This window comes from Pseudochaenichthys georgianus, chromosome 2 (assembly GCF_902827115.2).
Source record: "Pseudochaenichthys georgianus chromosome 2, fPseGeo1.2, whole genome shotgun sequence".
Lineage (NCBI taxonomy): Eukaryota > Metazoa > Chordata > Actinopteri > Perciformes > Channichthyidae > Pseudochaenichthys > Pseudochaenichthys georgianus.
The window spans coordinates 7,741,249-7,863,144 of NC_047504.1; the positions used below are offsets into that span (position 1 = coordinate 7,741,249).

At 44.3% G+C, this 121,896-nt stretch overlaps 7 protein-coding genes and 2 long non-coding RNA genes across 19 annotated transcripts; 6 read left to right on the forward strand and 3 right to left on the reverse strand.

Annotated features, from left to right (window-relative positions):
- The first annotated feature begins 1,362 nt into the window (after positions 1-1,362).
- LOC117459585 (A disintegrin and metalloproteinase with thrombospondin motifs 5) lies at positions 1,363-17,389 on the forward strand. The gene is made up of 8 exons (XM_034100491.2): positions 1,363-2,650; positions 10,421-10,553; positions 10,740-10,907; positions 12,082-12,365; positions 13,405-13,588; positions 13,670-13,845; positions 13,922-14,097; positions 14,293-17,389. The coding sequence occupies exons 1-8, from the start codon at positions 1,619-1,621 to the stop codon at positions 14,966-14,968; spliced, it is 2,829 nt and encodes a 942-aa protein (XP_033956382.1). The 5' UTR covers positions 1,363-1,618; the 3' UTR covers positions 14,969-17,389.
- A 1,968-nt stretch (positions 17,390-19,357) lies between these two features.
- Positions 19,358-26,122, forward strand: adamts1 (ADAM metallopeptidase with thrombospondin type 1 motif, 1). The gene is made up of 8 exons (XM_034100479.2): positions 19,358-20,575; positions 21,278-21,618; positions 21,709-21,841; positions 21,962-22,419; positions 22,554-22,740; positions 22,892-23,070; positions 23,530-23,705; positions 23,820-26,122. The coding sequence occupies exons 1-8, from the start codon at positions 19,951-19,953 to the stop codon at positions 24,559-24,561; spliced, it is 2,841 nt and encodes a 946-aa protein (XP_033956370.1). The 5' UTR covers positions 19,358-19,950; the 3' UTR covers positions 24,562-26,122.
- A 2,043-nt stretch (positions 26,123-28,165) lies between these two features.
- On the forward strand, positions 28,166-33,317 carry cyyr1 (cysteine/tyrosine-rich 1). The gene is made up of 4 exons (XM_034100981.1): positions 28,166-28,520; positions 30,004-30,103; positions 30,757-30,917; positions 32,314-33,317. The coding sequence occupies exons 1-4, from the start codon at positions 28,442-28,444 to the stop codon at positions 32,445-32,447; spliced, it is 474 nt and encodes a 157-aa protein (XP_033956872.1). The 5' UTR covers positions 28,166-28,441; the 3' UTR covers positions 32,448-33,317.
- A 169-nt stretch (positions 33,318-33,486) lies between these two features.
- Positions 33,487-62,787, forward strand: appa (amyloid beta (A4) precursor protein a). 3 transcript variants are annotated; one of them, XM_034100644.1, is made up of 17 exons: positions 33,487-33,677; positions 47,321-47,488; positions 48,671-48,800; positions 48,945-49,057; positions 49,151-49,341; positions 49,691-50,049; positions 50,636-50,803; positions 53,079-53,212; positions 54,970-55,044; positions 55,137-55,286; positions 55,919-56,047; positions 56,128-56,227; positions 57,142-57,354; positions 57,475-57,528; positions 57,884-57,975; positions 60,004-60,150; positions 60,745-62,787. In XM_034100644.1, exons 1-17 carry the CDS (start codon positions 33,618-33,620, stop codon positions 60,844-60,846), a joined length of 2,385 nt encoding a protein of 794 aa, XP_033956535.1. In that variant the 5' UTR covers positions 33,487-33,617; the 3' UTR covers positions 60,847-62,787. The 3 variants fall into 3 exon arrangements, with proteins under 3 accessions (XP_033956535.1, XP_033956544.1, XP_033956526.1); XM_034100635.2 differs by having other exon boundaries at positions 33,491-33,677; positions 55,128-55,286; XM_034100653.1 differs by lacking the exon at positions 50,636-50,803 and having other exon boundaries at positions 55,128-55,286.
- A 778-nt stretch (positions 62,788-63,565) lies between these two features.
- atp5pf (ATP synthase peripheral stalk subunit F6) lies at positions 63,566-65,162 on the forward strand. Its single transcript, XM_034101004.2, has 4 exons — positions 63,566-63,674; positions 64,424-64,593; positions 64,803-64,927; positions 65,063-65,162. Exons 2-4 carry the CDS (start codon positions 64,424-64,426, stop codon positions 65,089-65,091), a joined length of 324 nt encoding a protein of 107 aa, XP_033956895.1. The 5' UTR covers positions 63,566-63,674; the 3' UTR covers positions 65,092-65,162.
- A 989-nt stretch (positions 65,163-66,151) lies between these two features.
- LOC117459903 (uncharacterized) lies at positions 66,152-77,219 on the reverse strand. 2 transcript variants are annotated; one of them, XR_011644585.1, is made up of 7 exons: positions 77,128-77,219; positions 74,692-74,728; positions 74,214-74,289; positions 70,730-70,795; positions 67,993-68,288; positions 67,772-67,840; positions 66,152-66,225 (listed from the first exon to the last, which is right to left on the reverse strand). It is a non-coding gene; the product is annotated as an uncharacterized lncRNA (long non-coding RNA). The 2 variants fall into 2 exon arrangements; XR_004553572.2 differs by lacking the exons at positions 74,214-74,289; positions 74,692-74,728; positions 77,128-77,219 and adding an exon at positions 71,503-71,982.
- A 4,367-nt stretch (positions 77,220-81,586) lies between these two features.
- On the forward strand, positions 81,587-117,083 carry LOC117459552 (peripheral plasma membrane protein CASK). 7 transcript variants are annotated; one of them, XM_071205437.1, is made up of 29 exons: positions 81,587-82,150; positions 82,260-82,418; positions 92,702-92,814; positions 96,148-96,253; positions 97,388-97,465; positions 97,563-97,635; positions 101,536-101,638; positions 102,054-102,228; positions 102,398-102,539; positions 103,696-103,779; positions 103,949-104,048; positions 105,371-105,388; positions 106,525-106,646; positions 106,783-106,860; positions 107,030-107,110; positions 108,252-108,440; positions 108,672-108,750; positions 108,926-109,011; positions 109,215-109,283; positions 109,369-109,437; positions 109,683-109,718; positions 110,179-110,217; positions 110,616-110,812; positions 111,503-111,618; positions 112,651-112,731; positions 113,157-113,237; positions 113,477-113,679; positions 113,873-113,956; positions 115,262-117,083. In XM_071205437.1, the coding sequence occupies exons 2-29, from the start codon at positions 82,354-82,356 to the stop codon at positions 115,436-115,438; spliced, it is 2,844 nt and encodes a 947-aa protein (XP_071061538.1). In that variant the 5' UTR covers positions 81,587-82,150; positions 82,260-82,353; the 3' UTR covers positions 115,439-117,083. The 7 variants fall into 7 exon arrangements, with proteins under 7 accessions (XP_071061538.1, XP_071061539.1, XP_071061541.1 ...); XM_071205438.1 differs by having other exon boundaries at positions 81,587-82,026; XM_071205440.1 differs by having other exon boundaries at positions 81,587-82,418; positions 112,666-112,731.
- LOC117459753 (probable G-protein coupled receptor 34) lies at positions 97,948-100,551 on the reverse strand. The gene is made up of 2 exons (XM_034100855.2): positions 100,240-100,551; positions 97,948-99,808 (listed from the first exon to the last, which is right to left on the reverse strand). The coding sequence occupies exon 2, from the start codon at positions 99,762-99,764 to the stop codon at positions 98,538-98,540; it is 1,227 nt and encodes a 408-aa protein (XP_033956746.1). The 5' UTR covers positions 99,765-99,808; positions 100,240-100,551; the 3' UTR covers positions 97,948-98,537.
- Positions 113,660-120,319, reverse strand: LOC117459889 (uncharacterized). Of its 2 annotated transcripts, none has more exons than XR_004553569.1 (4): positions 120,246-120,319; positions 118,776-118,845; positions 117,825-117,857; positions 113,660-113,748 (listed from the first exon to the last, which is right to left on the reverse strand). It is a non-coding gene; the product is annotated as an uncharacterized lncRNA (long non-coding RNA). The 2 variants fall into 2 exon arrangements; XR_004553570.2 differs by lacking the exon at positions 120,246-120,319 and adding an exon at positions 118,916-119,123.
- Positions 120,320-121,896: the final 1,577 nt, after the last annotated feature.

Here is a 121,896-nt window from a genome sequence, read left to right on the forward strand (position 1 = left end):
GCTGCCGTGTGTTTTATGTGTACATTTCTTCGGGATGAACTACCCGTCCTCACATCCCTCTGTCCTGATCAAACATCCTCTCTCACACACTGCTCCGTATTTATAGGCGTCTTTTTACTGCAGGTAATACACTTGACAGTTTGGTGTAAAGGAGAAGCAGCAGGGGGGAAGAGAAGGGGAGGCGAGATGTGAGGACAGAGAGAAGCAGAGACGGGTTGTGGTGGGTGGGAAGTGCGTTGCATAACAGTCAATTTGGACGCTCGATACTGCATCAGGGTGTTCAATATGAGCTGCAGGGCCGTAGCATAGATTTTCATCTCCCCCTAACATCCAATCGCACCCCCACTGTCACCTTCCTCCTCCTTGTTTTTGTTTTGATTCGGTCGGATGCACCACGTTGTGATGTCAGAGGGACTTACCATGGCAGCACAACATGTCCCGCTTGTCCTGAAGCTTGTGCCGCTTGCCCACGCGTCATTTTCCCACCCACTCCCCTGGCTGCATCCACCGAGCCTTTGCTACCCACAATGCTTTGGGAGATCCGACATGGGCTCGTGTTATGTGTATCAACAACCAGAGGCCTCCCTGGGCTCTCCTGGCATGCACACACACTGAACCCCCCCCCCCCTTCCTCTGTGGCGTGCGGAGGTAATAGCTGTTGGGTGACTCAGCAAATGAGCAGTGTCTTGGAGCTTTGAAGGCGTTTAAGAAAAGCTCTGTCGTTGGCGGAGAGTGTGTTTGTTTTTGAGCATGACATCCCATTGGCACCTATTACCTAAACACAACAACAAATCAACACCTACAAGCACAAACACACTTGTCTCCTCTAACTGTGTTATACCTAAGTGCAGCATGCCGTTAAATGTCCTATAGAGGGACGCTGAACTCCCAGTACTCTTATTCGGGAACAACCATGAATTATTACGCCTTGGAAACCACCCAACTCTCCTTGGACTTCAATTATTAAAGAAGTCAAAGTGGTAAAAGTGTAAAAATAACAGACTGGTGTTTAATGGTTGGGATAAATGGTTCTGTACCATCGTGGGGCTATTTAGGAATGTTGCATTCTTTTGTTGTTGTTGTTGCTGGATACAATCTGTTTCACCGCCTCTTGGGATGATTCATGAGGATTATGATGGACATGCCGAGTCTTAATAGTCTCCCTGTTTCCTGTGCTAAGGCAATGGGAAACACTCCAGTGACAGCATTGTTCACGTCTCTCTCCTCCAGCACTTGACTTGATTTGAGGAAGAGAGGGAGCGAGGGAGGGAGAGAGAAGAGGGGGGTGGAGGAGGGGTGATTGAGCGCAAAGGGGGCAGGACTTTTCTCTCCGGGTCCTATTAAGAGCAAACTTTGTGTTTTTGTTCTCCAAGTTCAGCTCAGTGCTCTGCAGCCTGCATACAGTTCCTCTCTGCTGCTCTCTTTCGTTGTTTGTTTTTTTGTTCCTCAATGCTTTTGTTTGCTCGCCTCGGTTACTACTGTGAGTGTTTTCACTTGGGGATTTGGACACCGTGAGGATGCGTTTTTTTGTGGAGGAACAAACACTCAAAGTTGTCTCTTCGGACGGTCCGGGCTCTTGTTAGTGGATACATAGATGTGTTTCGGGTTGGAATGAACAATGGTGCGGATCCTTGGTGCTCTGGCCGAGGGCATGCTCTGCTTTCGGCTACTGTTGCTGTGCGTCGTGGAGTTGGAGCTAGGAGCGGGTCTCCCTACTTTCCAGGGTTTCTATCTTCCACCTGCGAACGGGTCTCTCCTCACACCTGCCCGGAGGACCGACGGGGTGGTGCGGACCATTGACCGGATTTACCACGGGGGTGGGAAGGTGGGCTACCTACTGTACCTGGACGGGAGCCGCTTCCAGCTGGACATGGAGCGGGACGAGTCGGTGCTCTCGCATCACTTCGGCACTCAGTCTGTGCTTTCTCTGATGGGGGACGCTCCTCTGCAACGGGAGTGCGCGTACCGTGGGACGGTGGACTCCAACGCGGAGTCCCTGGCCGTCTTCAACCTCTGCGGCGGGGGGCTCGAGGGCTTCTTCGCTGTGGACCACGCGCGCTACACCATCACGCCAATCGTCAGGGCTCGAGGACACGAGCACGACGCACGCGCGCTACAGGACAAGGACGCGGAGAGCGCACTCCACGTTTTCACGCGCGAGAGTTTCAGCTTCGAGGCCATGCGTGAGGGGCGCGAGAGCTGCGGGACACGCGACAGGGGGAGAGGACGCCGGGATGCGACGAAGAGACGCCGGGACAGAGGGGTGAAGAAGGGGAGAGAGAGGCGCGCGCAGGAAAGCGCAGATGACCATGGCGCGCGGAGCAAGAGGTCGGTGTCTCGCGCCAGGCACGTGGAGCTGCTGCTGGTGGCCGACGACACCATGACCCGAAAATACGGGACGGACCTGAACCACTACCTGCTCACTCTGGCCTCCATCGCATCCAAGCTGTACGGGCACGCGAGCATCGAGAACCCCATCCGGCTGTCCGTGGTGAAGGTGCGCGTGCTCAGCGACAAGGACAAGGGGCTCGAGGTGACCAAGAACGCTGCAGCGACCCTGAAGAGTTTCTGCAGGTGGCAGAACCAGCAGAACCCGCGAGACGACGACCACAAGGACCACTACGACGCCGCCATCCTCTTCACCAGGCAGGTAAAACAAACGTCCCTTTCCTCACCCACACCTGTGCGAATGTCTCCAGAGGTGGGAGAAGTAGGCTACTCAAATATTTGAATAGTGTAGAAATACTCCGTTACAAGTAAAAGTCCTGCAATAAAAAATGTTACTCAACTAAAAGTACAAAAGTATTAGCATCAACATAATATGTTTAATCTGATTTAAGTGTTGTCACATCATTACTCCAAATCTGAAATCTAAATAAAGGTATGCAATAAATGTAGTGGAGGTACAAAACGTAACTCTGAATTGTATTGGAGTGGAAGTACAAAGTACTTAAGTACAGTATAGTAAATCTACTCGGTTACTTGACCCCACTGCCTGTCTCCCAACTCACTCAGCGGCGGAGAGGCGGCTAGCACCCCGGTGTGATGCCAAGGCTGCGGAGGGGGTGACGCGGCCACTTTGTTTTTATTTTGATGGTGCACATGCTGGCTGCTGAAGCTAAGCTGGGGCTTATTGCACACAGCTTATAGTAAGGAAAACAACTGACACACGTCACCTTTTTTATGTTTATAGCAGCAATGACACAGTATTTCCCACTTGAGCCTCTATGTCTCATTTAGTGGTTATTGTAGCCAACTGTGAATCATTTACCAATTTGCATCCAAGTCAATCAGAAGTGAGGAACCTGCTCCCCACATGTCTCTGCTTTGTATGTTTTCTTAGTCCTTCCGTTTCCCCCCTCCTTCTTTTCTTTTTTGCTGAATCTCTTGTGCGTAATGCAGCGCAGCGTCTGTAAAAAGTCCATAAAAACTGTATTTCCTGCGACTGGTGTTTTTCTAGGCAGGCTCTTCATACCTCCAGGCTCCCCCTCCCAGTCCCCTGACGGTCTAAAAGTCTGTGTGATCTGAGGCGCGCTCCCGTAAAGCCGTGCACGTAAATTCTTCTAGGAGGTTGGAAATCAGCTGCTGGATGTATTGCAGAAATATCCCTCAAACTCCCCTTGAAACCGCTGCACTTAGTCTTCCCTCCCTCTACTCCTCTCTCTGTCTCTCATCACTCCAGTCTGCACATTGTTCCCCTGTTACTTTTCCAGCGTGTGTCAGCTGGGGCTGGGAGCTGTCCGGAAAACAAACACATCCACCCTGTGAGACGCTCTGCGTTTACCGAGACCACACTCATTTATCCCGTCTTTCACCGTCCCTTTCTCCTCCTCTTTTCCCTGCCTGGTGGAAAGCCGCAGACCTACATGCATTTTTCACCTCTCCTCTCCGGGTGTGGCTTCACGGCGGTTAGCTGCAGTTCCAGATAGCTCTCCTTGAGATGCGGTGTGTTGGGCTCATGCAGCGTCTTGTTGTGGTGTAACCTCGGATCTCCTGGCGTAGACTCCATGTTGGCTCCACCATGCATTGGCTAGGCGGCTGCATGCCTGTGGTTTGCTGGCAAAGTGGCACTTCCTGCGTGCCAACCAGCGTGGTGGCTCCTCACTCACCCTGCTGCCGCTCCACCTGCACAGGCACGATCCAGGCAAAAGATGGAAAGATCCTCCGGTGGTTGGGTTTGGCAGTGTGGACAGGGTCAGACGGGCATGGAAACAGAACATCCAGATACTCCTGAGGCAGCCTCTGAACAGGAAGTCAAACTGGCCAGGAAACTAATGAAACATGACAGGCTGGATTATGCTTTTAATTTACGAGGGCTTTAATACTGTTAAAATACTCATGCTTACCCTGAAAACCTCCACTCTCCATTGCATATTTCCAATGATTTCCAATGCCGTTTCATATCCAAGCAGTCCATGCGGGAAAGGTATATTACCACAGCTGACAACCAGTTCGGTTTTAAAAGAAAACACGGCACAGATATGTGTATTTTTGCTTTAAAAGACATTATAGCAAAATATAGAAGCCATAATTCCACCATGTTTTATTGATGCTTCCAAGGCATTTGATCGACTGAATCATTACAAATTATTTGACAAAATGTGCCAGAGAGGGAGACCCAAGTACATAATAAGGATCTTAGCCTTTTGGTATGCACATCAGACTATGCAGGTGAAGTGGGGCCATACTGTGTCTGTAATGTAATGGGGTCAAGCAAGGTGGGATTTGATCTCCTGTGTTGTTTAATCTGTACCTGGATGATCTGTGGAGGAAAGTGAACGTGTGTAAAACTGGCTGTGTCATCGGAGCTACTGTTGTCAACCACCTTATGTACGCAGATGATGTAATCATCTTCTCCCCGTGCAGTGCTGGCTTACACCAGCTTCTGAGGACTTGTTCCCAGTATGCCATTGATTTTAATATTAAGTATAACGCCAAGAAGAGTAGCATCATGATTGTGAGAAGTAAAGAGGATAAAAAGGCTGTATTTCCTAAGACAACGCTGTAAACTGTAAGCCCAGGCAAACATATTAATGCGGAAATTTCACAAGTGCTCTGTAGATGTCAAGGTATCACTTTTTAAAGCTTTCTGTACACCATGGTACAAGGCTCACCTGTGGAGTAACTACACGGCTCACCTGTGGAGTAACTACACGGCTCACCTGTGGAGTAACTACACGGCTCACCTGTGGAGTAACTACACGGCTCACCTGTGGAGTAACTACACGGCTCACCTGTGGAGTAACTACACGGCTCACCTGTGGAGTAACTACACGGCTCACCTGTGGAGTAACTACACGGCTAGAAGCATACACAAACTAAAAGTTGCATCCAACGATGCTTTACGGTTGCTGCTGAGGGTACCGAGATGGCACAGTGCCAGCCAGCTGTTTGTTAACTTGGGGGTACCTACTTGTCACGCCCTTTTAAGAAAGTTAATGTACAGATTCATGTGTCGCCTGGAAGACTCGGACAATCATGTTATCTCGATTTTAATGAACCCTGTGAAGAGTTCTACTCGGTTCTCTATTTGGAGACATTGGCGCAACAGCCTCTACAGACGGTGAGCATGTGTGGCTCGCTGTGATTGGACTGATTTTATGTTTTTATCTGTTTTGTGTTTAGCTTTTTATCTTATTTATTGATGTGTGTTTTGTCTTTTTGTGATATGGACCTTGAGTCTGGAATAAAGATTGGATAATAACAGTCATGCACAGTTACAAAAAGAATCAGCAAGCACACATTTTTCATGCCTCAGATATGGAGATGTCTTCCTCTTTTAAAGTGTTATGTCTTATTCAACAGAAAGAGTTTCCAGTGCTTTCTCTCTCACCTGTCGCAGCCCTTACATTGTTTATAAACCTGTCTACCACATCTCACCTTCACTGGTGAGCGGGGGGGGGTTGTGCTGCAGATGTTAACTGTCAGCACGAGGAGCAGGTGATCCCCACTCTGTCGCGTATAATCCTCTATTGGCCCCTGTGGCGCGGCGCAGATCTCTTGAGGAACATTTCCAGGCATGTTCCCGATCCCTATCTGTTGCACCGCTGCAGGACAAACAAGCCTCTCTGCGGCCAAACGAGCAGTGAGGCTCATGCATGACTTGACTTTAGGGTCGTGACCTTTTAATAAGGCTAAGAAAGCAGCCAACGCCTCGCTTTGACTTTTAAAGGAGTCGGCTTCAATTGCTCGATCGTTAGGACGGACGAAAAAGCAGTTTGTTTACAGCTGCAGGAAAATGACTTATAGGAATCCACTGTTGTTTCAGCTCAGGTGGAAAAAGGTGGAGTGTGAAGATGCTGACATCTTGAAAACCACACTAATCATTTTAGCAGGAGTCGCCCCCGATACGTCAAGATCTGCGCTCAATCCGTGGATATACAAACATATTAGAGCCCTTAGTGTTTCCGTTGACAGTCAGGAAATACGTTTTGTGTTACAGTAAATGGATTAATATTCTATTGTACTGAAGGACATAAGGATGCAGCGTTTGAGGCAGGGCTCCGTTCCAAATGTATCGATGGCTTTCATAGGAATTTACTGAATGGATTTACTGTTAAACAATCACCCGCTGATTTAAAGACGTCTCTTTCCCTATCTCAGTCAATGGAAACCGTATTTTTGGGGCCAAATTAGGTCTTGGACTGACCATATGTTTCAGTACCACTGTTTGGCCATGACAAAAATATAATATTCCATTGTATTGACTAACACAGGTGCTAAATAGTAGCTTATATGCGAAAACAAATTATTCCGCGGTGTATTTGTGTGAAGCAGATTATTGTCGTCCGTTGGGCTGGAACTGGAGCTCATTGAAGACTTTGTGACTGTGAAGTGAGACCGGTCCATTGTTCCCAGATAAGAGGGGGAGGCTTGGAGGGAACTTGTCTCTTTGTGGTCAGGTCCAATTACCCCAACACCCCATACCCTCCGTGAGTTGACCGTGTGGCGGTGTCACTCTGTCCCGCACATACCAGCACCGCCACGAAACAACGGGTACATTGAGGGGGAACCGAGTGTGTGTCTGTGTGCACGAGAACATTAAACGTTATGCATGGCTGTGTTCGCTGGGCCGTGCACAAAGCCCCACTGTCAGAGGGCCGCCGAGAGAGACTGACATACAAACTGTATGGTGGACGAAGTACGATGAAAATACTCATGTCAAGTTCCTCAAAACTCTGCTAAGTAATAAAGTACTTCAGTCAAAGTACTTTATTACATTCCAGCCCTGCACATGTGTTCATTCATGCTGCTTTTTTATACGCTTCTTGCAGCAATAGCTCAAATATTTGGACAGACATTGCTTGCAGGTACTTGTGATGCCCGTGTTATTGAAGTGCTCACCTTTTTTTAACCCGGGTTAAGTTAGGGCCACATTAAAGCCGCCATCCACGTACAAACTACCCGGAGTGTCCACATTTACGTATTAATAATGTCAACAATGATAAAAGCCTTAATTGTACACCTGTTTATGCAACATATGAACACTTTTTAAAATATCATTCCTTCAGAAGGTGCTAACAGTCTGCAGAAGAGGGCCGTTAATGACGATTGATGTAAAGTACACAGTATGTACATATATACACACTCCATTTCCCACACATGTGTTGAACACTTGTCATTTAGCCTCTTACAGTGAACGTGGAAATGTCTATCATTTGGGACTCCTCCCTTTCTTGTGTGTGTGTGTCCCCCCCCCCTCCTTTTCCTCCTCCTTCATGTGTTTGTGTGCGTCTGTACATTAACGTGTACATTTCCCAGCGCTCGCCCCCGTCCCTCTGTTTGTTTGAACTGTTCCTGATATTTCACACGTGCTAAACTTCGTCTGGGAGATGTTGACAACCCGCAGACAGCGCTCGGATCCCAAACCCTCGACACACTCCGCCGGAGAGTTCAGATATAAAACACACTCTCTTCACACTGACATGCATCACTGACTTCTTATTTGTTTTGGCTTTTTCATCTTTCCAGCAGAAGACATTACACAAATGTATAACCCCATCCCAGAATACAAAAAAAGGTAAAATAATAAGAAAAACATAATAAAAATATTCAAATAAAAATGGTACATAATAATAAAAAAAAGGCAACAACATAATTGATCATCTCTTGTTATGCGCGGTATGAAAGCCAAATATGTTGACAACGTATGGACCTGATTATCAGGAGTAAGTAAGGAGTAAAGAACTGCTTTGTTTAGCCATATCTTTTCATTTCACAACAAGACGCATGTGACATCAGGCCAACACAAGGCTGATGTATGAAGCAGCCTTGGGTCAGTCCTCAAAGGAAGCTTAAGACCATGATGGCCTTCAGAGCCACTGATGATCAGGGAACACTGCGCCACTGTTGCACAATTATGAAATACATTAAGAAAGATATTCTGGGCATTTTCAGGTTCAGATGTGTATGATGTGGCTCGAGCTCTGCTGGGTCTTTTTTCATACTGCCAGCACCTCTTTTGAAACGGAGCCCAGTTTCAGACAAACAATGTCAACAACTGTTGACCAGTCTTTTGTTTTTGATTAGCAGGTTTGTTGAAATCAGCCTGCAGGGAGTTTTTGATCACAGTGTGAGCCACACTCACTCTGAGGGACTGCAGTGTGTGTGTGGGTCTGGTGGGCTGTTTGTTTAACACAAGCCTTGGCTTAGATTTTAAGTGGTCTCGTTACACACACACACACACACACACACACACACACACACACACACACACACACAGCTCTGATCACCTCTTGACCTTCACAACCAGCATGCCACCTGTTCTCCTGTTATTTCAGCCAATATTTCTCTAACTCCTTGTTCTCCGAGTTATTTTCTGTAATATCCGGCATCCCTCCATCCTCCCAGCTTATTTCCCTTTGCATTCCCCCAGATGCTTGCAAGCTTTTCCTAGATAGAGATGTGAGTTTCAGGGTCATGTCAGGTCTTTTTCTCCTTTTAATTTCTAATCAAACAGTCCTGTTTGTCTTTCCTTGTTTACACTAAAAGCCCTGTGTTCAAGAGGAGAAACAGAAACAGCTGCTGTACTTCGGGGAGAGACGGGGAGAGGGTGGGAATGAAAAATAAATGCAAGAGAGGGAGGTGAAAAGCACGTCGGGGTGAAAGAGTGTGGGAAACAGGGAGAGAGAAACCGAATATATAGCTGATTCAAATCAAACTTCCCTTAAAACTAATTCTGCACACGGGACAGAAAAGCGTCCATGCATGCAACAAACTGGACTCCCCCTCCTCTCTTCCTTTATGAGTTTACAGTTTTGTGTTCTATATGTTCAAGTTTATACCCTTTATTTACTATATTTGTGTGCATGCGTGTGTAAGGCGTTCCCACCCAGTCAGCCATGTGTGTGTGAGCGCAGAACACAAGGCAGTTTGTTCCAAAGCAACCCGCGGGCAACGAGTACACACCCTCCCCAGAGAGACTCTCACACACGACCGAGTAGGCCTGTCAGCACCACTTAACGTGACGATTCATCCTCCCCATGGGACGTGTGTGTGTGTGTGTGTGTGTGTGTGTGTGTGTGTGTGTGTGTGTGTGTGTGTGTGTGTGTGTGTGTGTGTGTGTGTGTGTGTGTGTGTGTGTGTGTGTGTGTGTGTGTGTGTGTGTGTGTGTGTGTGTGTGTGTGTGTGTGTGTGTGTGTGTGTGTGTGTGTGTGTGTGTGTGTGTGTGTGTGTGTCTTCTGTACACACGGACATATATGTTTGTGTCTGCACCCTAAATGCATGTTCCGCTGCTTTGTTTGTTGCACAGATTCAAAGGCTTTATTGTCCTTTTTTTACACGGCTTAGTTGAATACTCGATTCTGATTGGTCAATTTGGACATTCCAGAGGTTGTTAATTCTCGTTAACAGACCGTTGCTAAGGTCATATCAATCCACAGAAAGTCACTTTAACGTCAGCTGTGGACAAACCCGTGGTGTTTCTCCATCAGAAAACACCACGGGTCAACGGATTGATCTGTGCACTCGACCGGGACAAGCCGAGCACCCCAGGGTGTCATCTGCATGGACATGTGTGGGAAGGAAACAAAGATCAATAGTGTGTCAGCCATGTGAACCATGGGAGGCAGACAGGGAGATGTGGGAGGAAGAGAGGGAGGAAGGCAGGCAGGCAGGAAGGAAGAGAAATTATACTCGGGCTGTAAAAACAAATGTATCAACTGACACCTCAGCTTGGATTTATTTCATGCTTTACAAAGTGTAGTTATGGAGATCGCATTGCATTATGGGAGTTGTAGTATCCAGTGTTTCTTTTCGGATAGCCAGATGTCCATGTATTTGAAAGACAAGAATAGACACTGCCTTTTGCTGCTTTTGTTAGAATGACATTCGGTAAACTATAATGTTCTTTATTAAGTGAAATCGTAGTTATTCAATAAATCAAAGAAGGATGTATACTGACGGTATTTCCTCTGTCCAGGACCTCTGTGGCCACCACTCCTGCGACACGCTGGGCATGGCGGACGTCGGCACCATCTGCTCCCCGGAGAGGAGCTGCGCCGTCATCGAGGACGACGGGCTGCACGCTGCGTTCACTGTCGCGCATGAGATAGGTAGGCATGGATACCAGCACACAAACAGAGGTGTGAACACGCCAGCGCCCGCACATCTGTCAGCATCTCTCTGCAGCTGATTAATAACCCTGGGAGGATTGTCTTATCTCAGACACCTGATCCCCGAGTGTGTTCTCTTTTCTCATGTGCAAACTCGTTTCCATCAACTCGTCCGTTTCTCCCCAGGTCACCTGCTCGGTTTGTCCCACGATGACTCCAAGTTCTGCGAGGAGAAGTTCGGGGTGAACAGCGACAAGCGGCTCATGTCCTCCATCCTCACCTCCATCGACGCCTCCAAGCCCTGGAGCCGCTGCACCTCGGCCACCATCACAGACTTCTTTGACGATGGCAACGGTAAGTGTGGGAGAAAATGCAGAATAATAAAAACAGAGCGAAACCGTGAGATCTGTCCTCACTTTCCCACGCTCCGTTTACAAATTGCAGCCATGTGGATTTGACGTGTGATAGCTTTTCTCACACATGACCTATCAGGGAGAGCTATTTACGACCAAACCGAGCTGTAATCATGCTAATAGAGCTTATTTACAATCCTGTTAACTTCTTAAAGAGTGTAGCTGCAGTGCAATGACAGATCTTTGGCAAAGATTCCAGAAGCGTCATTCATTACTGCCATAAAGCATCGAAAGCTGACATAACGTTCAAAAAAAGTCCATCGCTTCGGGCGTTATTCATGTGCAACTGACGTATGCTGCTCCAGCATTTCTATTGAGAGATATGACATTCAGTTCTCAAAAAGACTTCCATACGCCAGTTGGCAGTTAGTGTGCATTTTGCAGATGTTGCACACTTGGACACAATAGGGACTTCCAGGCATGCATTAGTTTTTTTGTTTTTTTTTGTGACCAACTTTTTATTGTTGTTTTTTTTTTTTGCCCTCACAAAAGGGACTTATACAGATACAAATGATATAGACAATACAAAAAGAAAAGAAAAAAATATATATATATATAGGAATCCCTTTCCCATGCCACCCCGTCCCCCCCTCTTCCCACCCATCTTGCCATTTCACAGAAAATCCTACCTGATGTTTTTTAGCAATCGTCTGAGTTCATCTATATATTATATATATATTATAGCATAACAATTTATAGCATAACAATTTATAGCATAACAATGTATCCACATAAAATACATTAATTCCTTCCTTCTTCTTTTTTTTTTTTTTTTTTTTTCACATTAGTTTATAATACATTTATTTTGCTTAGTTTTTTCAGAATCAAACTGCATACTCTCAGCTCGGTCTAATAAGTTATGAAACCTTCCTAAACGTACATTAAACATAATATATCAAAAGGTCCACAGTCCACTGACCGATGATATTCAGCACACATACACAACTTATTATTCAGCTACAGGTGATTAGTCCATGTTAGCTAACTAGCTTGCTAACTAATATTTCACACGACACACTCTTCATTAAACTACGATACAAATGCGTTACTGATTGTTTTGTTACACTTCTGTGTCACTAGTTTTATGTATGCTCTCCCTCTTCTTCCTGCTACAGCCGAGTGTCTCCTGGACTCCCCCCGCTCCCCCCTCCTGGGCCCCGAGGAGCTCCCGGGCCAGAGCTACGACGCCGTCCGCCAGTGCCGCCTGGCCTTCGGGCCGGAGTACACGGTGTGCCCGGGGATGGACGTGTGCTCCCGCCTGTGGTGCGCCGTGATCCGCCACGGACAGATGGTGTGTCTGACCAAGAAGCTGCCGGCTGTGGAGGGGACGCCCTGCGGGAAGGGGCGCATCTGCCTGCAGGGGAAGTGTGTGGACAAGACCCGCAAGAGACACTACTCGGTAAGGACAGAAATATTACTTTTTACAGTTCAAAAACGTATATCTGAGACACTCAACAACACACTGTAAAGGAGAAAGAAGGACACTCGAGGAGAAACATGTTGTGTGGTTCAGTGTGTGGTCTGCTGCTTTATGTATGCCGCTGCTGATCCGTGCTACTTGTTTTCTTGGCCTTGCTTTAACCAAATTCAATTGAATTTAATAAGTTAGGGGTGTGTGTGTGTGTGTGTGTGTGTGTGTGTGTGTGTGTGTGTGTGTGTGTGTGTGTGTGTGTGTGTGTGTGTGTGTGTGTGTGTGTGTGTGTGTGTGTGTGTGTGTGTGTGTGTGTGTGTGAGAAGAATATTTTCTTTGTGTTTATTTGTCACATGACATTTGGCGGGTTTCACTTGATTCTTGGCAGTCGTGTGTGTGTGTGTGTGTGTGTGTGTGTGTGTGTGTGTGTGTGTGTGTGTGTGTGTGTGTGTGTGTGTGTGTGTGTGTGTGTGTGTGTGTGTGTGTGTGTGTGTGTGTGTGTGTGTGTGTGTGTGTGGATGCGACCCAAGTCTTGACTCGCTTCATTCTCACTGCCATGTATGACGACCACTGTGCCCCTGCATATGAGACTCCTTTTAACCTCTATAAACAGAATATTTCTTTGCGGATGAAGTGGCTTTCACTGTGGAAAGAAGTGCTGTACACTGAACACACTAAATGGAAAAGCTCTGCAGAACTACAGGATTATAAAATCAGCTTTGTCTCGTAAAATGTTTAAGGCTACTACTTACTTATCCATGATCATGACTCATGCAGCGCTGGCTGGAAAAACATAAAAAGAAGTACATTTCATTCAGGATGTTCCTCGAGGGGAAGCATGTGAGCTTTCATGCTAGTTTCCTTCATCGCACGGGGGTTCGCCCGCTTCTTCTTTCCACACAATGCTTGCCACATTTCCTACTTTCTCTGCGACACGTGGCTAATCGTCCTCTCTCATCCCCCCTTCCTCTCTCGTGTGATCTCTCCTCCGCCCACTTCCTCATATATCTTCCCGCTTCTTTCCAAGGCGTCCAACCACGGCAGCTGGAGCTCCTGGGGTCCTTGGGGTGGGTGCACCAGGACGTGCGGAGGCGGGGTGAAGTTCGCCCAGCGCCTGTGCAACAACCCGCCGCCGCGCAACAACGGGCGCTACTGCACGGGGAAGAGAGCCATCTACCGGTCCTGCAACGTCACGCCATGTCCGCCAGCCAGTGAGTGTCGCAGCCTGGGAATGCATGCGTGATTATTACAGCGTATTGGTCGTACTCACAGTCCTCTTTTCATTTCTCCAGATAAGAACTTCCGGCAGGAGCAATGTGAGGTGCGCAACGGTCCCCAGACGGATCCTAAGGGGGTGAAGACGTTTGTTGAGTGGGTGCCGAAGTACGCCGGAGTCCTGCCCAAAGACGTGTGTAAGCTGACCTGCAGGGCCAAAGGAACAGGATACTACGTGGTGTTCTCTCACAGGGTGAGCTGAAGCAAAGAAGTAAGAGGCGCAGTGTATTTAAGGGGAAATGGGAAATAATCTTCCTGTTTGTCTCCAGGTGGTAGACGGGACCGAGTGTCGTCCCTACAGCAGCTCGGTGTGTGTGAAAGGGAAGTGTGTGCGGACGGGCTGCGACGGCATCATCGGCTCCAAGCTGCAGTTCGATAAGTGTGGGATATGTGGGGGCGACAGCACGGGATGTATACGTGTGGTGGGCAACTTCACCAAGAAAAGGTGAGACAAAGAGACCGATAACTTTAACTGTGCATTACATTTATCAGAATTACACACAATTGCTAAGGGCAGTTTTGCTTTGATGTGTTGCTAGCAGAGTGCTAACTAGATTTGCTAACAAGAGATGCTATGTTCTCAGTGGAAAATGTTTGCTTTTATGCTGATCTTCTTTACTCTCTCTCTCTTGCCAATCAGTAAGGGCTACACGGACGTGGTGAAGATCCCGGCAGGCTGCACCCACATTAAGGTCCGTCAGCACAAGGTGAAGGACCAGACGCGCTACACCGCCTACCTGGCCCTGCGCCGGCCCAGCACCGAGTACCTCCTCAACGGCAAGTTCATGATCTCCACCTCCGAGACCATCATCCCCCTCAACGGTTCTGTGCTCAACTACAGTGGCTGGAGCCAGAGGGACGAGTGGCTCCACAGCATGGGGCCCGGGGCCCTTCAGGAATCTCTAGTGGTGCAGATCCTAGCGACGGACGCTAAGAAGCCGCTGGATGTTCGCTACAGCTTCTTCATGCCACGGAGGAATGCTCCACAGCAACTCAGCCCCAAGTCCACCCCTACGCAGAGCACCACCACCACCACCAGAAGCACCACTACCACCAGAAGCACCACTACCACCAGAAGCACCACTACGTCTTCCTCCACTCCCAAAATCCTGGTCCCGACGGCTCCAGGCCCCTCTACCCCCCTCCCAGGGCCCCACTGGGTGACGGGGTCCTGGATGAGCTGCACTAGGACTTGTGACACTGGCTGGCAGAGCCGGACTGTGCAGTGTAAGAGCCAGGAGGGGAAGCTCTCCAAGGGCTGCACGTTGGGGGTCCGACCCTCCGCCTTCAAACACTGTCTGGTGAAGAAATGCTGAGGCGGCAGGAGAGGGGGAACAATTGGTAGGACGTTTAAAGGTCTGGAGTTCTTGGTGTCGGACTCCTTAAACAGGACTGTGAGTGTTGAGCGGCTCCACAGAGACTCTGGATGTACCTGACTAAACGCCGGAGGAGTGTCCTGGAATCGCAGTAGCTATGCAGTAGAGACCGCCCGGTGGACAGACTCAAATTGCATGTCGTTTCCACATGGACAGAAACGGATTGTCTTTACCCCGGCCTCCAGACCCTGGAGGCTCAGTGTGTGTTGCCCTGTAATGGCATGTCGTGTTTTTGTATGGTATTCCATGTGTTCTGATCACTGTGGGGGATTCGGAAGTCGCTTCCATTTGTCCGTGAGAACGATGGGGATTGGATTGAAAGATATCGTTATTAGCTTGCCGTCATTTCTGCCGAATGTCCCGCGGTGGGTGTACTGCATCGCAAATTGCTCTAGTAACTGAAACACTTGTCAAATGTCTTACAGGTTGAATGTTGAAAAGGTTCACTCCCCATCTTCTGATCGACTACCAATATTCTTCCCGTCAAAGATTATTTATGAGCCACTCAGTGACAGAAATGTCCCAGTAACAGGAGTTATACAAATGATGGTCCTGGATAAGGGCTACCCGATGCCCCGACTATAAGCGCTCTGCGGCTTTATTTGAACGATCTGTCCAGCTGAAAAACGACATGAAGGGAACACTGGTTTCTCGTGTCCACGAATGAATGGTGAATTACGTCCTATCCCAAAATATTTTTCTCATCTCAAGTTCTTGCAGCGTCTAAAAGAAAACTCTGTAAGAAAGCTTTTCCTAAAGACACGAGTCACCTGTGCAGCGTATGGTGGCCTTCAGAGGACACACTTTACAACAGTTAGGTTGACAAAGGGGCAAAGTAACCATGACACTCCTTAACATTTATGGAGGTTTAAAATGACTCACAGGCTTAGGGTAATTATTGATGTGTGTGTGTAGTGGAGCTTCAACAAACAATTGTTTTCATTATCAATTAATCTGCCAATTATTTGAGAGGTTGAAATGCCATGGTTTGCGTCATCCTTATCAAAATAGTTGGCGATTATGTTTCTGTCGACTGTTGCAGCTCTAGTGTGTGTGTGTGTGTGTGTGTGTGTGTGTGTGTGTGTGTGTGTGTGTGTGTGTGTGTGTGTGTGTGTGTGTGTGTGTGTGTGTGTGTGTGTGTGTGTGTGTGTGTGTGTGTGTGTGTGTGTGTGTGTGTGTGTGTGTGTGTGTCTCATGTACCCAGGCCTGTGTATGCACATGTAGTATGTACCGACAACATGTGCGCTTTGAAGCGTCTTCACTCTCGGTTCTGTCGGCATCACTCATTATGCCGGTGCTGGGAGCTTAACAACCCTCAGGTTTTATTTTGGAGGTCAATATCTGTTTGTTTGTCTGTTTATCTGTTTAGGAAGCAATGCTTATATGACAATGTGTGCCCTGGATACTCGCAACGACAGCAAGGGAGATGCTAACGCAGTGTCCTTTTTTGCAATTCTACACTCATTCTCTGTTTTACATCATGTTTTTGAAAATGTTTTAAACTGTGTCCTGATGGGTGGTGTTCGCCATGTTACAACAATTCAGATCGTGCCACTGCTTTTGAAGATACAATTCTTCAAATACTTCAGACAATCCACAGAGCTCACTGTCAAAAATGCTACAGAAATAGTCCCAGTGCCGACAAGGGGACACTGATTTGGGATAGTCATGTTGCTGTTGATTATAAGAAATAGTTTGGCATATCTGGAAATACGCCTATTCATTTTCTTGCCAAGAAATAGACAAGAATATTGATACTACACTCTGAATATTAAGCTACAACAAGGAAACTGTTAGCATAGCTTAGCCGACAGACGTGAAGCTAGGGAGACGACGAGCCTTGATCTGTCCAAATAAAACAAATATGGCTACAAACATATTTTAATTAACACATGTGTTTTTTGAACAGTACATATAGTGTAATAACCTCCCCCATCTGGCACCTGTTCAGGAGAAAACCCAAATTCAGATTTATTTACACAATATAGACATTTTATACAATGAGTAGATCTTTCATATATCTCTAAGTATTCAACCATATATACACAGAAATGTATACATACAAACACTTTGGAACAATCCATCAGATCAATTGATCTACTCTGACCCTTGCAGCGGGGAAACCCCTCTCGCTGAACGACAGAAACACAGCACTGAACTTGTAATTTATTGTTTGTACAACTGCTACGTGTGAATAAAAGAAAACAACGAGATGAGTTTTATTTATTATAGTAATTTTGTATCAAATGACTATTTAACTTAGGCATATGACTGTGCAGAATCATTCCTTTGTGAGAATATAGTGTTTCTTTTCTAGTCATCCACATGAATATATGTATATAAAATCTATATATTTAAATACCTTTGTGTCTGTGTTGTTCATTTGGTCACATATTTGTACTTTATTTTCCTTGCATGTGTCGCAAAATCAGTCGCTATCTCAACACACATGATGAAAGAGGAGTAACATCCATATAACAGCCTTATTATATGGATGGGGAAAAGCCAGACCATTGACATGCACAAAAGCCTATAGAACACAATACAATGACAAATCAAGGAACCTTTATAGTGGCTTGGCCAAACCAAGTTGAAACCAAGGGGCAATTAAGATTAACAGAATACAAAAAGTTTATTTGATTTGTATGTTTATGAATGCACCTCAACACATAGTCAAATTCCTCGTATGTGTTACCTACCTGGTAATGAACCTGGTTCTGGTTAAACCCAAATCCCCCCTTTGACATGGAAGCAGGTGGATTTAACTTAAAGACAAATAAAGACATTAATACAAACAAATACTTGTGTTAGCTGTGCTACAATTTTCAAGTCATGTCAGATTAGAAGCAAATATAGAGTTGACCATCGAAATGAAATGTGTGGTGTTAATAATTTGCCCATTTGACTGCAGCCGAACTGAAAGTGAACTACTGCAGGTGAGGTGCAGTGTACTTGTTTGACCCTGTGTGGCTGTGGCCATCACTCTGTACATAATAACAATAGCTGTCAGTTATGTACGGTGACTGAGAGGTACAATTGCAAAGTGTGAAACACTTTTAAAAAGCTTGAGACAAATTTACATTTTCTAAAACAAAATTACATTAGCAAAACGCATTCGGACCCTGGTTCAGAATCCTCCAGCAGAGGCACCACTCTGTGCACCTTTACAAACGAAATAAAACGTGATTAAACATGTAAATGCTCGACTTCTGCACAACGTTAAACATGGCCGTACCTCACCTGCACTCAGGTATTCTATAGGTAAAATGCACATGAGGTACCGCTAGAGGAGATTATATTACCCTGCACAGGAAAAGTTATACAAGTCAATAATATCTTTATGTTAAAGCAGCACAACAATATAAATCCATCCCAGCAAGAACAAAACACATGTAGTCTTTTGAAAACTCATTAAAAAGCAACAAGCTCATACATGTGATGCAACGGCGCCACCTTGTGGTGAAATGTGATACAGCCCCATCCAGTGATGGAAAATACCTGCAGCTGTGTTGGGAATTTCCACAGGGCATGCCTACCATCTTCTGGGGAATTGCGGAATTACAATGAGTCACTTGTTGCTCTTAAGGTGGACTTCCATAATGTGTCCCCACAGAGTGATAAAGTGACGTCAAAAAGTTACGCACTGACCCTCAAATGGTGCCAAAAAGCTGTCATGGACTGTTTAAAAATTACACAACACTGAAGTGACCTTATTTGGATATTTTCACGTGATTTTGTTATAGATTTTACTTTATTTAATCAGAATGTTGTAGAGATGTCTATATGATTCTTTAAAAATGACTTTCCCTTAATGTTTTATCTGCTGTGAATCACTTCTTTGGGGTGTCTTTAATACGGTTTTCTGCTTTGCCAGGTATTATTTATGATACTCCTGCAAACTCGTCCTCTCTGTTGGAGAGAAGCAGCAGTCCTGACGGGTGGGGGGAGAAGCCGGAGGACAGGGGCTCCTCTCCCCTTGGTTTGAGTAGAGAAGCAGCCTGAATGGAGAGCCGCTCCACCTTAAGACCTCAGCGGCCCCTCTCTGCTCCCTCTCCCCGGGCAGCAGAGCCTCGCAGCCCGGCCACGGAGCACCACAGCCGGCTTGGCATGAAGGAAGGTGAGTACGACTCCTGGAGACTTGGTTACCTCTGGATCTGCTGCCCTCTCCCTCTCCTGTTGCACTACAACACATCCTCCACTGCTGCCTGTCGACCTGAGTTATGTTTACTCAGTTTAGAAAGCAGTGGCACACTTTGAGGTTTTCATATCATAAATGAATAATCAGTTAACATACGATTCATATGTTTAAGTCATATTATGACTGACGGTGATGACTGTACATGTACATCTTGTGACAGTCAGAAGGAGAAAACATGGCTCTGTCCAAAGCTCTCTGTCCTCCACAATGATTGATTATATGGCAACGCGCCAGGTCGCTGGTGCGCACGGGATTTGGCCAGTCTTAGATCAAAGAGCCCTTAAGAAAGGGGTGGTCCTGAGGCAGGGGGATATAAGGAGGGACCTGCTCTGATCTGACTGAAAGGCAACAGCAGAGAACAGAGTAAACGGGCCAGCAGAGGAAGAACCTGCCCTGAACTCACACACAGAGCTGGAAACTGAAACATCTGCTGAGAGAAACAGACCTGTTGGATTTACTGCCGACATCCAGCTTGTATTTGTACTTAATAAAAGGACTTTTTTCTGCAACAAGTCCGCCTTGCACATACATTTGAATGAGTTTTTCACTGGATTTGATCCCTTTTTAGTCTATACGAGTGTGCGTAATTTTGGAGACAGTTTTGTGGAAGTTCAAAGACTTTGCTTTTGTAGCTGATAGTGGAAAACCTTTTAAAGGATTTATTTGCTTCCTCGTAGAGACTTTACTCTCAACTTGTTTTACACTTGTTGGATTTCACAGCTTTATGATGAGTTTTTTACACGTTTCCATTGGTTTATTCGTCGCTCTGTGCGTCAGCGGGGTGCCTAGCGCCTGGGAGGAGAGCACCGTGGTCCCGGTCCGGCTAGACCCAACGGCCCGGTCGGAGAGCGAAACCGAGTCGTGGCGGACTCTTTCCGCGGAGGAGCAGGAGAAGGAGGCGGAGATGAGGGTGTACAGGTTGGATGTATTTGGCAAAGAGCTGGTGTTGCAGCTAGAGCCTGACCAGACCTTCTTGGCGCCGGGGTTTGTCTTCCATATTGTGGGGACTCCTGAGTCCGAACCCACACAGGAACCAAAGAGCGGAGCCGAGCCGGGCTGCTTCTTCTCCGGCACGGTGAACGGAGAGGATCACTCCGCCGCGGCGCTCAACCTGTGCCACGGGCTCAGGGGCGGATTCTACTTTCAGGGGGAAGAGTATTTCATCCAGCCCCAAAACTCTAATGACTTCACGGGCACCGAGGAGGATGTCCACACGATCCGCCGCAGAGGTCGGGCAGCTCTGGCTGAGGAGGGGAGCTCAAAGTGCGGAGTCAACGAGGACGAGGCGAGGGTGCCAACAAATCTGGAGGAAGAAGCCAAGCACGGAGCAGCTAACGCAGAGCAGACAGGTGAGCTGCAGGAACACTTTACGTGCTTTTACGCATTTCAGAAAGCTCACATTATCCAAGCAACAACCTTATAAAAGTGGCCAAAAAAACAGAAAGCGAGTTTTATTTGTATTATATTTATTTATTTATGTCGAAATGTCAACTTATCTAAAGCTTTACACAAAAAATAATCCTCACTTTTATGAGTACTCAAACTGCTGTCAGCTGGAGTTGAGCCAGGCTGCACAGCATGCCCAATGGACCCAGCTACCTTTTTTGACAGCGCCGTCTACGCACTACCAGAAATGAGGAAGGGAGGGGAGGGAAGAGAGGGGGGGGGGGTCGAGCCTCTCCAAGGGGAAAGAGGAGGAGGCGTGACGGAGGAAGGGGAGGGGGGCAGCGGGGTTGGAGCCAGCCAGAGCCCGGCGGTGCTGAGACGTGTAAACTCGCCTCCTGGTACAACTCGCACCGGCAGACATTTCACCCCCCTCCAGAAAGGATTTTCCTCCCCTTCGATTAGTTTTCCACCAGAGAAGGTCATTTTAGGAATGTGAACCCTGCGGAGGAGGAGCCTCCGGTGGTAGTGTGACGCTGAGTCATCCCTCTGAATAAAAGCCTTTGTAGAGCTGAAACATAAAAAGTGCAGTCAAATCAGGAGTGTAATATGATAGCTGCTCACATGACCTTTGCACCCGGTTTGACCTCTTTCTCTCCTCCCCTCAGCTCACCACAGGAGCAGGCGCTTTGTCTCCACACCTCGCTACCTGGAGATCATGCTGGTGGCTGACCAGTCCATGGCTGAGTTCCACGGCGCCGGCCTGAAGCCCTACCTGCTGACCATCATGGCCGTGGCCTCCCGCCTCTACCGCCACCCCAGCATCCACAACTCCATCAGCCTGGCGGTGGTGAAGCTGCTGGTGGTGTACGAGGAGGAGCGAGGCCCCCAGGTGTCCTCCAACGCCGCCATGACCCTCCGCAACTTCTGCCAGTGGCAGCGGCAGCACAATCCGCCCAGTGACCGCCACCCCGAGCACTACGACACCGCCGTGCTCTTCACCAGGACGGTGAGTCAGAGGAGGAGTGGAGCAGAGACAGAAACAGAGGAGATAAAGGAGGAGTCAGACATTAACTTTGCTCTCTGTTTGCATGTTTAGGATCTGTGTGGCGCCCACTCCTGTGACACTCTGGGCATGGCAGATGTCGGCACAGTGTGTGACCCTGACAGAAGCTGCTCTATTGTGGAGGATGATGGCCTTCAAGCTGCATTTACTGTAGCGCATGAACTTGGTAAGTAGAAGTACAGTTAGAAATGCTTCTTTATGCACACAAACCTATATACTACAGGAAAGGGGAAACCCCAAAAAGCATAATAGGCTGTCTTTAAATAATGTCCTCTCTGTCCTGCAGGCCACGTCTTCAACATGCCTCATGATGACGCCCAGATGTGCTCCGGGGTCAACGGTGCCCACTGGGGCTCCCACATGATGGCCTCCACCCTGTCCAACCTGGACCAGCAGCAGCCGTGGTCCCCCTGCTCCGCCCTCATGGTCACCACCTTCCTGGACAACGGCCACGGTCAGTGTCTGCTGGACAAGCCGGTCAAACCGCAGCCCCTCCCCCAGCCTCTGCCGGGGACCGTGTACGACGCGGACCACCAGTGCCGGCTGACCTTTGGGGACGACTCCCAGCACTGCCCCGACCTGAGCACCACCTGTGCGGCCCTGTGGTGCACCGTCACCACGTCCAACGGTCTGCTGGTGTGCCAGACCAAGAACTTCCCCTGGGCTGATGGGACTTCCTGCGGCCATGACAGCTACTGCCTGGCCGGGCAGTGTCTCACCAAGAGCCAAGCTGCCAAACACCAGGTAGGAACTGGCCTCCAGAAGTGTTAGCCTTTAGAAGTGTTAGCCTCATAATTATTAGCCACCATAATTCATAAGTATTAGCGTCCGGAAGTACTGAATCAGATGTGTAATGCTCATGTCTCTGGTGCTTTCAGACTCCTGTCAATGGTGGATGGGGGCTGTGGGGTCCGTGGGGTGACTGCTCTCGAACCTGCGGCGGGGGGGTGCAGTATTCCTTCCGCTCCTGTGACAACCCTTTGCCCAAAAACGGGGGCAAGTACTGCGAGGGGAAGAGGATCCAGTACCGCTCCTGCAACACAGAAACCTGCCCCGATAGCAACGGTGAGACATACTTTCTATCAGGAATAAGATTTAAGAGATTGAACCAAACTGCCGAGTGTTTCTCAGGAAGAAGGGATGTTTTGATGTTTCTTGCACGTTGGTGTGAAAGTTAGCATGCTCAACCTGACCCCCGCTCTGTTTTCTTTCTCAGGCCTGTCTTTCCGTGAGGAGCAGTGCTTGGCGCACAACGACATGTCGGCCCAGGTGTCGCTGGGTTCAGGCGAGGGAGTCGAGTGGGTGCCCAAATATGCCGGAGTCTCACCCAAAGACCGCTGCAAGCTGGTGTGCAGAGCCAAGGGCACCGGATACTTCTTTGTCCTCAAATCTAAGGTGAGGGGCTGGATTACACTGATAAACTGAGCTGGAAGAAGCACTCAATGTTTCCTATAATAATTATGTTCCTCTACTTAAATCATATTTTGTAGGACTTTTACTTGCAATGTAGTATTTCAAGATCATAGTTTTTGTACCTTTACTTAAGAAAAGGATCTGAGTACTTGATCTCATAACTCTTATGTGCAGACCTGCAATCTGAAGAATCAGCTGTTTTCAGACTTTTACTTGTGTATGACTCATGTGTAGCTCCACGCAGAGTTGGCAGGGTTAAAAAATAAATAAAAATAATAATAATCTGATCCCTTTACAACAAACACAAGACAATTTTTTAGTTTTTTGGTTAGTAATCATGCTAGTAATCCCCAAATATATTGTATTACTAGTGATCTGATAGAGTAATCCATTACTCCCATTACTACCTGACTCCAACCGCTGTCTCTCTGCTGCCCCCAGGTGGCTGACGGGACCCCCTGCAGCCCAGACTCCACCTCTGTGTGTGTCCAAGGCCAGTGTGTGAAGGCCGGGTGTGATCGTGTCATCGGCTCCAACCGGCGCTTCGATAAGTGTGGAGTGTGTGGAGGAGACGGATCGACCTGCAAGAAGGTGTCCGGCTCTCTGGAGCGTGCCAGGTAAATATATCTCACGCACAAATGTCTATATAAAGTATAAATATTGGATACTTCCATCTCTGTAAACATCAATTTGTTGTGCCTCAGTCTGACCTCTGCCGCTCTCTGTTTCAGGCCTGGGTACCAGGATGTTGTCACCATTCCTGCCGGCGCCACCCACCTGGACGTGAAGCAGCGCGCCCCCGGCAACGGTCGTAACGACAACAGCTACCTGGCGGTGCGCCGGCAGGACGGCACCTACCTGCTGAATGGAGACTACAAGCTGATGACCATGGAGACGGACATCGCCCTGCAGGGGGCGCTGCTGCGCTACAGCGGCTCTTCCGCCTCGCTGGAGCGCCTTCGGAGCTTCTCCCCGCTCCCAGAGCCCCTCACCATCCAGGTGCTGTCTGTCGGGGAGGCCCCCAGGCCCCGGGTCAAATACAGCTACTTTGCACCAAGACCCAACAACGCTGCTTCCATCTCCAACGGCAACGGAGGCCGCCGGCACTCCATCAACGCCATCAGGGAGGTGGGTGGAGCCGAGTGGACCCTCAGGGAGTGGGGTCCCTGCTCCCAGACGTGTGGCGGAGGCGTGCAGCAGAGGGAGGTGGTGTGTGCGGACCCTCAGGGCCGGCCCTCCAGAGACTGCCCCGAGGAGCTGCGCCCCCTGGCCTCGCGCTCCTGCTCTGCCCAGCCCTGCCCCTCCTGGCTCCTCGGGGAGTGGTCGGTGTGTTCAAAGACCTGCGGGCGGGGTTTCCGCAAACGGCAACTGCGCTGCATCGGCCCCGAGGGGCGCACACTGACACACGACAGCTGTGACCCCAAAGAGCGGCCGAGACCCCTGCTGGAACTGTGCAATCAGAGCGCCTGCTGAAGACTGCTGCAGAAAAACACTCTGCCTGCTCTTCTTCCCACGGACAAGCTAAAGAGGCTAATGAATGTTAGCATCCAGAGTCCCACGATGGGTCCTCAATGACTGCAACCTATTTCCCCCTGAACCCATGTTGGGGCCACAGTGGCTCTGCAGCATCACTGGCTCAGTGCAGCACTCAGTGCCGCCTCCCTCAGGAGGAAGAGACTTCCTTGCTGCTTACCGTGCCAATGTCATGCTTGTGTGTGAGCGAGTGGGAGAAAGTGTCTTTTATGTTTTTTTATGCATGTGTATATATATGATGTTTGTCCAAGCTGGGCTGGACTGACACATAAGGGGTTTGGGGGTGGGGGAGGTAAATGCAGAGTATATAAAGATACAATGAAAGAGAAATAGCTCATATTCTACTATACATCCCATCCGGTATGGAAAAAAATAGTCAGTGTTTAGTTTATTTATCACAAACCTGTAGCACTTCATCTTTGTTTTGCCAGCGGCACATTGTAACACCCCGTCGTCTCTAAAGGCCTCAGTACTCTGTACTCTGTGCTTTAGCCATATCTAACCCTTCAATGAGGGAACTCTTCAAAGACCAAAGAGGAGTGTGAGTGTGTGTGTGTGTGTGTGTGTGTGTGTGTGTGTGTGTGTGTGTGTGTGTGTGTGTGTGTGTGTGTGTGTGTGTGTGTGTGTGTCTGTGTGTGTGTGTGTGTGTGTATGGTCTACCATTACTATACTTGTGGGGACCTAAATCTGTTTACATAGTCACGAGTGGGGACTGGCTTCCCTTATGGGGACACATTGGAGGTCCCCATGAGGGGGATCATTAATTTTAGGGTGAAGACTTGGTTAGGGTTAGGGTAAGGGTTAGGCATGTGTTGGTTATGGTTAAGGTTAGGATAAGTCTCCAGGAAATGCATGTAAGTCAATGTAATGTCCCCTGAAGTGGTGTATACATGGTATATGTGAGTGTGTGTGTGTGTGTGTGTGTGTGTGTGTGTGTGTGTGTGTGTGTGTGTGTGTGTGTGTGTGTGCGCGCGCGTGTGTGTGTGTGTGTGTGTGTGTGTGTGTGTGCGGTGTGTGTGTGTGTGTGTGTGTGTGTGTGTGTGTGTGTGTGTGTGTGTGTGTGTGTGTGTGTGTGTGTGTGTGTGTGTGTGTGTGGAGACCTAAAGAGGGACTTGTCTCCTGCTACTACTTCATAAGTAAGTCTCTCCTGCCTTCTGCGAAGGCACCCGGTTTCTTTTTTCTACCGAGTCTTTTCCTTTTGTACAGAATATCCAAACATTATTTATTTTTGTACAGCCTGTTAAATATAATCATGTGGCTTTTTTAATATTATTTTGTATTTGTTATTGAGATCACAGAAGGGAGTAGAATATATAGAGTATTTATACAGTGTTATATAAATATATATATATATATATGGTCCAAGGTTCATGAATAAAAGTATCACATTGACTTGTGAAGCACATGTCTTGTGTCTGTTTGTTGTTGCAAGGTGAACTGATTTGCACTCAGTTATTTTATTTTAACAGTGGAGCTGTTTTAATGGGAACTCTGCCAATTCTTCTTCTTTAAGAGTTTAAAAACGTAAATGTGTTCCCTCAAATTAAAGTAGTGTGAATAGCTTTTAAATGATAATTATGTACTTTCATTAAATGAGGATGCATTTTGTAATTCAGGTTTCGTCCACTAGATGGCCCTATGTCATCGACTATGTTTTAGTTTTGCGCAATTAAAAGATACACTAACATAAAAGATAAACAAATGATAAACATTGCAGGAAAAATTATTGGATGGCTAATTTGGAACTTCTGCCATTTAAAAAAAATAAATAAATCAAAGATCAATATACAAGCAATACGTTGAATACAATAATGATGGCAAACTTTGAGAACAACATATAAAAACAAATCAAGAAAAAGAAAATGTGAATAGGAAAAGATTAAGATTTTGATACTCAATTTCTTTAAAAAACTATTATATTCACACAATAAGTGTTGCATTTTCCACTGCTGTGTCCTCTCCTCTGGGTTGAATTTCCTGCCCCCTAACTTTCTGATCCAAACCTCAACCCCATCACTTAAAATCTGAAGCCTGCATGTGTGGCACTTCCTGTTTGGCCCCAAGGAAGACGCTCCCCGCCTCCTCGGCTCCCACTGCAGCACAAAGGAAATCATTATCCTGCAATTATGGATGGTTAAGAAGAAGATTGGCCATGTCTGTAATCAGCATAATGGCATAATGTGTCTGTAAACAAGTCGTGTAGGGCAACATGTATACTGCACGCTCTTTTTCACATTGACAAAGAAAAATCGGCATTAATATGTATGCAGGTAATGAAACCTTTTTTTTATACCTACTGATTTTTAAGTCTGAGAGTCCCAGAAACATGTGGAAAGCGTTATGAATCACCGCTGCTCCATGTGGGTGGCATCTCCCAAATGATCTGCATCCCTTTGCCACCCATAGCTGCCAATTAAAGTGTAAATCATGGGAAATTGATTAAACCGGGATTCAGATTAAATCATTTTAATGGCCAAACGTGTAATGTACAAAGCATCCCTTTAAGTAACTCTTTAATGCACACCTTTTTGGATGGTGTACTTTTACATACATGTTTTTGTACACTCATTTCAAAAGCTACAAAGTTGACTTGTTATTTAACATGGGAGTGTGTTTGAAATGTCACCAGTGTGTAGCAGAAGGGGGAATTGGATCAAGTGGCCCCATCCCTGACACAATAGATGTGACCTAACAACAGAAAGTAGTGCGTCTGGCGTTATTTTCTCCAGGTGTGAAGCGGCCTGCTGTGAATCATTGTGCCGATTTTGATTTTATCTTTAAAAGAAGGGCGTGATGTGACTTTAATACTACGTGAAGCATGTGACACGCCACGCGCACATAAATACATAGAACCCATGGATAACGTTTTCCCTCCTGCTGCGTAAAGCGTGACAGACATAACCAGGCTAAGGCCTTCAAAATAAAAGCTCAAGCTAATGTCACATTTATTTAAAAAATGCTATTACTAGACTTAATTGAATAACTTGACTTGTTAACATTAAGATTTCGATTAAAAAACTACTATTTATAAACATTTATTTTACGTCTGCAATGACTTTTATTTTTTATAATCGATTATTTGACTGTAGCTATGGCCCATACAATAGTGAAAACGTCCATGATCCTGCTATTGTTTAATCTCTAAGTAATTACATTCAATATATTTTAGAATTGACAGGAATTATACAGATTATAATTAATTTCAATACATACATTTAAAAAATATGAGTATTTAAATAAAATCAAATAGATTTAAATGCTTAAAAATAAACTCTACCATGATTCATTTCTGTGAGTAGCTTGTCAAAGTTCAATTGAATGTATTTGAATTTCTTGTTTTGTCAGAGCAGATTAAGTTTAATATGATATTTACTAGAAAAGGCATTATATCTCCTTACTTATGGGCCAGTTGTGCACAAACAATGCCATTTGAATGATTTGTAACGTAGTGATTGCAGTGTTAATTAGACTCTTATTTTGAAAACGTTTTTGTGTCAGATCGTGGCTGCCTTCCTCGTCAGTGTAAACTCAACATGGTAATGTGAGCAAACCGGGGGAGGGGATCGGAATAAAACGCCCGTAGGTGTGGGAGCAGGACGGGGCAGAAACACTGCACACACGTGGAGGAACAAACGGAACTGCACTTTTTTTTTTCCTAAGGAGACATGTTTCCCGAAGTCTGCTGCTGGGTTCAAAGCGGTAGGCTCCAACAATGATCCTGGAGGAGCCCACAAGGTGACTGGGAAGAAGCGACTTTTCTGAGTTAGTGTGATCCACTGCAGATTGATTGAGAATAAAAGCGCACAGGAGAGCCGGGGTCATGGAGAGCCCCTGGAGGAGGACGCAGACTGAGAGCTGGGGGGTGTTGAGGAGCTCGCTGATACTTTGTTTATTCTCCGGTGAGTTTAATCAATACATTTACAAAGAGCTACATGTCTTTTCTTTATGTTTTTGATAATGGTAATACTTCCAGATGTGTGCAGCTTTGGGGAAGCGGAAGTTCCACCGATCACATTTTGGGAACTCCTACACACTAGCTTGAAAACAGCTGGAAACTTTGATCTGGATGGGGGGGGCAGGGGAGAGGTGTGTGTGTGTGTGTGTGTGTGTGTGTGTGTGTGTGTGTGTGTGTGTGTGTGTGTGTGTGTGTGTGTGTGTGGTGTGTGTGTGTGTGTGTGTGTGTGTGTGTGTGTGTGTGTGTGTGTGTGTGTGTGTGTGTGTGTGTGTGTGTGTGTGTGTGTGGTGAAGGACATGGTGCCATCGTCCCCCAGCGTGTGGAGAGACAGGACCTCCGAGGACCACCCACACGGAGAGAGTCAGAAGTCTGCTTTTGAAACCGCATGCAGGCATTGACATGGAAAGATTAGCTGCAGGGAGGGAGAGTAACATTCAAAAGTTGGATGAAGGATCAGTTAAGACTGCAGAAAAACCTTTATTGTGAACATAGATTGATTTCTACATCATAAGGTGTGCACACTTCACACTTGTTGGGTGTATACAGACCCTGCTTATATCAGTTAAAAGGTGCACAAACCCCTGTTCTTGTGCACTTTCATTTACGATTTCTGCATCATAACCATCGAACCTGCTTATATCAGAAAAATCACGACTTAAAAGTGCAATAAACACTTCACCTTGTTGTGCAAACTGCATCCCAGCTTTATTTCACATCATGCATGTTTTCTTTTTTCTTTTTAAAAGCATCCTCCTGTGGTAATTACAAGGCAGGGCTCCCAAGCCTGCAGGCACACATCCCATGTGTGTGAGTGATTGCTGAGAGTAAGCAGATCTCCAGCATTGATACACACACACACACACACACACACACACACACACACACACACACACACACACACACACACACACACACACACACACACACACACACACACACACACACACACACACACACACACATAATTACTGAACCACTGCTAGTTGCCATATTATCATTACTGTTATTATCATATTCAAGAACATTGAAAGTATTTGATATTTAAAAATGTGGATGCATTAGTGCAGCTAGCCCAGTATGAGTTCATTACAGAGACCTTCTTTTATTCTCATTTCCCCCGGTGCTCCGCAGGTATTAATTGCTTCTTTCTAAATCTGTGCTACTCCACTTCTCGGCACAATTAGTGGCCTGTGTCCACACTTTTAAGCCTGTCTTAGATTGAGGTGTGTATGCTTTTGAATTTCGTTCCTAAAAGCTTTTTCTCATCGTTTCCTCCAGGGAACAGATTTTTAAAACATCCGGACCTGGCCTAATCTCTTATTTTAAGGGCTTCTTTCATTTTAATGAACACTTGAGACGGGTCCCAAAGTTATTTTTATCACCACCTTTTCATCTTTGCAATCGACTTACCTCTTTGTGTGTTGCAGGCAGCAGTAAAGCCCAGTGTGAAGACTGCATAGAGTACTGCTGCGATGGGTCTCCACCTTTCTGCTGCTCCTACTACGCCTACGTGGGCGACGTCCTCTCGTAAGTAATCACAGGGACACAGCAAACAAATGAAATGCACGGCTGAAGGGGCCCATTATGTTCATATTTGTGTTTTTTGCCACGATTTCTCTCCTTTTGATCCACTGGTCGACTCGCTGCTCGGTTTCTAAATGAGAGGTCACACACCAGCTGTCTTTTAACCTGACCCTTCAGAGGTCTCGCCTTTTGACCCCTGCCTGTTAGCCTTGATTCAGCCCAGCTGCTCAAATGCTTTCACCTCACGCTGCTTCCCTTCACCATGAAGCTGTGTTCCGTTTCCATCATCAGTGCATCTGTGAAAATAGTTTATTTGTGCAAAACCTTAAATGACCCGCAGGAAAGTCTTGTAAACACGGCTGATTCTGACTAACGCTGAATATAATAAAATGTTAATAAAGCTTTATTTTGTAGTGTCAATTCAAAGACTCTCCTTCTGTGAACACACACACACACACACACACACACACACACACACACACACACACACACACACACCAGTCCGTCTCCATGGCAGCTGCCTCCTCACTTTTATTTTTTACAGTTTTATGTCTTATATATATTTATGTTAGCTCGAGCATTGTAGGAGGAGCCTGCATATGACCACAAAGCCTTGAATCTGTGTGTGTGTGTGTGTGTGTGTGGGTGTGTTACAGGGGCACTGCCATCTCTGGGATCGTGTTCGGGGTGGTGTTCCTGATGGGGGCGGTGGCGGCCCTGTTCCTGTGTGTGTGTATGTGCATGAAGAACGGGCGGGGGGCGCGGGTCGGCGTGTTCAGCACCTCCTACATCAACACTGTGACTCAGGGGTACCCAGGTGGGTCTCGCACAAACACAAAAAACACACTTTTTAATAACATAAACAAGGCAAATATATGTTTTTATTTATAATGAATAGCTCTGGCACTACTAAATAATGGGGTAGATGTATAGTATTACAGCTTCATATAGTGTGATTAAACACTTATTTGTAGGTGTCCATTTCAGTCCCACCTCCTCAGGTGTCCTCCGGCGCCCTCATTTGAACAGAAAACAGCAGAATGTGTTTTATGTTACAAGATCCACCTTGGCCTTGAGCATAATCCCTGACAAGTAACACAAAGAGAGAGTGGGTTCCTTTCAAAATAAAAGCCATTAGACTTGACAATGACCTCTGTTCGAGCACTTGAGACATAGATATTCCCAGAAGCATGAACTTCTTCCCCCTCCGCTCCCACCGTTTCACATCTGATACTCCCTGTTCCCGCTGGAAAGGAGCAAAGCGGCGACAATGTTCCCACACTGTCCTCGCAGGTACATCGGAGTCTGTGCTCTGAATACGCTGCTTTTATTTCTGGGGCTCATCATTTATTCATCACGCTTTATTCTCCCCTGTGTATCGCCTTCATGCAACACTGGACTGCACCGGCCCTGCAGCTCTGATCGTGTTCCATCCACAAAGTGCCAACAACATGTCATATGAATGCATGTAGCTACAGTGATATTAATAACCTTATGTCCCAATAAAGGATGTTAATCAATATTTAAATATGATTTTAATTGATTTAGTTAGTGCTGCTTTTATTATCTACGTACACCTTTCTTCCTTTATGTAATGGTGCTTTAAATTGATCAAATATTAATTCTCACGTTGCAAGGTCTCATTCTGGGTTACACAACGGTTTTATAGACCTTTTTTAAATAAAGGTAATTCTTGCAGTACATTAGATTGTGAGTTATTCATAATCATGGCGTCATAAATGTAAGGTTTTGCTCATGTCACGCTTTCATCTTTTCTTTTATCTCGGCTGCTGTGATGTTTCAGTGAATAATGCATGTTCCCCTGGTGAGACTGATGCATCATGGTCAACCAAGGGATTTCTTTAGGGGCCATATTTTTACACCTATTGAAGTCCCTTTTTTTACAGAGTGCAGTTTCTCTGTTTTACCACTAGAGGGTGGCACTTTCCCATCGTACACCTTGTTAAATGAGTGCAGGTTTCCCCACATTATAATAGAGGACACATTCTGCTCATTTTCAGGTTCATATCAGTATGTAGTGTCTCTACTGTGACATGTTTCCATGCTTTAATGTTCAAAAATCTCTTTATTTCCCTCATACTGCCTGTGCTGCAGCACCTCTCTTCACCCTGTAGAACGCACTACAGGAAAAGGGAAACATCCAAAAAGCATGACAGACTATTTATTTTCTTTATTTCTCTTCCCAAACTCAGGTCCTCCACCTCCATACACCTACGACTACGAGATGTACCCTCCCTCTCTGCACCTACCACCTTACACCCCGTCTCAGCCGAACTCTGCCAACTACTCCCCTCCTCCTCCGTACCCGGGATGTACCCGCAAGTGAATCCCTGCACAGACCCTCTAGCAGTCATCCAAAAGGAACTGATCGATGTCTCCACACCTGGATCTCTGGCCTCCAAAGACAATTAAAGAGGCTGAATGTATTCCACATTTAAAAAGAAAAAGGGGGGGGGGGGGGGGCAGTGCAATATTGTTCAGCAGGCCAGGCCAGGTGTGAATGTCCCTGCCTTTCTGCAGGAGTCTAGACCAAATGTTGGGGAAATTAATAATAATTGAACATTCTCATAGAGTTAGCAGCCGTGCTAGCCTGCAGCTGACACTTCCTAATAACCAATACTCTCATTCGTCCCCGACTGAGCACATCAAAGGCTCCGCGCTGCTTTGATGCAGATGAAGACCACTTTTGTCAGCATGGAGCGGTACCTTACATCACTGGAGGAACATCGGTTTTTTAAGGGCGATGCAAATGAAGCTTTATTATATTTTAAGAAAAGTCTTTCCAGGACACAGTGCAGACATGAAAAGTGACCTATTTTTAATAAAACTTGATTTATATTGTGACTTAAGAGGAAATATATGATCACTATTATGTGTAGACTTGAACATATGGCATTATACTGACTTTAATGACAACTTGTTGGCAATGAACTGGTTTTTACTGCCTTACTTGAATCAATGTGATGGTGGAAACTAAACTGGGGGTCCCACTATGTTCAGTTTGGTCAAGTAATTAAATACAATTGTGTTTTATTTTAAATGCATTTTGTAGGCTGATTTAAGGTTTGAAAGAGGACCCCACTGTGTAATGGCTGATACATGTGATGGACGACTGAAAAATGGAAGGGATTTAGGTTTGATACTAATAATGTATCAGGTAGATGATTTTGTGTTTACTGTCTGCTTGTAAATTAAAGCGTTTTTAAAGTATAAAACAATGAGATGGTATTTATATGAATGTGAATTCATGTGCGTTGGCTGGGACAATAGATGTTGAAGTGAAAATGTGTGGGCATGTGCGTCAGAGATAACGTGTGTGTGTGTGTGTTAATCCCACTCCGCTGGTCAGGTGACTCGTTGCTGAGCAGCTGTGCAGCCTCGGTATCACCATCAGACAACGGGAGTCACCGGCGCTGCACACACTCTGCTTCTCACGTTAAACGTAAAACCGCTCGGTGAAACGCCGCCTTTAGGAGGTTCGTGTCCGCGAAACGACATGGGGGACCGAGTAGCTTTACTGCTGCTGGCTGTAGCGGCTTCGGCTCTGGCTGCCGAGGTAAGAAAAATATGTTTTTGTGAGGTATTTCCACCATATTGTTGCTGCATCAAGCTAGCTGGAGTTGGCTTCAATTCAACCGGAAGTTAGTTGACTGTGCCTTCAAAGTAAAAGCTCTGATTGTTTAAGGCGAAATCGATGGGAGGTATTTTACCAGGATACTTGAATTTGATCAAATTATGTAACTAAAAGTTTAAGTAGGAGTAGTGGAGACATATTTTTTCTCAGATTACACAACATGACTTTCGTCGTACCACCAAACATTAACTTTGTAGCCCATTAAAAAAGGCAGGTCCTTTGTATTGAAGGTTTTAACCGGAAGTCTTGTGGTAACGTCTATCTAGCTTGTCACTGTGACTGAATGCTTGGCTATTTCTAAATAAAGACCACACGTTGTTTCGTTAAACCACCTAAATATTTAGATATTTGTTAGTAATTGTCGTTGTATTATTTGTAATTAACTTCCCCATGCACCCACCACATAACACATAACTTGTATTCTTTTTGCACGGATGCTTTTTCTCAGGCAAAGTCTCCTTTTAAGCCAGTCGATACTGATTTATTGAGGATTTGCAACAATGGAGAATATGTCCGTCTCTTCTTCATTTAAACCTGCACCCTTTAAATGTTGATTTCATTTGTGTGAAAACGGGACGCAAGTTGCTTTTCCCAAATTAAAAATGTTACAAACAAGTTGTCAACAAATTGCATACCTTCATTAATCTGTGCAAATGGCTCCTAACGCTGCTATTGATTGTTATTCGGGCTCTTTTAATGTTATTTAAAGTCATTATTAGGAATAAATGAAACGCTTATTGTCTCATTTTCCATATCCCGAGGGCTATTTTTTAAGGGAGTGGGCGTGTTTTAGCGATGGGAATAAGTAAATGAGACGTCTTGTTGCCTCGTAATGAATACTTAATGCCAGATGTTGACTGAAACTAAGCAAATAAACCCGTGAATATGACATGATCCTCGGAAAACAATCTTTAGAATGGCTCTCCCTCATATTTCAGTCAGATGATAGAGAATAGAGAAATAAGATGGCGGCGGTGCACTGCAGCATTTATCGAGGGGTCGGGAAACTGGGAAGCCAACAGCAGCTTTCACTATCATTGTTTCCTTTAATGCCATGTTCTCACCCACCGTGCCGTGTGTGGTGATAATAGACGCAAAGGATTTCTCTAATAATGTATTTATAGCTGACATAGTGAGACAAAATCACTGCTCTGCCATTTTTCAAGCGTCTTTGCCAAGAATATAAATTTGTGAATACACCTACCCTGCAAAGAAATAAGTTACAATGTCACTGAAATGTAAAAAAATGGCAGCTTTTTTAATCAAATCTAGCCCTTTCAGCGCACATGCATTTTTAAAACGTTATGTCATCATTGTCAGTTGTGTAATCTTCTTAATCTTGTGATGCATAAATGCTTAGTTCCCCATTTCAAGATGCATTTGGTTTTTGGAAAATACCCAACGCATTTAAAGCATTGGGTTTTCCCCAACTGAGATTTATTTAACGAGGGGTTTTAACACTTAGGTGAATAGCCTGAATGCACCGTGGCTTTGTTGTGAGAGAAATGACACATTGCTTTAACCACCTGCAGCCACATTGTTACAGATGGGAGCTGCAATTGTGGCAGAGGAGCAGCTGCTGCCTGTGGGATTTCTGGTTGTTACAATTATAGCTTGTATACATGATAAATGAGTTACTTGTAATAGATCAATAGTGCCAAACAATGGCTATTACACTCCATTTAGGCCCCTCGGTTTTGCTGTCTTGGCCATTTCTGCTGAGCTTTTTCTTCTTGGGATGAGTCAGGTGAAATGTGGCAGGCGACCCTTCAGTGTCTCCCGCAAGTAGGCTGTAATCAGTGGATATGAAATAGTTTAGGCTGCTCATCAAGCAAAGGGGCGGCTTTGTTCCTAATCCATTGTTTAGCTTACCAGGACCCCGACATTAAAAAAAATCAAAGCTACGACAAAGTTGTTAAAAAATTAAGCAACCAAGATGAAATCGGGCTTGAAAATGAGATGTTGCAAGTGTTTGATGTTGTTGGGGTTTGTTTAGAGCCCCATTCACACACAGATCAAGGAAGCTGCTTCTTCCTGGCGGGGCTCGCGGTCTGGAGCGTGGGAGTTGGATGCCAGCCTTTGTGTATTTGGGAATCCTTGGGAAATGGCTCTTGGATGGATGCAGGCGGGCAGTGTGTTTGTGTGCATACTGCAGTCTTTAAGCCCGGGGCGGACCAGCCCTCTCCCCTTATTAGAGCGTTTAATGCCATTATGCCTGTTGGCGCTGCCAGTGTTTGTCTCTGGCACCTTCTCTGCTGCTCACACTGCAGCTTTGACTCTTAAAGGGGCCCTTTAATGCTCATTTCCAGGTTTATATTAGTATTGTGTTCCTTTACTGTGACATGCTAAGGAGAAAATCCACCTTGAGCTACATTATCTTCAGTTCTAAATGCACATTCTGCAGAGAAACACCTTGTGCACGGCTTCCAGTTGACTTGCTCATAGTGTTCACACGTCAGACACAGCTGCTGGGGTCAGGTCAACTGAGGGAATAATGTGAATAATTGAGCCCCTCAATGTCTGCGTTTCTGATTATTGATTGACCTGTTAACGAAGAAGCTCTGATTCTAACAGACTGATGGCGAAACCCGATCTATGGAAGTGTGTGTGTACATATAGAAGAGACGTTTAGCCAATTCATTGATTAGTGTATTGACAGAAAATAAACTGCCCTATTAGGATAATTGATCAATGGCTGGTTTTGTCAGACTTCTATGAAAGTAAAATGAAACCTTTAGATTTGTACGTTGTTTTTGGGACATTTTAAGTGCACATACTGCAAGTTAAATGATTATGTTTGTACATTTAAATCATGAAAAACGGCTGGTTTGAGAAACTAAAATGTGATCATTTGCAAAGAGGCACCAGTCCAACCAGCCGGTGGTCATTATCACATGTGCCTGCCTTTCCTCAGTAAACAGTGCATGTTGTCATTGGGCAGGACTGGATGTCCTCTTCATAATGAGACATGAATGGGGTCTATCTCCAGTGCTCACTATCTTATTTTATCTTTTTTTTTAAAGTCCTCCATTAGCTGTTTAAAGTATTTGTCCAAACAGCTCGCATTGTCCATGTTGTCAACAACAGCAATGACACAGCAGCAGCGTTCCCAATTAATGTTCCTCTGCTCTCCCCCTCTGCTGTCTGTTCCCGGAGAAAAGCATTCCTGACCTTTTGATAGCGTTGTTTCTGTTGTCACGGCCCTGGAAACGGGGATGTGCTTGTTGTCTTTTGGGGGCTGCTTGCGACTGATAAATCAGCTGTTTGGGAACATTGAAGATGCTTTACCTGTTCACCTTTGCTCCCTACTTGTACTGTTTTGTCATCCTCACAATCTCTGAGTCTTCTCTGTGTGTTCACAGTGCGTCTTCCTACTGGAAGGTAGCATCGCCCCTTTTTCAAAGCGTGGTAGGAATCTGGTCGTGCAGATTTCAGTGGCGCAGCTGAAAGGCCGGCTTTGTTTTGTCCAATGAATGAGAGACTATAATGAAAAAGATTGATAAGATCCAACAAGTGTCTGATGGCATAAGAAGCTGGCCTTCTATGCTTGTTGACTGAGGAGGAATTTCACATTTAGGTCGCATAACACGTGTAGAACAAGTCCTAAAACCCAGAATTTTTGAACGTGTTTTTGGTTAACACAAGCTGAATTCTTTTTAAATCTACGACATAAAATATGGACCAAGAAATATGGACCTGGAAATAGTCTCTGCAATGTTCCCTCCTTTGAATGGAGATGTTGCTGCTTCGTCCTTCTCTTTCTTACCGGATCATAATGCTCTGTAATAGGTCAAACATAGCACCGAGCCTTTATTGCAGCGGGAACACGCCATTCTCCCTCCCACATCTCATATTAGAGCCAATCTCGCCATCATTCATCACCACCGGAGCGTTATTTCCATCTGCAAATATCAGCAGTGCGCCACGAAGACACTCTTGGTTTCGCTGCTGCTGAGTAAGCATCTCTCGGTACAGAATCTGAATAATAAGCCGAGAAAACAAGTCGCCCGACCTGCGCAATTACTCAGCAGCAGCACCGAGTACACCACACACACACAGTATTCATACACACATCTGGAAACCAGCTTCCTGCCATTTCCTGTCAGGGCATCCATTTTTTATCATACATATCCATCATAAGTGTCCCAGTCAAGGCTGTGATGTGTTTATGACCTACCCTTTAATAATCTGACCGAGGCCAATGCAATCGAGGTTTCATCTCAGATCACACACTATCCGAGTGTGATGGGGGAGTTGGTCAAGGTTGGGAGGGTTACTTTTGTAATGTGTTACAATAACTAGTTACCTGTTACAATGTGTTATCTAATCTTAGTGTTGCATATTCAGGCAGGCGCCACCAACAAGGCAAGGCTCAAGGTTCTTTGTTGTCAAACGAACATAGCTACAGAGTCATTATGTCGTGGAAAATCTTAGGTCACAGGCTTCTCCAACAATGCAACACAAGAATACAGGTAAGCAGACAATATTAAAACAATATTAAAGTATATTATATTAAAAGTAATACAAAAAATAAAAATAGTTTAAAAAAAATTGGAATAGCGCAATACGAGTCTATATACAAGTTATTGGAATGATTTATTAGATAATAGATAAATAATGACTAAGTAGCAGATGAATGTTATGAAATTGTTTCAGCAGTTGAAACACATGAGCACAAACTATAGTTTAAAAAAGCAGAAATCAAATCTGAGCTCAGTTTTAGTTTAATACACACAGTTAAGCTCCCACGCACTATTTTATGAACATATAGGTTCACCGACTGAGTACAAAAAAGAACAAAGAAAGCCATAAAGCAGATGCAGGCGTATCGACTTAAAGTACTAGCCTACAGAAGAGTACAGTTCACAGAGAAGATGAGCCTTTCCAAACAGTCATCTGATTAATCATTTGTTATGGAACTGTAAGGGACTACAGGTACCCTTTTTATTGAATCCCGATTAACCCGTGACCCTCTCCAAACCTAGTTGAGAATGTAGGTGTACGCCCATGTGAGTGACAGATGTCGCTGTGATCAGAACATGAAGATACATAACGTGTGTCGTCACACATCGGGACTCGTACCGGCTTGATTCTCCAACAGGATGCCTGTGTCCTCTCCGTTGGATCCCAGACTGGAGGTGTGTTGAACCCAAACACCCCTGCTAAGCTTTCAGTTAGAAAAGAGGAACACGGCTAAGTCCGTGAAATCAGAGTGGCATAAAGCACCTTATTTCATCACCTCCTAAAAACAGCATGCAACAAAGTGGGTTAGAACATTTTTATTTTTTCGCGGCACCTGGAGGATCGTTGACTTGCACCTGGATTCACCTTTTTGTTTTGATTTGATCGTTTTGTTACTTTTAGATATTGTGAACTGTGCGTCTTCTTCTCTGATTGGTTAGCTGGCAGGTTCTGCTTTGATTGGTCAACCGCTTGGACATGTCCTGCCCCTTAGCCTATCCAGTACATGTGTCCAATCGCTCCAATTACATCTTATTTCTGCACAATATTTCCTGTCGTATATTTTGCAGGTTTTGTGCATGTCAATGGTCATTAGAGCATACACACATGTCACAGTAGAGGCACAACATACACATGAAATGAGCATACTTTGTCCTCTAAGTCCTGCAGGGTGGCTAACCCATTTTAGAAAGAGTTACCTGTAAATGATGCTTATTGTCTGTTTTACCACCTCTGTAAACACACACACATCCCCATGAGGGTCCTTGTTGTTCCAGGGTATATTCCTGCTCTTGTAGAAATGATCTCTACCCCTCCTCTCCTCCCACTCCTCTCCTCCCATGCCTCCCCCTCCGCCCTGGGTGTTCAGAGTTGCCATAGCGCTCGCTGTCTTCCCCAGGTGCCTGCTACTTGGACTATAATTAGGCCGCTGTGTGTGTTATTCCCGTCGCCACTCTCACCCATTCCTCCCTCTTTTTACCATTTTCCGCCAGAACAATTTCTCACTCTCGCTTTATATTTCCTCTTCAGCGCCGTGTGGTCCATACAGTGCGTTACTAATGTGCCGCATGCCCTCGGCTCCAGAGTCACAGTTCAGAGGGTTTATGAAACTAGTACCTCTTGGAGTCGGGGCGACACGCCATCAATTGTGGACGACAAGTCCTCTCGGAGTCCAAGTGTGAAATTGGAACACTTGTTTGAAAGGCCAAGTTGTGTGTGTGGGTGTGTGAGCAAAAGAAGGGCGAGCGGGAGGCTTGCGGCTGAAAATGGACGGTTATTATTCACAGTGCCTGTTATTTCTGGACTGGTTTGGTCTCCGTGAAAGAGGCGGACTTCCTGCGTTTGTGCAGTGGACAGCCGTGTGTGTGTGTGTGTGTGTGTGTGTGTGTGTGTGTGTGTGTGTGTGTGTGTGTGTGTGTGTGTGTGTGTGTGTGTGTGTGTGTGTGTGTGTGTGTGTGTGTGTGTGTGTGTGTGTGTGTGTGTGTGTGTGTGTGTGTGTGTGTGTGTGTGTGTGTGTGTGTGTGTGTGTGTGTGTGTGTGTGTGTGTGTGTGTGTGTGTGTGTGTGTGTGTGTGTGTGTGTGTGTGTGTGTGTGTGTGCCATTGTTTAGAGAATCCCTGAATTGTCAGTATGCCTCGTAGGAAAAACCAAAGACACTTGGATTTTTACTTGGGATTCTCTGCTTATTATTAAGTCATTTAATTTATAATTCAATTAAGGTTGAAGACGCATGAAAGTATACATACAGTAGGTAGTAATCTTCCTTGGTGATTGTTTCTGGAAATACTTTGTTTACCTGCTGGTGCGGCTGCTCGTAACCACTGAACACACACACGCCCATCAGCACCCCGGGGCCCTGGTCACAATGGGTCCCAGTGACAACACTAATGAAGCATTACCTCAACCCACAATCAGCCTTACATCATTTTGATGCAGCCAAGAGGCGTCTGATTTATTCTGCTGTGTTTTCTAAGGACAGAATGTTGCTGCCTTTAGCTTTGTTGATGCAAACAAACACGTTAGGGAATGTGTTAGGTAATGTGTTTTCCAGCCGGAGTGTGGAATGCAAATGGGAAATGATAAAATACACGGTTATAACTGGAAGAGGAAGATGCTGAATGTTTATGTTGAGAATGATTGAAGGGTTTGTTTTGTAACCCATTGGAAAAAGATGACGCAGACAGGACGTAAGCAATGTAGATTTAATGGGTATTTAGATGAATTCAACACAACAATTGTATGTCCTATGATGAGGCAAAATCAGCATATTTCGGGCGAGGTTGTTTGAAAAATTAGCAATGCAATAATTTTTGAGTGTGAGCCTAGACGTTGGTGGGATAAGGGGTCATTCACTCCCCGTACGTACTCACTCCCCAGCTGGATAACAGGCTGTTACCGAATGAGTCGGCCATTACGTTGGCTAGATGTTGATTTTCTGCACACCTGATGATGAAATTCCTACTCCCTGGAGACTTGGGTAAATGGTGTTGCTTAGGCGACGAGGGCAAAGGGAGGTTATAACAAGAAGTTCCCCCGGAGAGGAGAGCAGGCTCCGTATCCATGGATATTATTACTAAGCAAACCCTCCATCACGTCTAGCCAAATGAAGTGGGCAGAAGTCAGACCTTTTTATCTACACACTCTTAATCAGATTTGAAAGAGATTTGTCTGATGCTAATTCCCGTGGAAACCCTCGAGGCAAAGCTTAATCGTGTTGAATATGAATGAAGATTCAAGCAAACTTAGATTCCCCTCAAAGTGGAAACTTTTGAGGACAAGGATGAGCTGTGAATAAGTGAAGAAGACATGTCCAGAGCCTAGTAAGTGAGGAGACCTTTATTTGATATGCACGGACAGGACTCTGGCTGTGTTTAAAGACTGCTTCATGGAAAATAAAATGTGAACAGACTCGGTCAGTTACACAAACCTTGATCACCGCAATTTAACCCCGAACTAAACCCCAATAAATCCCACACCCATTTGATTCTCTAACATAATCAGGCTTCAGTTTCCCCCGCTACTTTTCCAACGTCTGGTTTTAAATCTGCTCTGTAATTGAACCTCTGTCCGACAGGGAGTGTGAGGGGAAGCAATGTCTGCCCTGTAATCAGTGAAACCGAACACTATACGCACTAAATCTGCTTCCCAAACATCAGGCGTGGACAGCTTTACACACACACACACACACACACACACACACACACACACACACACACACACACACACACACACACACACACACACACACACACACACACACACACACACACACACACACACACACACACACACACACAGAGCGGTAACAGGGTGTCCGCGGGGTCTTAAAAAGTATTAAAAGTTGATAAATCAATTTAGCGAAAATTAAGGCTATTAAAAAGTATTAAACGGCATTTTCCAAGGTATTAAGAAGGTCCACAGCAACGACAACATGAAACACCCTTTAATTTACTGAAACAACATGTCGGGAAACCATCAAGGTGGCCCCATGCATAGCGTGCCATAAAATGCTGCTTCTTATTTTAAGTTTCGTTGCCTTGCTCCGCTCTTAATATAGACTAATATAGTCTATATTAAGAACGAGAAAAGTCTTAACATATATATCGTTTTTTGTAAACATATGACAAATGTGTGAGGGTGATGACGTCAGAGCATCGTCCTCTGTGCCGGGCTCAGCCCCGGACAGCCCCAGCCCAATTTAACCCCTGGGTATTTGTGAGGGAGCTCTATATGGCATTACCACTGAAGCTCACCAAAGTTTAATATATTTCATAGTTCAAAGTTTTGTCAATTGTTTTGTTTATTGGTCAAATACTGGTTTCTACTGGTTTCTGATGGTTTTACTGGAATGAAAGAGCACAGAGTACACTCCAGAAGCAACAAAGCAGCATCCTGCATCAAACCTGACCTTCACAGAGAGGTTGAACTGCATGTGGAGAGGAGGCTTCAGTAGTCTGTCTGCACTCTGTTTAGTTGAGCTATCTTACAATCAATATAGTCAATGTGAGGTAAAGTGTGTCGCCAATGTAACCGGTTAGAACTCGAAGTTGCGATGAGGTCTTAAAATGTATGGAAAGGGTCTTAAAAGGTATTACATTTGACTTCAGGATTCCTGCATACACCCTGATGTAAAGCGTTGCACACACACTTAAAGTCCAGTCAAAGACGATCTGAAGGTTTTAAGTAACAGCAGGGCCCTGCTTGCCAAGGGGATTACTGTGTGTGTGTGTGTGTGTGTGTGTGTGTGTGTGTGTGTGTGTGTGTGTGTGTGTGTGTGTGTGTGTGTGTGTGTGTGTGTGTGTGTGTGTGTGTGTGTGTGTGTGTGTGTGTGTGTGTGTGTGTGTGTGTGTGTGTGTGTGTGTGTGTGTGTGTGTGTGTGTGTGTGTGTGTGTGTGTGTGTGTGTGTGTGTGTGTGTGTGTGTGTGTGTGTGTGTGTGTGTGTGTGTGTGTGTGTGTGTGTGTGTGTGTGTGTGTGTGTGTGTGTTTTGTCTAATTCACCGTCACATATCCTCTCCGAGCTAAGCAAACAGATTCCCATGGCCGTGCTGTCTGTGTGTGTAAACAACACAGCTGCTCGATTCCACACAGTGATTGATGAACGACTTAAAGGAGAGCTCTATACGTCTGCTGCAGTGCTGGAAAGTACGCTTACTTACCAATTGTGCTATACTTTAGTTTCCATTGCTACTAGTTTGGACAGAGTAGCCGAAGATGCCTGTAAAGGATGAGGGCCAGCAAGAGGATGTGTGTGTGGCTGTGCGACACATCCTGCTCTCCAGGGACTCTCCCCCCTGGGATGAGAGATGATCTAAAACACCCTCCCCCCTTTACTAAACCCCACCACCTTCACCCAACTCCCCATGGCAGGGCTGGGCCGCTCAGATAAGACGGTACAATTAATATCACCGCGGGACTGGCACCCACGGGGACACTTCAAAGTGTGTGTGCTCACTTTAAACTGCCTCTGTGTGAGGGAGTAGATACATGGCGTGGGTTTAGTTGTAAGAGAGTGTGAAGCCATATTTCTTTTTGCCCCATTTCACATTTAATGGGTAATAAACACGCTTTTTATTGCCGCTAATCACATCTGTGAGTGCGGCAGCCATAAGCGGATTAAATCACACACATCAGGACATTTTACACAATGCCTTTCAGCTGGGAATGGTTAGGAGATGTGAATAAAAGGGAAGCAAAGTCATATATCTTTAAAGGTCCCGTACATTGGGAGTGCAGTGCATTGATTGATGATTAACCGGAACATGAGCAGAATATTTCCTCTTTAAAGTATGTTTTAGCAGAATTTTGAGATTGCATCTAAATCGTTTTTCTATGATTTAATCAACTTGGAAAATGCTTTTTATAATGAACTCTTAAGGGCAGCGCGAGGAGGAGGCGACGTGTGTCTGAGGTGTACCTGGCTGTGATCTGGGTCATTGCTTTCAGGCTGAGGGAGGAGGCCACCTGTCTGAGATGCAAAGTGTGATTTGAATGTAACTTAATCCCCCGTGTGAATTGCAGCGAGCTCCACATAAACCTCCTTGGGGTCGAAAACCTCTCTATGAAATTGCAGCGGCGAATAATCGGACTTTAATCGCTTTACTACCACAAACTTGTTATTGCATTACATTTATTAGATTCTCGGTTTGTCCGTCTATCTTCTTTTTTATGGAGTAATTCTATTCCATTCCAAATGATTGTGAGGACGCTAAGATTTAACATATTGAAGAAGAAGCAATAGGTTTTTTTTGTTGCGGCTTACTTTAATTGAACGATCGTCTTGGGGTCAATCTGATAAAGCCGCGGCCTCCTTTCCTCTGGCGATGGCTATCCCGCCAGATTGGAACCAAACGGGGATATTTCTCCTGACCCGGCTGCCTTCCTAATCCTCAGTGCCCAGATTACCCCCCCCCCCTGCTGGCAGACTGTGCACCAGAGCTGGGATAGGATAAAGACTGAAGGAGAGAGGCTGCTGGTGTCTCCTCCTGTAATATGCCAACACTGCTGATACGTCTCATCATGTGTTTCGTCTGCTTCTTCTTCGTGTCCTTCTGTCTCCTGCTAGGGCTAGAGTTCTGCTTATCCTTTCCTTTCTGCAACAGGTACAACGACATTCAAAAGGACAAGAACGTAATAATACATGTGTGCAGTGATGACATATGTTAGGACTCATTCCCGCACCACTCTGGAAACGTACATTTGATTATTTCTGTGGACAGAGGATTTGTCTTTTGACGTAGCCAGCGCTAAATAATCATTCTTTATCTCTAAACCACCTCCATCACCGTTTACACGTCTTTCCCCTGATTTCCTCCCTCTCTCTTTCCCCGGCCCTCCTTCCTCACATCATTTCGGTTTCCCTTGACCTTCTGCTCGAGCCCGAAGGCTTATTGTCCAATTCATCTGTCCTCCAATCTCTCCCTGTCTCTCCCCATTGTGCTTATTGTTCCTCTCACTTTCTCCTCCTCCCGTTCCTGCCTCCGCCATCATCCAGGGACTTTGATTTATAAGCTTGCAGCAAAGTCTCCCCCTCCTCCTCCTCCTCCTCCTCCTCCTCCTCCTCCTCCTCCTCCTCCTCCTCCTCCTCCTCCTCCAGCCGAAGACAGAGCATTTGAGAGATAGCAGTAGAGAGGCTGAAAGGCGGGGGGGGGGGGATTTGCCAGCCGAAAGAGGAAGACACAAAGCATTTGAATGTCGGCGTTTGGCACAGGTTTGCGTACAGGAAGTGGGTGTTCTCCCTTTCAGTAAGCGACAGGGAGAGGCCAGAAGGTGGGCAGATACGGTCGCAATGGAACTGGGCACCCGGGAAAGAGAGTTAATTAAAAGATAGCACGCACACAGACAACTTTTTAAACGATTATTCCGAAACGTTCTGCCCTCGTGTTGAGCAGCACGGCACTTGATCTGCTCTCTGGTACACTGCTCACTGCTTTCCTTGCCGTGAGCTGATCTGTGGGCGGAACGTCCTTAAAGGAGCCCAACTTCTTTTCACAATCATATTTGTAATTAGTTTCCATGCTTTAATGTTGAAAAAGCTCGTTATTTCTCTCGTACTGCAGCACCTCCTTTCACCCTCTGTCTGAAACCAGAGCCCAGTCTGCTCTGATTGGTTAGCTGGCCGGCTCTGTCGTGATTAGTCAACCACTCAGAGATGCCACGTACAACGTGTTGGAATGCTAGACCAGTGGTTTCTGGAGAACATGACTTGTGTGATGACTTAGAAGTTGCTGACACTAATGCAGTGCACTGTGTCTGGTTAACGGCTGGGCAATTTCTTTTTAATTACAAATTCGTCTTCCAACGGTTATGAAAACAAGATAATAGAGATAAAGTGATAACGGGCGACAGGAACAACAAACACTGAGCAAGATTTGTTTCCCAGTGGCGTCCGCACCACAAGGCAATTTAAGCAATTAGTTTAATCCTCTGAAACTCAGAGGGAACAAACAATAAAAAAAGAGTCGAACAGAGAAAAGTAAATCGTGACTTCTTCCGTCGCAACACATCTCTCTCACGCAACCTCGCAATTTATATTTAATACTACATGTTGTTCATTTAAAGGGGCCATATAATGCTTCTTTTGTACCTTTCCTGTAGTGTGTTATATAGGTTTGTGTGCATGTAAACGTGTCTTCCGGAACATAGTGACATCACTATGTAACACTCGTGCTTTAAAATACTAATATATCTTGTTTTCATAGAGGCATGCGAGCTAAATTAATGCAAAGATTTACATTTCCCAGCTGCAAATGTGTCCAAATGGATGGATGCAGCTACTCTCACGTTGGAAGGAGACTTTGTGCCTCCGGCTGTTGGGAGAGAATCAAGTCTGCAGCAAAGAAATATGCTATCCATCTCACAAAACAGTGCCTGCCAGTGCCTTCAGAACCACTAACAAGATTAGGGAGTGCACAATGGCAGCGGCCCCTCCGTCTCCCTCTCTTCTCTCCCCCATATTCCCTCCCATTTTGTTTCGAGCTCATTTGCCAATACAATGCAGACATTCACCTCCTCTGCTCGGGGAGCTGCAGCACACACACACGCAGAGAGACGCAGGACACTATGTATGATGACGTTGATACTTCTGTACTTTTACTAAAGTAACATTTGGAGTGCAGCAGGTCCTTCACCTGTAAAGGAGAATTTGAAGACTATAATATTTCTACTTTGACTTAAGTAAAGAATATTTTACACACACACACACACACACACGCACGCGCCCCTTGCCTCCGGCCAACCTGCTCCTGTGCTGTGCCGAGAGAAACATCCCAAAATTAATCAACGGGGTTATATAAGCAGCATTCTGTGTGTCAGATTGCTCCAGGCTGTTTGAGGCAATTTATTCCTATACAAAATATTGATTGTTTTTCTGCAAAACAGCAGCCGACAAATATGAACAGAGGCATTGAGAACTGCCCCGGTTAAGAGTTTGATTATAGGAAGTCCAACACAAGATATGAACGGTTGCTACACTCCTTTTCTAGCTCATCTTCTTTGGTTTGTTGTTTCCGTTATTCTCTCATCACCAAGAGGCCCTAATATGCTCCCGTTTGTTATTGAGCGTTCCATCTGACTAACTCTCTGTCTGCGTCTCCTCTCGCCCTCCAGGTGCCTACAGATGTTTCTATGGGTCTGTTGGCAGAGCCCCAGGTGGCCATGTTCTGTGGAAGACTCAACATGCACATCAACGTTCAGAGCGGCAAGTGGGAGCCGGACCCCTCGGGCACCAAGAGCTGCATCGGTACCAAGGAGGGCATCCTGCAGTACTGCCAGGAGGTAAAGTGTGTGTGTTGTGTTGTGTTGTGTTGTGTTGTGTGTGTGTGTGTGTGTGTGTGTGTGTGTGTGTGTGTGTGTGTGTGTGTTCTTGCAAACACAATTGTTCAGGGTTATAGAATTAAACAGTCTGTAATCCGGTTAAGAATTTAGGCAGGAAAGAAAGTCTGTATCTAATTGTTTCCTTTCTAGCTGATTTCTTGTTTGATTTAGCTGCGTTTGTGCAAGTGAGGAACATTTTCAGACGTACCAATACATTGGACGCCAAGATGCCAAAAACACAAGATAATGTGAAGATCGGAGCACAGACGGAGGAACTTGTTCCTGCTGGTCTGAGAGAATGTAAGAGCATAGAAGTGCATCACGAGTGGGTTACAGTCTGCAGGCAGATTAGTTTCTTATTCACCAAAATCCCCAATTTGGCAGGTTGACACGGTGCAGAAACTCTCCGTCAACAAGCTGCTTAAAGCCATGTGACTCTGATTTAATTAGACGATGTAGAACAAACCCAAACGACACAGTGAACCTCTGTGTGTTTCTTTGGGCCAGCCGTGTGCGCTATCACGGGGAGTGATAGAGAGGGCTGTCTGATACTTTTATCCATGTATTTTTTCTTTAATGTTTATTTTATTAGCTTTTCTTTTTGAATGCTTAATGTCTTTCATTTTTTGTAAAGCACTTTGAATTGCCTTGTGTTGAAAAGTGCTATATAAATAAACTTGCCTTGCCTTGATAAACAGATGTGATGCATAATGAGATTTCCATGAAGAAATCCAGAGGTAACCAACACGAGCTCCCTGAATCAGCCTCAGGACCCACACTCATCATTTTAACATTTTGAACTTGATTATCAAACATATAAATAAAGATATGAGTTATCTTTTCCATCCCAAAACTGAATGTAAGCTTGGATTTAGACTGAGAGATTGACAAGGTTATGGTAGCATCTTGTTTTCCTGTGCATTCGGAGAGACACGAGAGGAGAGGAAGCAGGAGAGGAGGTGTCTTGATACAAAATGAGGGGTGCTGGGTTTGGACAGGTTGATGACAAAAAACAGGGAGACAGGGGGCATGTGTGTCATCGTCTCCTCCTTTAGGCTTTATCATGTCACTATAATGTATTATAATACCCCGTGTGTGTGTGTGTGTGTGTGTGTGTGTGTGTGTGTGTGTGTGTGTGTGTAGGTGTACCCAGAGCTGCAGATCACCAACGTAGTGGAGGCCAACCAGCCAATCAGCATCCAGAACTGGTGCAAGAAGGGCCACAAGCAGTGTCGCAGTCACATGCACATCGTGGTGCCCTACCGCTGCCTGGGTGAGTCCTGTCATCGATAATAATCTGGGAACAAAAACATGATTACTCACAATCTTAAAATACGAGTATCAACAGACTATGTGACCAGTTGGTTTAAATGTGGCTCTGTACGAATTATAAATATGGATCCTGTGTGTCCTGCAGTGGGAGAGTTTGTGAGTGACGCCCTGCTCGTGCCTGACAAGTGCAAGTTCCTGCACCAGGAGCGCATGGACCAGTGTGAGAGCCACCTGCACTGGCACACCGTCGCCAAGGAGGTGAGCACACACACACGAGCACACACTTCCATTACCGTATCGAACGAGCAGGAACAGATACTCATCCGTCTTTCTCATCCTGTGTGCGCGCAGTCCTGCGGAGACCGCACCATGAATCTCCACGACTACGGGATGCTGTTGCCGTGCGGTATCGACCGTTTCCGAGGAGTCGAGTTTGTGTGCTGTCCGGCGGAGGCGGAGCGAGACGCCGACAGCGCTGAGAAGGACGCTGATGATTCGGATGTCTGGTGGGGTGGGGCGGAGACTGATTACTCTGACAACAGGTACACACACACACACACACACACACACACACTCACTCACTCACTCACTCACTCACTCACTCACTCACTCACTCACTCACTCACTCACTCACTCACTCACTCACACACACTGATGAATGAGGGCAAGGCAGCAGCACATCAGTTGATCAGAGTGTCCGCAACGTGAGGATAAATTGGAAGCAAACCGCAGGTAATTTAAAGTCTTTGTCCTTCCTCCCTCACATCCATCCTTCCTCATTTCTTCCTCACCCCTCTTTCTCTGTCACCCCCCCTTCCTCCCAATTTCCTCTCCATATGTCTCCTTCCTCCCTTACCTTCATCTTCCCCCCTCCCCCCCTTTTCCTCCCAGTATGGTGCGGGAGCCGGAGCCAGTGGAGCAGCAAGAGGAAGCGAGGCCATCTGTGGTGCAGGAGGACGAGGACGACGACGAGGAGGAGGTAGCCCCGGAAAAGAACGAGGAAGCAGCAGCAGAGGAGGAGGAGGAGGATGAGGAAGAGGATGAGGAAGAGGACGTGCTGGATAACGACCAGGATGGAGACGGAGAGGAGGACGAAGAGGCAGTGGAGGAGGAAGACGAGGACGAGGAGGAGGGAGTTGACGTCGTGCTCGACACGTTTGAAGATGACGCCGACGAGCCGACCACCAACGTTGCCATGACGACCACCACCACTACCACCACCACCGAGTCTGTGGAGGAGGTTGTCAAAGGTACAATTTTAGCTATAAATAGTTTTTCTTTTTCATTATCAGGGTGTGAGGAGGCCTGTTCTAAATGATCTGCGTTTAATACATCCACATTTCTTGAAGAGACTTAAAGGGGCCCTATTATGCATTTTGTGTGTTTTCCCTTTCCTGTTATACACACCGTTCCCACACATTGAATTAATGTGACACAAGCACACAACACGGGATTTGTTTATGCTTTGCTAAACACAAATTAATTTCCTTCTGTCATTTTTCTTATTGTGCTCATTTATTTATTCAGAGCTTTCATTAGCTACGTCCCATTACTGTCACAACAGCTTTGTTTCTTCATTTACGGTTAAATTGGTCTTGAATTAAATTCCAAGATGCATAAATAGCTGGCTCTCTTCATGCTAGATTAGATCAGATTGTAAAAACAGATTGCACATGAATTATAAAATACAAATGAAAGCCGTGTGGCTTCAAACCAAAGCCTTGTTATATAAGAGCTGGTGAAATCACAGCTTCAATCAGGGCATACCTGTTGAGCTAAAGAGACTTCTCTGTGGAGGTGTGTGTGTGAATCATGACAAGTGTGTGTCCTCCCAAGATGTGTGCTGGTCCAATGCAGAGACCGGTCCGTGCCGGGCCATGCTGCCCCGCTGGTTCTTTGACCCCCAGGAGGGCCGCTGTGCTCAGTTTATCTACGGCGGCTGCGGAGGCAACAGGAATAACTTTGACTCAGAGGAGTACTGCCTGTCTGTGTGCAGCAGCGTCAGTAAGTCTCCCTTAGCAGCCGGTGTGTCTCTAACCTCGCTTGTAACTCCCTTCCTGGCTGACCTTTAGTTTTTCCTCGCCGTCCGTGTTTTGTCTGTCAAACAAACAAGTGTGTTTTCTCTCAAAACAGACTTTCCTCTTTTGGATTCTTAAAGCCTCAACTATGATCGTGTGTGCACCCCCCTTCATTCTCACACTGCTTCTTCTTATGTGCTGGAAAACCTGCTTCTCCTTGAGCATATTCAGACCCACAATGAAACATTGATTGATTGATTGATTGATTGATTGATTGATTGATTGATTGATTGATTGATTGATTGATTGATTGATGGTTTTCCCTCCTTGCTATATTTAGTTATTAGATTTTCCTAATAATGAAAGGTTAAATATAAAGCGTATTTCTCGCCACTTCCTGTTGAGCTCGTCAGTCACAAAGGGAACTGATTGGGTTTCAAATAGCTGCCCTTTGTCATCGCCAAGAGTGTGTATGTATGTGTGTGAGTTGTAGTGGAAGGTGTTCTAAGTGTTTGGCTGAATTCAGTGACCTTGCTCGAAGTGTGTGTGTGTGTGTGTGTGTGTGTGTGTGTGTGTGTGTGTGTGTGTGTGTGTGTGTGTGTGTGTGTGTGTGTGTGTGTGTGTGTGTGTGTGTGTGTGTGTGTGTGTGTGTGTGTGTGTGTGTGTGTGTGTGTGTGTGTGTGTGTGTGTGTGTGTGTGTGTGTGTGTGTGTGTGTGTGTGTGTGTGTGTGTGTGTGTGTGTGTGTGTGTGTGTGTGTGTGTGTGTGTGTGTGTGTGTGTGTGTGTGTGTGTGTGTGTGTGTGTGTGTGTGTGTGTGTGTGTGTGTGTGTGTGTGTGTGTGTGTGTGTGTGTGTGTGTGTGTGTGTGTGTCAGGAAGAGCATGATCTGCCCCGCAGCAAAATGGAGTCATGCTCTCTCCATCCCCCTGTATTTTAATCTAATTGTATCCGTACTGAGTGTGTGTGTAAGTGAGAGTGTGTGTGCTTTGGTGTGGGATTTCTAGGGAGTGTAGTTTGCAGTGAGAAAGTGCTGCAGTATCTTATTTCCTCCCCTGCAAAACACAAACGCTTACATGTCGCCATCTTTGTTGTCAATATTTCCTTTTTTATTATTTCTAATTTTCTAATTTTAAGTCTGCCGTGTGCAGGGTGCAACTTGATGAAGCGAGAAATTGTGATTGCTCGGCTCAGGACAAAGTGGAAAACATCTCTTTGCTGTTTTCTTTTCATCCTGTGCAGTCATGCACTCTCACCAGACGTAACTGATTTCACATGGCCTTCATACACACGCAATCACACATGGATTCATACACCAGCCACTTTTAAAAGTACAAATATATGTTTTTAAAATGCTCCACTACAGGAAATACTTAAGTACGCTTTCTGACATATTTGCAGTTAAAGGTGGGGTAGGTAATTCACTTCAGAAACACTTGTTGTTATATTCCATGGAATGCTCTTAACACCCCGATAGCAATGAATACATGAAATGCTTTGACAATAAATACATAAAAATATTTCATCTGTGGAAGCTGTAGCACTGTAGAAAGCACAACCAATCATCTGAGCCGGCCCGGCTAAAGTAACTGGATGGCCTACCTGCCTGTCAGCCTTCCATATGTGCACAAACTTATCTCGTGCCCTCATTGGTCATGTGCGCGTCCGTGTGTGTTGGAGGAGGGGCTCTGTGAGGAAGTCTGAAGGAAGGGGCAGATTTTTTTTGACCAAAGAGCCACTATTTCAAGTATACTACGTCATCGAGTGGCGCCGAATGCTGGGCGCCACTCGATGAAGTAGTATACTTGAAATAGTGGCTCTGCAGCAGCTTTACTCGACATTGAGAACCGGCCAGGGTTTTGTCTCCTACACAAAAGACTACCGGTCATCTGAGGCATTCGCTGGTTTGCTTTTGGAGGCGGTTGGCTTCCAGCTACTACCTAGTTTCTTCCTCTCACTAACCCTTTAACCCATCTAAGAGGCCTTCTATGCTTGTTCAGTGTGTTATATTGGTTTTTGTGCACGTGACCTGAAAACACTAAAATCCCAATTGTACGTGATAGGCTAAGGGGGGGGCCTCTCTAGTCTGGTTTCAGACAGAGGGTAAAAAGAGTAGGAGACAGTCAAAGTAGAAGCACAAAATACTAATATCACCCTGAAAATGAGCATACAAGGGCCTTTAAGTGTTTAGTGTGTGCAAGATAGAGCAATTAAAAGACGCCTCCTGGAAAATCCTTTTAACCCCTTTACTTCCTTTTCACACAGTACCCACAGCCATGCCCAGCTCCCCCGACGCCGTGGACCACTACCTGGAGACGCCAGCGGACGAAAACGAACACGCCCACTTCCAGAAGGCCAAAGAGAGCCTGGAGGCCAAACACCGCGAGAGGATGTCGCAGGTAGGACAGATAGGAGGGAAGGAAGGAAGGAAGCAGAGGATATTTAGCAGACTGAAAGCTCATCAGCAGTTGATGCATACGCATGAATGAGTAAAAGATTAAGGCGGCTGGATTCATTAACCCATTGTCCCCAGCAATGACAAACAACAACTGCAACCCTCTTAAAGTTTTAGTTTTTTTTGCAATCATATGTACAGGCGCAACATCCTCTAATTCCACACAGTTGGTTTCATACTCTTTCTATGGTAAAGGCCTGCGTTTAATCAAAGAAACACCCTGTGAGTCACTGAGGGTGACACTGAGGTACTATCGTCTTTTTACTGCTTGAATCTTGCCAAAAAAGGGACCAGAAACGGTTTATGTGGTATTATAAAACGGACAAGTCAAATCAAGCAATCTGATTGGTTCTTAGCCGTGATATACTGAGCGTATACCATGGGTAGAATTGGAAGTTACCTTTCACAACAAGTCAGTATCCCTCCGCGTCTGAGAAAAACAGTATACCGTTGGGCTGAAAAGCAAACTGCCTGCAGTTTGCTTTTTTCATACTGGAACAAGAAAGCAGCGGAGAAGTAACGGGGCAGAAACCCTCCTTTCTACGCAGCGGTTCAGACATAGGCATCAAACGGCAAAACATATTCAGTGTGCAGTTCCTTTGGCATTAGGGCAGGGATATCTAGATACTTTCCAAGGTTTGACATCATGAATTGTGTTACTTTTAAAGCAAGCAACGATGTTTTCAAATCTGTAATCAAAGAGGTCCGCAAAAACACTATCGGCCAATCAGATTGCTTGATTCGACTTGTCAGTTTTATAAATATATTTACATTTCTTCCGTTACGGAACAAACTTACAAAGCATACGATGGAAACATTTAAGATTAACTTCGACCTCCGGGGGGGGTCTTACTATGGAGGAGTGGATTGAGGAGTGCCTATCTCCAGAAAAAAAAAAGCACCTAAACACGACGACATGCAGAGCTACGTGAAGAGCAGGTAGACCAACTGGGAAAGTACCACCATTCAAAAGCTTTCTGATGCGGGTCTTGAAACAAAGCAGAGAAATTATGACCACAGGTGCGAAAGCTCTCTCTAACTGTAAACCGAATCTCGGGGACCGGAGAAAGTGGAGCAATATTCTCACCACGCCAAGCAACAGCCTAGAACAACCTCAACAAGTAACCTCGTAAGCCATGCTACTGATGCTGGACAGTTTTTCAGTGGGTGCACAATAAACGTCAACATACAAATGCATGTAAATAAATAGCCAAATAATGGATCAACGCTCTCTGTCCAATATGTTCGCTAGCTGTTAGTGTTGTTGCATAGCAACCACCTCGCACTAATGTTTCGCGCAGAAGGCAACGGAGGGACTATTTTATTTTGAACATCATTATTTACTAATAAAAACTATTTAAATTAGAGTGTGTATTTTTTTTCATATTGCCACACTTGGTAACCGTTTTATAAAAGCAATAGCTCACTTCAGGCCGCTTCGCGTCGGGCCGAACCACGCCCCTTAGCTGTGATATAATGAGCATATATCACGGCCTGAAGTGAGCTATTGCTTAAATAATAACTTTATTATCCTGCAGAAACCCGCTCTTTATCTCAATCTTATTTTAAATTGAAGCTCAAAATCACCAGACTTTTACATCCTTTTGTACAGAGAGAGATGATTAAAGTTGAAATGGCTCCCCAGACCCTCAACTTGGGATTTCTTTCAGATTTGACCCAGGATCTTTTTCTACATTTCAGGTGATGCGAGAGTGGGAGGAAGCCGAGAGGGAGGCTAAGAATCTCCCCCGTGCTGACAAGAAGGCCGTCATCCAGGTAAAGAAAGGACATGCTGGATGCATAAAACCTCAGGATATTTTGCGGTGTGCTTTTTTATCTATGTGTTGCAATTTGTGCAGCGCTTCCAGGAGAAGGTGGAGGCGCTGGAGCAGGAGGCAGCCAGCGAGCGGCAGCAGCTGGTGGAGACGCACATGGCCCGGGTGGAGGCTCTGCTCAACGACCGCCGCCGCCTGGCTCTGGAGAGCTACCTGACGGCGCTGCAGCAGGACCCCCCCCGGGTACGCTCAGACAGAACACTGGATACAATGTCCTCTTACAGATCTCACTGTTGTCCTGTCATTTCCAAACCTGTCATTTCCAAAATGTCTGGTTTATATCAGAATCAACCGGATCTTCTGATGTGGAGAACCAGGGTTCATGGAAATTGAACAAAAGTTGCATCAAATATAATTTATATTTTATCTAATCGCCGAAATAGTAATACTATAATGATAATAAATACTGTATCGTATAGTAATGAAACGTAAAATGGCATTTAACTGTTGAGGTGTTTTGCTGGTGAGAGATTTGAGTTGCTTTAGCGTGTAGAAGCTGGTAAGCTATTGGATTTGTTTCAGATGCAGACCTTATTTTCCTGTTCCATGTTAAAATAAACCATTTTCAGTGGTACGCTGAGAAAGAGTAATGTTTTTGGTCATGGAAAATTAGGTAAAGGTCCTGGAGAACTCATTGCAAATGAAAAAGTGTATGACCCCTGGGGAACACAACGGGTCTGCTTTGTCTCGTGTTCTACACATTTTAGCGCCCCCCCGGTTGCAGGCACAATGATTTGTTTCCCCATCCAGACTGTACATAAATAAATCCCCCCGTCCTTCCTCTGCTCCTCACCACCTGCCGTCTTCTGCTGCAGCCTCGCCACGTCTTCAGCCTGCTGAAGAAGTACGTTCGTGCCGAGCAGAAGGACCGGCAGCACACCCTCAAACACTATGAGCACGTCCGCATGGTGGATCCCAAGAAGGCTGCGCAGATCAGACCTCAGGTAGCAGCGGGATTATACTTCTGAACTTGACTAAATATGGTGTGTCTTGTACTTATGTGCATGTGTGTGTGTGTTAACAGGTAGTGACCCACCTGCGCATCAGTGAGGAGCGTATGAACCAGTCTATGGATCTCCTCTACAAGGTGCCCGGGGTGGCCGACGACATCCAGGACCAAGTTGGTGAGTCACTTTGAGACCTGGAGCACACATATTTACAGAAATATAAATACAAATAAAACTAAGTACAGTATAAACAAAACCTATGAACATAGGATAGATTGTACATGAGTCAAAACTGTTTGGTTAAGAAAAGCGAAGCTGTGAGTTCATAGCACTGTGACTGCGCATGAGATAGGAAATAAAGACACTCTGTTCTGATAGTGCTGTTTGTCACAAAGAGATTACATCGCTCTGAATTCCAGCAACTGAAAACAACATTGTTTGGAATAGGACATTTTGTTGTGCCTAATTCTTCTGCTCAGGGTCAAATAACACCGTTTGCTGGGGACATAAATCTCTCTCTCGGTTTCTGTGGGTTTTGGGTTTATTGGAGTTTTGTGCGTCACGCTGCCATCTGTGTCTCTGTCTCGGAGATTCTCACAGTCTGTGCTGCGCGGCAAAGCACCGGACCAAACATACGCAGAAGAAAAAGATCTATGACATTTCTTAAGAGGCTGTCTGTCCCTTTTTGGCTTTAATACAAACACCGGTCAGCTTTTTTAATCGTAATTATTAAAGACGTTGTAGCAACTAAAGTTCAAATAAAAGTCGCTAAGAGGCTCAACTAGGCTCTTTGCTGTGACGTCATCCGACAGAAGTCTAAACAAACAAATTGTAAATACATTTTATCATAGTCAATTATATTGCAGATGTGTTTATATATTATAGCGTTTTCATATATTATATAACATTTTAATATATACAATTATATTCTTCAATCATCACAGAGAGCTTTTTAATGCTGTGACGTACTGAAGACAACAAGATGCCAGAAGTTTGCTCATATAATAATTGATAATTGACGTCTCCTCTTCCTCCTTTGTTTCACTTATGTCCTCTCTCCTTCCTCCCTCCCTCCCTCCTCCCCCCTGCAGAGCTCCTGCAGAGGGAGCTGGCGGAGATGGCCCAGCAGCTGGCCAACATGCAGACGGACGTGAGGGTGAGTTACGGCAACGACGCCCTGATGCCGGACCAGGAGCTGGGAGACGGTCGGACCGAGCTGCTGCCCCAGGAGGACTCGCTGAACCTGGGGGGGGTGGGCTTCATCCACCCTGAGAGCTTCAACCAGCCCAACACAGAGAACCAGGGTGCATACAGAAATGACCCCTCAATGCTGTCAAGCAACATGGAATCCACTCTTGGCTTCATATGCTTTTTTGTGCTTGAAAATAATGTCAAAATTATTTCTTTCCTCAATCTCTTTCTAGTTGAGCCTGTGGACTCTCGGCCCAATTTCGACCGAGGCATTCCCACACGACCAGGTTCGTGCAGACATAGCTCACAACGTGTGTGTGTGTGTGTGTGTGTGTGTGTGTGTGTGTGTGTGTGTGTGTGTGTGTGTGTGTGTGTGTGTGTGTGTGTGTGTGTGTGTGTGTGTGTGTGTGTGTGTGTGTGTGTGTGTGTGTGTGTGTGTGTGTGTGTGTGTGTGTGTGTGTGTGTGTGTGTGTGTGTGTGTGTGTGTGTGTGTGTGTGTGTGTGTGTGTGTGTGTGTGTGTGTGTGTGTGTGTGTGTGTGTGTGTGTGTGTGTGTGTGTGTGTGTGTGTGTGTGTGTGTGTGTGTGTGTGTGTGTGTGTGTGTGTGTGTGTGTGTGTAATATTACCTTCCTTCCCTTCGCAGTGACTGGAATGAAGATGGAGGCGAGGCCCGAGCTGAGGATGGAGACGGAGGACAGACAGAGCACCGAATACGAAGTCCACCACCAGAAACTGGTAAATACACACACACACACACACGCACACACCGTGACACAGAGGTGGGATAGGCTAAGGGGCGGGACATCTCCAAGCGGGTCACTGATCACAACAGAGCCGGCCAGCTAACCAATAAGACCAGGCTCTGGTTTCAGACAGAGGGTGAAAAGCGGTGCTGTAGCAGTATGAGAAAAATAAAGACCTTTTTGAACATTAAAGCGTTGAGACGTGTCTCAGCTCTGCTCTCATTCGATATCCATTCATATATTGAGACTCATGAATAATCATGGAGAAACACACAAGCATGTAAACATACGTGATGCCTTTACTGACCCATGCAAGTTTGCACTCTGCCCTCTCTTTTCCATAAGAACGCACGCACGCACACACAAAGGTCTCCATCTATGGTAAACTCTCAAGGTTGTCACCATGGATACGCGTGTCTATGGAGACAGCCGTGACAATGCGTGCGTCACACTGTAAAGTTTTTATATGCAGGTATTTTTCGAAAACAATATCTATTCATTAATCCCATCCAATGTGGTAATACCAGCACACAGAAAATAAACCCCAATCAATCCCAAATCCAAAGCCGTGCACCTGATTCCGCTCACCTCCAGGCTTTAATCTCTTAATCCCTACATTTCATAACGTATCACATTTCCTGCGTTGACAAAAAGCAGCCAGCGTGTAAAGCAGCCTCCCTGAGTCGACTGCTAATTTAATATTCTCCGTAACCCCCCGATCAGTGTACTGCAGGATTTATTTATTATTTGTATTTAATGTATTTATTTTGTCCGGCTCATGGCACTGAATATCAAATGGATACTTTGCTTACATTTCCTATGTTTATATATCCTATTTTACCTTTTTATTCTTACTTTTTATGTTTAACAAATGTCTTGATTTATTTATCATTTTATTCATCTTACTTTTTCATATAATATATTTAATTGTATTTATATTTTATCTAAAGGTCCCATGTCATGCTTTTCCGGTTATCACCCCTCCCCTTGTTATGAAGGTTGTTCTGCAGGGTCTCAAACCCTCAAAGTGCACCCTGTAGCGAGTAAAACTCTAACACGGAGAAGAGCTGATGCTGCCCCAGAACGCCTCGTTGGACATTTCTCTATTTCCATTTGTTTCTTCCGGGAACCAAGTGACGTAACGACGATCCAAATGGACCAATCCGTGGAGCTCCTCACACACACACACACACACTCACTCGGCCGTATCTTTTCTCAGCCGCAGCTGCGTGGATCTCTACTCACAGTTCGCCACACACTCACGTGTGTGTGCTCAGGCTGAGTTCCGCCGTGTCTCGCAGACCCCACGCAGCAACCAGGAAACGACACCAGTAACCCAGCTCACACTGTCGGCTCCTTGAGCCTCAAAGGGCAGAGCAGCGAGCCCCGCAACGTCCCGCCAACACGGCGCCCAGACCCCGCGCAGCATTCCCATCTGTTTGTCATTACTGGTGTCATTTTCTGGTTGCTAACAAACGCCATGGTAACACATAAACACACATAGGGAGGGGGGGGGGGGGCAGGAGCTCCAACAAGGCGTGTAGGACAGAGTGAATACACAGACTATACAGAGATGCTGTGAGAAACCAATGTGAGTTTGGAACATTGAACAATGTAAATCTGTTCTAGTCGACCTCAACAATGGATTTATGATCAGTAGAAATGGCCGTGACGCGGGACCTTTAAATCATTCTAAAATGGTCAACAGCAGAAAAAAATGATTCCCTAGCTTTTATATTTTAAAGCTACTTTGACTCGGTAATGACACTATTTTGGAAAACAGGTACATTTTTGGAAGTGTAAACTCTCCCAGAATGCAGTGCGATATAATTTGCATTGATGAAAACTAAAATAAATGAGCTGCAACTCTGGACGTTATTCTCCTGCAGTCATATTCAAGGGGCCCCGTTATGCGTTTGGGTGGCCCCTCTCCTGTGGTGTGTTTTATAGTATTCTGTGAATGGTCCTAAAGCCCAAAGTTCCATCACCTGACAGACCCTCTGCCCTGCACCCCCCGCAGGTCTTCTTCGCAGAGGACGTTGGCTCCAACAAGGGCGCCATCATCGGCCTGATGGTGGGAGGCGTCGTCATTGCAACTGTGATTGTCATCACCCTGGTGATGCTGAGGAAGAAGCAATACACCTCCATCCACCACGGAGTCATCGAGGTGAGAAACAGCTGACCTGTGTGTGTGTGAGCACCGCATACAAGCTGTTCTGTACGGCAGTCAATCTGGTGTGTGTGTGTGTGTGGGAGGGGGCACGTGTGAGTGCAAGCGCAAGCTGCTTCCCTGCATCAAATGTATGCATCATGTGTAGATGTATATAGGAGTTAGTCTGAAAAAAGGTCTTGATACTGTACACACCTTCTAAATGTATAATTATTTATATATATATTATCATCTGTTCAATTTAAGAATACGGTAGCTGTTGCAGCCAATTACTATACAAAAACACTTCCAGGAAAGCATTAAAATGCTCTTAAAATGTAGGTGTGTGTGTGTGTGTGTGTGTGTGTGTGTGTGTGTGTGTGTGTGTGTGTGTGTGTGTGTGTGTGTGTGTGTGTGTGTGTGTGTGTGTGTGTGTGTGTGTGTGTGTGTGTGTGTGTGTGTGTGTGTGTGTGTGTGTGTGTGTGTGTGTGTGTGTGTGTGTGTGTGTGTGTGTGTGTGTGTGTGTGTGTGTGTGTGTGTGTGTGTGTGTGTGTGTGTGTGTGTGTGTGTATGTCTAACCGCCCTTCCCCCCCTCTTTTGGCTCCCTTCCAGGTGGACGCGGCCGTCACCCCCGAGGAGCGCCACCTGTCCAAGATGCAGCAGAACGGCTACGAGAACCCGACCTACAAGTTCTTCGAGCAGATGCAGAACTGAGGAGAATGTCACACACATTTAACACACACACACATCTCTTCCCACACATCAAGCACCTCCCCTCCCCTCTCTCCTTCCTCCCCTATGTCTCCAAATAAGGCAGGTCATTGTGACTGAAATAGTCAGTTACGACGGTCAAACGGAGCGACTGTAGCCAGGGGTTCCTTGCGTTCCCTCCTGGGCGGGACCGCGTTCGTTCACGTTATCGGAGCGACACGCCTTTTTAATTAAAGCCCCGTGTTTGTATGTAGCTCCGCCTTGGCCTGCTGATGTATGGTATAAAAGAAGGCCCGCCCAGTGCAGAGAAACAAACCCACGCGTTGGGGAAAGCAGCGCTTTCTCTCCCCACTGATTCAGGGTTGGTGTGTTGTTGGGTTTTCAGTGTCTGAGGTGTGGAGAATCTGACCTCTGATCAGTGGGATTTAAGACCCTGGGCTTCATTTAGAAAAATGAGCCACATCATTAGTTGTCTCATATTCTTTTTACTGATTATACATAATAAAATATAGGCTTAAATCAAAGATATTTTTCTAAATGAAGCCCCTCACTACTGCACTTACTCTACAGTCTACACTGGAGTACCCCCCCCCCCCCATCTCCTCCCTCCTCCCTCCATCTTCTTTTCCTTTTCACGACAGCTGGGCTGTGTTAAGTCACACGGAGACGCTGATATTAATGAGTATGCTGATGACGACGGTAGTAATGATGTATTCTGAATGAGCTGTTTTTTTATTTTTCTCTTTTAGTTTCCAGTTTTGTTTTTCAAAAAAGATTGAAGAAAACAGAGGATTAAAAAAAAAAAAAAAAGATGTAAAGTCCTTTTTTTAAATTGCGTGTAATGTTACTGAAGTAATGCTGAAGTCTTAGCTGTTCCTACGTAGTGCATGACAACAGGATTCGGAAACACACAAACGGATCTTAACGCTGCTCTCTCCTGAGATCATTTCTCACATATAGATTGTCATTCTAGCAAGATTGTACATTTAGTATCTTCTCGTGATCACGTGACTTCAAACGACGAAAGATATATATAAATCTAGATGAACGGGCTCTGCTTTGATATCATGGAAAATACACATTTAAAAAGAGATCTGTGATTTTGGGATTTAAGTGTGTTTTTCTTGTCTCTTTTCTTTGTTCCCGACGCTTCATCTCCGTTTGCGTTTCCACGGAGATATATTGATCCTTATGCATCATTTTTTGTTGAATTCATGTTATGTTGTTTGTGCAGAAAGGGGCATGTTGTGGGTGTGAAGGTGACGGGAGGTATCCGGCATGGGGGATGGGTTATGGGATTACGTGTGTGTTTTGTCATTTTCAGTCTGGTGTTTCGTCCAGTTGTAAGCCAACACCGTCTTTTATTTTGTGATGATTCTTGCTGATAGAATAAGTGGAGAGCTGAGAGGAGGTGAGGAAGAGAGCGAATGACTTGCAGTTACGGTTGAATAGCCAGGCCTGTATATATATATAATGGATTTTCACTCCTCTCCTTCCTCCCTCCCTCCCTCCCTTCCCCTTCCCTTTCCTTCAGGCATGCTTTACCACCCACTCGCCTGTATACATATGATGGGCATTGAGAGAGATTACAACGAGTCAGGGAATAAAACAATCTCCCGTTCATCTCCATACAGTCATACTAAAGGTGTGTCCCCATGTTAACATTACATTGAAAGGAACACAGTGAGGAGATGGTGGGTTTTTATGAAGGCTGCAGTGGGGTGGGTCCTTTGGTTTTCACAGTGTGCTCATGAGACGCCCAGCAGAGGGCAGTAGAGTAGACGAGGAAGCAGGATTTTCTTTCTATTCTTTTTTCTTTCCTTCTCTGTGGGGTTATATTATATTGGTTTTGTTTTCCACTGTAATATTGTGCAGGCCATTTGCATCTACTGGGAAAACGCTTTCTACACTGTATTCCATAATAAAGTTTTGAATGTACATACAGCTGCTGTGTCCGAGGTTTTTATTGCATTTAAGATGAGATAAACCTTTATTGAATGAAATACAACATGAAAATAAGGTCACTGTATATCATGTGAAAACTGCCGTATTGCCTTCAGAGATCAGTTGTTGATCAGTTTATTTTATAGGAACACACAATATTGCACAATAATCCATTGCAATGTAATACAACATTTAAAGCTATGATTATTTATGTTGCCAGTCCTCTGAGTGCCATTTAAAATAACATATTTTAAAGGAGTTCAGCCAACTATGTGATCTATTTTATTCTATTGACATATTATTCAGTATTTCCGGCTGAAGGACATATCGGAGGGCATCATGACACAAATTAAGTGAGGTCATATCGCCAAAGTACTTTGCATTAAACTGAAACAAAACGATTGCTTTAAGCAAACCCTATCTATAAATGATTTATTCAATAAAATGAAATGTTAAGATCAAGGGGTTAAACTACACTCCATTTAACAAGCCGAGAACAATTATTAATGTATTGGTGAAAAGTGTTTGCTCCATACATCAATGCATCATCACATAATGATAAAAGTAACATTTAGGGAAATCTGAAATTGCAGAGATAAAAGTCAAAATAGTTAAGATCGAACAAACGATTCAACAATACTCCATACAATGACATTCTGACGTGTTTATCACAAGGAAAACAGCTACAGCTGATTACATAATTTAATAATTTAACCTCTAAATAAAATATGTTTGGAATAAGTTTGGTGTCATTTGAGGTCACCTAAATATGCGCAGTGCTGCGCAAAGAAGGCGCCTTTCTGACGTCTTCGAGCGCCACACGACCTCCCACAATCCACCGCGGTCTACCACATTCGGATATACTACTCAAGAGTGTCAAATCCAAGGTGAGTGCTGTTTCTTGATATACACTATTAACCTTTTACTCTTACGCTATATGTCGTGACTCTACATGCTGATTAATGTCTGTTTGTTTAATTGGAGAGTATAATGTTAGCGGGACTTGCTGCAACACAATAAACGAGAGAGGACACGGTTTGAAAGTCTCCTAAGCTAACGCTATTTTAGCATGTTGGCATTAGTTCGCAATAAGTCAATGATAAACCAATGCTGCTCGACGTCGTCGTGACAATACTTATGTAAGCAAGTGTTTAACAAGTCACAGCTGTTAAATGTGTAGCTATCAGCCTCATTCACCAGAACCTCCGATGTGTACAACATAAGCTAATGGATGCTAAATTAGATTCTATCATGCTAGCGCTACTTAGCTATAGCTATATTGAAAGAATGTACTCATTATTTACCCGAGTATAAGTACTTATACCACACCGCAGAAATAGTTTAAGAAGCCTTACATTGAACTACTGAATTATAGTAAAAGTACCTCGAAATTGTACACAGAGACACTTCCTTGTTACATTCCATCATAAATTCAGTAGATGACCATTTCTGTAAAGTTTAATACAATCCTTTAATAAAGCATGTCAACATTTTAACCAGGATATAGTTCCAAGTCCCTTTTTTGAGTTGTACGTTTCTCCATAATGTAATTTCAGGCTATGCAATTCCTACTAATATGAAACGGACTGAATCACATCCAGATACAGATTTAACCCGAGGCTGTGTGTTCCCTCAGATGGCACTTCACAGATTGTTCCAGCTGTCCTCCATGCTGCGCTCCTCCGTGAGCCTGACGCTGCGCAGGAACATCGGCCTCTCTGCTGTGGTCTTCAACCGGGCCAAGGACCTCGACCCAATCCAGAAACTGTTCCTGGACAAGATCCGGTCCTACAAAACCAAGAGCAGGTAAGTCGATTGTACACAGCCCCATGACCTACACCCACATGACCTACACCCATGCTTTGTCCAGTATTAGATTTCACTGATCAGACACAAGCATATTTGTCATTCTCAACATGCAATTTAATTTCAGTCCTCCTTTAAATGGCATCTCCTCCAGTCATCGCCGTTGATCACGCTCACCTTGTGAACATAATGTGATTTGCCTCTTCCAGGGTGTCTGGTGGGGTTGTGGACGGAGATGCCTCCTACGATAAGAACGTGTCCGATGAGATTTTCAAACTGCAGAGGCTTTATGGCGGAGGGGACCTCGACACGTTCCCTGAAATAAAATTCACAGGTAAGACCGTTTGTGTCTCCTTTTATCTTCAATGACATAATGATGCTTTTAGTGCTTACAATAATTTAATTTAATTATTTCAATAATCTCGACCAACTATCGCTCATGATTTTTTCTTCTTGCTTTGTTTTCCAGACCCCACGCACGATGAAGTGGCCAAGTGAATGCTGTCCATGTTGTGTACCTCCTACATGTCACAAATATGTTGTATTTAATAAAAAGATATTGGATTGAACATAGGTTTACTGGCTGTTAATTAAGCTGCCTTTGAAGGTTACCAAACACTGGATTGTCTGGTGTTTTTTGTCATTGTTCCACCAAATCCTTTACAGCTGAGGCATGGTTAAGTTGAACATGCACAGGAAAGTAACATTTGGTAATACAAGTAAAAGTGTGTAAACGGTCCTCTGCCCTTCAGAGGGCAGGTCTTCTTCGCAGAGGACGTTGGCTCCAACAAGGGCGCCATCATCGGCATGATGGTGGGAGGCGTCGTCATTGCAACAGTGATCGCCACAGGATAATATCACAGCCTAATTGTCTTTAGATATATTTATAGATTTCACGGGAACGCCACACTTTATATCAAGCATCGATCTCCTTTGCTGTTTAAGTAGTTAAGCCTTAAGAAACGCATGTGGGTTTTCTTTCATTTTTGTATTTATACATCTGATCTAATGTTTGAATGTGTGAGAGTGGGTGGAGTTTTATCAGCCATTTAAGGGAAAGGCTGTTCATTCGTTCTTCTTGACTGAGGTGTGCCTGCTATTCCCAAACAGTCCTGGGGGTGCCAGCAGAGGTTTGTAATAGTTTGAGCATTGGGTAAGGAATTACTTTTTTGACATATGGTTTTTTCCGTGACATTTTTCCACATACATTTCAGCATTACTACATTACTTTTTTGGTCATACGATGTTATTAATTTCATCAATATATTTTAAATATAGGAGAAAAAATAATGTTTTTTTCTAAAGTTGTTGACACTATTATATAATTTTTTTTAAATAGTTGTTTTTTGTAAGATAAGGGTCCACCTTATATTATAGCTCAGAGAGATACAACACTGCTCAGTGTTACAATATAACACAATACAAATACAAAGTCTCTTTTCTAATTTATATTTTTGAAAAAGTTAGATATGTCCTGAACAAATGTGTTTACATAAGGGTCCCCCCTTTTTATGAAAAGAGGATTTTACTACTTAGCACTACGAAAAACCTTTCCATACCCTGTCCGGTCAGATGGCTCAGAGAGATGACTTCAGGTTGTGAGTTCAAGTCTTCTGAGGAGAATCCAACAACCTAAAATGAAGAAGACAAATATCAAATCAAGTTTTATTTGTATAGCACATTTATAAACGTTTTTTGGTCGAGCCAAAGTGCTGTACATATAATACAAATAGCCTACAGTAGAGACACTTTACAGAAAATACAACAGCACAGATTATCAGTATGAGAAAAACGACACCCTCTGTCCTTAGACCCTCTGTCCTTAGACCCTCTGTCCTTAGACCCTCACATCGTACAAGGAAACACTTCCAGAGAAAACCCACAGTTTAAGGGGAACATGGGAGAAACCTCAGGGAGAGCAACAGAGGAGCGATCCCTCTCCCAGGACGGACAGACGGACAATCGATGCCGTGTGTAAATACACCAAGAGCACGGCTCGTCTCGTAGAAAATAGGTTAAAATGGAGAAATTAAACAAGTGCATAGCATGCATGTAATTATTACAAAACTGGAACTGTAAGCTTAGTTATAGCCAGGGGAGGATAGTTTAAACATATATTTTTGGATAAGGGATCCTCCCCCTCATATAAAATGAGTTTTTTTAGAAATAAAAGTTTTTACATGAAGGTGTTCGTGGCGCAATTGTAGGACATACTCTGAGCTATTGTTGGTGTTTGCTAGATTTTGTCACATAAAGAAAAAAACAAGTCATAGTGCAAACAGTCAGTGATCCAACACTGCTCAGGTATGCTGAAGGCTTGGGTTCGATCCTCATGAGGCGCAGGAGTTTTCAAAATCTCCGACCCAAAAGTTGAGAATGAATTTACCAAATGAAAGGTTTATCTCTCAGGTCAGATGGCTCAGAGGGATAGAAGACTGACTGTGAGACTGCAGGTTGTGGGTTCAAGGCTCATCAGGTGCAGTCGTCTTTAAGGTCCACAAACCCAAATGAACAAGACCACGAAACAATAATGTCTCAGGTCTAGTCAGAGGTGCTTGGGCTGTGTATTTTAAGGTCCAAACCTGAGGTGAAAATCACAAAGAGGCCAGGGAACATCTCACTGTGTCAGGTTGGATGGCTCACTGTGATAAGAACCCGTCTTGGAGACCAGAGAACGTGAGTTCAAACTTCGGGTGGTCCACTGGGTTTAAAGATCCCAGGAGTTTGAGTCTTGTGCCGTGCAGAGTTTTAATGTGTCTTTCCCGTGATGAAGAACTCAAATACAAGTAACAGCAGAGACATGTCATCAGGTCTCATAGCTCAAGGAGATAGAAGGGTGGTTGGTAGACAAGAGGTTGCAGGTTCGAGGCTTATACGTTGCAGAGAGTAGGTATATAAGGATAAGGGGGTAATGAATAGATTAATTGGTTAATAGGATGCTAATTAAGGGAATAGAAGAAAGTAGGGTTAGGAAGTAAGAGAGTAGTGAATATGATACTATCTTAGGAAAGGAAACAAATGTATTTTAAGAAACTTTTGCTTTATTCATACATAGCAGTGCAGCCTTTTCCCCAAGTCTGCTAACCGTCCCCAAGTCCCCAAGAAAACATCGTACAGTATGTCGAAAATATCAGAAAAGTCAAAGTATAGTGACTTCTTGAGTTTCTGAAGAACTTACGGTAGTAAGTTCTTCAGAAACTCAAGAAGCCACCGTCTTCATTGATGTCAGATGAATGTCCTCGCAGTCCTGTGGGGAGAAAAGAAGAAAAAGACACCATGAAGTCAGTATAGTATGTCTAAAATGTCAGTAAAAACTACAAAGTAGAATGTGTCGAAAATATCAGAAAAAATTACATAGTATAGTATGTAAAAAATATCAGAAAAGTCATAGTATAGTACCGTAAGTTCTTCAGGATCTCCAGAAGCCACCGTCTTCGTTGATGTCAGATGTACTTGCACTCGGTGTTCCAGGTAAAGAAGAAAAATACACCATGAAGTCAGTTTAGTAGAATGAAAATATATATAATATATAAAAATGCAAAAAATCAACATCGTATAGTAAGTTGACAATATCATAAATAGTCATAGTACAGTATGTCGGAAATATCAAAAAGGTCATAGTATAGTACCGTAAGTTCTTCAGAAACTCAAGAAGCCACCGTCTTCATTGATGTCAGATGAATGTCCTCGCAGTCCTGTGGGGAGAAAAGAAGAAAAAGACTCCAGTCAGTATGTCGAAAATATCAGAAAAACGTTCTGGTTTAGTGTGTCAAAAAATCCAGAAAAAACAACATAGTATAGAATGTCCAAAATGTAAATACAAATTGCATAGTATACTATGACTATGTTGGAAATAGTCACAGTGTAGTATGTTGGAAATATCAGAAAAGTCATAGTATAGTACAGTGGCGTAGGCAGATATCAAAGAGTGGGTGGGCCCAGCCCGTTAAAGACCACACATACTTAATATGTCCTAAAACGCATGTTAACTGAAATAAGCCAGTCAGAATGGACCTCCTTGAGTTCTCCGATTGGTTGGTTTTGTGGCACATTTGTAACGCTGTGCCAACTTGAGCGCGCACAGGGTGGAGAGGTTGAGCGAGGGAGAGAGAGCGCGTGCAGCGGTCTGCTTGCGCACGGAGCAGGAGTTTGTGAGAGGGCTAATGCTGCGTTCACACCGGACGCGATGCGATGTTTGGGGGTGGCGCGATTACATGTAAAGTCAATGCAGAGACGCATGAAGCGGTGGACGCGGCGCGAATCACGCGATTGAACGGTGCCGCATCAAACGCGAGAGTTCAATTTTTTCAACTCGAGCTTCAAATTCACGTGACGCGTTATCGCGGAAGCCAATCAGCGGTGAGGATCTCAGTCTGCCGTCACTGACGTTCAACCTGAAAACATCAGCCGTTAGCTGTTAGCAGTTAGCACACAGAGCTCACAGCTCCTCATATCTGTTCAGAAACTGGACAGAAGTTAAACATGTACAAACCACAGACTGTCTGTGTCATGGCGAACACAGTCGCTGGTTTATTTATGTCTGTAGGCCGTTGTTATGAGTGTGGAATGAACATATACAACGTTATCTTAGCCTGGTCGACCCAATCTCCATTCGGAAAACAAGCATTTTAAAAGGTTTTTCGTCTGCCGTCTTGTCTGCAGACTTGTCAAGCATTAATTCATGGTTTTTACTAACCGGTATCAGTATGTTGTTATTTCGGCATAATTTAGAAACATGTATTACTATTTAATCACGGTAAAATATGTTCATTTTGTTGTAGTTGTAGCTCCGAGCCAGCGTGTCTTGTTTGAGTGATGCGAGTAAACACAGCTGGCAGCCGCGGTGAAACTCGAGCGATAGGAGCGAAGCGAATATTCGCATCGCGTCCGGTGTGAACGCAGCATAAGAGTTAATTGTGCTTGCAAAATATGTTTTTCTGTGCTAAAAAATGTTAAATTGTGCGCCACTCAATAACATTTTCTATGCTCAAAATGTTTCATTGCGTGCTCAGGATAGAGGCACAAAAATAACGCCAGGCGAGAGCCCGAAGGACACGATTCATTCGAGGGAAAATGTCAGTGGGACATGAGTCGAGCACCTCCACGAGTGATGGGAAGGTTATGCCCGCTGTCCCCTTTCTCTTTAGCTGCTGTACAAACACTTCCACACAGATGGGAAAGTGTGTGCTGGCAGGCTGAATTCATTCATTGTCACCAAAGGTAGATCGAGGCAACAATGCAGCAGCGGCTCTCATAAGCCCGTATGTGTCCGCCTTAAAACGAGTGTCCAGTTCCATAATCTGCCTTCAAGCACACGATTCAAAATGTTGTGTAGGTCCTTTACAGGGGAGGCTTTGCCCAGCGTAGATTCACTTTGCCAATCGCCAAGCTCTCCTAGCAACCTCCTCTTTCGCGACCCAGTGACGTCCCAGTGAAGGACGTCATGTTGTTTTATCAAATCATCTTTCAGTGTCACAAGTTCAATGAAGTCAGCTTCTGTTTTCCTCAATGTAGTATAGTTTTCCTTAGGACCCTCGATTAGATCGATGCAATCTGTGACCGTTGTAGTGGAACAGTGCAGGCCTTTGGTTGCGTAGTCGCTCATTTCAAACAGCCTGTTGAACATGACGAGAATAAACACACATGTATTTGTGATGAGTAAAGAAGCAGCAATTTGCAGTATCTCATTCTGGATATCGGGGCTTGTAAGTTTCCCGTTCACCGGCAGGTCGTCCAGTCGCCATTTCTGGGTCAAAGTGAGAGATCATAAATCTATCGATTAGATTTGTTATTCGAAAATGATAAAAGTAGGGTAGACATGTGGATATTATCCGGCTGAACAAAACGTGAATTTATCTAACAGGTTGGTTTCCCACAGATCTTATTTCGAGCTATTTTCCGAAATCCTATGGAGAAATCTCATGGCTTTTTTGTCGAGGGAAGTCATGCGCAGATTACTTCCGGCTTTTAGGACGCGTCACTGCACCACTCTATATCTGAATTTGTAAAGAAGTAAGATACAATGATTTTCGAAAAAATAAAAAAGTATTGAAAGTCTGACAATTTACAATACGCTACATTCACTGGCTGCTGTGACAGATTTTCCAGATAATTTTCCAGCCTTTTGGTATAGTACCTTAAGTCCTTCAGAAACTCAAGAAGCCACCGTCTTCATTGATGTCAGATGAATGTCCTCGCAGTCCTGTGGGGAGAAAAGAAGAAAAAGACACCATGAAGTCAGTATAGTAGGTACTGACTATAGAATGAAAATATCAGAAAAGACGACATAGTATATATGAAACAAGTTGTGTAGTAGGTCAAAATGAACATACAAAAAGTAGATTAATAGTATTATGAATAAAAGGTACGTCGAAATATCTAAAAAATATGATATTATTTAATGCAAAGATTTATCGTATAGTACATATCGTGGTAAAAAGGCATAAAAAGTCATTTGTCTCTTATCTTTCTTTCTTACAGTGCAGACGCGTTTCTGCTTGCTCTTGCCTCTGCTTACTTTTTATGCTGATTTTCCTATTCTTATTCTCTGAAAACTTCGAGCAGCGGCTCCTGGACATTAACTTATCACTGGGACAGTTCATCTTCGTAAATAGATGGAGGATCTCAGCCATATTTCAACATTTTTACGACGACCTCAGTCTTACAGTAGCGTGGCCTAGCAACAGCTAAAGCCTGGTAGGCTACTGCATGCTATTTAGCTTAAGCTAGTTGGTAGCAAAATGCCTCCGTTCTCTACAGATGACTTCCACAAACTTCTACAGAAGATGGATGTGTTGGAAATGAAAATGCAACGGTTGGAAGTTAACGTGGAAGTGAATGGACTATGTCGTGGGAATGACACCACTTTACCAGTGTTGCAAAATAATGAAAAAGGGTATGCTAACTCACAGCTAGTTAGCAGCTACAAGGATTCCAAGGAACAGGAGAGCTGTGTACCGGGTAATAAATCTACAAGTGGTAGTCCTCCCTGGAACTCTCTGGGTGCAAAGCCTAAGAGTAAATCATTTTCATGGGATTTGGGAGGACGGATAACAGGCAGAGCCCAGCGCTCTGAAATCTGTGATGCGACCGGCTGGCCTACATTGTTATCACCCAGGAAGAGTGCCTCTTCAACCCCTATTCATACTAGGAAACAGCTGTGGACAGCTGCTAAAGGGAGAACTACAAAAAATCTTCCTAAACCACCTGTTACGAATGGGTGAAGCAGGTAGGAGTCAAAAGCAGAATAACGAAAAGCAAGCTTTATTAAAGAATAAAGCTGTGGCAAAAACAAGGCAGAATCCAAAATATCCAAAGCAGCACAAGGAACACAGACCGTGGAGTAACATGGAGGGGAAACAATGAACCGACATGGAACACAGGGGAAGACTAGACTAAATACACCCCCCTGTCAACGCCTTTGAGGATACTCCGTTCCTGGAGTTCAAAGACCAAACTAAGGCGATACGCAGGGCTGGCACCATGTCCGTTACCCCCGCTCCTCAACCAAAATCACCGCGGAGACGCGCACCATCTCCTCCGTCTTCATCACCGCGCCTACGTCAACCACCTCCCCACCCTGGCAGCATGCCCTCTACCCCCACACCATCTCCCCCGTCTTCTTCACCGCGCCTACGTCAACCACCTCCCCACCCTGGCAGCATGTCCTCTACCCCCACACCATCTCCCCCGTCTCCATCACCGTGCCTACGTCAACCACCTCCCCTCCCTTCAAGAAAGCATCTGCAGTCTCTGAAGCCTGATAAGGATGTGTGTGTACAAAACACAACAAACTCTCACTGATATGTGTGGGGTCCAGGCTCAAGGGCATATGGCACTCTCAACTCTTTCCAGGACATGCCTGCCAGTAGCTTTGCCGATATCTGTGTTGATAGGTAATAGATTAAGAGCTTAGAAACAGGAAGCGCCCAAACGTTTGTGTGAGTTTATCTAATTTAGCAGTGATTCCGTGTCAGCCACAGCTTGTTACAAAAAACCTGACTGATAGTGTGTTTAACGAACTTAAACTAGCTTTATTAAATGTCAGGTCTTTGGCAGAAAAAACATTTTTAATCAATGATTTTATCACTGAGCACAATCTCGATTTTATGTTTTTAACAGAAACTTGGATTGAACAAAATAACAGTGCAGCTGTTCTTATCGAATCAACCCCTCCCAACTTTAGTTTTATGAGTCAGGAAAGAATGCAAAAGAAAGGGGGTGGAGTTGCTATTCTGTTCAATGATTCCCTTCAATGCAGGAAGACATCGTATGGAAACTTTGCTTCTTTTGAATATGTGGCCCTTCAGCTGAAATGCTCCTCTCGAGCTCTGTTCCTAAATATCTATAGGCCACCCAAATACTGTGCAAGCTTTTTTGATGACCTTACTGAACTGCTGTCTATAGTGTGTATTGACTTTGACCGTCTAGTCATTGTTGGTGATTTTAACATCCATGTTGACAACCCCCAGGACAGAGGGGCTAAAGAACTGTTTTGTGTTCTTGATAGCTATGGACTGACTCAGCATGTGACGGAGCCCACGCACAATAAGGGGCACACTCTGGACTTAATTATCTCAAAGGGTCTGAATATCTCTAAGGTTGTGGTGACTGATGTTGCACTCTCTGACCATTCCTGTGTTTTCTTTGAGAGCTATATTTCTGTTCACACAAATGTTCAAAAAGAGGTAACCACAAAGCGATATTTAACTGAAAATACTAGGGAAATGTTTACTCAGAATTTTTCTTCCACACTTGCCCCTGCTAACATCTCAGTAAATGAGCTAGTAGATCATTTTAATTAAAAATTTTAAAATGTTATAGATGCCATTGCTCCAATTAAGGTAAAGGAAGTGACTGGGAAGAAAATATCTCCATGGAGAAAGGCCATGACCGTGAGAGCAGAAAAAAGAGAATGTCGAAAAGCTGAACGTAGGTGGCGAAAAACAAATCTCCAGGTTCACTTTGAAATCTATAAAGAGAGACTTGGCCTTTATAATTTGGAATTGAAAAACGCACGACAATCGTTCTTCTCTGACATCATTACCAAAAACAAAAACAACGCACGTGCCTTGTTTGCTACCGTCGACAGACTAACTAACCCCTCAGTGTCAGTAGCCTCTGAATTTCTATCCACCAGGGCGTGCAATGATTTTGCCTCCTTCTTCACTGACAACATTCAGAAAATCAGACAAGCCTCTGCATCAGGTACAGCAAATGTGTTGTCTCTGTGTCCACTTAACATCAATTCAAACACCATGACACAATTCCATCACATTAAAACAGTTACTAAATCAGCCTACTATCAACTAAAGAACATATCTAGGATTAAAAGACTAATGTCACAGCAGGATTTGGAAAAACTTGTCCATGCTTTTATCTTCAGTATACTCGACTACTGCAATGGTGTCTTCACAGGTCTCACTAAAACATCTATTAGGAAGCTGCAGCTGATTCAGAACGCCGCTGCTCGAGTCCTCACTAACACTAAGAAAGTGGATCACATCACTCCTGTTCTGAAGTCTTTACACTGGCTTCCTGTGTGTCAAAGAATAGATTTCTAAATACTGCTGCTGGTTTATAAAGCACTGAATGGTTTAGGCCCAAAATACATTACTGACCTCCTGCTAAATGATGAACCATCCAGATCTCTCAGGTCTTCAGGGACTGGTCAGCTTTCTGTCCCCAGAGTCAGAACTAAACATGGAGAAGCAGCGTTCAGTTATTATGCTCCAAATATCTGGAACAAACTCCCAGAAACCTGCAGGTCCACTGCAACTCTGACTACTTTTAAATCCAGGCTGAAGACTTTTCTTTTTGTCGCTGCTTTTAATTGAACTATTCATATTCTAAACTGCACTGTAACTTTTATCCATGTATTTTTCCTTTTAATGTTTATTTTATTAGCTTTTCTTTTTTAATGCTTGATGTCTTTCATTTTTTGTAAAGCACTTTGAATTGCCTTGCGTTGAAAAGTGCTATATAAATAAACTTGCCTTGCCTATGTCATAAATAAATTCATAGTTACTCATAGATGTGATTTAGTGATAGTTATATGTATAAAATAACGGAGACAAACCTGAACTCCTCCATAGTTACCTCTCTAAACACCAGTCCATCTGCAGACCTCCGAACGCTGAAACACAAGACAAAGAAAGTCCTCAGGATTTAAAGTTGCAATCATTTCCATTTGAAAAACATTATGAAAGGTTTCGTAAAAACGTTCTTAAAAAAGGAAACATTTTGTACACTATTAATACATATATATTATATAGATACATATTAATAATATATATGGAGGTGATTAATATAGAATGCCAAAAAGTGTAATTAGTATCAGAATACATGTCATTAAAAAAAGTCAAAGAGAGTTGTTGTTTTTACTCTACTGCATTTATTTGGCAGCTTTTAGTTACTAGTTACATTTTAGCTTTAGATTATTAGCTAATATAAAATATAAATAATTAATTTAGTCAACTCTACATATATGTATAGGTGAAGATATCCAGCAGCAGTATATAAAGTTATTCAAATGTATCTCATTAAATGTTACTCAGATTGTAGACATTCCTACTCGCCCTAACATTAAGTCCCCTAATAAATCCTCCTTAATTGATCTCATCTTAACTAATGTTCCCCATAAATACTCATCTGTGGGAGTATTAGCAAATGATCTGAGCGACCACTGCGTTGTAGCCACAATCAGGGACACAAAGGTCCAAAATGGTAAACCTCGCATTATCATCAAGAGAGACACAAAACATTTTGTGGAGCAGGGTTTTGATTGGGGACACATCGATCTGTGTGCTGATGTTGAAACTGCATGGTCTTATTTTTATTTGTATGGAAATGATTGATAGATATGCACCCCTGCGTAAATGTAGAGTGAAGGGACAATCCTTGGTTCTCTGCTGAATTGTCTAGTCTACATGAGAGAAACAAGGCCTGGGCTAAGGCTATAGGCAATCAGGCTCAGAGGTAGAATGTCTTCGTGTTAGGCAGCTAAGAAATAGCTTCACATCGCAAATCAAAAGTGCTAAGTCTAAATATGTCAGTTACCACAAAGAACCTGAATAATCCTATAACATTTTGGAAAGCCATTAAATTGATATCCACCGGTGAGATCTGTAATGAGCTACCTCCGTGCCTTAACACAGCATCTGGCTCTATATCGGACAGGGGCCACTATGTTAAATTGTTTTAATGAGCATTCTGTGTCCTGTGGCTCCCTGTTTGATTCTGTTACTAACTCTGCTTCTGTGAACACCACAGTCCGTGACTCTGAACAATGTGGTTTGGAAAACCCCTTCAGTTTTTCTCCTTTTACTATTGATGTTGTTCATGAAGCCTTAACCAAGTTAGATCCTAAGAAACCGGCTACAACGTAGAACCTTTCTTCTTAAAGATAGCTGCAGATTTTATTGCTCCACCTCTCACTTCTCTTTTTAACCTCTCCCTCAGCACAAACACAATTCCAACAGTATGGAAGTCAGCTTATGTCCTTCCTCTACTAAAAGGAGGGGAGGCCACCTTATTAAATAATTATAGACCCATCTCTACATTGTCAGTTATGGCCAAGGTTCTTGAACGCCTAGTGAGTGAGCAGGTGAAGGAGTTTTTAACTAACAATGACATCCTATGTAAACATCAGTCAGGTTTCAGAAAGCAACATAGCACCATCACTGCAACAATGAAAGTGGTGAATGATATTGCGGATATCTTAGACAAAAAGCAGAGTTGTGCAGCTCTGTTTATTGATCTTTCCAAAGCGTTCGATACCGTCGATCATCACGTCCTGAAGCAGAGGCTGGCCACTATTGGTATATCCAGCCATGCAGTGGGGTGGTTTGTGAACTACTCTCTGAAAGGTCCCAATGTGTTCATGTTTTCATTTGCCCGACAATACAAACATGTGTGTGTTCCTTGCTCGAAAACTTTGAAAAACAGATTTGGATATGGCCTGTTGAGGCATCTGGGTCTTTGTATGGACAGTGGACTGTACACTTGACTGTTGTTTTAAGGAGGTTTTTATTTGCTTGTGAGACAATGTGTGCAAGGATGTACTTGAATTATTATTATATATTATCATTATGTCAGTGGTCTAAAATGGTCTTACAACAGTGCCGATAATATTATCGTTTATCGCAATAATTTCCAGGAAAATGTATCGTCCAACAAAATTAATGATCGTGACAGGCATATACATTATCAGAGCCTGTAAACCGGAAGTGCTCATCCACTGACAACTACAGTAGCGAACATATCACACAGTCCATTAAAAAAAAGTATGAAATGTCATGGTACTTCTCACCGTATTTTATTATTTCGAAGTGAACATGACTCGGGTGAATTTGACAATGAGCGGTTTGTTTATTCGGCCAGACTGTAGCAACTGCACCGGCGCGTTAGCATAGCTGTAAGCTAACACAGCGGGGACGTGTTTGTTCGCTTATGTGTTTGTTTGCTTATATTTTTCGCTTATGTGTTAGTTTGCTTATTTGTTAAGTTTGTGTGGACGTTTGGCCATTGACTGACCTTTTAAATCACAGGAAACTCTAGTTATCGCTGTTTATTCCCTCCAGGCACTCTTCCGTGTGCATCTCGTGAGCTGGCGAAGTTGTTGTGAGCTGTTGCCATTGCGTCATCCGTATCCATCAGCTGACCTTGGCTATGTAGCGTCTCTGGCCAGCAGGGGGCGGGGCGTCTACAGGTCATACCATCCTGTGGGGGGGCCATGGCAGAATAAACCATCTTCACGTTTAGTTTTTTTTTGTGTTGCTTTTACAGGTGCTCAAAGACGATTTACAGATATAGTGAAGAGAAAAAAGAAAATGTATAGGCTATATATGAATGCTGATTAAAATAGTTAATAGTTTATCTCACATTTTCGACATACCGTTTTTTTCTTAAATTTTTTCCATGGACAAAACATATTTAAGCAACAGAAAATGTATTAAAATAATTAATGTATGAAATGTGTACATTATCAGAGCCTGTAACCCGGAAGTATAGTAATCTATATATAGATAGTATGTAGTAATCTTTGACATAGAACAATATAGAAAAATGTTTACATACTATACTATATGTTTTTTCCCCCATATTTTCAACAAACTATACTAGGGCCCTTTCTCATTTCATCAAATCCCCCTCCTCGACTCCTCGGTCCTCCGGTAGTGACCCGGAAATGAATTTCAGCGCGCCATGTTGAAGGACATCTAATTTCTCTAAATGCACTTCGAGGACCGAGGATCAAGCGTCGAGGAGGCTCTCTGGAGGAGCTATAACCGAGGATACACTGATAGGTCCTCCACGGCTCCTTCGCGGATGCATTTCCGGGAACAGAGATGTTTCAAGAGAGGTTTCTCAATACTCAAATTTCCCCATCTCGACTCCCCCGAGACTTGGTGCCGCCCACAGGAGATGCGAGGAGGACTGAGGAGGGGAACCGAGGAGAGAGGAGTGGAAGCAGCAGGCGGTTAGAGAACCGAGGAGTCGAGGAGGGGAAATTTGAGTATTGAGAAACCTCTGAGGAGGGGAGTCAGAGAAATGAGAAAGGGCCCCGGTCGTTTTCTTTTAATATTTTCCACAAACTTTTTTTGCATCACCATGAATGATGGTCTTGAATCACAACTTTAAAACATTTGATGTTGCAACATTCATTTTATTTGATAAAACAGAAAATACGTCATCAAGAAAAACGAATTACAAGTCATTAAATACATTTTAAAACACGAAACAATACATTGGCACGTCTCCCAGCATGGTAAATCGTCACATGTGATACCGGGTTGACCAGGCCACACCTGATGCAATTTAAGGCCTGTAATCAGTAGCGCTCAGACTCTCCCGTGTCTGCAGCAGCTGGCTGATCCCCATTGCTCTCTTCACATGCTGAACATTGATACATATTTTGAGTAAGTTGTGATTATGTTTATTGGCTTATCCTTATCCTGCAAAAGTAATGTTTGATTTGTTGTACCAGAGCGTTGTGGCATTTCCTGATTTCTATTTTGTGTTTTATGTTTTAGCCTTAAAATCACCCCCATCATCGGTCTACTGCATGTGAAGAAATACATGGTTAAACTGCTCTCACTGGTGGTCCTCATACTTTGAATGGTATGCCAATGCAGAGGAACCCTCCCTAAAACTAGAGCCTAGTTTTTACACTAATACTAAACACTAGGGGGAGTGTCAGCCTTACATAGGGGTTTGTATGGAGGATTCATATGAGTCTAAATATTGGCATCAAAATAAAAAAGTACGCATTCTGCAGATTGGTCCATTTAATAATTATATATATTATGTTTTGATTATAATCATTGATGAATCAAAGCAGTGGTTCCCAAAGTAGGGGGGGGGGGGGTGTTGAGTATTAATCACAACCTAAGTAGTTGAAAGTCTCTTTGTGGCTATACTTGTGCACACATTCAGCAAATAAAATGATGTGTCCTTTTTCTGCATTGAACTACTGATACATTGTGTGTACTACTCGCATTCAGTGGCGACTGGTCATTAGGGGCAGGTGGGCACAGCCCCACCTAGTGTCAGCAGAAAGTATTACAAATAATGATTACAAAAAAATAAATTAAAATATATTTTAAGATCATGTTTAATCATCTGATTCGTCTGTACATTGCTGTTTTAGTCTGTGTTCTTCTAATTCTTCACTCGACTCCTCAGTCCTCCGCTCGCATCTCCTGTGGGCGGCACTAAGTCTCGAGGATAGGAGTCGAGGAGGGGAAACCTCTGAGAGAGCTGCAGTGACGCGTCCTAAAACCCGGAAGTAAGCTGCGTATTGTTTCCCTCCACAAAAAAGCAATGAGATTTCTCCATAGGATTTTAGAAAATAGCTCCAAATAAGATCTTTGGGAAACGTATACCTGTTAGATAAATGCACGTTTTGTTCAGCCGGATAATATCCACATGTCTACCCTACTTTGATCATTTTCGAATAATAAATCTATCGATTTATGAGAGCCTTTTAAAACTACAAGAAGATAAGGAGGACTTTTACAAAAAAGTAATAGAGATGTTTGTCCAGAAGGATAGGCAAACGGACTTCATCTTCAAGTCAAGGTAAGACCACCATTATATTGAAAATGGGATCTTACTAAGAGAGAACAATTCAATATTTAAATGATAAAATTACATTTTTTGGGTATCCTTTTGTTGAACTGTCCGTTTAAAATTATTCGAAGCATCAGACTAAAAAAGCTTTTGAAAATAATATATTTTGATTTAGGTCAAAATATAATATTTGTAAACCTGAAGAGTCAGTGTCTCACCAGCCATGAACCTCACTGCAGAAGCTTATACATCTACGTTTGTTGTGCCCCACCACTTTTGTACGTATAAAAACGCCACTGCTCACATTATCTGAAATCCCCTTTCATTTGGGGACAAAAGGCTCTTCTACTAGTCGTCATAATGGGCGGGGCAAACTCTAAATCTAAATCAATGCATCACCCTCCTTAGTGACACACATAAGTGTGTATATCTGTGTCGGTGTGTGCGCATGTTTCACTAGCTGCCGGTTTCACATGCCACCACCAAAACGTCCCCCTCCCTGTTACCATGGAAACTGTGTCCTTTTTCTCGTTTCCTCCCCATGTATATGATGCTTACCTTTCTAATGTCTTTCCCTTATTATTTGCATACATTGTCCTCCATATTTATTGTTTTCTAGTCATGCATTCAGCCTTATCCAGCAACTATGTGAGCCCGTGTGTCTGTGTGCATGCTGCACGTGTTTTTTAAGTACCTGTGTATTGAACGATTCAATAGCACAGACACTGCCATACATACAGTATGATGACCACATCAACAGCCAATCAGGTTATCGGTAGCTGCTGGTGGGGCTTCGACCAATGGGGGATGCTGGCAGACATATGTGAGCAGAGCAGAAGGGATGCAGCGCCATGGAAACTGCAGAGGGGGCCAAGAGGAAACAGTGCCCTCTAGTGGCGCCGGATGTCTCTGTTTATCCACTTCTGCAAGGATGAGTTCTGCTTCAGAGAACTCTGCGTGAGGCCTTGTGTGGTACTTTTTTTAGTTGTCTCCCAACTCAAATTTGCGCACCAGGGAAAGGCTTTTCATTCAGCGTCTTAGATATACAATTTGAAAAAAATGTAGTTTGTTTACCATAGATTGCTTGCAAAAAGTAAAATAAATAAACCTATGTCAGATATTGATCAAGTTAAGTATTGCTTTATTTTTACTGTATTTTATTAGGGGATGTCCAAAATGTAGCAGTGGGATGTGTATGTAATTCCCCTCTTAGCCTATAGGGGGCATCACAAACACATCCGTGGGCTGCCTATCCCACACCTGAGGTAATCCCACCTGCGTCCCTGCACCTGCACCTGCCACTCACTCCAGAGGAACTCCTGCACCTGCAGAAAGGTTACATCAAGCAGGTAAATGGACTTAATCCTCACATTATTAAACACTAATCGCCTTCAACACGTTTCCCCAGAGCCTTTTGCTAAAATGTTACCCAACCGATTTGATAAAAGAAATTGCTTCAAAAGAGCTATAATCATACAAAACCCAGTGGGTGGATTAAGATCGTAATACCACTTATCAGTCACTATCCCATTGTCAGCGTCCCTTTTTTTGTTGTTGCTGAGGAACCTCCAAAAGACACATTCACTTTTTAAAATGTATGTAATTGTTTATTTGTGCAGATGACTGTCCACTCCATGTGTTGGGAATACGTTATTCCTGTCGGAGGAGACAACACAGAGGAATACACTGCATGTGAAATGGATGGAGATAAGAAGGGGAAAGGCTGACGTAAAGTGATGGGGGTTTGGATGGTCGACGCTTGCGCGGGACACACTGGATGTGTGACCGTTAGGGGAGATTAGGAAACTGCGCCTACATCGCCCCCCCTGCCGGACGCCATGTTGGCTCAGCCGGCGCTAGGACACCTGCCAGGGTCCACCCCGTGCCGCCATTTTGGCTCCGCCCGGACCAGTTTCCTGGAAGATAGAGGGAGGAGCCTGGCATTTCTGGAAGTCGGAGGAACAGCCAGTCAAAGCCAGCCAGCATCTGAGCCCACCGTAAGAACGGGAGCAACGGTGGACGAAGGAAGGGTCGGCGGTGTTGGAATATAATTGCAATATTCACAAGCACAGACGGTGCTTGTGCAACGGAATAGTCGTCGACATGCAAGCGAAGGTCTTCCATGTTGGCTCTGGAAGCTGAAGCATATTGCAGACCGGGCACATTACGGTGGGATAAGCCATCTGTGATACACTGGGTGTGCACAGCGCAATAACGGTGCGAGCCAACCGGTTATTGCATCGACAGCTAGCTCGCATTAACCCAGCCAACCATTTTCCAGAGCCCCGTTAGCTTGCGGAGAAGAGCACATCTTGGTCGGTGGGCGCTGCAAAGGGGAGTCCTGCGTCTTGCGGTACCCAAACGGTAATATACAAATAAGAGGCATGCAAAGAGGAGTGTTTTTCTGGAGGAAATCTCCACGCCCTGGGTGCTGTTCTGTGGTTAGCTAGCTCGCTGGCTAGCTAGCCTACCGGGAGCTGAAGAGAAGGTGGGGCCGCGGAGTGACAGCCAAGCGAATGTGGCTAGCCGGCTAACTCGGACACTAGAGTGGTCACTTTGTGTTCCTGTCGCTAACATTTGGTGCTTTACATTACCAGGATCGTGCTGTTTGGGACAGTAAAACCCCACAATTGCATCCTCTAAAATCCGTGTGGGTGGGCTATCTTGAGGAGAGCATCCTCGCTTACCTATATGACCATGGCGGACGACGACGTGCTGTTCGAGGATGTCTACGAGCTGTGTGAGGTGATTGGGAAGTAAGTACACCTGTGGTGTAATGTAACTTATACCAGCCGTGTATAATGACATTCAAATCAACCCCACTTGAACAAATTGCAAAATTGAAGTGATGAACACATTAATAATTGTAATACATTTAATCTAATCATTTCCACATATCTGTTGCTTTTCCTTAAATACAATTGTGAATGCAGTGCTTTTACTAGTATTATTTTACCCTGTAGTACTGCTACTATTACTTAAGTAAATAATCTGAGTACTTTTTCCACCTTTGTTAACCATTTTCCCTTCTTTGCTTTTTTATTTTAGTTATTTGATCTAATGTTTGATTATGGCTGGCTCTTTTTAATGTTTATGTCCTCATTTCAAGAGGAAAGTTCACTGGGTTGGTGAGGTCACTCCTTAAATTGCAGTCTCCACCTTTATAATATAATTTAATAGCATATGTACTTAATGCAGAGTTCTGAAACGGGTGAGGCAGGATGGTTTTAAACCGTATCAGGTAATGCTCAGAAGAAAATATGACATATGTGTGTGATTTGGTTTCAGACATGGTTCAGAGATGCAATATTTTGGTGGAAATGTACTGTTTTTCCTCACTTTCCCAGAGTCAGAAGCTATACTATGCTTTTGGGTAGTCTGAAGTTATGTCAAACATCAATATAAGGTTGTGTTGCCTCAGCTGTTGAGTGTGTATGGTGTAAAACATCATAATAATGATCCTATAGGCCTTCCCGAGGTAAGCAAAACTGAGTTGCAGAATGTGCCTGACATTTCATATCCATGCAGAAAAGGGAATTAACAAGACTGACTACAGACGTATATCAATTGCTTACTTCCTTGATTACAGTTTGTAAAGATGCAGTAGTAGTACAGGTATGTACTGTGCAACTAAAAATATGTTTCTGTATTTCTACTTGTGGTATATTTGTTGACATTGGAGAAGGTATTAATTTGTTGAGGATAGAGTCTGGGTTTAAATAACATGACGTGTAATAATCATATGGCTGCAGACAGGATTTTCCTCCTCCAAATCCCCCTGCCCGAATGTTGCCATACCTGCATACAGTCACAGTCTGGCATGTTTATGTTTTCATCTAAATCACAATTGCCTCAGTCTGCATGTTACTTCTGTGTGGTCAGATGGCTCCTCTATTCCTGCTTGGAGTGAAGCGGGAATGCTGACGGGTCATCACAGTGCTGGGCTACCAGTCAGTCCCCTCCCCCCCTGCCCTCACTGGAAATCTGAGGGTCCATTAAGTTTGTTGTAGGGGAAAGAGGCACACTCTCTCCAGCCCCCCAGGCCCTGTTCTATATCCTGGTACTTCCTGTTGTCTGGTTACTAATTGATGGATGGTCCAAAGCCATCGAGGATGGAGTAAGGGATACAAGGAGCCACTTGGGATAGTAAGAGCGGAAATGGTGAGACCATCAAGTTTGTATGTTTTATTTGACAATAGAAAGTCATTGGCTGGTAGATGACTGGAACTTTAATCAAAGCCTTAGATTAATGCTGAGGAAGAGAATATTTGCAAATGTGTGTTCTGAGCAGTTTTGCAGGGTATGGTCAGCAGAAGAGTATTGAATGAACAATAGTCTGGATCCTTTTTTATGACTGAGTTAAAAAGCGAGATGCCACAGTTATGTCCCAGAACAGACCAGAAAATCCCTCTCATCCTGCCAGTTCTTTTATGAAACTGTCTGCAGATGATGGATCAAGTGTGTTCAGTTCTGGTGTCTTGGGATGTGTTGCAGGAAGAAGGGGGGGATCATTTCCCCTCAGCCCTGATGGGAAGGGAGGCAGAGGCAGATCAATGGAGACAAGTGGAGTTGGGAATGGGATGACCCCGGGGCTACGGATATAAATAATGCCCTACAGGCATTGACTGCAGCCATCTCCCACTTTGTTTCAAACCTCCTGTTTTGCTGTAGTGGACAGCTTGTTGGACCGCACTGACCACTGAGCATGGTAGTTAATTAAAATAAGAAATGGAAATTCTTTATAGCCACAGGAAACCACGATAGAAACCCTATCCCCATGTTGTCTGTCTCGTTAGAGAATCTTCCCGGTCCTACATTTCTGCTAGAGTATGATTTTTCGACCGATGCCGGGCCGTAATGGCAGGTAAGGGGATAGCGAGATTGATCTCCACAGGGGTTGTAACGGCATATTGCACGGTATCTAATCATCTTTCCTAAATCTATTGTTGAGATATTTTTTCAAACTAAAGTAATAACTCTATGCGAAGGATTTAGTGTTTATTGTCTTTTCTCGTGCGACAGCTTTTTTTATGGCGGAAACCCTGCTGTGATATTAAAATTGGCGGTTATATCGTTCTGTCTACTTCTGCTTGTCTATGACATAGAAAAATAACCGACGCGTATAAGTAAGTGTTTGGTATTAAGGTGCAGGCGGGAGCAGTCTTGCTTTGCTGTTTCCTAAGAGTACATGTTAATTGTTAAAAGGGCCCTTTTGTGCTAATTTTCAGGTTCATATTAGTATTGTGTGCCTCTACTGTGACATGTGCGCACGTGTTTCATAGTGATGTCACTTGGTTCAGGAAGTAAATAAAGGTCTCTAATGGAGCAGTGGGAGAGAAGCTGTGAACTATCATGCTTATTTTATATAACAGATTATATTCTCTGACGGTTCCCATTAAAGTTCCATAAAGGCAATATATTTCGGTGGAGCAGCTTTTGAAGTCTTAGTTTTTTTAGGTACGGAGGATTTTAGGAATTGTTCTGCATGTGTGCAGAAGAAAGTGACAAGGACACAAAACAAAGACATTGTTTTAGCTGGGATTGGCTTTGCGTCTATTGGATGATCTTGGATACTCGCGTGTCTCTTGCTAACCTTTTGACCTCCTTTCAAACGTATCCTGTCCGGGCCTCCTCGAGACTTTTTTTGTTGCTCTGAAGTTGTCTATTATTGTCCCAGAGCAGCTTGTCCCTGGCTTGGGGGGATTGAGAGCAGAGGGGACGCTATCCCTGTAGTATTCATCTCCTCTAAAGGCAGCCATGTTTAAGGTGATTTCTACTGAAAGACGGTTAGTCATTTCATTTGCTTGGAGTTTATGTTGACATTTTTGTTTTGATATTACTTTCCTGAAAGTGTCTTTTTGATTAGATTTGGCAAGTCTCTTTGTGATATTAAAGATATAGATGAATAATACTGAGTTTCATGCTCTGACATTAATTCATTACTTAAGTAATCCAGATCTTTGGGTTCACTTGGTTTTGAAAACACGATGCACACTGAAGCAGCAGCACTGAGAACTCTGCAGACCATTGACACGCACACAACCTATATAACGCACTACAGGAAAGGAAAAAGACCAATAAGCATAATTGAAATATCAGAACTGAGAGTTAAGAGCAAAAATATTAGAGCTTTTAGCGAGACGGACCCTTTCATTAATCAGGTTTTATAGTTGCATGGCAACAGCAAGAGCTGCATCTCTGTCTGTGTAGCACAGCTATAATGATTCACTTTGACAGTCTGATTATACAGCTCATGCATGTAAATGTACATTCCCCTTCCCCTGTGGTTAAACTAGCCTTTGTTTAAATAAAGGAAGAGCATACGGGTCAGGTGTCCATTCAACTGCGTACTGGATGAACTCTGCTGAGAGATGACACGGGCTATTGTAGAGACTTGAGGATAATTGTTTGTGGTGTACAGTAAATATGTGATGTCATGGGACCCAGGGGCTTATCATGAGATTTTAATTGTTATTTGCAATATGGCCAAAATCACAAGAGAAATAATTTGTTAGTATGGTAGAGCTGCAGATGAGTCCTTGTGGGAAACTGATCTTTGCAATCTTAGTCCCTTGTCTTTATGTCCTTCAATGTAAATAAGATTAATAATCATTTTTTCCCAAATCTTGAGTAGCGCTGGAGTTGCAATCTCAGTCTAACGTGACGCACCGGCCTGTTTTTGAGATGTAAGCTCTTGTTGAAGTGTTAAAGCAATTGCATCTATTTCTGTCTGTAATGATTCCGTTTGAAAAGGACTTGGGTTGTTGGGAAGCACTATTGGAGTCACAGTGCTCTTTACTTCAGCTCTGGGGCGCTCATTAGAGCCGAGGATATTGCGACGTGCGACTCTGAACCAACGAAGTGATCGGCCTTCTGGCTTTTTTCCGGAGTGGGATAATGAAATTGGTTTGACGACATTTAAATCTTACATTTTCATTGATTGTTTTTCGTGGTGTAATGGAGGTTTCTGCCCCAAACAGATGCAGCCTTTTGCATACAAATCATACACGCAATGCTTTGCTGCAGGAAGGCCAGATTGTTCATCTGCTAGGACCGTTTGTGTTTCTAACATTTAGTTTTTAGTAGCTTTTTACATAATGTATAGAATGTTCAGGTAGGACAATAGAGATTTACTACAAATCCTCACATTAGAAAAGCTTGAACGGATGTTTAATTAATGCACACAATGTTTAAATATTGCTTACTGCTCATATTTTCTATAATTCACTGCATTGTATTTTGTTGTAAATTACTGCTTTACTCATCCACCTCCACTGGTTGCCGGTCAAGTCCCGCATAACATACAAAGTCCTCCTCACCTACAAGTCCCTCCATGCCCATGCCCCCCAGTGCCTATCGGACATCCTTCGCCTTCGTCTTCAGACTCTGGCCTTCTTACCACCCCCCGCACCAAACTGCGAACCTTCAGGGACAGAGCCTTCAGCGTGGCAGCCCCCACCCTCTGGAACGCTCCCCCCCGCGGACATCCCCAACATCCCCACACTCGACACCTTCAAAAGGGCCCTCAAGTCCCATCTGTTCACCAAGGCCTTTGGCCCCTAATCTATTTGTTTGGTCTGTCCGACTGGTTGTCTGACTGCATATGTGTTTGTTTTGCCCTGTTCTTCTTTGTAAAGCGACCTTGGGTCTCATGAAAGGCGCTATATAAATCCAAGCTATTATTTATTTTATTGCTATATTAAAGGTGGGGTAGGTAAGTTTCAGAAACCGGCTCGAGATACATTTTTTGTTATATTCCATGGAATGCTCTTAACATCCCGATAGCAATGAATATCTGAAGTGCTTTGACAAAAAATCCATAAAAAAATGTCATCTGTAGAAGCCGTAATACTGTTGTGGCGGCTCAATACCCAGTTACATTTGAGTCGCCGAGAGGCTAAACTTGGCTTTAAACTGTGACGCGTTTTCGAAAAGAAAGTCCATGTTGAAACAATATAGTTGTAAGGATATTTAATAAACAAAATCAAAACATACTAACTATGGACAAAAACGGTCAACAGAAAAAATGACAGCACAAGCTCACCCTCTGTCATGTGCACTCGACATCAAACAGGTGACTTATAAACCAAACCACACCCATGTGACAATTACCGGAAGTGCTCAACAAGCAAATAAAGGTGACGTAAATAATAATGATAATACAAATAATGAACTTGAGCTAAGTAGTGTTATGGCACCTACAACTGTAAAAAGTATAACCAATCCGTTTAGCCGGCCCAGCTAAACGGATTGGATGGCCTACCTGCCTGTCAGCCTTCCATCTGGGCACAAACCTATCTCGTGCCCTCATTGGTCATGTGCGCGTTCGTGTGTGTTGGAGGAGGGGCTCTGTAAGGAAGTGGCAGATTTTCTCCGGTTGTGTATTTTCAAATTCTAGCGATCTCGAGCCGGTTTCTCAAACTTACCTACCCCACCTTTAATATATTTTTATTACAGTGTTCTCAATATAGTTCGCTATCTGAACCTACCTGGCAATACATTATTTTCCTGATTTATTTTAAACTAGTAATACAATTGTATCAGATATTTTACACGTCTGTTTGGTACAACTCCATGCACTTTTGCAGTCCCTTGCAAACACGGGCATTAAATCCTCTCTTTGTTATGTCGTCAAATGAATTTCATATCGGTAGTGATGTTGGAGTCCATTTTGTGCTATATTTGGATTGCACATTCATTGTTTTGCTGGACAACGAAGGGTCTAAGCCCCCAGTTTGGCAAGCATGGAGTGTCCTGAAGCAGGAGGCCGAGTTCCTGCCGGGATCAATACAGTATCACATTATTGAAATGATCTTACCATCTGTCGGAAAAAATATCAAGAGGGAAATGCTTCTGTCATTGCAAAGCAATGTTAAGTATTTTTAGGTAGGATTGAACCTTTTTGAACATTAAAGCATGTACACATGTCACAGTAGAGCAAACAATTAAAATATAAACCAGAAAATGAGCATAAGACGTACTCTTTAATGTTTTTCTTGCACTTCAACCCTTCCATGTATAGTATCGGTCCTTTCAGTTGCAGATCAATAGTTGTAAATGGATGTTCTTTCAGACTGCATGGTGCTTTAAACCAACCTGGTTTTTTTTGTCTGCCAAAGCTGGAGAACCTCCTGAGGGGGTCTCTGCTCTAAATTCTCAATTTGCAGTCGGAATACTAATTTCTCTGGTAATATTCAGAGGATTCTCTCATTTGCATAAGTAAGCACTCTGGATTATTGTTGCTTAGACATCCACAGACTGCACACGAACAGCTCTGAACTTTGTTGAACTTGTGAAATGAACAGCTTTGTAGTTGAGCTAGGTTTTGGGCAGGAGGGCAAACGGCACTCCTCCTTCAAGCCGTCTGTTGGAATCCCTTTTATGTTTGGTTTTTTCTTTGCTCATAGCCTCTGAGCAAATGTATTAATAATAATAAATTATATTTCTATAGCGCTTTTCTTGAACCCAAAGACGCTTTACATTATGAGGGAGGGTGGACAACAAGGACAGGCAAAAACGACCAAAACCAAAAAAATAGACGATCGTCAGCTCTGTTCCCACGGGCATCACCGCTATTATTATGACCCAAACTATCATATCTATTTTTTCTAAACACCAATACTCAAATTTAACCCGTTTGAGGCTGCTAAATATTTCCATTATAATTAATAAAGTGATGTTTTACACGTTTTATCATTTGACAAGATTAGCAAGCAGAACCACTAGTTTGGCTGAACGAGACACTCGTTTGTTTCTGCATCTCACATCTGTGCAAACATTCCCCCTAAAACCTTTGGGACAGACTAACCTGGGTGAATAATGGTCGCTGCTGGCCTCAGCTAAAGAGCAAAATGCTGCTTTAAGCAAAGGCGCTTGCTCTCAGGAGAGCACTGGTGATGTTGAGTCTGCAGCCACAGATGTGTCCTGTCTGTTTAGGAGCGAGGGAGAACAAAACGACCTGAGAGGGGAATTGGTTCACGGCCAGTGTGAAAAATGGTGCTAATATCCTGTGGTTGATTTACATGGAGCAGGGAGCGGGAACGAGCCTCGGAGCAGTCTGTAAAGATTGCCACTTTGGGCTAATGTTTGATGACTGCCACTGTCGGATGTGAGCCATGTGTGGGTGTTCTGTATGAGCCCACTCAGCACAGCTGCGCTGATGTCACTGTGGCATGAGGCCTCTGCGCTTCCTTGCGCTCACACACACACACACACACACACACACACACACACACACACACACACACACACACACACACACACACACACACACACACACACACACACACACACACACACACTCTCTGAATCTCTGTCTCATATGTATGCTCTATGTAACAGCTGATTTCGCTCTTTTTTTGTATTCCAGATGATGGGACGAATTGCATTCTTGAATAATTCTAGAGGACATTCTGCTTATTTCCAGGTTCATATTTGTCTGAAACCAGAGCCCAGTCTGCTCAGATTGATTAGCTGGCTACCTATGTTGTGATTGGTTACCTGCTTAGAGATGTCCCTCCCCTTAGCCTATAGCCTATCACGTACAATGTGTTGGAGCACTGGCCAATGAAAGTGTGAGTGTTAGATAGTGATGTCACTGTGTTCGGGAATGAAACAAAGCAGTCCAATGGAGGCGTTTCAGGCAGGGGGTGTGTGTGGGAAAACCCCCAAAAGCATAATCGGGCCTCTTTTTAAATAAAACAACTAACCCATCCCCCCTTTCCCCTCGCAATGCAGTTAGAAACAGCCCCAAGGATTTGATTTCACTCTCCATGCAGCCTCTCTGAAATGACAGCCACGATTGCAAATGGGGTCGGTGCAGAAACCTGGCAGGTTCACTAAACCCCACCTCCTTGCTTAATGATGACACGCATTAGATCAGTGGCAAAGATGGCCTCACTGCATCCTTTGTATCCCCGTGGTTGCAGCCTCGGAGACCCCCGGTCAAACACAGATCTGAGAGTGTTTTTAATAAGACGCACAGCTGCTGCAGACCCTCAACCCACGGGGGGGCAAGGGTCAGCCGTGTTTTCAGATCATCAGCGGGATTCCTGTGAACTCTGGGGGGGGGGGAAGAGTGTCGTGTTTTCGGGTTTCTCTGTGCACACATGCTGCCTGCGTGTGTTTGCACGGGTTAATATTTACAGCAGATGTGGGAGCAACTCAGCAGCAGCCCCCCATCCTGGAAACATGAACACACACTTAAAGTAAATGGCTTCTACTGTTTGTCTGGCACTCACACTGGCAGTTAATTTGCTAATTAAGTTAAAGCAAATTGAAATGGCCACCACTTTTGGTGCCATTGTGTGTTTTTGTCTGTGTGTGTCTCCGGTAGCATTGGTTCCGCCTCTGAGGATCGAGGACTTTAGGAGATGTAGAGACAGCTGTAACACGGCAGGGGGGGTGTGTGTGTGTGTGTGTGTGTGTGTGTGTGTGTGTGTGTGTGTGTGTGTGTGTGTGTGTGTGTGTGTGTGTGTGTGTGTGTGTGTGTGTGTGTGTGTGTGTGTGTGTGTGTGTGTGTGTGTGTGTGTGTGTGTGACTCTAAGATGGCTCGGGGAAACAAAATGTGCAAATGTCTCAGCTTTCAGGGCCTGTTCCCGCCACTTTGTTACTGATTTAATCTGATGCTTGGGCATAATGAGAGAGAGATTATCATAAGCACCTGTGAGTGTAATAAAATAAAAGCTATTATAGTTTCTGCATGGATTTGACCTGCATGTGTGTGTGTGAGAAATAACACTAAGTTGGGATGGACTGTTATACTCGGAGAAGGTCTCTCCAGGGTCGTAACAGTCACTGGCAGAGGCACGATGTTTTAATGCAAAATGTTGACAATTACTGTTGGACACGGAAAGGGAAAACATGTCCACACAGCAGCTTTTCAAAAATCTTGAAAATCTTGGAGCTGGGCGTGTCTGAAAGCTTGGGGATTTTTTGCGACCAACAACCAATCACATGAATCTCCCGTCCCCGACATACAAAGCAAAAAAACCCGGGGATTTTATGCGAGCAATATATATATATATAAACTCCCCAAACAGGCGAAAACCTACCAGTTTCACCCCCTGTCTCTGCCACCTCCCTCCATGCCTGGTTCCTCCGGTTTGTATCCCGTTAATAGTTCTGGTCGTAAAGAACCGGGTGATTTGCTTCCGTAATTTCTCGTTTGGAATATGAGGAAATGAACTGCGGTCTGGTTCTACAGCTTACACGCGGTTTGATTGGCTAGCGCTTCTACTGTCAAATTTGCATAAACGTGTTTGATTGGCTGGCGCTTCCAGCTCAGCTTCAAAAGTTGAACATTGCTCAACTTTTGAATCCTGGAAATCTTCGCTTCGCTCCCCCACAATGCAGTTCAGCGAAAAGCGAGGCAAAGTGACGTCATCCCCATTCAAAGTCAATGGGCAGAGAAGCGTTGGAAGCGGTGGAAGATTCGTCTAAAGCTGCTGTGTGGACGTACCGTAATGGGTCAGCCCCATTGCAGCTATAGCAGGAAACAGCCCTTTCAAGATATGCTTCTACATTTAGTTCAGAAATCACCTCTGTTGGAAAGGTCTCCTTGCTCAGGTCTCCTATAATAAAGCTTTTATTTGAGCTTGTACAGCTGTGCTGCACACCACTGCTCTATAATTCCCACTGGCAGGAGCAGCTAACCACCCACTGTAAATCCAGAATATTTTCAGAGTAGGGACCATGTCTGCCCTAAGCTGCTGCTGCGTGTTGTTGTGCACATTGTGCTCATTTTCAGGTTCATATTTGCGTGTTTTGCCTCGACTGTCTCATACTGCCTGTGCTGCAGCAGCCCTCTGTCTGAAACCATGGGAGAGAAACTGCCTCTGGAGGGAACTTTGGCATTTTAGCCTTTTACAGACAATTTACATGCACACCAACCTATAAAACAAATTGACAGGTAAGTCCTCACCGAGCAGAGTAGGGCCTCTTTAAGTGAACTTGTTCTTGTGTTTGAACATGAGAAAGGCACAGTGGTGTTATGTCTGTATGTCTTCAATCATTAACGCTCCATGTGTCTGTGTTGCAGGGGTCCCTTCAGCGTGGTGAGGCGCTGCATCAACAGGGACACGGGCCAGCAGTTTGCTGTAAAGATCGTGGATGTGGCCAGCTTCACCTCGAGCCCCGGCCTCAGCACAGAAGGTGAGGAAACCCACAGACCTGCTTTGAACCGTGGCTGCCAATGAGATCCTGGTGTTTGTTGTCGTGCACTTTGAGCAGCAGATGGGAGTCATCAGATCAGGATGAGAGAGGATAGGTGTCAATCACAGAGTCTTACTCTGACTTACTTACAACCTCTGAAACTAGCTTGTGTCATGCTCTGGAGTGCAAACTGCAAACCCCACCCTGTTCTCCTTGTGGACTACAACACATTTGGGGAATAATCTGCAAATCATACTAAACACTAGGGCTGCTCGATTATGGCAAAAATCATAATCTCGATTATTTGGGTCAATAATTGTAATTGCAATTATTAAAAGCGATTATTCTTTGACTTTGAAAACATCCATTTATTGGAGAATAACAATTTGAACAGTATGTTTTAACAGTTTATTACCCTGAACTTTAAGTATAATTCAACTGAAAAAAAAAAGAAAGAAATTATTAAAAAAAAGAAGTAACAATAATAATAAAAAAAAAATTGTTGAATTATTGTTTTCGTAATCGTTGCAAGCCATAATCGTAATCGCGATTAAAATACTATTAATTGAGCAGCCCTACTAAACACAGAAGCACACAGATTGTTTACCGGCATTCTCACGCACAAATACACGAGGCGTATGTGACACCCAGTTGAGTAATAACAGATGTTGGATCTGCATTTATTTGCCTCTCTGTGTGTGTATTGGTTAGGTTGTGGTGGTGGGTATGCGTGTGTGAGATATGCCATGCCTTACCATATGGTTTTGTGCTTTGTCATGCTTAGTGTGTGTGTGTGTGTGTGTGTGTGTGTGTGTGTGTGTGTGTGTGTGTGTGTGTGTGTGTGTGTGTGTGTGTGTGTGTGTGTGTGTGTGTGTGTGTGTGTGTGTGTGTGTGTGTGTGCGCGTGTGTCTAAAAGAGAACGAGAGATACAGCAAAGATCACGTGTGTGTGTGTGTTGCTGCTAATGTTGGCGTTCACTGTGTGCCATCTGTGACGGCCCAGTCAGAGATAAGCAGGGTAGCCAATAACAGCAAGACAAGGAAATGACAATTGTGTATATGTATGTTTTCGTTATTCACTTTTTTTGTTATAACCCTTTTTCCACATAAAACATCAGTTTATTTATCATTGAGACTCTTTAATGTGCGCTGCAGCTGTAAGATAATTCCAGCAATAAGAGATTACATTTGAAAATGCAGCACATCAGCATTCCCATGTGGTAAGTTTCAGCCAGCCAGTCAGTCAAAGTGAACCGAGGATAGAAGAAAACTGTACCTTTTTTTGTTGACACCCACATTGCTGACATTTAAAAAAAAGTCACAAAAGAAGCAAGTGGACTCAAAGTGGAGCGGTAGAGCGCTGGAGAGAAGCCAGATCTGGAGAGTGGTATTCTGGGAACACACACACCGTAGCTTGTTAAAAAAGGTCAGCGTTAAAAAGAAGCAAAAGCTGAGTTACAAACAAGCTCTGTATGAATATATCTGTGTGTGTGAGCATGTGAGGGGAGTGGATACACACTTGATTAAAGGTGTAATTAAGAGATTGGGCAGAGTATTGATAAAAAGCAGAGTGCAGGATTACCAGAATATAATGGAGGTAAATGTAGAGAGCAAACAATTGAGCGTTTTCAATTAACACTATAGCTTTATGGGTCCTGAAAAAACTTAAAAAGTGCTTTACTGTGACATGTTTACATGCTTTAATGTTTAAAAAGGTCTTTATTTTTCTCATTCTGTAAGGAAATAAATGATTGTATCCTGATTAAGTTACATGTACACATATTCATATTATAAAGTGGGCGTTATTCTCCAGCATTGTTGTGCAGAGAAAACCCTATCCTGCAGATATCAGACTATAATAAGATTGCATCCCTGTATGAAGATGAATGATCTACCAGCTGTAGTCTAGCCTACACCTTCCCAGTAAGAATTGATTTGGATCCGGCCCAGTGAATGGCATTGCTTTCATTCAGGCTGTTCCAGGCCCCTCTGGCTCTCCGAGAGGGTTCCTCGCTGCGGTGCGGACACTGGGCATCATTGTTAGTTCCACTGGAGAATAGATACTCAATGAGACGGGATGAGGAGGAGAGGACTAAAGGAAGCAAAGGAACAGTAGAATAGGGGCTCTGTAGCGGGGACATTTCTCTCTGTTGCATAATGATGCTGGTCTGTCACGACACAATGAGCACACACACATACACACTGAGAACAGTAGACATGCAGATGGGGGCTGGAGTGTGTAAATGAGGTTGTTATGGAGTGAGCAGCTCAACAACAGCATGTCTGTCAGCTCTTATTAGCAGCCTCTTCTAACACTTGTTCACTATTTCCTTTTGTTTGAAGAGGCCCGATAAGGCTTTTTTGGGGTTTCCCTTTCCTGTAGTGTGTTAAGGTTTTGTCAGTAGAGTAGAGTTCACAGAGCAATGTAGCACTGGCCTGATGTTGATGATTGTGAGCCAAATCTGCATTTAAATTGGCATTGTCGCAGCCTTACATCCGGCGTATGTCTGCTACACACCAGCTTGTCTGTCGGCCAACATGTGAAAGCTCACCTTATGTGCTCAGTATTAAAGTTGAAAGAAAACGTGTAAATAAAAAGCTTTGTACACCCTCTGGTGGTTAGTATTTGAAATTAACATCATCTCTCCTAAATGCCATCTGATGTTTTCTAAATTATATAAATGTAATTGTATTTGAATAAAGACTGCATTGTGACATCTGAAAAGGCAGGTGCTTAAGCCCTATTTGTGAAGGGTGGCAGTTGAACCTCATGTGTTTGGGTAGAAACAGCCCAAAGTCATATCTGTGCCTCAGCGTTGACATTTAGCCGCATAATGTAAAGCAAGGGGTTTTGGAAATGACAAATACCCCTACAAGGAGAGTCAGACATTTTAAAACCGGAGCTGCTGATGTCACGGAGAACGCAAAGTCCTCGAACGAGCCAGCAGAGGAAGCTTGTTTAAAAAGCCCTGCAAAATGAAACCGATAAATCAGGGAGATTGTTTCAGTGCAGGAGAGATTTACTGTTGCTTCTTCCGCCAACCAGCACCTGATAAAGAGAGGCAATGCATGCCGTTTGGGAATGTGAACTAATGTATGTGTGTATGTTGTTATTCTACCGTGACATGTTTACATGCATATATATAGGTTCACCTACTGAAGACAAAAGAAGTGCAAATTAAGCAAAGAAAGTGAAAACCATAAAGCAGATTCAGGAAGTCAGTAATCTGATGGCATCTTTGTTTATGTAACTATAAGGAAATCCAGTTCCTTTTTTTGTATCTCGATTACATTATTTGACGTAATGTCTCATGGTATGGTCTGTCTCTTGTAGATCTGAAGCGAGAGGCCAGTATCTGCCACATGCTGAAGCACCCGCACATCGTGGAGCTGCTGGAGACCTACAGCTCTGACGGCATGCTCTACATGGTCTTTGAATAGTAAGTCTGTCCCTCACGCACCACGTGAACCACTTTAGGGTTTGTTATTATCCATGTTCTTCCTTCTTAACCTCCGAACCCCTAACTTATTTTTACCCAGCATCACAGCTGATCAGTCCCACGTACAAGATGCTGTTTTCACAATATATAGATGGGGTGTGATCATCTGAATAGGAGATGGCGATGTCACAACATTTCCCCAACACTACCAGCCCACATACCTGTAGTTGTTACATATGTGTAACTTTGGTGGAAACCAAATATATATTCCACCTGAAAAGCTATGCCTCGGTGTTTATGGTATATTCGCATTGTTTTTGTTGGAAATTAAAGAGACTATTATCATATATTGCCAAAAAGAGAAGACATGAATCATAAATACTCAACACGTATACATATTATTGACTGTGTATCTGATAATTGTTGTTTAACATATCCAGCAGTGCTATCTAAAGAATACAAAAATGGCTCCACCTTTTGATGCCGATAACCTAGGGCTGCTTAATTAATCGTATTTTAATCGCCATTACGATTTTGGCTTGCAACAATTATGAAAACAATATAATCTAAATAAAACGATTATTTATTTTATTTTTATTTATATATAAAAAAAAAAAGAATTATTGGTTTTTCAGTTGAATTATACTTAAAGTTCAGAATAATCAACTGCTAAAAATATACTGTTCACATTTTCTTTTTCAATAAATGGATGTTTTCAAAGTAAATGCATAATCGTTTTTAATAATCGTGATATCAATTATTGACGCAAATAAACGAGATTATGATTTTTGCCATAATCGAGCAGTCCTACGATAACCCGGGAAAAATATGGCAACTAGACACAAATACATACTTATTCAGCCTCGCTCTCTGCTTTTTATTCCTTTTCACATTTTCTTAATCATCCTGCCGGGGTTTTTGTTTTCCTCTGTGTGGATGTTGTGAATCACATGTCCTCCAGAAAGCTTCCCTCGGATTGTGAGTGTCTGAGAAGTGCTATAATGAGAATACACTGCCTTTGTGTTTATGCCGATGACAGCAGCTCATGAAATGGCTCCCTGAGTGATGTAGATTTACGCACTGTGGGGAAACTCTGGTTTATAATCAGTCAATTCATTTCTTTCTTTCTCTTAGTATGGACGGAGCCGATCTGTGTTTCGAAATTGTGAAGAGAGCTGATGCTGGATTTGTGTACAGCGAAGCAGTGGCCAGGTAGGACACACGGAGCTTTTGAAATATTAATGAGCATTTTCTGTGGATGCCCCAAATGATCTCCCGGGTGTCTTGTTTCTGCTCTCCCTGCATCCAGCCACTACATGAGGCAGATTCTGGAGGCGCTTCGGTACTGCCACGACAACAATGTGATCCACCGCGATGTAAAGGTGAGATCCACTCCAAAACACCTGCTTCACTGTGGAACACCTTTTTCATTAAAGGGTTATTTAAATGCCACAAACTCTCATACGACGTGTGAAGGAGATCTTAACTGTCCGTGGGGGACAAAAAGGTCAAACGCTGTTTACGAGAAATGTTCAAACACACACACACTGTTTGCATTATCTTCTAGTTTTTATGTGGCTTTTAGAACAAACTACTCCAGCTACCTTGAAGCCATTGCGTTAAGAGTTCTTCTAGTCGGATTAGCTTCAACCAGTGATTTCAACAGGATTAGCCACCTAGGCATTAGACACTAGCAAAGCAGATGGCCTCTGATCCTCACACGATCACTACCACTTGACAACTCGGTCCCCAAAGGATCAACACGGCCTTATTTTCAGTGTAAAACCAATCTCTGTGTGCTGGGTCGAACCTGGGGGAAACGGTAGTCGCACATTCCTACTGGTGTTTGTTTTAACTCTCTTGGAGTGGCCGGTTGCTGCCTCTTAACACAATTTGAACAATTTAGCAAGACAATTTCCTAATTTCAATTGTCACAACATAAGCTGAGTCTGTGAGGGGGAAGGAAACTACATTTCTCTATCCACACTTCTCCTTTCTTTGAAATATGCAAGGTCATACCACAAATGAACAACTCATCTTCTCATGTGCCAATTCTCTGATACAGCATGTATTCTTCGAAATGCTTCTGTCACTGAAGTCATAAAGTGAGAACGGAAATACCCACGCAGAACAGGAAGTTAGAAACCAACTGGGTGATTGAAGGTAATCGGTAAACAACACATTTGTTTTCACAAAATATTAAGATATGTGCATTGATTCGATTTACAAAGAATCGTCCAAACAGTCCGGACTATGCTTGAAAAGTCAGATAACGTCATCCCTCTTATCCAGTAGCCGGCACCGCGTTCAGTCCTGTGCGGCGCAGGGTGGAGTTGATGATGCAGATGCTCGTCCTGGGGGTGCCCGAGGGGGTGTTAGTCATAGGCACAGAACCTCGTCTGAACTCTGTGGTCGAGCTGTTTGACGTCGCGTCATTAAGGAAGATGAACCGGTTGCCGAGTCGGTGTCCAAGCGCTCGCAGGGCGGTTTTGCGCACTGTGCCGGACAACAGGAAGTACATGACAGGATCCAAACAGCTGTTGAAGGCGGAGAATAACAGCATGATCTCATTGGTGCGGTCCACCAGCTTTAAGTGGTCACACGACATCGCCTCGCTCAGCTGCGAGATGATGTAGACGGGGCGGAAGGCGTGGTAGGGCGCAAAGCAGATGGTGAACAGGAAGAGCACGAAGAAGGACTTCTTGGCAGTGCGCTGGTATCTGTGCGCGTTGGGAAGGTCCGGCTTGTCCCGGGACACCTTCATCAGCTTGGAGGCGATCTTGGCGTAGGAGACCACCAGCATGACGAAGACGAGCCAGAACAGCAGCACCAGCACGCCGTTGAAGTAAGCCTTCCCTTTGGCTTTGCTGCTACGCTGCTTGTACTGAAAGCACTTGCCCTGGAAGTCTTTGTCCTCTGCTGTAGCAATCATGGGCACCAGCGCCACCAGCGACAGCCCCCACAGAGCGCCGCACGCCAACCAGCTCCAGTGCCGGCTGCGCCCCCACAGGCTCATCCTGATGTCTCTCCGCGCTCTGCCCTTCCCCCTCAACCTCAGGTATCTGTCCAAGCTGATGAGCCCCAGTAACGTGATACTGATGTACATGTTCATGTAGAAAAGGTTTCCCACCATCTTGCAGGCGACGGACCCCAGCGCCCAGCGGTTTCCATTGAGATGGTAGAAAACCCTGAAGGGCAGACACGCCAGGAGCACCAGATCAGCCACGGCGCAGTTTATGAGGAACACACGCACAGAGTTGCGGCTTGAATGCAGGAAAAGGAAGACCCACAGGGCGAAGAGGTTACCCACGAGCCCAAACAGGAAGAACAGGGAGTAGAGAACGGCGAGAGGCAGACGGAGGGCGTGGTCATCAAACGAACACTTAGTCTGGTTTGAGGAAGAGGAATTAGGAAGCGAGGTGTCGGTAAACATCGAAACGGGGAGGGTAGAGGTGTTAGACGAGGAAGAGGCTGACAGAGCGAAGAGTAAGGAAGAGGAAGCGGTGGTCATTGTGTCGGAAGAGTGGCGACTTCAGAGTTGTTGATCCTTTGACTCTGAGAACAAAACCAAAAAGACAATTGTCAGTTTATTAAAAAGGTTTTACATTGAAAAGAAAGCGAAGTGCCCTTTGTGACACTGCATTTACGTATTTCATGAGTAATGCACACCCAGGTGAGTAATACGTGGGTTGTAGCATTTAAAGGTCACACACGTAATACTGAAAATTATAGTAATTCATGTAATGCCGTCTAAAAAGGTCAAGCACCTGCACAAAAGAGGCTCGGGAAAATAAATAAATGTTTCTCTGAACAAAAAGAAGTCCTTGCAGGTCAGTGGCGGATCTGCATTCACATCTAATTGCAATTTGCACGCCTGTTTAACTCCTAACTTCCTCTCCCCGGTATTAAAGTAAAGCAGAGAAGTGCACGCCAATACATACGTCGAGTGAAAGCCACAGATGTTTGGATTAGAGCAGAACACTCACCGTCAATATTCCTCCCGGAGAGATTCCAGCACAGCTGCACTTTGAATGCGTGGGAAAGTGTCGAGCGCTGCGGCAGCGAAGCAATCCACTGTCTGTTGAACCGCCATGAATCTGATATCATGCGAAAAGCGTCCTTTTTTCTTCACTATCTGACTGAGGCACAAATCCTGCACACTCCTTTCTCACGTCCTTTTGTTGGAATCTCCTCTTCCTCCACTCTACAGTCTTCCTCTGTAGCAGTCTGTCCTTCTCTATTCTCACCCTCTCCCCCCTCAGATATCTCTGTTCAGTCTGCCGCTCCGCTCCGCTTCTTGTTTTCTCTCTTCCTCTCTTGCTGGCTGCATCTCTCTAATCTCGCACCGCCTCGGTTAACCCCCCCTCCCTCAACCTTTCAATTCTCCATATTACGAGAAGTGCACAAAGTATTAAGGCAGGAAGTGAGCCCACCACACTCTGTCTGGTTCATACAGTACACTGAATGCATTTGACTAAGAAGAGTAGTTTTTAATATTGCCTCCCACCACAGCGACACTAATCCTGTCTGTTCTGCATTGGTGTGCGATGTCGCCAATAAAACATATATTTCTGCTGAGTTTCCAACAACGGTTGTTATCGGTAACATGCAACACCTCACGCAGCAGCTGTCCTACGGCTTCAACTACCGTGAGGCTGAGAGGCAGGGCAGTGGGGGGCACCTACATTCCCAACAGGTGGGTGTACCGGGAGCAGGTGTGGAGACCCACACACCTGGTGCTGATCACTCTGAGACAAAGCCCACAGAGTTGTTCAGTTTTTGTAAGTCGGTTAGCGGCCCGTTAGCTACGTTAGCCTTTGTGTTTTTGAAGGTGTTTTTGAGTTTGGATTCGAACACGGCCCCTGTTGAGATTGCTGCACTACCACTTATACTTTTTGGTCAGCCCAGTTCCTGTTACACTATCTAAAGTTTGAAATTCATGCAGTGACCTGATGCTTATGATCGCCTGTGTGGTGTGTGGCATCATCACTGAGTGTGGTCACAGCTTTGCATGTCGAGTTGTCATTGTGAAACCGTGGCTCCCTAACCAGCGATCGAAGATGCTAGGTCCTGCACTTTGCACAGAGTAAAAAGCAATGCTCTGCACGCTTCTGAAGAATTGCAGAGAATATTTGTTGGTGTCAGCAAAAACAATCATCATGCGTGTAAGCAGATATTGTGCAGGGCATCTTTCGAAATGAATTTCCCCCATTTGACCTGTTGAAATGTAAAATGTGTTTGACATGTTCCTGTAACTTTGCCTCTCTTGTTTTCCTCTGCAGCCTCACTGCGTGCTGCTGGCCTCGAAGGAGAACTCTGCTCCAGTGAAGCTGGGAGGATTCGGAGTGGCAATACAGCTGGGAGAGTCTGGTTTAGTAGCTGGAGGTACAGTAGGACTTGCTGATTCACGCCTCCACATTGTATATCTGCATATGCTAAGAGCAACTTCACTTTGACAGACATGTTCACTGTTTTCTTAACTTTTTGTATTCACCACCCATTTAAAGAGGACATGTTATGCTAATGTTCAGGTTTAAATGAGTGTTTCGCTGCGCGGTAACATTTGTACATGCTTTAATGTTCAAAAAGGTATTTATTCTTCTCATAGCTTAGAGATGTCCCTCCCCTTAGCCATCACGCACAATGTGTCTGATCGTATACAACATACACGCAAAACCCGACAGGAAAGGGAAAACCCAAATCCTCACATTTACGCCTTTGCACCCTCATACCATTGGAGAGCATTTCCCACATGCTCTGGGTTTACACTCACACTGTTCTCCCCGTCTGCGCTGCTCAGGTCGAGTCGGCACTCCTCACTTTATGGCTCCAGAGGTGGTGAAGAGAGAGCCGTACGGCAAGCCGGTGGACGTGTGGGGGTGCGGAGTCATCCTCTTCATCCTCCTCTCCGGCTGCCTGCCTTTCTACGGCACCAAGGAGCGATTGTTCGAGGCTATCATCAAGGGGAAATACAAGGTATGAGCTCATTGACGAGCCGACGTCACTGTCCGTTGTGTTTCCGCCGCCCGGTACGGATCCACTGGACTCTACTGACTCCTTCCAGCGTTCTTTATCGCGATCTGATGACAGTGGTTTGCCCAATACACGTGTCTAAAAGTGTCCTCCTATGTATGCGTGTGTTTGGGTGTCTCTACTCGTGCAGATGAACCCCCGCCAGTGGGCGAACATCTCTGAGAGCGCCAAGGACCTGGTGAGACGCATGCTGATGCTGGACCCCGCCGAGAGGATCACCGTCTACGAGGCGCTCAACCACCCCTGGCTGAAGGCGAGATTACACACTCACACACAGCTGCCAGTCGTGCTGCTGTTTCAAAAATAATTGCGGAAGTTGAATCAAGAAGCGTACATAGAGATACATTCATCTCAACAAGAGACGAGAGGATTTGTGGCAGATTTTAGGCGCTCTGTAAGTCCACACATAAAGATCAACAAACACTAAAAGAAATATGAAATCCCAATGTAATATACCGTACTTTTCGGACTATAAGCCGCAACTTTTCCCCCCATTTTGTTTGTACAGCTAACGGCCACTAGGGAACCTCCTAAATCTATGGATTTGACGGGTACAATTAACCACCTTTAACTCTATGGGCTCTAGGACCGGTCCGCGCCCGCCACCTTTAAGCGGCGGGCTCCAGCAGGAAAAGCTGGAGGCCGGAAAAGAGTGAGACAGGGAGCGCGCCAAAGTAAAAGTGGAACCGAGAGACAGAACGAGAGCAAGACAGACGGACCATTTAGCTGCTGCGGCTTATATGCAGGTGCGCTTTATAGTCCGAAAAGTACGGTACGAAATAATGAGGTTAATCTAATCTAAGACATTAGACAAATAATCAAACATGAATTATCCTATTAAGTAAAAAGGGCTCAAACAAATACATTCACTGTAATTTAAGTAAGGGATTTGTTGTTCTAAAGTCAAGTCAAAATCACTATCGATTGAAACGACCAGACTTTATTCATATAGCACTGTTCGTACACGACCGGTAAAACAAAGTGTGATCACCAACGGAAAATAAAAAGGTCCTTCAAAGCTTATAAACACATAGCTTTGTGATGAATCAGAATGCATAATACCAGTAGAAGTGAATATATCAAGAATGAAATGATTTAAAATCAGTAGAAAACTAAAGGGTGGGTATTGAGTAGTTGACTTGTTAGTCGTGGTTCACACAGAGGACATTACCAAAACATTCCCAAGAACTGTCAGCAACACGCGCCAAAAGAAAAACAGAAGAGTAACATGTTGTGTGACCTTTAAACCACTGCTCTCACAGATGCTGACACTGGAGCACTTCCTTCTGCTTTGAACCACAGCTCTGCTTTCATATCTGTCCTGACACCGCTTTAAAGCCCCCCCCTCCCCCCTGTGTGTTTTACCCTGCTATTGTACTGATGTGAGTATCTGTGTTTGATGTGTGCAGGAGAGGGACAGGTACGCCTACAAGATCCACCTGCCTGAGACCGTGGAGCAGCTGAGGAAGTTCAACGGCAGGAGGAAGCTGAAGGTCAGCAGAACACTGACTCAGAGATTTAATCTGACTTGAGAGGAGGTGCAAACTCCTCCACAGTGTGCACCTGCTTGTCATGACCCAGATGAATGTCTGTCTCTTAACAGCCCTCGTATTCAGACACTGGCTTGGTGTAAACGCTGCTGTTCCCCTCTGTGTGTCCCAGGGTGCAGTGCTGGCAGCCGTTTCCAGCCACAAGTTTAACTCCTACTACGGAGACCCTCCAGAGGAGCTTCATGACTACACGGATGACCCCACCTCCTCAGGTATATCCCACTAAAGAACTCTATTTGAGTTGCTAACCTCTACACACAATTTATTTTCAGACTGGGCTCCCGAAAAGACCATATATGCATATCCATGATTCGGTTTGTATGCGAATAAGAGTTGGTTCCCCCTGAATGTGATCATCCACTGGTGTGCCATGTGAGGTCAAACATTTGCACACATTCACTTTTCAAGCCCTTTCTATTCTGGTGGTTTCTATTCTGGTGTGTTCTCCAGCTGTCTGTGTGGCGCTTCCTGTGTTTAGATGGAGACAGATGTTGCCCCACAGCCTCACTTCCCCGTCTCAGCCACAGACTTTCACTTCCTTTGAGGAAGAGAGTGATGGCAGTACCCATCAGTAGTTATCAGCATGCGGAAACCACCGTTGTTGTAAACCGTAGATGGAGACCACATCACCCCCTGATTAATTTGTGCAAAGCTCCTCGCTGCTCGTGTGCTGAGGGTAACGTGTAGCCGCTGCAGGTAGATGTGTTAACCTCCCACGTACGTCCTTTCTGCCGAGCTGGCAGTCTGCTGCAGCTTCCTGGTGACCGGTTTATCTTTGAATGTAGCCCCGGGGACCAGAGGAAGGCTTGGCGTGTATTGCAGTCATTGACTTTGTCTTCATTTCTTTATTGGAGACATACCCCATAAAGTAACTGTCTGGTTTTCATGTGAATTAATCAACAAAGGTTTATTATTATTAAAAACTGTTAGTTGTTTTTTTTGTTAGTACTTATTTTACAATGTTGTTTCGGTTTTCTTTTCAGTGTTTTTACAATATATAGTTATTTTTCTAATACAATGATCACAATATTTTCTTCTAAAATGTATCCAACATTACTGACAGCAAATATATATTAAGGTATATTTTGAACTTTTCTTTACAATATTGTTCCAGTAAAAATGTATTTTTCAGAGTAACTTTTCATGCAGTTTTTATCACAGTGTTGAGGTTAGTTTATATTAGCTTTAAAAGTGTCAGGCTTGACCGTAGAAATGCAACGACTCCACGCGCTTTTGACCGGGTCATAATGAAATAGCTTTAGCTGGTGGACAATATTTCCCTGAGCCCGGTCGTACTGCATTGTGGGACCCTGCTGTAGTCGCAGAGCTTTCCTCGTTATGCTGCTTTTTGCGAATGTTCCTTTCTCATTCTCCAGTCTGCTCCTTTTGTTGTCCCTTCGCTTCCTCGCACTGGCTCTTTAGTGTCTCTGCCTGTCCGCTCTCTGCTTTCTCTGTGGGTTGTTACATCTTTAGTTGCACTGCACCTCCTCTAATCTTTGTTTGGTGTTGTTTTCTTCTGCCGTGCTGTCTGTAGGACTGCTAGCTGCTGAAAGTACGTATCCCTCTCCCCGCCTGCCATTAGACTCATGATTTGCAGTGTCATCATGACGCTTTTTCGCTGCATGTATCCCTCCGAGTGTTAAATGAATGGGTTATAATCCTGCAACATGGCTCCCTCTGTCTCCCCTCTCCTGTCCTTCTCTGGAATGCTCTACTTTAACCCTAATGCCACGTTTTGACCTGTAATTATTACATTCATTCTTGTTATTCCATGCACGAGAATCCGTCTACGACATACTGTGACTTTTTCCGATTAGCAAAACAAGAGTATAACCTTTATTTGAAAGTGCAGCACATTTTACTACAGTGACTGTAACAAGTTTACTGACTGTTCAGTCTTTCAAACGGACGGTGCAGAATAATTGTGCGCAGGAGAACATTATTATTCAGTGGGATTAATTTCCTAGAGAAATACCGTACTTTACTCTATTATTGATCTGCACACGTCTGGGTTTCAAATATGCGTCTCTAATTGGATGATGCGTGTAAACAGAGTAATTAACACCTGAGAACTATATAAAAAATGTCTCGTGTCACGCCTCACGGTAATTATTCATTCAAATCCCCTCATTAGCCTCTTTGTGAGTGGGATGATTCTCTCCACGGGCATCTGTTCTTCCAAAGAGTATTTGATTGTTAGGCAAACGCAGACTCTGTTGATGTCGGGAACACTACTGGTTTTATGGCGAAATATCTTAACGAACGTTCAAATATTTCCGCTTCACTTTGCTTTCCTCCCACTGTCTTGTATTTGTTCTAATATTCTGTGTTGTTCCTGGGCGCACTGCTCGTCACCCATCCTCCACACTGGGACTTTTTGGAAGTGACTTTCCTCTGATGTTTTTATTGATGGCGTACAGCGCTGTTTTGCTGCATGTGTGGGCGATGCAGCAGGTCCTTGGGGTTAATCGTTCTGTGTGTGTGTGTGTGTGTGTGTGTGTGTACGTACTCTGTTGTGATGTCTTGCGTGTCTTTTTCTCTGTGTGGTGTTTCTGCTTTCTGTTTCGCTTGTTGATGTTCAGTGTTTTGCTTTTTGTGTAGTTTTGCGAGTGTCTGCAGCGACTGCTGGGTGCAGCAGCGGGCGTGTGTTTCATTGTATTTATAAGAGTGTGTAACACGTGTTTTCAGGGGCAGTATCGCAGGTTTTGGACAGTCTCGAGGAGATTCACGCCTTGACGGACTGCAGCGAGAAAGACATGGACTTCCTGCACAGCGTCTTCCAGGACCAGCACCTCCACACCCTGTTAGATGTGAGTAGAAATCCCAACACATCACAAGTCAAGAGTTAGCTATTGTCACTATTAGTCTTTAATGCACCTTTAATGTTGTAGCCTGTACAATTCATATTGTCTAACCAGATGAAACTGCGCTTACTTGTCGTTTCAGCTCTATGACAAAATCAACAGCAGGTCGTCCCCTCAGATCAGAAACCCTCCGAGTGACGGAGTGCAGCGAGCCAAAGAGGTGAGGAACCGGCTGCTCGTTTTCACGGAATAAACACGCAATTGAATCACATTTAAAACAGGGATCTCATTGATGTCATTTCAGCCACGAGCTGAGATCCTTTCTGGGGATCCTAAAAGCTTTCTAGGTTTCTGCTGACACCCGTTTCTCCTTTACGTTTCCTCACCAGGTACTGGAAACGCTCTCCTGCTACCCCGAGAACATGGAGGCCAAGGAGCTCAGGAGGATCCTCACACAGCCACACTTCATGGTGGGGAAAGATGTATTAGATATAGATATTTGTTGTCCCATGTGCACTCAAGGCATACAGTACTGGGGCGGGAGATTACAACATATGGGGTCAGAAAATAGGGTTCTCGCAAAGTCCACAAAGCTCCTGAGCACCTGAGCCGGGAGAGGGAAGGACACGGGGAGAGGGACGAGAGCCGAGGAGGAGGCAGGAGGAGGCTGATGAGTGTAGAGGCTGAAATGGACAAGAAGGACAATTAAAGAGTATATTTGGATTGAAAGCTGATGCACCTGGACGCCATGTTAAGGTATAACTATTGAGAAAGAGTTTGGCCCGTGTTGAGTGTAATTTCAAGAGTGTTTTAATGCATGTCCAGTCGTCTGTATTGCGTTTGTTTAATTTGTCACTTGCAAAATTGAACTGCAGCTAAATGTCGAACGGTACCATCTATGCAACTATAGGGAGCCCACATAAAGGCCAGTCACAGCGCCAGGGGTTCGGTTAAATCCAGTCAGCCCGCGTTGCTCTTTGACCCGACTGGCTGCCACAGTGCTTTAGTAGAATGGATGTGAAGGGTTTAAGCATGGCAGCACATGAGGCTAGCACACCTCCCTTACAGATAACTAGCCTTTACATGTTTGTGTGTGCGGCGTTGGATTCCAGTTATGACCCAAGGAAATACTTTGTTCTTGGTTATCGTCAAGCAGCCACAGTGATGTTCACCGCCTTAACCAACACGGTGTCTCTGCGCTGAGCAGATGTGACTGTTTGGCACACGCAGCGTTTGTGAAAACACTCAGTGTGTAAGTGACACGATTAGTGGCCGGAGAGGATTAGTGTGAGCCACATGGTTCAATGCTGGAGCTGTCCACGTGGCCGTGTGTGTGTGTGTGTGTGTGTGTGTAGTAACACGTTGTTAGAGTGTTTTCTGCTGTTCAGAGCAGCTTGGGATTGTAGTCCAAAGTCTTTCCTCAACATAACAGTTGTTGACATGGCCTGTGGCTGTCCTCTTGTGTTTACTGCACGGTGTAATGACTGGCAGAAGCAATAGACTTCACTGCTATAGGAAAACAGACTTACTGACCATTAATGTGTGTGTGTGTGTGTGTGTGTGTGTGTGTGTGTGTGTGTGTGTGTGTGTGTGTGTGTGTACACAACCCAGGCTCTACTGCAGACCCACGACGTGGTGGCCCACGAGGTGTACAGTGACGATGCGTTGAGGGTGACCCCCCCGCCCACCTCCCCTTACCTGAACGGAGACTCCCCAGACAGCACCAACGGGGACATGGACCTGGAGAACGTCACGCGGGTCCGCCTGGTCCAGTTCCAGAAGAACACAGACGAGCCCATGGTGCGTTGACCAGCAGATATCACATACGGATACATGCACAGTCTTTCTTTTCAACACCCAGTTAACTTTTGGAAACATGTACCGGCGGTAAATATTTAGAAGAATCCAGATGTTATGATTTTTAAACCCCGAGTAGGAGTAAGTGTTCCTTTTGCCTTGGTGTTGGGTGATGTGGACGGAAGGTACGGTTACCCTCAGGTCTCCCTCTCACCCTCTGTCTGTCTCCTTTAGGGCATCACTCTGAAAATGAATGAACTGAACCACTGCATCGTGGCGCGAATCATGCACGGTGGAATGATTCATCGACAAGGTACGCACCCCTATCCAAGCACATAAGAAGAATCAGAGGGATAATGGAAACTGTTGGGGGGACTAACTTGCGGATAATTGAAATGCTTCTATGGGTCAGGCTCCCTGAGAGGGGGGCCAACCGGCTGCGTCCTGGCGTGTGCAGCCTTTATTAACGTATTCCGTTTTGGCTTTAGGGACTCTGCACGTAGGAGACGAGATCCGGGAGATAAACGGCATCAGCGTTGCTAATCAGACGGTCGAGCAGCTCCAGAAGATGCTGGTATGTCCCACACATTATTGTTGTTGTGCCTTAGTGTGTATTTGTATTAGCAGGCGTCGTGACATTTGGATTTGTCAGCAGCTGCCGCACTATGCCGACAGTGCTAACGATAGTTTGTGTGTAGTTTATTTTCCATTATTGTTTTGTCTCGTGTGTAATAAAAGCTGATCCGAAACATGCCTTTCTTTACTGTTCGCGCACAGAGGGAGATGAGGGGTAGCATCACCTTCAAGATTGTGCCCAGCTACCGGTCCCAGTCCATGTCTTGCGAGGTAGGGATTCAGAAACACCGGCATGGACTTTAACATATTGTATTTTGGGTGGAAAAATAAAACGTGTATCATTTCTTTGTTGCAGAAAGAGTCACCAGATGTGTCCCGGCAGTCGCCCGCAAACGGACACGCCAGTGTAACCAGCTCCATCCTGGTAGGTGTCTTAGTTCAAAGAAGAGCATTTCATATGTATTGTTTTTATAGCGTATAAAAGCTATAGTGCAAGGTATCGTGTCAGCTGTGAAGTTTCATACCTTGAAATTGCTCCACCAGAATCAGTGGCACGTGTTGTTTCCTTCAAATAAAAACACGCCACCTGGTTTTGGTGTGATTTGATGGTTTTATTAGTGCGCAATTTATTAAAACACTACATTTAAAAACACGTCTTATCCCAACTAGGACCTGCCGGCGACGATCCAGCCCAAAGGCCGCCAGGTGAGACTTCCAAAGTCCTTACACTGAACTTATTTAACTGTTTAATCCTCTTCCTTTTGCTACCGATATCACAACTAACACGCGTGGCAACAGATCTGCACGTATAGTATGCATTCGTGTGTTCTTCCATTCCCATCACGTGTATTTAGTTTCTCCAATGTCAGGCAGCAACGTGACTCTTGAACATTGGAAAGGATTCCTCCACAATTAAGCAGATGTAAAGAAGAAAAGAGAATGCGAGGAGCCCTCGGTCCGTGTCCTCTGAAAAGCATTCCTCGGCTGATTTAGGACATTATGTCTGTGTTGCTGTGCGTCTGTCACGCCGGTGTACCTTTTTTAAACGTGGTAGAAACACTGTCATTGATCAGACTCCACATCCTATTTTCTTGACGCCGCTCTGCCGAATGTTTTCTTCAGCATGATATACGTGTAAGTGTGTGTGATGCTCTCAACCCCATAGATCTCCAGACCTGCTATCAAGGACAAATTGTCCATCAAGGTAAGACGTCTCTTAGTGGACCCTTTGTAGAAGTAGCCCCCTCCCATCCCCATGGCAAAGTGCGGTTCCCCATCGTAGTGGTGTGTAGATCCCATGCTGGCTATTTGGTGTGTCAGTGGTCATGAAAGGCAACCCAAAAATGCGTGCGTAAGCCGCGTTAAGAAAGGTTGCTCGGTAGCTGCGGTCCGCTTTCATTTTTCCAACTGTCTGTGCTGTGCAGCGCTTTGGGTCACACGCTGTGGACTTGCCCTCTTCTTTCTGTCACCACGGGCTCGGGTGCAGCATTTTTTTATTCCTTTTACGTTGGCAGCTTGGCCGATCATTTTGTATCCCCCCTCCATACATATTCATTGTCGTCTTTGCCGCCGAGTCACCCGCTAACTCTGCCACTTTTACAGATTTACGTCCGCGCTCAGTTCGAGTACGACCCTACCAAAGACGACCTCATCCCGTGCAAGGAGGCGGGCGTCCCCTTCCGCGTCGGGGACATCATTCAGATCATCTCCAAGGACGACCACAACTGGTGGCAGGGAAAGTTGGAGAACACCAAGAACGCCACGGCGGGACTCATCCCCTCGCCTGAGCTGCAGGAGTGGTAAGAGACACACCTTAAAATGTTTTTATGTTGTAGTGAAATAAAGGATACGTTTTCTTTAAATGTATCAATGTATTTATTATCTCGCCTAATCTACCTCTGTGTAGTCAACGACATCATGTACAAATGCTGTATTAGAAAATATTGTAATGTTAAAGTTTCTTGATTTTGTGTGTCGTGTCAAGTCTTTTATCAACGATAGTCAAGCAAGTCTCAAGTCCAAAAATATGCGAGTCCCCCACCTCTGCTCGTAAGACAATCCTTTTTGATATCCTCCAGAAATGAATAAAAGCTAAATCGGCTTGCCATAATTCTTTGTCGTAACTTGTTACCGTTTAATTATTTCTCCGCGTACGCGCCTGTAACTGTTTTTGACAACCGTTGCAATGATTTTACTTCCGCACACGTGGCCCGGAGGCGGTCTATCACATTGACCGCTTCTCGACCTCCACCAAGGCTCACCATTAAGCGAAGGCCTTGTTTCTTACACACCATTTTGCTGAACCTTAACTACCACAATCTTCTTTCTTTGTTGCATTCCATAACCCTTATTTTATGTAATATATATAATACAACACATTATTAACGTTCAGGTATTTGGTAATAATTAAAGGCACACATTAATGCCGGACGACATACGAGTTACTGTAGAGGTAAGGTACAGTAACAGCGTACGTGTGTGTGTTGCAGGCGCGTGGCGTGCATAGCGATGGAGAAGACCAAACAGGAGCAGCAGGCGAGCTGCACCTGGTTTGGTAAGAAGAAGAAACAGTACAAAGACAAGTACCTGGCCAAGCACAACGCAGGTAAGCATTGCCGTCCGCACACAGCGCAAGGAAGCTAATTGACTATATATATGTATTTGTATACTAAGCTGGGATTTTGGGGCATCGTTTGCAAGGCCACGTAAGGGTAAAGGAAAATATAACATTACTGTCGCACCTGTTTGTGTTAGTGCTGCACGTCTGTTGCATTTCCCTCTGACAGACCTCTCCCACTGCCTTCTGACTAACAGTGTTTCAAGTAACATTTAGACGGCAACAAGTTTTTGTGTTTTTGTTTAGTGTAATGAGGTTTTTCTTTTACAGTGTCTTTTTTTATTAACCCTTCCTTCCTTCCGCTCCCACCCTTTGTCCATATTTCATGCTGTCTCTTACCCAATGACATGGCTGCATGTAAGTAACTCCAGACAGCTGGCGCCCAGCTTCTGTGTTTTTCTACCTCTATCTGCTTTTGAAAACTTGTCCCTAATGTGTCTTTGTTAGCAATGTATTTTCACAAGACATATCATGGAGGTGATGTAACAAACAGAAACATCCACACTTCAAGTACAGTGCAGTTATAGTTCATCTTTATTGATTCCCAGAGGCAGTGCTTAGCACGGATATCTTCTGTCTGGCGCATGGAGTACTTGGGTCTTGGGCCAAACAGTTATACAAAATAATGAACATTTAAAGTATATAAGAATAATATGCATAATTAGTTTGGATTCTATTTAGTGATGAAAGGTGCAGCTAGATGAATTGTTTTTCCATCCTTGACTGTTTCTAGTGCAGCTATGTGCCGGAGGTGAATTCTCCCTTCATGTTCTAATGTCGAGTTTGTAGCGGACATAACTGAGAATTTTGTTGTCTAAAATATGTCGAGTAGAAGTAGTTTCCACTCCTGTCAGGGAAGTGCCACTAGCTTGCGCTCCTGACTTAATACCAAGAGCGTTTGTAATGTGTGAGCATATCAATACTGTGTCTTCACAAAGCAGGAGTCTGGTGTCGGCTGCGAATACGCTGTTTGTCAATTAACACCATGTGCCAGACTAATGCTCCTCTCGTGTCGCACAGTGTTTGACCAACTAGATCTGGTGACATACGAGGAAGTGGTCAGAGTGCCGTCTTTCAAAAGAAAAACACTAGTGTTGCTCGGTAAGTAACCACGCGTTTATATTGTCTTTATTAGGGTGAAAGTTGTTCAAAGCAATTGTCTGTGAGTAAGTTGTGAGATGTGGAGATTGCAACACTTGAGGATTGAGGTTCAGCCAATGCGTGGTTGGATTCCCATGAGCTGGAGCAGACAGCTGTGTGTTGCTTGGAAGCCATCTTGGTTTCCTTCCTTTGTTCTATTGGGACCATCCCTGGCAAAGAACAGAAAGCTCAATTAGCAAGACGGAAGATTCACAAGCAGAGAATTGCAAGTCCCAAAAATGTACACCAAGTTAAATGCAACTCTATTCTGATCTTTTATGTATTGTCCATTTCTGGATTTGCTTTTCGCTATTCTTACTCGCACTGTTATTATTATTTGTATGGTATTACTACAGTTAAATGATCTCGGCTCTCTTATCTTCCAGGTGCACATGGAGTCGGCAGGAGGCACATCAAGAACACGCTCATCACCAAACACCCCGACCGCTTTGCCTACCCCATCCCTCGTAAGTCAAGCACAGACAATACAACACACTGTATCGTGGGGGTTCCTTGTGTGCCGTGGATTAGCTTCCTCTCCTCTTATCAATTAACTGTTCTTATAATAAAGATTGTCCTATGTTTTGTACATAGCTGTCTCTGTATTTATTGGAAGGTTCTGACAAAGTGGTAGTGTTTCCTGCCACACCTACTACTACTACTGATCTTTCATTTTCTCCCACCCGACCCCTCCCTCTCTGCTCAGACACGACTCGGCCTCCTAAGAAGGACGAGGAGAACGGCAAGAACTACTACTTTGTGTCTCACGACCAGATGATGCAGGACATCAGCAACAACGACTACCTGGAGTACGGCAGCCACGAGGACGCCATGTACGGCACCCGGCTTGAGACCATCCGGCAGATCCACCAGCAGGACATGGTCTCCATCCTGGACGTGGAGCCGCAGGTAACAGAGGGGCCCTGGCCTTCTTGGAGTTGTCCCCTTTCCGGGGGCGGTTTTGTGAATGTAACCGGTCTGCAAAGGGAGAAACAAGGCACTTTTTAATCATTGGAGCATGTCGACAGGACTCGGTAGAGGCCTAAACATTTGCCTAACACGCCCTCCGTTAATAAACATCGCTTCTTCCCTCTCTCGCCAGGCACTGAAGATCCTCAGGACGGCTGATTTTGCCCCCTTTGTCGTGTTCGTCGCAGCTCCCACTGTCACCCCAGGCATGACTGAGGTACGCTCTCTAAAAACCTTGATGTTTCGTATCGTGCTCGTTGCTCACCTTTCGTTCATTTCCACGTACTAACTTACTTGCTCCGTTTGTCGTGCCTTGCTGTGTTCAAACCGCTTTAATTTGCTTTGCCTTACATTTCTTTCAATGCATGTTTGTACTTTCTTCTGCATGCTTCCTTTGCACTCAAGATTCCAAAGTGGTGCAAGAAACTGCCTGTGAGTACTGACTGGTTAGATGTTGAGCTTGTTTGGAAACGTGTGTGGCCTCTGTGTTTGTGTTAATTTACAAATCGCTCTGCGAGCAATACTGTCACCGTCTACAGAGGAACTACACACCACGTACCAAATTGCTATCGGATCATGGAGATTATAAATATTGTTAAACATTGTAGCTATACGTTCCTACCGAAACAGTTAACCTTGTTTTCAGCATATTAGGGAGATATGTGTCTCACTATAAATGAGTTTTGTTTGGCCACACATATCTGGGGAAAAGCCCTGCAGATAATTGATTTACTTAGAAATGTTTAAACGCTGAATAGTGCAACTTGCATAGCCCTCTTTTTAAATACGCATTGGTGGAGAGAGCGTACAACTAGATGCATTCAAAGTACTTTCACAGCATTTACATTTAGCTGCGTTGGGTAGTAACAGATTACATGTGAGGATTAAGGATCCAGAACCAAAATCAGATTACTGTGACATTTCGACAAAGGGGGCCATGTTACTTTAAGCTCAAGTTTATAAATATAGATACTGCCTGTATTTTATTTTGCCTTCCGATTTAGGCTACTTTCATTCTTTATTTATTTAAAATAAAGAAAAATGTCTGCAATTGAACAAAATAAACTATTTGTTTGCTTAAAATAATATTAATCGAGGTAATCCTAAAGTAACGCAAAGTCATTAAGTTATACATATAACGTTACTGAATACATTAAGGGTGATAAGGTAATATAACGAGACTAAAAACAGTATATCAGAAATGTAATATTTCTGTAGAAATTGTCTCTGGTTAAGCGCAAACATTTGATACAAGGCACAGGTTATTATTAAAAATTAATAATGATTTAAGGAATATAACACAGGTCCTGCCATTTTTGAAATTCAAATTCAAATAGGACTTTCTAAGGACAATACAATACACTTACAGTAGGAAAAAACCCACAAATGTATCAATATACATGTACGACAAACCCCATCAGTGTCAAATGCACCGTCGTTGGAACAATCACAGACTATGGCCACTAACGAGCACGTAGTTGTTAAAAAAACACTAAAAGCCAGTCCTTTAACCCCCCCCCAGGACGACTCCCTGCAGCGGCTGCAGAAGGAGTCGGAGCTGCTGCAGGGCACCTACGCCCACTACTTCGACCAGACCATCATCAACAACGAGATCGACGACACCATCCGCCTGCTGGAGGAGGCCGTGAACCTGGTGTCCACCACCACCCAGTGGGTGCCCGTCTCCTGGGTCTACTGACAGGCGCTCAACGACAACTAGCTCCTCCCCCGCCCCCCCACGTGCACCGTCCATCCATCGGGATGCTACACGGCGGTCAAATCCCCCCTCAATCGCCACTCATCTCTGTAGACAAACTGTGGGGAAAAAAGAGAAGACACTAAAGACTCAATGCAGAGACGCCATCCTCCATCGACAGCCTCAAAGGCATATTGTTGTGTACATATATACATATATATATATATATATATAAATGATAAAAAAACTAAGTGAATATGTCCTAGTTGAAGGCTGGGGGGTGAGGAGAGGAGGGGAGGGCAGCGTTGGTAGATATTTTGTACTTTTTTTTTTTTAATCGACGGGCGGGTGGCCGTATTGGAAAGGCAATAGCGAGCATGACCGTAAAGAAGTCTTATGTGGGTGTGTATGTGTGTGTTGACCTTTTTAAAGGCTCTTCTAGTGGTACTCTCTGTGTCCTCCTCGCCCCCTACCCCCAATCTCCTCACCCCCCCACCCCCAATCTCCTCGGCCCCTGTGACAAACAGGCCGAGCTTTAAAGCACATCGGAAGCTGCTACAGTGGCGACAAGCATCTCCCTCGGCTCCCTCGGCAAGCGTGAGAAAAGCAGAAAGCACAGGACGCTTGGCAGTTTCCCCCTCCCTCCTACCCCTCCCCCCTGCCCTGTATTTATTTATCTCTCTCGCTGGCCCTCTGTGCCTGTCTCTTGCTCACCCAACCCCCCACCCGGTGTTGCTGTAGTATCTTCTTCTTCCATTCCTTCCTATCCTCTGACGGTCTTTGTTTACATCTGTTTGCACAAAAAATGGACAATGAAGAAGAAGAAGAAGAAGACGTGTTCTGCTTTAGATTTACTCCCCCTCCGTAAGGCAAATAGACCTGGAAGACCGCGCTCGGGGCACAATCGGCTATGAGGAAAAGCACTTGCATCCACCGCTAACCGTGGCTTTTGAACTGGAAATTAAAACAAAACAATAAAAAAGCAGAGAGGAGGAAGAATCTTCTGCCTTATCAGAGCCTCGGGGGAGGAGTCTGTAACACCTATGCACACCCCCGCCGGGCAGAGCACCACCTTCCTCTGTCTCAACTAGTGAGCCATGCTTGTTTAAATAAAGTCTTCATAGGAATGTCTTCTTTGGAAGGGCAGGGAGTTAGGGAGGGCCTTGTGAGGGTGGGATAAATCCCAACCCAAGAGCCGCCATTTTGGAACTGTTAACTGTCGTCTAAAAAAATATAAATATAAAACGAGTATTCTTGTTTTAAGAGAGAAAAGTAACTCTTGTGTGTAAATGTTTCAATAGTGCGTACGTCATACGAGTGAATTACCAAGAGCCAGTGTATATTAACCCTTCAAAAGAAGCTCGGTATGTGACATAACCTCTCCGCGCTTTGCCGGAAGTGGCGCCGCAGCCGGCTGAAGGGTCGACGTGATTTCTAAATAAAAGGTCTGTGTAGTGCAGTGTGGCGGCTGCTGCTGCTGTTGTTCCACTTCAAGTAAAGTGTGTGTATTTTCTTTTTTTCATTTCAAGTCCTGTGTAAATTACCTCTGCGAATTGACTAAAGCAGCTCTTATGTATGAAATGTTCTTGTTATTTTTTGTTATTTCATTTTTCAAAAAAATATATTTCCTTTTACGTGTTTAAAGTAACAGGCCTCGTCTTCTTTTTGTCTTTCGCTCACATATTTACACTGTATTCAATTAATGAAGCTGTGCGATCAGGAGGCCATTCAGTCATAGCATTAGCATTTCGAAAAATGCAAAAAGACAACTGGGATTTTATGTCAAAATAAGGCACGGTATAGTGTGTAGAAACCAGGCGTTAAAAATGACAGAAAAGTCATATAGCGTGTCGACATAAATGACTAAATTCGAAAAATCAAAGACATAAAACGTGGGATTGTATGTGGAAGCGGTACAGCGTGTAGAAACCTGCAGTAAGTCATTATAAATTACAGAAAAAGCATTGTGTTGTCTTTTGACTTTGACTTTTTTCAACATACTAACTATACTATGACATTTTTTTGCATATGTTATACATACAATACTATGCCCTTTTTTTGCCCGTTTTCAACATGACTTTTTGGCATGTTTTCGACATGTGATACTATGACTTTGTTTGCATAGTTTCAACATTATATTCTATTACGTTTTGTTCATGCTACACTCTGTTGCTTTTTATGGCACTTGGAAAAGACAGTCCTTTGTCCACATTTTCAAACTTCCTCAAAGATCAGCATTTGCTGAACTTCTGCTTCCACAAAACCACTGTCATTCGAGCACTATAGAGAGACCAGAAACAATCGCCAACGCATTGACTCATGTGACCACAAGAAAAGGAGAAAGCAAGGTAAAAACTTCTTTAGACAAAAAGAAAAGCATGTTTCTTACCATTGATGATCACTTTGACTGGCCCGTCGCTTTCTAAAAAATATATAAAGACTTTTTAAAAACAGTCATGCTAAAAGTTAAAATAAACAATATATAGCCTAAATGGGCAAAGACATTTTCTCTATACACAATAAATTAGAATATTTCACAATAAAAATCGAATAATTTAGACAATATTTAGAATAAGGAATAACATAATTGAACAAATATCTGCCATTTCTTCGTGATACACTACTTGACAAAAATAAATCCACCAATTGAAATGCTGCTGGTATGCTTTATGTTGATAAACTTGTTATTTGATTTAACCAGACACTATTTAGGTCAAATGAATATTGCCATTAGTCTGCTTTTGTAAGACAGGATATTATAAACACTGTGACATGACACCGATACTACATACTCAATAAATGACTGCTGCAAACAGAGACGCTGCAGCACTTTAATCACACTTGGCATTTCTAGGATGTATTCACTGAAGCGCCCAATCTGCCCTCAAGACAGTGCTTTGTTAAAAGTCAGCTATCAAAGTCTCAAAGTTACCAACTCCATATCTCTGCTGCTCCTGACAGAGAGCAAATGTCGAGCACAGTGTCAGAGCCACTTCTCCGCAGGCTTTTCTTTCCCCGGAATAAATACATTTAAACTGAGCCCTGAGTAATATCAGTCTTCCAAGCATTTGCATTCATGTTTCTTCTTCTTCTTCTCCTTCTCCTCCTCCTCAGTCTAACTCCAGCTAAACTCATCTCAGATAACTGCAGTTTTTCTTTTTGGTGCAGGATCTCACAAACACAGCCAGTGGGCTTCCACACGGAATCAGAAACACAGACTGATGTTATGTAAAGCAAGGCCCCCCCCCACCTAAATATGGACCTCCTACACTCAGAGACAGAACGGAGAAATGCACCACAGGAAGGGCAGCTAGCTTTAGTTCAAGGCGAGGGTACCTACTTTGCCAACATGCTGACTCCTTCCTGGGACCCTGCAGCCTAAAGGACAGGGAAGACATCAGCAACGGCACCTGGAAAATACCAAGTATATCTTTTAGGGAGTGAATTACAGACTCACTGATGTGGGAATTACAGACTCACTGATGTGGGCGTCAACTCTGTGTGAGTTCCTCTCGTACTTGTGTGGTTGGCGCAAGGGTTCGTTCCTCGGCACTTAGGCGAGGAGAAGAGACATGAAGAAGAGGGGACACATGTTGATGTAGAAGAGACATGAAGAAGAGGGGACACATGTTGATGTAGAAGAGACATGAAGAAGAGGGGACACATGTTGATGTAGAAGAGACATGGAGAAGAGGGGACACATGTTGATGTAGAAGAGGGGACACATGTTGATGAAGAGGGGACACATGTTGATGAAGAGGGGACACATGTTGATGTAGAAGAGACATGAAGAAGAGGGGACACATGTTGATGTAGAAGAGACATGAAGAAGAGGGGACACATGCTGATGTAGAAGAGACATGACGAAGAGGGGACACATGCTGATGTAGAAGAGACATGAAGAAGAGGGGACACATGCTGATGTAGAAGAGACATGACGAAGAGGGGACATATGTTGATGTAGAACTGGCTCAGCTGAACTCTAACATGTGGCATTGTAATATTTTGAAATGGCCGATATTTGCTTGTTACAGATGGTTTGCTTGTAAGAAATGCCTATCTGTGTGAGCATCTGTTTACTTGTCTGGTTGTTTTCTTAATTCATGTTTATTTATTGTTTTGTAATGGTTTATGTATGTCAGCAATCAGTTTTTTGGATTAGATGTAATTTGTTTGTAGGTACACTGTACTCTGCATTTACAGAGATGTATTTGACAGGGACAGTCCCTGTCAAATGTAACCTATTCAAATTAATACATACACATTCTTATATTTTTTCATATAACTTCCATACTAATATTTCACACAATTGTTATTGGTTATTTTCCACTACACTTGCTATTGTTTGTTTCATTGAATAATAATAATAATAATAGCATTAAAAAAAAAAAAATACCATTTTTGTAATTGTATTGTGAAGGCATTTCATATGGAGGAAACTACTCAAAAAAAGTTGTTGAGTAATCAGGTTACATTACTTTTACTTTCTGATGTGTTTACTGCCCATTTTTAAGTACATAAAAATATATGTACATGATATATAAATGTACTAACCAGGTGAGAGTTTTACAAAATATATATTAAACTATCGAGCAAATAAATTGCAGCCTTCACTAGCTCATATGTTATGTTTATCTTATGTTACACGTTGTTTTTAACATTAACTCAATGAGGTTATCCGTCCACTCGTGGCCGCTCACAACAATGCACGTCTGTGTGGCAAATGCACGCTAAGGTAACGTAAAAAAACAGCTGTAACTATAATAAGGCGACTTTAAATTGTTTCACTAGTTTAAGTGTTTGTGCTTACCTGTATGTCACAATTCATCCACACAACCCGGAAGACCGTTGAGTTGTTTTCATCCAAACGGGTGCGCCTCTCCCTCTCTACCCACAAATTCAGTGCAACAAGCGTGCCACGATGCTTTTACAATGACAGGCACCTTTACATTCAATACAGGTAAAACAAATATTACATAAAGTGCAAAAATATACTTAAAGTACTACAAGTTAAAGTACTCTATGTACTCATCATCATTTATCCGTAAATTGTGATTTTTTAGTAACTAAAGCTGTACAAATAAATGGAGTGGAGTAAAGCCATAAAGGAGCATAATCTGGAAATACACAGTTGAAGTACAAGTACTTTAAATATTTACTGAAATGCAGTGGTTATTTAACTTTTCTAGCACTACTGTATGTTTCGAAATGCACCCAAATGAATGATGTTTTTGACTTTAGCTCTGGATACAAATATATGAACATATTTACTTTGCTGTGGTAATAATTAGAAACATCCTGTGCAGTTTAGAATCCTAAATCATAAAGCTAGCCACATTTCAATGATGTTGTGATTAAGACAAGTAACTGAAGTAATATTTGTTGCTAAACAGGAAATAATAAGCAACATTGAGCACTTGTTGCTCAACATGAATAGGTGGTTGTTCATCGAAATATGTTCTAACAGAAGATGTGTGCTTTTTTGTGTGTACTCATGACTACATTCCCAGCATGCCTTGCGATGGAGCTGCGGTGCAGGGCGAAGTCTGTCCAGCAGATGACAGCGTTTCACTTTGGATTTCCTGAGGAGCTGGATTTCTCTGCATCCTAGAACTGGAGAATAGAACATACTCAAATGCAATGTTTTTATTTTGAACGGGCAACATGCTTTTTTTTATTGTCCCATTAGCAGCGAGTATCCTGGACTGTTCAGCTGTGTCCATATTAATCAATAACCAACCTCCACACGCAGACATCGATACTTTTGTAAATAATAAATAATTAAAGTGGAGCCACTCTTGCAGGAAGTAACAGTAAATTGAAGGTTTTGGTAAGATCCATGACTTGCATTTGCGCGCACACACACACACTTACTTTGCACAGGCAATTATGCCGTGCTGAACCATGGCGAGTTCAGAATAAAACTGGGTTAACAGCTGCCTACATCCTCTCTCCAAATGCTTGCAGCTCACACACACACACACACACACACACAGACAATTGGCCTGGCTCTTCAAGTGGAAGACATGTCACACAGGGCACAGAGCACACAGCTCCAAGTAACAAGGGACATGGGGGGGCATGGTATACCTGCCAGAGTGAGTAATACTCTTCACCGTGTGTGTGTGTGTGTGTGTGTGTGTGTGTGTGTGTGGGCAGGCAGAGGAATAAACAAAACATCTGTGTGCTTGTAGCCTGATCTGCCCTCACTGCAGCGACGGTTTCCACTTTGCCCCCTCATGACACACACTTTTTATTCTTGGAGGTTATTATGCTGTGACACTGTAATGAAGTGAAACTGATTTCATTTGGGGCAAAAGTGAAAAAAAAGCTTAGGAACCCCCCCTCCCCCCTTTTTTTCCCCACACACACAACTTATGGCAATATGTCGGCCTGGATAAAAACATCTGGCAGCTTTCTAAGTTCACGCAGGCACACATGATTAGAATGCAGTTTTCTAT

Excerpts from the sequence above, each read along its gene's own strand:
- LOC117459585 (XM_034100491.2), top strand. The coding sequence starts at position 1,619 with ATGGTGCGGATCCTTGGTGCTCTGGCCGAGGGCATGCTCTGCTTTCGG. Across the intron at positions 10,908-12,081 it reads CTTCTTTGACGATGGCAACG|CCGAGTGTCTCCTGGACTCC; the intron begins GTAAGTGTGGGA and ends TTCCTGCTACAG. Across the intron at positions 12,366-13,404 it reads CCCGCAAGAGACACTACTCG|GCGTCCAACCACGGCAGCTG; the intron begins GTAAGGACAGAA and ends CTTCTTTCCAAG.
- adamts1 (XM_034100479.2), top strand. The coding sequence starts at position 19,951 with ATGATGAGTTTTTTACACGTTTCCATTGGTTTATTCGTCGCTCTGTGC. Across the intron at positions 21,842-21,961 it reads TACTGTAGCGCATGAACTTG|GCCACGTCTTCAACATGCCT; the intron begins GTAAGTAGAAGT and ends TCTGTCCTGCAG. Across the intron at positions 23,706-23,819 it reads GGCTCTCTGGAGCGTGCCAG|GCCTGGGTACCAGGATGTTG; the intron begins GTAAATATATCT and ends TCTCTGTTTCAG.
- cyyr1 (XM_034100981.1), top strand. The coding sequence starts at position 28,442 with ATGGAGAGCCCCTGGAGGAGGACGCAGACTGAGAGCTGGGGGGTGTTG. Across the intron at positions 28,521-30,003 it reads GATACTTTGTTTATTCTCCG|GCAGCAGTAAAGCCCAGTGT; the intron begins GTGAGTTTAATC and ends TGTGTGTTGCAG. Across the intron at positions 30,104-30,756 it reads TACGTGGGCGACGTCCTCTC|GGGCACTGCCATCTCTGGGA; the intron begins GTAAGTAATCAC and ends GGTGTGTTACAG.
- appa (XM_034100635.2), top strand. The coding sequence starts at position 33,618 with ATGGGGGACCGAGTAGCTTTACTGCTGCTGGCTGTAGCGGCTTCGGCT. Across the intron at positions 53,213-54,969 it reads ACCGCGAGAGGATGTCGCAG|GTGATGCGAGAGTGGGAGGA; the intron begins GTAGGACAGATA and ends TCTACATTTCAG. Across the intron at positions 57,529-57,883 it reads AGGCATTCCCACACGACCAG|TGACTGGAATGAAGATGGAG; the intron begins GTTCGTGCAGAC and ends TTCCCTTCGCAG.
- atp5pf (XM_034101004.2), top strand. The coding sequence starts at position 64,424 with ATGGCACTTCACAGATTGTTCCAGCTGTCCTCCATGCTGCGCTCCTCC. Across the intron at positions 64,594-64,802 it reads TCCTACAAAACCAAGAGCAG|GGTGTCTGGTGGGGTTGTGG; the intron begins GTAAGTCGATTG and ends TGCCTCTTCCAG. Across the intron at positions 64,928-65,062 it reads CCCTGAAATAAAATTCACAG|ACCCCACGCACGATGAAGTG; the intron begins GTAAGACCGTTT and ends TTTGTTTTCCAG.
- LOC117459552 (XM_071205437.1), top strand. The coding sequence starts at position 82,354 with ATGACCATGGCGGACGACGACGTGCTGTTCGAGGATGTCTACGAGCTG. Across the intron at positions 101,639-102,053 it reads GTCTGGTTTAGTAGCTGGAG|GTCGAGTCGGCACTCCTCAC; the intron begins GTACAGTAGGAC and ends TGCGCTGCTCAG. Across the intron at positions 109,012-109,214 it reads AGCAGCTCCAGAAGATGCTG|AGGGAGATGAGGGGTAGCAT; the intron begins GTATGTCCCACA and ends GTTCGCGCACAG.
- LOC117459753 (XM_034100855.2), bottom strand. The coding sequence starts at position 99,764 with ATGACCACCGCTTCCTCTTCCTTACTCTTCGCTCTGTCAGCCTCTTCC.